Here is a 142,567-nt window from a genome sequence, read left to right on the forward strand (position 1 = left end):
GTTGCTGTAACAAAGATGGCAGTTAGGCGTGTCCAGTAGGCCAGCTTGGTTTCCATATCATCTTCCTCTGGTGGTGTCTGAAGTCAGTTATTGAACACTTTATCTATCCGTCCCATATGCTAAACCCTCATAAGTTGCAAATCACTAAATCACGTCCCAAATACTAACCTCCTTGAATCCCGTCCCAAATACAATCCCGTTCCAAATGCTAAACCCTAAGAAGCTGCAAATCGATCAATACCGTCGTCAATACTAACCCTCCCCCATTACCGTCCAAAATGCTAACCTCAATCCCGTCCCAAATACAATCCCGTTCCAAATGCTAAACCGTAAGAAGCTGCAAATCGATCAATACCGTCGTCAATACTAACCCTCCCCCAATGCCGTCCAAAATGCTAACCTCAATCCCGTCCCAAATACAATACCGTCACAAATGCTAACCTCAATCCCGTCCCAAATACAATACCGTCGCGAATACTAACCTCAATACCGTAGCGAATCCCTAAATACCGTTGCAAATACCTCAATCGAGGGTCAACGCACAATCCCGTCTCAAATCCTTTTTACAATAAATTTAAAAAAAAATATTTAACCATAACCCACCCATTTAAAAATTTTGAAAACATTTTTTTCTAATAGCAGAGATGCTGAACTTTATTTCAAAATCGAAACTAGGTCAAAAACACCTCAGGACATGGCTCTAGGACCCAGGTAGAAAAAATACCAAAAATACCAAAAATACCAAAAATACCAAGTAAATAGGGTTAGGGTTAGGGTTAGGGTTAGGGTTAGGGTTAGGGTTAGGGTTATAGGGTTAGGGTTAGGGTTAGGGTTAGGGTTAGGGTTAGGGTTAGGGTTAGGGTTAGGGTTAGGGTTAGGGTTAGGGTTAGGGTTAGGGTTAGGGTTAGGGTTAGGGTTAGGGTTAGGGTTAGGGTTAGGGTTAGGGTTAGGGTTAGGGTTATATTTATTTGGCATTTTTGGCATTTTTCTACCTGACGTTCTACTGCTCAGTGCGGCATTACTATCGACCTTGCAGTTGATATCGAGCGATATTTTCGTTGTTTGGGTGCTTCTAGACATGATTTAGATGTTTGTACACTCATGGTTGTGTACACATATGGTCAATAGTCTATGAACGTTTCTTGCCGCAGGAGTGGCGTTGGTGAGCTGTGGCTATCGCGTACATGATTTAAAACGGGCTGATAATTATGTGAGTCATGCCCTGGGTTATAGGTCATGTCAGCAGTAAGTAGATATCTCGTAATGACAGACTGGCCTTTGAGTGATAGGCTCAAGGAGAAGATTTTTAATTAGCATTAGTCGATCATTTACAATCCTCGTCAACATAAATAAAAAACGCATAATTTGTTTTCTACTGCTTTTGGCTACATGTTTTTTGCAACATGAGAATTGATTAATATATCAAAGATTGATCTTTATCCTTGTACCTGTATTAACAGTAACTTGCTTGTGTTCTTACCTCCGCACGCTAACGGTCAGGGTACATATTTTCTAAGACAGATCCCTGCCTGTTTACTTCTCTCTGCTTCTTCTCTCTATCCCGCGCCGCACCAGTTTATTGTATTTTCTACCTATATGAATGTAGTATTCATTTGGCTCAATAAACTGCTTTGAATTTGAATTTGAATTTGTAATCGATTATTGTGACCCGAGATTATGTGAATTGCCCGAACACAGGGGGTTCGACAATGTAACGTTGGACGAATATGTCCTGGCCACAGCATTGGCTTGCTATAGGCAGCAGCAGTATCGTCAATTGGTCAGATGGGTATATGGATTTCTCGGAAAGGAAATTCGTGTACCACTTGCATCGTGACGACGTAGGTGCATTTTGAGCCAAAAAAAAATTTTTGTAAAGAAAAAAATTTTTGTACTTAGAAATTTTTTCATCACTCAGTCAGTTGAAAATTTTTCAAAATTTTCAAAATCAAAAATATTTTGGGACTGCACGTTTTGGTGATGTGTGTGCATTTTGAGGAAAAAAACATTTTGTAAAGAAAAAAATTTTTGTACTTTGAAATTTTTTCATCACTCAGTCAGTTGAAAATTTTTCAAAATTTTCAAAATCAAAAATATTTTGGGACTGCACGTTTTTGGTGATGTATGTACGTGCATTTTGAGCCAAAAAAAAAATTTTGTAAAGAAAAAAATTTTTGTACTTTGAAATTTTTTCATCACTCAGTCAGTTGAAAATTTTTCACAAATTTCAAAATCAAAAATATTTTGGGACTGCACGTTTTGGTGATGTAGGTGCATTTTGAGCCAAAAAAAAAATTTTGTAAAGAAAAAAATTTTTGTACTCTGAAATTTTTTCATCACTCAGTCAGTTGAAAATTTTTCACAAATAATTTCAAAATCAAAAATATTTTGGGACTGCACTTTTTGGTGATGTAGGCGCTTGCACGGCCCTATAACCAATTGCAGACACCCGCGGATAGTGTCCACCACAGACAACTCTGGATAGTGTCCACCACCTGGATAGTGAGCGTGTAAATTGGTCTTCAGAGCAAGTTGCCAGAAGGGAAACGATTCGAGTATTTTGGTACGGTAATGGTAGTGGTGGCAATGATATGTTCAACTGGGATGATGTATCGTTTGTGACCTCCGTGTCAAGCCGGGGGAGAATACTTATACAGAGAGAACAATTTTCCAAAATCAAGAAAGGTGTCCGGGTGTCTAGATTCAGGTTGGACGTGTTGGACGTTACCAAGATATCAGACCACGACTTTATGAAAAAAACATCTTCCCCTATCGATAGGCTATGTACCGAAAAGAGCAAATTAACACATAGAAGATACAATTCACAAAGAGACGAGCATCGGCGGCGGTGGCGGTCAAAAGCAACTATAAGGTAAAGCAACTGATAGGTAACCATTTTCTACATTAACCGTGTACACAGACACTCATCCAACAGTATATTCAACAGTAGCCTCCAATCAAGATGTTACTAAAATCGACTGATGTATTCAAAATTATCCATTACCAAAGACAAGACGACGCTATACAGGCACAAAATGGAAAGGTGTTTGCTCAAGACACCAGTGCTGGCAATGGCACAAAGTTGTTTTTGACGATAAAAGAGACTGAGAAGTGTGATGCAGCAGTAACCAAGAACAGTCAATGTGGGAGACACTTTATGTCTGTGCTGGAAAAAGATCATCACCTTTACGAAGTGCTGCTTGAAAACAGACCAACTAGATTCTATCTGGACATAGATTGCCCATGGGAGCATGGACCGGTAGACGTTAATGGTTTGATAGAGGGATTGCGACAGTTTTCCGAACGCAGAGATACGTTTGACGATGTAATTATCCTGGAATCGAATAGAAAGGAAACGAAATATAGTTACCACGTAGTATTTCCACAAGCCATTTTCAAAGACGTAAAAACAAATATGAGATTTTTCGTTCTAGCATTTGTAGAGTGGTTTTCACAACAGCAACAAGAAAAACTATTCTATACCAACGGCAAAGGAAAAACCAAATGCGTCATCGATACTAAGGTTTATACGAGAAACCGAAATTTCCGACTGATAGGACAAAGCAAAGCTGGTGTTGGTGGTGTTAAACTCAAACCCATGTCACCATCGTCGTTCACCAATGACGGTCACATGACTATTCTGCAACCAGATAGAGCAGAAGTCACAGTAACAGAAGAAATTTTAGACGACATATGCAAAGATTCTTCGGTCATCGTTCACAAAAGTCCAGATACTTGTGTAAAAATGTCGAGGAAATCACTATCCTTGCTCAACTGGGATAAAGAAAAAGTAAGAAAAGAGATTGACGAGGACAAACTTTTTACTTATGTCAAAACCTCCGAAGATACCAAGGGCAAGTTGATGATAAAATCAGATAAAGACATAGCTGACGCTATAGATGCAAACGCATTGCGTGACGTCGACTTTGCATCATTCTTTTTACCTATTTTACATTCGCTGTGTTTGTCGACGGATGGATCTTTGAACAAAGACAAATTAAAAGCCTGGATGAACATGTCCTCTGACACAAAAGCAGAACGATTGCTCAAAGATGCCATCGGCGATAAAAACAAGTGTGGCGATAGAATCAGATGTGGGTACGCCATAGAATTCATTCGACAAACTCTGCGTAGAAAGATCGAAGATTGCCGGCCAGGCAACTTGAGAATTGCAGACAGCATAGATGACACGTACGCTTTTCCCGCTAAAGCTAACGGATGGACACCATTGCAAACTGGTGACCAGTTGAGAGGTTTCATCGAGGATATCACATCACAAGACAACAAATTTGCCAAGACGCAGAACGAACGTAGAAGGTTGTTCCTGTTAACTGGTAGAATGGGCGTTGGTAAAACAAATGCAGTCTTACAATTTGTTACTAACCAACTCAGGCAAGGTCACGTTAAAAATGTGACATATCTAGCACCGAGGCAATTGTTGGCGCAGAAAACGGCTAATAAAATGAAAACACTTAAACCGGTGAAATATGACAGAGCTAGCTTTGATGTAATGCTTTATCACCACGGATCCGATGATAAATTTAAATGGCTGGAAGAACAAAGCATGAACACCGGAGACCGTTACAATATCACGTTGTCGTCCGAAGAACATCAACAGAAAAACAATCAAGGAAAGTTTCATTCCGCATGTATTAATTCAATTAACTGTACACCGGAAGATAACGATATTTTAATTGTGGACGAACTTGCCATGTCCGTGGGAAACATGTTCATGCACTGGAGTCGTTGTAAGGATACAGCAGTGGAGGAAGGTGGTGTGATGAACATGTCAAATGATTTGATGCTGATGGATGACGTCAGAAAGAGAATGCAGAGATGCAGACTAGTGTTCTTTTTAGAGGCTAGAATGACAGAGAACATGGTATCTGCATTCACCGACATGTGGACTTGGCAGGATACACTCTCTAATATTTTGAATCAAAACGCAACAGATGTCAAACTTGCAGTGAAATTACCCATAAGCGATGGTGACAAATTACAAGACATCAAATCCTGGAAACGGTGGATCTCGCAAAGAAAGTATAAATTGAAAATAGAAGAGAATTCGTTTCGATACAATCCAGATACGAATCGTGTCGCTATACAGATGGATCCCATCAATATTGTTGTAGCGCCTAACCCGATCTACGGCCCGGTTTTCGATCAATTGGTCGAATTTCAAGACCATGCAATGCTACGATCGAGGATTCTTTATGCGCTTCTGGAGGAAGAAAAAAAGATTGTCATCTACACCTCTTCTGCACGTGATGCACACAGTTTAGTTAATGACATTGCAGCAATTACTGGTTGGACCGAGAAACCGGTTATCCCAGACAGCGTTCCAGTCACTGCATGGACATTGCGAAATTCTGATGACAAGGACGCTGCAGTGTCTAAATACATAAACGATGCCAGAGTAGTGATTTTTTCGAATGCCATGGGAGCAGGTCCTTCCTACGAGAAACCAGATGCCTTCGACGAAGCGTATTTCATGGTTACAATGTCTAAAGGATGTCCATCGTTGCCTGACATGATTCAGTTAACGGCAAGAGTGAGATCGATCACCAGTAAAACACTGTACTTTGCAGTCAGGACGGTTTCATACAAATCGAAAAGACACGTGATGGAAAAACAATTGAATTTCATCCAGACTACGCTACCATCGAGATACAACAGTATGTTGAAATATCAAACCGATCATTACAGGGCCAATTATGATCAACGAGTAAGCCCGCTAAATGGAAAAGTCCAGACCAGAGAAGCACTGAAAGTAGCCTATTCCATGTTCGATATGAATAGCGATAAATACGTCGAACCGAGTCATCACTTCTACAGTTCTAGCAACGATGATTCACAGACAAAAATACCGGTGATGAGCTTAACATCTATAAACAGTGCAAAACGATGCGGTTCAAAACTAGTAAAATTCCTTGCCGATGAAATGGAGAAAGAATCCCCCGCGGTATACAGAGAAGATGCAGACAAACTGATCGTCAATGTAGTTAACTACAACATGATAAACTTTCGTCACCGAAAACGACCATATTCTGAATCTCAAACGGACAAGAACATTGCTGATGCATCACCTGTCAGAAAGAAATTTCTGCCGAGCGTCGATGGCAATGGTCGTGAGACAGATTTCTCTGTTGTAGTGCCATACAAAGAACGTTTCAACAGGAAAGAAGAAAAAACTACAGCTTTACCCAATATTGACTCATATTCATGTCATGAATTCGATACAATGGAAGAACAACCACTAATTTGAATAGCTTTATCCGATATAAACTCCTGTGTTCATGTCATGAATTTGATATAATGGAAGAACTACTCCACTAATTTATATTTTGTGAAAGAGGAAGTTGAATAAAAAACATTTCGTAAAACAAAAGCATGTAGTCTTTTTTTCTCAGTCTCTTGTGACTTTCTCTAGTTTCAACTTCCACCACTCCACCACCAGAGTGGCGCTAGTAGTTCGCAGTAGGCAGAGACATAGGTTATGACGTATCTATGTCCGTGCCTACTGTGAATTTTGGCCATTTTCACAATATTTGCCTACACAATGTACTACGAAAGGAACAATTCCTTATGCATATACAACGTTACCTTATTATATATGCATAGGGGGTCGAAAGGTCAACTATCATATGGATTGATGAATAAATTAATTGTATGGTCACGTGTGATCACGAATTGAGGTGATTTTGTTAAACGGAGGTCTCCTTCATTGACTTTGGCCCAGGGGTGTTGTCCCTGACTGCCAAAAAAATCAAAATGGCTGCCTACAGTAATGTAGTTCCGATTCCCGCCACCGGTAGATCGCAGATGGCGCTGCTACTTTTGACTAATGCCATTTCAATGAAACAGTGTACAATTTTTAAACTCTCATAAAATTTAAACCGATAGACCGATTTCGATGAACTAAAGCTTAAAATGATCTCCTTTCGATTCTGAACAACTTTCTCGCAGGTTGTAGGGGTCTATCTTAAAAAATGAAAAAGTTTTGAAAAGTGATGATGGGAATCCCCAACCCTGCAATCATCATGTCTATAAAGAGAACATTCAATGTGGTACCTGAGTTTTCACTGCTGCTGGAATCATGTTTGTATCTGGTAAAAAACACGTAGACAAAGTGTTTAGGAGAGATTCATACATGGGAATGTGAATGATATAGATTTTTGGTTGGACTTGTGAATTTCCAGGAAATTTATTTTTGTCAGAATCGTTTTTCCTTCATCACAAACCAATGCATTGCATTGCATCATTTTTTCAAAACACGCGAATTGAGTGAAAAAAAATGCAAATGTACATGTTTGAAACAATCGGTAAGGCTTTGGTTGACCAAATAGAGTCGAATAGAAACAATTTTGCAGCGTCTAACGTCATTAGTAAAACGTGTCGCAATGCAGGTGTGATGAATCTAGGCGATTACGAGAGCATCAGTTTCAAGTACAAAAACACTAACACCCAGTTCTTGAAATCTGAACTGTTCGACGGGGACGGCTGTTCTGAGGCGAAATCAGAGAGTCTTCTCGAGATGACGTGGGGTATATTGGACAGAAATAGGCGGTAGGCTCTGTCGGGATTCAAGTTCACTGCCAGATCCTCGATACAGTACGTGGTGTCCGACAGATCTAGATTCCCGGTGCAGTCCAACAATACGTCTGGCAGATTAACTGCCCCCGCCAGGGTCCGATCCAACTTGTCAATGTGTTTCAACAGACGCAAATGCATAGTCACCTCGTCTTTGTTGTCGAAAGTAGTTGTTTGTGTTCCTTCTGTTATAACGCGATCCAAGTCAGTACCTTTGTGCGTGGACACTGAGAACTCATCGACACCACCGTATTCTTCTCGCTCCAATTTGACAGATTCTATACAATCGTTTATTCTCCGAGTAGGTTGGACGAGTACTCGGTCGATAATTTTGCTATTCACGGTCAACGGGTAAGAGGTCGAAGAAGACGTCGTTGGCAGTGTCGACGAATATTCATCATCGTCATTGTCGAAATCCTCGTCTTGATTTGATGATAATTCATCGCCTTCACCATAGTAATTGGTAGCCGTTCCCTGTGTCAACAAATAATGTGCACTGTGAATGAGTTTGACGTTATCGGTTGTTGGCACACCAAATTGCGCGAGTCGCCAAATCTAGAAACGGTGAACGTGTTAACATACGAAAGACACCGCCAAGAACTACTGCTGAACAACGACGATCATCGATCACAGCCACCACTCGTGCTAACACTTTACAAACTTGAACGTGTAAATTGGTCTTCAGAGCCAGTTGCCAGAAGGGAAACGATTCGAGTATTTTGGTACGGTAATGGTAGTGGTGGCAATGATATGTTCAACTGGGATGATGTATCGTTTGTGACCTCCGTGTCAAGCCGGGGGAGAATACTTATACAGAGAGAACAGTTTTCCAAAATCAAGAAAGGTGTCCGGGTGTCTAAATTCAGGTTGGACGTGTTGGACGTTACCAAGATATTAGACCACGACTTTATGATAAAAACATCTTCCCCTATCGATAGGCTGTGTACCGAAAAGAGCAAATTAACACATAGAAGATGGTTGGTCGGAAAGGGATTGAGTGTCGTAACGAGTGCGAATAATATAGCCGCAACATCGCCCCTCTATCCCTGTTTAATGCCACATTGTAATGTCAAATCAGAGGACGAACTATTCCAAACGGATACAGGGAAAAATGAGGACAATCAACAACCATTGCAAGGTGGTGGTGATGATGGTGGTGGTGGTGGTGGTGGTGGTGGTGGTCGTACAACAATAACTCTGTACGACCATAATCGTAAAACAACTTATACAATTTACAAAGAGACGAGCATCGGCGGCGGTGGCGGTCAAAAGCAACTAGTAGAATCGTCTTTAGTAATGAACGTCACAACATCCAGTTGCATCACTGAAGAGCAGTTTGTCAAAGTACACGACGAGTGTAATTTTTGTCATCGCTACGAATTGACAAACTTGTCCGTATTCCCGGGAGATCCGAGCGGCAATACTTTCGTCCTAGATACGTACGACGAAGAATCGTCTCTGCTTTGGAAAGGGTGGCTGTTGGACGTGACCACCATGACACTGCACGACGCTCTACCACCAACACCAACACATCGAGGGAACGAAGAAATTATGCATTTGAACACTTGGCATTTTCCACCAATCACGTCATCTTCATTTAAACAACGACCAAGTCTGCATGCCGCTTGTCTGTTTTATTTCTCTCACACGTACAGTATAGCCGAAGAACAATGGATTCGACAATTGTGCCATTATCCAGTGAGGACAACTGCAGAAATCGTACGGAATCATCAGTCTTCAGAGCACTCGCCGACGACCATGGAGAGTATTGTGACAAGACAAATACATCAAGCTATGCGTCCTCCACCACCACCACCACCACCACCCACTCCAGAAGGCGACACAACGCAGGACCTCAAACAGCGCAGGCGGCTTCAACCTCAGCGGCGTCTCCACACGAGGACGTAACTCCTTTGTTCAACGACACTTCACCGTTTCTAAATACTAGTACCCGATTCAACGGTCATCATCCAACAAGTTTTCCTACCACGAGCTACCACGACAGGACGGCGGCGACAGCTGAGTCCCTGGGGGTGGACAAGTTGACCGACGAAACTTCCCGACTCGTGTTTAAAAGAGATCTGTTGAGAGGCGTAAGTACAGATCTCATGACTCGACAGCTGGTCACAACCGCCAACAACAGCAACAACAACAACAGATATCCATCAGCACCAATGGACTTTTCGTCAACAACTAATAACGTAGCTACACAAGAAAGATTGAAAGACTACATTCGTCGTTCTAGTGAGATTAGCAGAGAAATCAAATATAAACAAGAAAAACGTTTCATTCTGTCGAATATTAGAGATGCCCAACGAATGTACACGTCACAACGATACATACAATCACAAGTACAGAAAGCCACTAGATCTGTAGGTGCGATGAAACGTCTATACGAAGAACATCGTCTACACTCTGACAAATTTGCCGACGACGTCGACGATTTGACCGATACACTAGACAGTTTGGAAGTCGATAGAGAACTGATTTACGGTAACGCGATACTAACTAAAGGTGCATGTGCATTTCACTGTGATGATACTGATAGCAACGACGACGATGACAATGTCAACAGTCATCACGCTACAGCTGCTGCTGCTGCTGCTGCTGCTGCTACTACTACTAGAGTGTATCGAAATGAATATGATACAATTGTGAACTCTGCAATTGCAAATTACAATAGTAGCCTAGTGGTAAAACAAAATCCAAAATAAAACACTTACACGTACAACTTTTTTATTGCATGTTTCTCTACATAGTTTCATAGCATTTCAGATCAGATTCGTCGATAACGCATTCGCTGTGATGATGGTCGCTTGTGTGCTCACTGTGTTCTACTAGCCCAAAATCAGCCGCGGTTGGGTATTTGTAGTAGATTGACTTATTTCTAACGCTTTTGTATCCCAGTCTACAGAATTTAAAATTGTTTCCAGAGTAGCCGTCCGTAAAGACTAGCGGGTCACCGAAATTGGACAACGATTGCTGATCAGGTCCATACAAGAACATGTACAGTCTTTGTGGCACCTCATATACTACGTTCCTGTTGTTCAGTCCCACCCTGCTAGTGTCCACAACTCCAGATTTGTACACGAACGTAATCAGAGCGTCCGAAACATGTTGTTTCCAACATTTGCAGCACGATCTGTCGACGCATTCGAAACATTGCCACAAGGTTCTGAAGCTATAACACAAACTCGACAGATTTGTGTACACAGGTGTTGGTCTTGGTCCACCTCGACGTTTCCATAACGGCGGGTCACAGTTGGTCACAGAATGATCAACATCAGATGAAAAAGTGAACCAATCTTGTGAAGAGGATATGTAACGAAAGTCCTTGAATAGTTTGTTGTTGTTGTTGTTGTTATATTGTTTGATCTCATCCGGGTGATACGTGAACGCCACACATTCATTTTGTCCTTTCACTTCTTGATGCTCAGGGTCGGCCGGCGGTGGCTTCACCACTCCAGTCTGTCTCGTCCTGTTGTACCGTCTGCGAATTTTCTTCGCCAAGATGTTTGGTCGGTGGTTCATTGTTGTTGCTTTGTGAGCACATTTCACAACCAACACATATTAATACTTCTCTTCCAGATACCATTATGGTGTCCTCCTCTCCACCATGCCCTTGCTGTGGAAAACGACAACCTGTTCAAATCCGTTTTTTTCACGACATAGCGAGTCTCTAAACAGTGCCGTGTGTTGTTCGCAGTCGCATCCACCGACGTTTACGTCTTTTTTCTTGCCGAACGTGTAGATCCATCTACATATGCTCCGCGCCCTGATAGCTCGACTATTTGTCATTCGCATAAATTCCGCATCGTTTGTACACGAACTGTTCACTAATTCACGTTTGTCATCGCCGCTGCAACGAGACCACGCTTCGTCGATATCTGCACACGTTGAGTTTGTGTCGAGCAGTAGGCATTGTATATCGAAACAACGATTGTGCAACCTCGACGACTGTCTCACACTGTGTTGCTCGTTCGAATCACCACGACGACGACCATCACCATCATTGGCAGCATCCGTCACGAGTTGTGACACTGCCGATGATGGTGAATAGTGATGATGTACGTGCTTTTTAAACGTACAATTACACGTAAATCTCAGTCGTTGTTCTATGTCGTCGGTTTGACCTATAGTGGTAAAATGAAGCTTGCATCGAGGACATACACGACACTGACTGATCGTATCTAAGGTGGAACTGTTCAATGGGCTGGGCGATGTCAACGACTTCTTGATGCACGAATCTTTCTCCGAATAAGTTGGCAACGTGATGCCGGCCAGGTCTTCGGGCACGATAGGAAACGTGTCTAGCATGACAACGTATTTGACCAGGTCATCGATACGATCATCTGATGAAACAATTTTAAACTCGGCGGCTCTATTCCCACCACTAGTGGATTTTTGTCGTGGGGGCTGCCATATCATATGGTTCAGATGTTGAGAGATGCTCTCGACGTAGATTCTTCTCATCAAGTCGGCAGTGGTGAGCATGTTACTCGTTCCCGAGTCCCTGTGCGGATGGTATATGGGAACGTGAGTGATTTTCCAATGAAAATTCGATTTGAACTTTTCTTCATCGTCTCTCACCAGCCGCCGAGGAAAGCAACGCGACGACGTGGTGGACGCATTTGTTGCCAGACAACGTTGAAATTCATCGGGAAACAACAGCAATTTGAAAAACGTAATCAACGTCTCTCGATATCGGTTCTGTTCGAATTGACTTAGCGTTAGCGCACCTCCGACAAGCGGATCTGGATTGTAACCCGGCGTGTTTCGTACGTAGTCGGTATAGAATTGATATGCTGTGTACACTCGTTCGGTAGACACAAATGCGGCGTAGAAAGCGGTCATTCCACAAAACGAAGTTATGTTGTCGCAGTGGGTGTTATCGAAGGGTTTACATTCACCTATCAGTTCTTTGCCGGCTCGATCCAATTCAACGAGTGTGTGTCTCAGTTGATCGGTGAATTTCTCCAGTCTTGACACGAACAGCTGTTGACCTTTGCCTTTGGTTGTGCTGAACACTCTGTCGGGCAACAGTGTGGATAGGTGTTTCATGTTTTCTGCAGTGGCTGCCCATTCGTCCACGAAAAACTGTGTGAGTGCATCGTACGTGTTCAAAGAGATGTTCATGATCTACATAAGCACAAGCGGGTGCGTGTTCTTGGGTGCGTGCGGGTGAGTTTGTGTGTGCGTGTCTAATGTACTTTTCCACTAAGTGGCACCACTGATGACGTTATAGAAAATCCAATGCTAGTTTACACGTCATTTCAAAATCGTCAAAACTGAAGATAGAATCGCTGTTGTTGTTGTTGTTGTTGTTGTTGTTGTTGTTGTTGTTGTTGTTGTTGTTGTAACACATCATGAGATGGTCTCCCTCTGAAGCAAGTTTAACCAGTTCGCTAACTCGCCATTCCTCGTTTTCGCATTTGGACCGCGACGAAGCCGTCTGAACAACAATGTCTTCGATCTGAATATTGGCGTCCTTGTACATCTGATACTTTTCTGGTGAGCGCGTGATGAAAGAACTGGTTTCTTGTTTCCAAGTGGGTTTGTCGGCGTGGCGCGGCTGAGGCTCCGGTACGAGTAGAACGTCGTGGTGGTCACAGGTGGTTTTTCTGTTATGATCCAGACAAACGTCAACGTTATACTTGGTGATCTCGTCTAGAATGTCAATTTGGGGAAGAACACCGTCGTCTTGCTGTGCCTGTTGTACCTGTTGCAGTGATTGTCCGCAGTTACTGAATTTGAGTATAATCTTGTGCAGGTTTTCGTTGGTCTTCACAGTTGTCGACTTGGCCGTTGGAGATTCTCGTGGCGATTTAGACTTGGGCGACTCCCGCTTTGATTGTGTTTGATGCGTTGTTGATCTGGTAGGAGTAGTATTCTTCTTTTGCGGTACGTACCGATAGCCAGGATGATCGATGAGGTGCTGTTTCTTTTCTCGCTTGGCCATTTCCACAAAAGACTGTTTGAAGTCTCGGGGAAGACTGTGCCACTGTTTGGCTGCGGCCTTTGATAACGCTTGCTGGCACTTTATGGAATCACCACACAATTTGGCAAACTGACTGCGAAATATGAAAAAGGCGTTGCTCGGTCTCTTGACGTGTGCTGGCGACCTGGTCATGATGATGATGATGATGATGATGATGATGATGATGATGATGATGCTTCAGTTTTTTCCGTGTCTTTCCTCAGTCTCTCACACTGTTCCAACAACAGTGACATTTCAATATTATTCCGAGTGAAATGTGTCTGGGTGTCCAGGTATCCAGATGAGTCATAGCCTGTAACATGCTTGAAGTGTGAAATGTGTCTGGGTGTCCAGGTATCCAGATGAGTCATAGCCTGTAACATGATTGAAGTGTCCAATAGGCGAGGTGGAGCTGGCAGTGTCGTCCATGTGCCTGTAGCACAAGTGTTACAACCCTCACTAGACAATTTTCACACTTGCTCCAGTCCAGTCCAGTCCTGTCCAGTCCAGTCCAGTCCAGTCCAGTCCAGTTCAGTCCAGTCCAGTCCAGTCCAGTATAATCCAGTCAAGTCACCATCTTCACGTTGTATGAACCATGAGTCATCGACAGCTGCAGTGTCGAATCGTATTTTCGAAACCCTACTACAGTTTACGCGAGCTCAACGATGCTGTTGCGTGCGGAAAAGAGATTGGTAGAATATTTGCAGGAGACTGTCAACAGACGCCGAAATTGTCACACTCTGCTTCTTCTCTCTGTCCCGCGCCGCACCAGTTCATTGTATTTTCTACCTATATGAATGTAGCATTCATTTGGCTCAATAAACTGCTTTGAATTTGAATTTGAATTTGAATTTGAATTTGAATTTGAATTTGAATTTGAATTTGAATTTGTAATCGATTATTGTGACCCGAGATTATGTGAATTGCCCGCCCGAACACAGGGGGTTCGACAATGTAACGTTGGACGAATATGTCCTGGCCACAGCCGCATCGGCTGGCTATAAGCAGCAGCAGCAGCAGCAGCAGCAGCAGCAGCAGCAGCAGCAGCAGCAGCAGCAGCAGCAGCAGCAGTATGGGCGGAGGGCTTATGAGGTCGGTCACCAGACCACAAGAGGCATCGCCACACTGCATGTCGTCAATTGGTCAGATGGGTATATGGATTTCTCGGAAAGGAAATTCGTGTACCACTTGCATCGTGACGACGTAGTTGCATTTTGAGCCCAAAAAAAGTTTTTTTAAAGAAAAACATTTTTGTACTTAGAAATTTTTTCATCACTCAGTCAGTTGAAAATTTTTCAAAATTTTCAAAATCAAAAATATTTTGGGACTGCACGTTTTGGTGATGTAGGTGCATTTTGAGCCAAAAAAAAAATTTAGTAAAGAAAACAAATTTTGGTACTTTGAAATTTTTTCATCACTCAGTCAGTTGAAAATGTTTCAAAAATTTCAAAGTCAAAAATATTTTGGGACTGCACGTTTTTGGTGATGTAGGTGCATTTTGAGGGAAAAACATTTTTTGTAAAGAAAAAAATTTTTGTACTTAGAAATTTTTTCATCACTCAGTCAGTTGTACAAACTTCAAGACTTGAGACTGACGATCGAGGTACATTGACAGAGACTGACGAGGTAGACCATTGTAGTCGTCTCACTGTTTCTGATGCTTGATGTGTCCGAGTCAGTGATAGCGGTTGCATCATTTAGATTTCCCGAGTAAATGTCCTGGTTTTTTGCTGAATTGTCACAAGCTGCGGCATTTTCGGCACATACAGAAAAGTCTATCAAGTCGCTCCTGCAGCAGATATTATTGTAGGCTGTGCATTACTGCGTTCTCGCCATTGTTTCGTGTTGGTGTACAGCGATTTTTGTGTCGAGAAATGGCATGCTCTGAGTTGGTAAAGAATAATTGTGATTGTCGGACTCGGTCTGTGGATCATCATCATCATCATCATCATCATCATCATCATCATCATCAGGTCGTTCTTTCTTTCTCGAATTGTTGTTATTGTTCCCCACCCCTCTCTTGCTCTTTTTCATAATCATCATTGTTGTCAAATCTTTGCCTATATTATTCGTGATCAAATTTTGGATGAAGTCTCCTGTCAGAAGGTCTCTTTCTCTCAATTCATCGCTCTGAATGAGCGTTTCGTATGGTTCCACGCCTTCAGTTGACATTTTGTCATTTATCATCAGATGAGGGCCACATCCGATTTTGACACGCTTGCTCTGCCACAAAAGACGGAAAAGTCTGTTCTTCGAGTAGACGGATAGGTCTATTGGTGTCTTCTCGTTGTCTCTCTGTTGTCCACGTAAACGTGTTTCCATGAACTTAATACCGCATTGTCGTGTGTCGTGTTTATAGTAGCTGCATTATCCATTTGTCGCAGGCGGGCGTCCAACATGATCGCTAACGATTTTGCATCTTTCTGATTCTCGAAAATGGCATCTGGAAAGAGGAGGTGCTGACTGTGTTTCACGTCTGGATGGTGGGAGTCCATTACGATCACCCTGTTGAACCTTTCGTCTCTGTCGACTAGACGTCGTGCTTCCTCTATGATGGCACGTGTACAAATCTCTCCAGAGGACCATGGTTTCTCAAGGTCCAAGTAGAATCTGACGGGTTGGTTGTCCAATATTCGCTCGTAAACATGACGATCATTTCTGAAGAAATTGAAGTATGACTTGTCGCATTCGTGACGGGCACGTGACGAATTGACACATCGGAGTGTCAGGAACTGTTTGGATCCTTTGCACGCCGGCGTGTCCGTGGCAAAAACTCTACCTTGTTCGGACTGGTCAGCTAAGTCAAGCTTCCAAAATCTTCCGGTTATTTGAATGTTGCACATAGTGTGTGTGTGTGTGTGTGTGTGTGTGTGTGTGTGTGTGTGTGTGTGTGTGTGTGTGTGTGTGTGTTCATCGATTGAGCCAATTTGATATTAAGTTTGCCAAGTAGCTGCTGATGTGAGTAGTGTGATTGAGAGAAACTTATCCTGTTAGGTATATAGGTACCTTTATACCTTTTTCATAACGGTGTCTGGGGTCAATGGTGGTATCTGGACACGAAGACACTATCCCTAACCCTAGCCTGGATACCGTGCCTGGCCGGTGACCTTTTAAGAGACACGACATATTGTCATTGTACTACCATCACATCCTGCTGCTGATATGATCACATCCTGCTGTTTGTCTTTTTTTCATCCAATTCAACTCAATGAGCCCCGAAGTGCTTTTGCACGAACGCGCGCGGCAGGCAGAAGTCTACCACCAATAACCCGGCCCTCCTATATAGTACATGTATACATGTAATAATTATAGGCTATAACCACATGAAAACGACACAGCTATAACTTGTCATCAGCTCGTCATCTACACGCCTGTTTCAAAGGACCTGATTGACATGTACATGAGATTGTCTTACTATATATATACATGTATACGCAATGATTTCCTCTCGACCAGTTTTGTGGGCTGTCGGTTCGCTTATCACATATTATTTTACATACAGTACACTGTACGTACTACGGACTATAGAATACACATACACGTTGAATATACTGTGTCATCACTATGAGCCCAGGGCCTTGACTGGTTTTTACATTTCTCGTGCGGTGGCAACACACTGCATGGTATGTTTTGACATGATGCTATGACTGCATGTATACAACCAACTGAGCTGTGATTCCCGCGCGCCCATATTACATACATTACATATATTATTTCTTCTACCATGTCCCGCAGTATCAGAATAATACGCGCGCGGTGCTGGTCGACTGCACGTACACACGTACACACTCACTGTTATTGATGTACACGTCATCCGTACAAACCTAACCCTGCTGCAGTATTGCATGCATGAACAGAGCCGGCCGGCTAACCCTAACCGGCCTAACCCTAACCGGCCTTACCCTAACCGGCCTAACCCTAGTGTCAAACTTTCAATGCAACACTGAACTATCACAACTTACAATAGCACGCACGTACGACTCGAACATCATGTCTATAACGTACATGATTGTCTAAAGTACACAATCATGGCCATGGTAGGCCTACTACAACTCACATCGGAAATAGGCCCCCTCACTTTGACCCACCCCCCCCCCCTGCGCCGCCCGTACGGCTGGAATTTGACCTGGGTGAGGTGTTTTGGAAACGATTTCACCCCCTCACCCCCTCACCTATTTGATGCATATCTGGCTGGATGAAAAATCGCGAAAATCTTCGAGTACGGCGTAACGGTGAATACGCGCGCCGGGTGTTGTTGTGCGTAATTTGACCTGTGCGAGGTGTTTGGTAAACGATGTGTGCAGGTATTGGCAAAGTTAGCTAGAAATTTGGTGGAGGGGTTAGCGAGTTAGGGGCATATTTGTTAAATTTGTATCCTGTTCTAGCGTTAGTTCATATATCGGCCAGCGGGAAAATACAGGTGGCAGCACCGGCGGCCGGTTGGTTACCATGGTCACTCAGACTATCCTCTTCACTCCCATGCAGTGCTGTACATTTAATAGATGGGGAAGCTACCTGCGCGGCCGGGTGACTCATCGCTGACTCTCGAGACAGTGCATGTGCTACCTGGACAGGCATGCGCACCATGCAGGTACGTACCTACTTGCTCTGTGGAGCCTCAGTCAGTGTAATTGTTGTTCAGTGTAATTGTTGTAGTTGTTTACCATAGTAACCATACATGCATATGCAATTAGGCATGTGCGTGGTCTCTTTTGGCGGTAGAATTATTATCAGCTTAGAATTACTGTTCATGAACTCATTAATCAGAGGTGAATGGTGGTGCGTGGGTGCATGGTTGACCACTACTGCACCCTATTTATAACCCCTGTGACTTTTAAATATTTTTTTGCTTGTTTTTAACATATCATCAATCATTTTCATCTCATTTGTGACTTCTGTATAACATAAAATGATATTATTCTGTGTAAATTGATTTTTGGCTAGTGCATGAGGTGAATTAATCATTAACCATGACCCATGATCAGAAAGTTTTGATAGTTTGGATGGATGATATGCCATCATGGCAGTTGATCGAAGAAGCAGTTGGCCGCTAGCACAGCGCCGGAGTAGTTGGTGGTTGGGAGAGAGGTGTGTGCGTGCGCGGGTGTGCGGGTGCGTATGTGTGTGTGTGTGTGTGTGTGTGTGTGTGTGTGTGTGTGTGTGTGTGGGGGGGGGGGGGGGTGATATAGTTACGATGATGCCTTTTTGCCCGGAGATAAGCATGAAAGCATAGATAATGATCCCGAGACCCGGCCGAGTGTAGGATTTGAATTCAAAAAGACCTTAGCCGACCGGCCCTGTCCTTAATATTATTATCATCTAAGTGTTTGAGGTCTCACTAGCCAGTATGCATGTGATCAGGTGGTGTCTCATGCATGCATTGTGCTATGTAAACAGTCTATAATATGCATCACTGTATTATGTCTAGACGACGTTGAAACTTGGTCAGATGTGCATTCTACAATAGTAGACAAGCTATTGTAGAATTGTATAGGTTTGTGTGAGCAGAGAGTATAAGGGGCCTGCTGCCAAGTCTACAGCCGCTGATGGCGCTAGGCCTGGCCTCCGCACCGGCTAGTGAGACCTGCCGCTGATTAATGGCTACGTGTTGTGTTGTTGTGGACGACGAGTGGGTTGAACAGGACTGGTTTCACGGTAGGATTTTGTCATGGAAACGAGGAAATAGACATTGAGACCAATGTACTTTCAAGATTATTGCATCATAAATGGGACCAGATTGTCGACTTCTTGCCACACGCCATGATATTGACGAAATCGTCGTCGTCGTCGAAACGAGCAACCCCGGACCGACGGAAAAGTAAGCAGACTGAAAATCTTTTGCGAAATTTTGCCAGTTCAAAGCACGATTTCTTCGCGGAAAGAGAAAAATAGTCTCTGGCAGCGATGCAGATTGTTGTTTAATGCATTTCGATTCGCCCCAGGGTATCGTCACACTTTGATTCGGCCCTGTTTCGACGAAATCTCGAACGGAAAAGCGGCTACTCTGCTCCGTAAACATCATCGCGTCCCGCTGAAGACAATCTCGGCTCCCCAGGTAAATTGCTGTGCATTGGCCTATACGATTCGCGTGCAAAAATGTCACCTGGGCGCGGAGGTTTTCTGGTTCCGGTCAACCGGGTCAAGACGGTATACACACACACACACACACACACACCCGCACACAATCGACTCTAACCGTTATTATATTATCATTATTATCATTATTATTATAAACCCGATGAAGATAGGCGTCTCATTTCTATTTCAGGTATTTTGTAATGATGTTCTGCTGGGAGACTCTGTCTGTCTAGTGTTGTTGTGAAACGTTAGTAGGTTAGCAACTAACTTAGTAGTGTGTTGACATGCATATCTGACCTCGTCCTCGGTCATCATCAGCTGATCGATGTAAACAAACAATTCGTGTCACTGTGCATGCTGTGCTGGGCCTAGAACAGCAGCAGCAGCAGCAGCATGCAGTTGAGTCTCGTAGTGATTACAATATCTCGTCGTTCATTGGTCGATGCTGTTTAATAATTTATCTTTGCAGGTGCACGTCATGATGTTTGTTAGATTTGTCAAGTCGTGTCCAAGAGAAGAAAGGAATGCACGACGTCGGTGCTGTCGTGCAGTGGATCGATACCAAGCACTACTGATGACGGTAGAGGAGCAGGAGGAAACCGGGGGTTCCACAGGAGTAGGTGGTAATTGCATCACAGATCACGCAGGATTCACCTGCGGTGTGCTTGATAGTGATACAGCTTGGTATGATCAATATTAATATGTACTATTATAACTAAGACCCATGCAGTATGTATGGACGGTACTTCAAAAAAGTACCGTCACATCGCCGGCTATATAGGCAGCTTGTACGTTCGCTGGGCTTTTGGTTTCCTGGGCAAGGACATTCGTGTTGTGGTTCCATGCTGTGCAGTCGGTCTGCAAGGTGCATGAGGGCATTCGAGTTTCCTCCACAAGTTTGGACCTGAGGATGAAGCAGAATTTGTTGGATTCATGGAAGCCATGGAGGAGGAAGCCATGGAGGTGTCCGTCCGAGCAGATCATGTCAATCAATGATCAATGAATGTGTTGTGACAATGACTATAGCTGTTGTGATGATATAGCCAAGTGAGAAAGACAATGACAATCACACACAATGTTTATCAATAATGTTCTTCTATTTTTATTTGTAATAAAACTTCGAGTGAACATTGTTAATTCAAAATTTGCATTCTTAAAATTTTTCATGCATGCTTGGGACTTTTTCACTGCGCAATAATATGAACTTCCAGAAACTAGGGCCTCGAGTACTACACTATAAAAAAGCTGATATTATCAGAGCTTGTCATCATTTATCCAGGAAGCCAGTGATCGAGAAGTTCTCAACACGTCATGCAGTCAGTCTACATCATCTACACAGTAACAGCCTACACAATGATGTGTGCATGAGTTCTTGAGGCTGGTGCATGTATGTCTATCTCAGCAGGCGTTCTTGTTGAAGCGACTTCGATGCTGCAAGTGCAATCAATACAGCCTCTTCCTTGGAAGCAGGTGGCGGTGTGTGCAGCGAGGCCAGATTTGGAGTATCATCAGTCATTACACATAGTTTACGTCATAGGTCTCTCCAGTCTTCACCAGCCGGATGACTTCCTCCACCACACTCTGTCTGTCGGCATAGATTCTGAAAGAGATGAGTGAAGCAGTGTACTTAAAAGAGAACACAACAAATGGATTGTGTGTGATTGGAAATATCAGACACATTAATAAAGTGTGTAATATCCGCCGCTCAAATAGTCACTTCATTTGGTTTTCAATGTCAGTCATTTGAGATATCAGGCAGTCAGCAGCGGCAGTGCTACGTAGTTATAATTACTACTGGCTGCATTGCGGGCACGCGCGTGAATGTAACTGCACTCTGCATCTTCCAGTTTAGTTACAAGTAGTATTAAGTACGTAGACATGAAGATTGCCTACACACTGAAATAAATTAAAACAAGGAACACTGTGTATGCAATTATAATTGCTAACTGAACTGACCTGCTCACTCACTCATTGCCTGGTGGTAGGTGAAGTGGAAGCCCTCCTCCAACCCTGAGGTCTGAGCATCAGAACTGAGCTTTTTAACAGATTTAAGAACCAGCTTGTTCAACATCACTCTATATGGCAGAGAGTGTGTGTGTCATACGTACGTGTCATGCCTCAGAACCTGAAATAATGAAATGCACATATTATTATTATAATCAACACACTTATAATAATTTGATTCCACAATGCAATGTTTGCTTTAATATGGGAGGCACATACATGTACGTACAAGGTTACGTATTTCTGATAAAGTTAGCATTTTGGAGACACTTTGTCAATCAAAGATTAGAACAAGTGAATGTAGTAACGTAACACAGTAGCAGCAAAGTGCTGAGTATTAACATTTCTCATATGGCAGGAGAACGGCTCTCTGATTTCGCCTCAGAACAGCCGTCCCCGTCGAACAGTTCAGATTTCAAGAACTGGGTGTTAGTGTTTGGATTCTTGTACTTGAAACTGATGCTCTCGTAATCGCCTAGATTCATCACACCTGCATTGCGACACGTTTTACTCATGACGTTATACGCTGCAAAATTTTCACAAGTCCAACCAAAAATCTATAATATTCACATTCCCATGTATGAATCTCTCCTAAACACTTTGTCTACGTGTTTTTTACCAGATACAAACATGATTCCAGCAGCAGTGAAAACTCAGGTACCACATTGAATGTTCTCTTTATAGACATGATGATTGCAGGGTTGGGGATTCCCATCATCACTTTTCAAAACTTTTTCATTTTTTAAGATAGACCCCTACAACCTGCGAGAAAGTTGTTCAGAATCGAAAGGAGATCATTTTAAGCTTTAGTTCATCGAAATCGGTCTATCGGTTTAAATTTTATGAGAGTTTAAAAATTGTACACTGTTTCATTGAAATGGCATTAGTCAAAAGTAGCAGCGCCATCTGCGATCTACCGGTGGCGGGAATCGGAACTACATTACTGTAGGCAGCCATTTTGATTTTTTTGGCAGTCAGGGACAACACCCCTGGGCCAAAGTCAATGAAGGAGACCTCCGTTTAACAAAATCACCTCAATTCGTGATCACACGTGACCATACAATTAATTTATTCATCAATCCAAATGATAGTTGACCTTTCGACCCCCTATGCATATATAATAAGGTAACGTTGTATATGCATAAGGAATTGTTCCTTTCGTAGTACATTGTGTAGGCAAATATTGTGAAAATGGCCAAAATTCACAGTAGGCACGGACATAGATACGTCATAACCTATGTCTCTGCCTACTGCGAACTACTAGCGCCACTCTGGTGGTGGAGTGGTGGAAGTGGTGGAAGTTGAAACTAGAGAAAGTCACAACTAGGGAATAATGGCGCTGTAGGTCATACCGTCCATAATGACAATGAGCTGTGATTCCATGACAACAGCAAGGGCAAACTTACTTGTTGACTGAAAGATTTGCATTCCAATTGGGATCTCGCATCTCATCATCAATGAATGCGCTTGACAGGACACTGTTCTTGTCGGTGTTCGGCATGATGTTTTCATTTATAACAGCAACTGGAAGAGCAAAGAATGCATTGCAATAAACAGTGATGAATCAAAATCAAAATCAGTTGGCTGTCCTCACCTCATTCTCACAATATCCGGTAGGCCCAGGCTACAGGTTCAAAATTATGATTATGTACATCAAGGCCAGGCAGAAAATGACCAACATTCACTGCACTGTGGCATTCCAATGACGATAGTGTGGAAGTACATACATTGTACCGAGAAATAAAGGCACAGCAATACTGTACAAACAACATGCCCAGAACACATTTTGATCTTTTTTAAAAGTACTTACCTAGTAGATAGATAGACATCACAAACTTAGAAGTTCTAGAAGTAGAGGGCAGTTCTCGTTCATTTTCTGCAATCACCTGGATCGAGTGGGGCACCACAAATGGCATCATCGTCATCTGAACCACTATCAGTTGTTGACAGCAGGCCGAGCTGATGCTGTTTTCGATCATATTCACCAACTGTGCACCCTCCTCAACAAGCTGATAAAAAGAAGAAACTTTTAAAGTGAATGAAAAGCTGGCCTATGAATTATTTCACAATTGCATTTAGCAACATAGCAATCTGACACCAGGTCTAGGGCTGTCAAAGCTTGACAGGACAGTCTTCTTGTCGGTGTTCAGCATGATGTTTTTATTAACAGCAACTGGAAGAGCAAAGAAAGCACTGCAATAAACAGTGATGAATCAAAATCAAAATCAGTCAATTCCTTGGTTGTGCTCATTGGTCTCTTGCTTGCGATCATTCTTTGTCATGTGTACTGGAATAGTTTATCCTCTATATAATGTGTCCTCCTGACTCAATATGTTCTCCATGAACAACTCTCCTCAACTACCTTAAAATTCCCTCCACCCAAAAGTACACACAGATCTGTGATGTCGTCTCTACATGAGTACAATGTCATAATTGTGATTCCATGACAACAGCAAGGGCAAACTTACTTGTTGACTGAAAGATTTGCATTCCAATTAGGATCTCGCATCTCGTCATCAATGAATGTGCTTGACAGGACACTGTTCTTGTCGGTGTTCGGCGTGATGTTTTCATTTATAACAGCAACTGGAAGAGCAAAGAATGCATTGCAATAAACAGTGATGAATCAAAATCAAAATCAGTTGGCTGTCCTCACCTCATTCTCATAATATCCGGTAGGCCCAGGCTACAGGTTCAAAATTATGATTATGTACATCAAGGCCAGGTGAGGCAGAAAATGACCAACATTCACTGCACTGTGGCATTCCAATGACGATAGTGTGGAAGTACATACATTGTACCGAGAAATAAAGGCACAGCAATACTGTACAAACAACATGCCCAGAACACATTTTGATCTTTTTTAAAAGTACTTACCTAGTAGATAGATAGACATCACAAACTTAGAAGTTCTAGAAGTAGAGGGCAGTTCTCGTTCATTTTCTGCAATCACCTGGATCGAGTGGGGCACCACAAATGGCATCATCGTCATCTGAACCACTATCAGTTGTTGACAGCAGGCCGAGCTGATGCTGTTTTCGATCATATTCACCGACTGTGCACCCTCCTCAACAAGCTGATAAAAAGAAGAAACTTTTAAAGTGAATGAAAAGCTGGCCTATGAATTATTTCACAATTGCATTTAGCAACATAGCAATCTGACACCAGGTCTAGGGCTGTCAAAGCTTGACAGGACACTGTTCTTGTCGGTGTTCGGCATGATGTTTTCATTTATAACAGCAACTGGAAGAGCAAAGAAAGCATTGCAATAAACAGTGATGAATCAAAATCAAAATCAGTCAATTCCTTGGTTGTGCTCATTGGTCTCTTGCTTGCGATCATTCTTTGTCATGTGTACTGGAATAGTTTATCCTCTATATAATGTGTCCTCCTGACTCAATATGTTCTCCATGAACAACTCTCCTCAACTACCTTAAAATTCCCTCCACCCAAAAGTACACACAGATCTGTGATGTCGTCTCTACATGAGCACAATGTCATAATTGTGATTCCATGACAACAGCAAGGGCAAACATGTACATTTGCATTTTTTTTCACTCAATTCGCGTGTTTTGAAAAAATGATGCAATGCAATGCATTGGTTTGTGATGAAGGAAAAACGATTACCCTTACCCCTGTATTACCTAGTCGGTTGTAAGAATTTCTGACAAAAATAAATTTCCCGGAAATTCACAAGTCCAACCAAAAATCTATAATATTCACATTCCCATGTATGAATCTCTCCTAAACACTTTGTCTACGTGTTTTTTACCAGATACAAACATGATTCCAGCAGCAGTGAAAACTCAGGTACCACATTGAATGTTCTCTTTATAGACATGATGATTGCAGGGTTGGGGATTCCCATCATCACTTTTCAAAACTTTTTCATTTTTTAAGATACACCCCTACAACCTGCGAGAAAGTTGTTCAGAATCGAAAGGAGATCATTTTAAGCTTTAGTTCATCGAAATCGGTCTATCGGTTTAAATTTTATGAGAGTTTAAAAATTGTACACTGTTTCATTGAAATGGCATTAGTCAAAAGTAGCAGCGCCATCTGCGATCTACCGGTGGCGGGAATCGGAACTACATTACTGTAGGCAGCCATTTTGATTTTTTTGGCAGTCAGGGACAACACCCCTGGGCCAAAGTCAATGAAGGAGACCTCCGTTTAACAAAATCACCTCAATTCGTGATCACACGTGACCATACAATTAATTTATTCATCAATCCAAATGATAGTTGACCTTTCGACCCCCTATGCATATATAATAAGGTAACGTTGTATATGCATAAGGAATTGTTCCTTTCGTAGTACATTGTGTAGGCAAATATTGTGAAAATGGCCAAAATTCACAGTAGGCACGGACATAGATACGTCATAACCTATGTCTCTGCCTACTGCGAACTACTAGCGCCACTCTGGTGGTGGAGTGGTGGAAGTGGTGGAAGTTGAAACTAGAGAAAGTCACAACTAGGGAATAATGGCGCTGTAGGTCATACCGTCCATAATGACAATGAGCTGTGATTCCATGACAACAGCAAGGGCAAACTTACTTGTTGACTGAAAGATTTGCATTCCAATTGGGATCTCGCATCTCATCATCAATGAATGCGCTTGACAGGACACTGTTCTTGTCGGTGTTCGGCATGATGTTTTCATTTATAACAGCAACTGGAAGAGCAAAGAATGCATTGCAATAAACAGTGATGAATCAAAATCAAAATCAGTTGGCTGTCCTCACCTCATTCTCACAATATCCGGTAGGCCCAGGCTACAGGTTCAAAATTATGATTATGTACATCAAGGCCAGGCAGAAAATGACCAACATTCACTGCACTGTGGCATTCCAATGACGATAGTGTGGAAGTACATACATTGTACCGAGAAATAAAGGCACAGCAATACTGTACAAACAACATGCCCAGAACACATTTTGATCTTTTTTAAAAGTACTTACCTAGTAGATAGATAGACATCACAAACTTAGAAGTTCTAGAAGTAGAGGGCAGTTCTCGTTCATTTTCTGCAATCACCTGGATCGAGTGGGGCACCACAAATGGCATCATCGTCATCTGAACCACTATCAGTTGTTGACAGCAGGCCGAGCTGATGCTGTTTTCGATCATATTCACCGACTGTGCACCCTCCTCAACAAGCTGATAAAAAGAAGAAACTTTTAAAGTGAATGAAAAGCTGGCCTATGAATTATTTCACAATTGCATTTAGCAACATAGCAATCTGACAACAGGTCTAGGGCTGTCAAAGCTTGACAGGACAGTCTTCTTGTCGGTGTTCAGCATGATGTTTTTATTAACAGCAACTGGAAGAGCAAAGAAAGCACTGCAATAAACAGTGATGAATCAAAATCAAAATCAGTCAATTCCTTGGTTGTGCTCATTGGTCTCTTGCTTGCGATCATTCTTTGTCATGTGTACTGGAATAGTTTATCCTCTATATAATGTGTCCTCCTGACTCGATATGTTCTTCATGAACAACTCTCCTCAACTACCTTAAAATTCCCTCCACCCAATAGTACACACAGATCTGTGATGTCGTCTCTACATGAGCACAATGTCATAATTGTGATTCCATGACAACAGCAAGGGCAAACTTACTTGTTGACTGAAAGATTTGCATTCCAATTAGGATCTCGCATCTCGTCATCAATGAATGTGCTTGACAGGACACTGTTCTTGTCGGTGTTCGGCGTGATGTTTTCATTTATAACAGCAACTGGAAGAGCAAAGAATGCATTGCAATAAACAGTGATGAATCAAAATCAAAATCAGTTGGCTGTCCTCACCTCATTCTCATAATATCCGGTAGGCCCAGGCTACAGGTTCAAAATTATGATTATGTACCATCAAGGCCAGGTTAGGCAGAAAATGACCAACATTCACTGCACTGTGGCATTCCAATGACGATAGTGTGGAAGTACATACATTGTACCGAGAAATAAAGGCACAGCAATACTGTACAAACAACATGCCCAGAACACATTTTGATCTTTTTTAAAAGTACTTACCTAGTAGATAGATAGACATCACAAACTTAGAAGTTCTAGAAGTAGAGGGCAGTTCTCGTTCATTTTCTGCAATCACCTGGATCGAGTGGGGCACCACAAATGGCATCATCGTCATCTGAACCACTATCAGTTGTTGACAGCAGGCCGAGCTGATGCTGTTTTCGATCATATTCACCGACTGTGCACCCTCCTCAACAAGCTGATAAAAAGAAGAAACTTTTAAAGTGAATGAAAAGCTGGCCTATGAATTATTTCACAATTGCATTTAGCAAGACAGCAATCTGACACCAGGTCTAGGGCTGTCAAAGCTTGACAGGACACTGTTCTTGTCGGTGTTCGGCATGATGTTTTCATTTATAACAGCAACTGGAAGAGCAAAGAAAGCATTGCAATAAACAGTGATGAATCAAAATCAAAATCAGTCAATTCCTTGGTTGTGCTCATTGGTCTCTTGCTTGCGATCATTCTTTGTCATGTGTACTGGAATAGTTTATCCTCTATATAATGTGTCCTCCTGACTCAATATGTTCTCCATGAACAACTCTCCTCAACTACCTTAAAATTCCCTCCACCCAAAAGTACACACAGATCTGTGATGTCGTCTCTACATGAGCACAATGTCTAATTGTGATTCCATGACAACAGCAAGGGCAAACATGTACATTTGCATTTTTTTTCACTCAATTCGCGTGTTTTGAAAAAATGATGCAATGCAATGCATTGGTTTGTGATGAAGGAAAAACGATTACCCTTACCCCTGTATTACCTAGTCGGTTGTAAGAATTTCTGACAAAAATAAATTTCCCGGAAATTCACAAGTCCAACCAAAAATCTATAATATTCACATTCCCATGTATGAATCTCTCCTAAACACTTTGTCTACGTGTTTTTTACCAGATACAAACATGATTCCAGCAGCAGTGAAAACTCAGGTACCACATTGAATGTTCTCTTTATAGACATGATGATTGCAGGGTTGGGGATTCCCATCATCACTTTTCAAAACTTTTTCATTTTTTAAGATAGACCCCTACAACCTGCGAGAAAGTTGTTCAGAATCGAAAGGAGATCATTTTAAGCTTTAGTTCATCGAAATCGGTCTATCGGTTTAAATTTTATGAGAGTTTAAAAATTGTACACTGTTTCATTGAAATGGCATTAGTCAAAAGTAGCAGCGCCATCTGCGATCTACCGGTGGCGGGAATCGGAACTACATTACTGTAGGCAGCCATTTTGATTTTTTTGGCAGTCAGGGACAACACCCCTGGGCCAAAGTCAATGAAGGAGACCTCCGTTTAACAAAATGACCTCAATTCGTGATCACACGTGACCATACAATTAATTTATTCATCAATCCAAATGATAGTTGACCTTTCGACCCCCTATGCATATATAATAAGGTAACGTTGTATATGCATAAGGAATTGTTCCTTTCGTAGTACATTGTGTAGGCAAATATTGTGAAAATGGCCAAAATTCACAGTAGGCACGGACATAGATACGTCATAACCTATGTCTCTGCCTACTGCGAACTACTAGCGCCACTCTGGTGGTGGAGTGGTGGAAGTGGTGGAAGTTGAAACTAGAGAAAGTCACAACTAGGGAATAATGGCGCTGTAGGTCATACCGTCCATAATGACAATGAGCTGTGATTCCATGACAACAGCAAGGGCAAACTTACTTGTTGACTGAAAGATTTGCATTCCAATTGGGATCTCGCATCTCATCATCAATGAATGCGCTTGACAGGACACTGTTCTTGTCGGTGTTCGGCATGATGTTTTCATTTATAACAGCAACTGGAAGAGCAAAGAATGCATTGCAATAAGCAGTGATGAATCAAAATCAAAATCAGTTGGCTGTCCTCACCTCATTCTCACAATATCCGGTAGGCCCAGGCTACAGGTTCAAAATTATGATTATGTACAGCAAGGCCAGGTTAGGCAGAAAATGACCAACATTCACTGCACTGTGGCATTCCAATGACGATAGTGTGGAAGTACATACATTGTACCGAGAAATAAAGGCACAGCAATACTGTACAAACAACATGCCCACAACATGCCCAGAACACATTTTGATCTTTTTTAAAAGTACTTACCTAGTAGATAGATAGACATCACAAACTTAGAAGTTCTAGAAGTAGAGGGCAGTTCTCGTTCATTTTCTGCAATCACCTGGATCGAGTGGGGCAGCACAAATGGCATCATCGTCATCCGAACCACTATCAGTTGTTGACAGCAGGCCGAGCTGATGCTGTTTTCGATCATATTCACCAACTGTGCACCCTCCTCAACAAGCTGATAAAAAGAAGAAACTTTTAAAGTGAATGAAAAGCTGGCCTATGAATTATTTCACAATTGCATTTAGCAACATAGCAATCTGACAACAGGTCTAGGGCTGTCAAAGCTTGACAGGACAGTCTTCTTGTCGGTGTTCAGCATGATGTTTTTATTAACAGCAACTGGAAGAGCAAAGAAAGCACTGCAATAAACAGTGATGAATCAAAATCAAAATCAGTCAATTCCTTGGTTGTGCTCATTGGTCTCTTGCTTGCGATCATTCTTTGTCATGTGTACTGGAATAGTTTATCCTCTATATAATGTGTCCTCCTGACTCAATATGTTCTCCATGAACAACTCTCCTCAACTACCTTAAAATTCCCTCCACCCAAAAGTACACACAGATCTGTGATGTCGTCTCTACATGAGCACAATGTCATAATTGTGATTCCATGACAACAGCAAGGGCAAACTTACTTGTTGACTGAAAGATTTGCATTCCAATTAGGATCTCGCATCTCGTCATCAATGAATGTGCTTGACAGGACACTGTTCTTGTCGGTGTTCGGCGTGATGTTTTCATTTATAACAGCAACTGGAAGAGCAAAGAATGCATTGCAATAAACAGTGATGAATCAAAATCAAAATCAGTTGGCTGTCCTCACCTCATTCTCATAATATCCGGTAGGCCCAGGCTACAGGTTCAAAATTATGATTATGTACATCAAGGCCAGGTTAGGCAGAAAATGACCAACATTCACTGCACTGTGGCATTCCAATGACGATAGTGTGGAAGTACATACATTGTACCGAGAAATAAAGGCACAGCAATACTGTACAAACAACATGCCCAGAACACATTTTGATCTTTTTTAAAAGTACTTACCTAGTAGATAGATAGACATCACAAACTTAGAAGTTCTAGAAGTAGAGGGCAGTTCTCGTTCATTTTCTGCAATCACCTGGATCGAGTGGGGCACCACAAATGGCATCATCGTCATCTGAACCACTATCAGTTGTTGACAGCAGGCCGAGCTGATGCTGTTTTCGATCATATTCACCGACTGTGCACCCTCCTCAACAAGCTGATAAAAAGAAGAAACTTTTAAAGTGAATGAAAAGCTGGCCTATGAATTATTTCACAATTGCATTTAGCAAGACAGCAATCTGACACCAGGTCTAGGGCTGTCAAAGCTTGACAGGACACTGTTCTTGTCGGTGTTCGGCATGATGTTTTCATTTATAACAGCAACTGGAAGAGCAAAGAAAGCATTGCAATAAACAGTGATGAATCAAAATCAAAATCAGTCAATTCCTTGTTTGTGCTCACTGAAAAGTTTGTCATCACTTACTGACATTGGTTGTATTCCACTCATACAGTCACTCCATATGATGGGCCGGCCCAGGTCTCTTGCTTGCGATCATTCTTTGTCATGTGTACTGGAATAGTTTATCCTCTATATAATGTGTCCTCCTGACTCAATATGTTCTCCATGAACAACTCTCCTCAACTACCTTAAAATTCCCTCCACCCAAAAGTACACACATATCTGTGATGTCGTCTCTACATGAGCACAATGTCATAATTGTGATTCCATGACAACAGCAAGGGCAAACATGTACATTTGCATTTTTTTTCACTCAATTCGCGTGTTTTGAAAAAATGATGCAATGCAATGCATTGGTTTGTGATGAAGGAAAAACGATTACCCTTACCCCTGTATTACCTAGTCGGTTGTAAGAATTTCTGACAAAAATAAATTTCCTGGAAATTCACAAGTCCAACCAAAAATCTATAATATTCACATTCCCATGTATGAATCTCTCCTAAACACTTTGTCTACGTGTTTTTTACCAGATACAAACATGATTCCAGCAGCAGTGAAAACTCAGGTACCACATTGAATGTTCTCTTTATAGACATGATGATTGCAGGGTTGGGGATTCCCATCATCACTTTTCAAAACTTTTTCATTTTTTAAGATAGATACAACCTGCGAGAAAGTTGTTCAGAATCGAAAGGAGATCATTTTAAGCTTTAGTTCATCGAAATCGGTCTATCGGTTTAAATTTTATGAGAGTTTAAAAATTGTACACTGTTTCATTGAAATGGCATTAGTCAAAAGTAGCAGCGCCATCTGCGATCTACCGGTGGCGGGAATCGGAACTACATTACTGTAGGCAGCCATTTTGATTTTTTTGGCAGTCAGGGACAACACCCCTGGGCCAAAGTCAATGAAGGAGACCTCCGTTTAACAAAATGACCTCAATTCGTGATCACACGTGACCATACAATTAATTTATTCATCAATCCAAATGATAGTTGACCTTTCGACCCCCTATGCATATATAATAAGGTAACGTTGTATATGCATAAGGAATTGTTCCTTTCGTAGTACATTGTGTAGGCAAATATTGTGAAAATGGCCAAAATTCACAGTAGGCACGGACATAGATACGTCATAACCTATGTCTCTGCCTACTGCGAACTACTAGCGCCACTCTGGTGGTGGAGTGGTGGAAGTGGTGGAAGTTGAAACTAGAGAAAGTCACAACTAGGGAATAATGGCGCTGTAGGTCATACCGTCCATAATGACAATGAGCTGTGATTCCATGACAACAGCAAGGGCAAACTTACTTGTTGACTGAAAGATTTGCATTCCAATTGGGATCTCGCATCTCATCATCAATGAATGCGCTTGACAGGACACTGTTCTTGTCGGTGTTCGGCATGATGTTTTCATTTATAACAGCAACTGGAAGAGCAAAGAATGCATTGCAATAAACAGTGATGAATCAAAATCAAAATCAGTTGGCTGTCCTCACCTCATTCTCACAATATCCGGTAGGCCCAGGCTACAGGTTCAAAATTATGATTATGTACAGCAAGGCCAGGTTAGGCAGAAAATGACCAACATTCACTGCACTGTGGCATTCCAATGACGATAGTGTGGAAGTACATTGTACCGAGAAATAAAGGCACAGCAATACTGTACAAACAACATGCCCACAACATGCCCAGAACACATTTTGATCTTTTTTAAAAGTACTTACCTAGTAGATAGATAGACATCACAAACTTAGAAGTTCTAGAAGTAGAGGGCAGTTCTCGTTCATTTTCTGCAATCACCTGGATCGAGTGGGGCACCACAAATGGCATCATCGTCATCTGAACCACTATCAGTTGTTGACAGCAGGCCGAGCTGATGCTGTTTTCGATCATATTCACCAACTGTGCACCCTCCTCAACAAGCTGATAAAAAGAAGAAACTTTTAAAGTGAATGAAAAGCTGGCCTATGAATTATTTCACAATTGCATTTAGCAACACAGCAATCTGACACCAGGTCTAGGGCTGTCAAAGCTTGACAGGACACTGTTCTTGTCGGTGTTCGGCATGATGTTTTCATTTATAACAGCAACTGGAAGAGCAAAGAAAGCATTGCAATAAACAGTGATGAATCAAAATCAAAATCAGTCAATTCCTTGTTTGTGCTCACTGAAAAGTTTGTCATCACTTACTGACACTGGTGGTTGTATTCCACTCATACAGTCACTCCATATGATGGGCCGGCCCAGGTCTCTTGCTTGCGATCATTCTTTGTCATGTGTACTGGAATAGTTTATCCTCTATATAATGTGTCCTCCTGACTCAATATGTTCTCCATGAACAACTCTCCTCAACTACCTTAAAATTCCCTCCACCCAAAAGTACACACATATATGTGATGTCGTCTCTACATGAGCACAATGTCATAATTGTGATTCCATGACAACAGCAAGGGCAAACATGTACATTTGCATTTTTTTTCACTCAATTCGCGTGTTTTGAAAAAATGATGCAATGCAATGCATTGGTTTGTGATGAAGGAAAAACGATTACCCTTACCCCTGTATTACCTAGTCGGTTGTAAGAATTTCTGACAAAAATAAATTTCCCGGAAATTCACAAGTCCAACCAAAAATCTATAATATTCACATTCCCATGTATGAATCTCTCCTAAACACTTTGTCTACGTGTTTTTTACCAGATACAAACATGATTCCAGCAGCAGTGAAAACTCAGGTACCACATTGAATGTTCTCTTTATAGACATGATGATTGCAGGGTTGGGGATTCCCATCATCACTTTTCAAAACTTTTTCATTTTTTAAGATAGACCCCTACAACCTGCGAGAAAGTTGTTCAGAATCGAAAGGAGATCATTTTAAGCTTTAGTTCCTCGAAATCGGTCTATCGGTTTAAATTTTATGAGAGTTTAAAAATTGTACACTGTTTCATTGAAATGGCATTAGTCAAAAGTAGCAGCGCCATCTGCGATCTACCGGTGGCGGGAATCGGAACTACATTACTGTAGGCAGCCATTTTGATTTTTTTGGCAGTCAGGGACAACACCCCTGGGCCAAAGTCAATGAAGGAGACCTCCGTTTAACAAAATGACCTCAATTCGTGATCACACGTGACCATACAATTAATTTATTCATCAATCCAAATGATAGTTGACCTTTCGACCCCCTATGCATATATAATAAGGTAACGTTGTATATGCATAAGGAATTGTTCCTTTCGTAGTACATTGTGTAGGCAAATATTGTGAAAATGGCCAAAATTCACAGTAGGCACGGACATAGATACGTCATAACCTATGTCTCTGCCTACTGCGAACTACTAGCGCCACTCTGGTGGTGGAGTGGTGGAAGTGGTGGAAGTTGAAACTAGAGAAAGTCACAACTAGGGAATAATGGCGCTGTAGGTCATACCGTCCATAATGACAATGAGCTGTGATTCCATGACAACAGCAAGGGCAAACTTACTTGTTGACTGAAAGATTTGCATTCCAATTAGGATCTCGCATCTCGTCATCAATGAATGTGCTTGACAGGACACTGTTCTTGTCGGTGTTCGGCGTGATGTTTTCATTTATAACAGCAACTGGAAGAGCAAAGAATGCATTGCAATAAACAGTGATGAATCAAAATCAAAATCAGTTGGCTGTCCTCACCTCATTCTCATAATATCCGGTAGGCCCAGGCTACAGGTTCAAAATTATGATTATGTACATCAAGGCCAGGTTAGGCAGAAAATGACCAACATTCACTGCACTGTGGCATTCCAATGACGATAGTGTGGAAGTACATACATTGTACCGAGAAATAAAGGCACAGCAATACTGTACAAACAACATGCCCACAACATGCCCAGAACACATTTTGATCTTTTTTAAAAGTACTTACCTAGTAGATAGATAGACATCACAAACTTAGAAGTTCTAGAAGTAGAGGGCAGTTCTCGTTCATTTTCTGCAATCACCTGGATCGAGTGGGGCAGCACAAATGGCATCATCGTCATCTGAACCACTATCAGTTGTTGACAGCAGGCCGAGCTGATGCTGTTTTCGATCATATTCACCAACTGTGCACCCTCCTCAACAAGCTGATAAAAAGAAGAAACTTTTAAAGTGAATGAAAAGCTGGCCTATGAATTATTTCACAATTGCATTTAGCAACATAGCAATCTGACAACAGGTCTAGGGCTGTCAAAGCTTGACAGGACAGTCTTCTTGTCGGTGTTCAGCATGATGTTTTTATTAACAGCAACTGGAAGAGCAAAGAAAGCACTGCAATAAACAGTGATGAATCAAAATCAAAATCAGTCAATTCCTTGGTTGTGCTCATTGGTCTCTTGCGTGCGATCATTCTTTGTCATGTGTACTGGAATAGTTTATCCTCTATATAATGTGTCCTCCTGACTCAATATGTTCTCCATGAACAACTCTCCTCAACTACCTTAAAATTCCCTCCACCCAAAAGTACACACAGATCTGTGATGTCGTCTCTACATGAGCACAATGTCATAATTGTGATTCCATGACAACAGCAAGGGCAAACTTACTTGTTGACTGAAAGATTTGCATTCCAATTAGGATCTCGCATCTCGTCATCAATGAATGTGCTTGACAGGACACTGTTCTTGTCGGTGTTCGGCGTGATGTTTTCATTTATAACAGCAACTGGAAGAGCAAAGAATGCATTGCAATAAACAGTGATGAATCAAAATCAAAATCAGTTGGCTGTCCTCACCTCATTCTCATAATATCCGGTAGGCCCAGGCTACAGGTTCAAAATTATGATTATGTACATCAAGGCCAGGTTAGGCAGAAAATGACCAACATTCACTGCACTGTGGCATTCCAATGACGATAGTGTGGAAGTACATACATTGTACCGAGAAATAAAGGCACAGCAATACTGTACAAACAACATGCCCAGAACACATTTTGATCTTTTTTAAAAGTACTTACCTAGTAGATAGATAGACATCACAAACTTAGAAGTTCTAGAAGTAGAGGGCAGTTCTCGTTCATTTTCTGCAATCACCTGGATCGAGTGGGGCACCACAAATGGCATCATCGTCATCTGAACCACTATCAGTTGTTGACAGCAGGCCGAGCTGATGCTGTTTTCGATCATATTCACCGACTGTGCACCCTCCTCAACAAGCTGATAAAAAGAAGAAACTTTTAAAGTGAATGAAAAGCTGGCCTATGAATTATTTCACAATTGCATTTAGCAAGACAGCAATCTGACACCAGGTCTAGGGCTGTCAAAGCTTGACAGGACACTGTTCTTGTCGGTGTTCGGCATGATGTTTTCATTTATAACAGCAACTGGAAGAGCAAAGAAAGCATTGCAATAAACAGTGATGAATCAAAATCAAAATCAGTCAATTCCTTGGTTGTGCTCATTGGTCTCTTGCTTGCGATCATTCTTTGTCATGTGTACTGGAATAGTTTATCCTCTATATAATGTGTCCTCCTGACTCAATATGTTCTCCATGAACAACTCTCCTCAACTACCTTAAAATTCCCTCCACCCAAAAGTACACACAGATCTGTGATGTCGTCTCTACATGAGCACAATGTCATAATTGTGATTCCATGACAACAGCAAGGGCAAACATGTACATTTGCATTTTTTTTCACTCAATTCGCGTGTTTTGAAAAAATGATGCAATGCAATGCATTGGTTTGTGATGAAGGAAAAACGATTACCCTTACCCCTGTATTACCTAGTCGGTTGTAAGAATTTCTGACAAAAATAAATTTCCCGGAAATTCACAAGTCCAACCAAAAATCTATAATATTCACATTCCCATGTATGAATCTCTCCTAAACACTTTGTCTACGTGTTTTTTACCAGATACAAACATGATTCCAGCAGCAGTGAAAACTCAGGTACCACATTGAATGTTCTCTTTATAGACATGATGATTGCAGGGTTGGGGATTCCCATCATCACTTTTCAAAACTTTTTCATTTTTTAAGATAGACCCCTACAACCTGCGAGAAAGTTGTTCAGAATCGAAAGGAGATCATTTTAAGCTTTAGTTCATCGAAATCGGTCTATCGGTTTAAATTTTATGAGAGTTTAAAAATTGTACACTGTTTCATTGAAATGGCATTAGTCAAAAGTAGCAGCGCCATCTGCGATCTACCGGTGGCGGGAATCGGAACTACATTACTGTAGGCAGCCATTTTGATTTTTTTGGCAGTCAGGGACAACACCCCTGGGCCAAAGTCAATGAAGGAGACCTCCGTTTAACAAAATGACCTCAATTCGTGATCACACGTGACCATACAATTAATTTATTCATCAATCCAAATGATAGTTGACCTTTCGACCCCCTATGCATATATAATAAGGTAACGTTGTATATGCATAAGGAATTGTTCCTTTCGTAGTACATTGTGTAGGCAAATATTGTGAAAATGGCCAAAATTCACAGTAGGCACGGACATAGATACGTCATAACCTATGTCTCTGCCTACTGCGAACTACTAGCGCCACTCTGGTGGTGGAGTGGTGGAAGTGGTGGAAGTTGAAACTAGAGAAAGTCACAACTAGGGAATAATGGCGCTGTAGGTCATACCGTCCATAATGACAATGAGCTGTGATTCCATGACAACAGCAAGGGCAAACTTACTTGTTGACTGAAAGATTTGCATTCCAATTGGGATCTCGCATCTCATCATCAATGAATGCGCTTGACAGGACACTGTTCTTGTCGGTGTTCGGCATGATGTTTTCATTTATAACAGCAACTGGAAGAGCAAAGAATGCATTGCAATAAGCAGTGATGAATCAAAATCAAAATCAGTTGGCTGTCCTCACCTCATTCTCACAATATCCGGTAGGCCCAGGCTACAGGTTCAAAATTATGATTATGTACAGCAAGGCCAGGTTAGGCAGAAAATGACCAACATTCACTGCACTGTGGCATTCCAATGACGATAGTGTGGAAGTACATACATTGTACCGAGAAATAAAGGCACAGCAATACTGTACAAACAACATGCCCACAACATGCCCAGAACACATTTTGATCTTTTTTAAAAGTACTTACCTAGTAGATAGATAGACATCACAAACTTAGAAGTTCTAGAAGTAGAGGGCAGTTCTCGTTCATTTTCTGCAATCACCTGGATCGAGTGGGGCAGCACAAATGGCATCATCGTCATCCGAACCACTATCAGTTGTTGACAGCAGGCCGAGCTGATGCTGTTTTCGATCATATTCACCAACTGTGCACCCTCCTCAACAAGCTGATAAAAAGAAGAAACTTTTAAAGTGAATGAAAAGCTGGCCTATGAATTATTTCACAATTGCATTTAGCAACATAGCAATCTGACAACAGGTCTAGGGCTGTCAAAGCTTGACAGGACAGTCTTCTTGTCGGTGTTCAGCATGATGTTTTTATTAACAGCAACTGGAAGAGCAAAGAAAGCACTGCAATAAACAGTGATGAATCAAAATCAAAATCAGTCAATTCCTTGGTTGTGCTCATTGGTCTCTTGCTTGCGATCATTCTTTGTCATGTGTACTGGAATAGTTTATCCTCTATATAATGTGTCCTCCTGACTCAATATGTTCTCCATGAACAACTCTCCTCAACTACCTTAAAATTCCCTCCACCCAAAAGTACACACAGATCTGTGATGTCGTCTCTACATGAGCACAATGTCATAATTGTGATTCCATGACAACAGCAAGGGCAAACTTACTTGTTGACTGAAAGATTTGCATTCCAATTAGGATCTCGCATCTCGTCATCAATGAATGTGCTTGACAGGACACTGTTCTTGTCGGTGTTCGGCGTGATGTTTTCATTTATAACAGCAACTGGAAGAGCAAAGAATGCATTGCAATAAACAGTGATGAATCAAAATCAAAATCAGTTGGCTGTCCTCACCTCATTCTCATAATATCCGGTAGGCCCAGGCTACAGGTTCAAAATTATGATTATGTACATCAAGGCCAGGTTAGGCAGAAAATGACCAACATTCACTGCACTGTGGCATTCCAATGACGATAGTGTGGAAGTACATACATTGTACCGAGAAATAAAGGCACAGCAATACTGTACAAACAACATGCCCAGAACACATTTTGATCTTTTTTAAAAGTACTTACCTAGTAGATAGATAGACATCACAAACTTAGAAGTTCTAGAAGTAGAGGGCAGTTCTCGTTCATTTTCTGCAATCACCTGGATCGAGTGGGGCACCACAAATGGCATCATCGTCATCTGAACCACTATCAGTTGTTGACAGCAGGCCGAGCTGATGCTGTTTTCGATCATATTCACCGACTGTGCACCCTCCTCAACAAGCTGATAAAAAGAAGAAACTTTTAAAGTGAATGAAAAGCTGGCCTATGAATTATTTCACAATTGCATTTAGCAAGACAGCAATCTGACACCAGGTCTAGGGCTGTCAAAGCTTGACAGGACACTGTTCTTGTCGGTGTTCGGCATGATGTTTTCATTTATAACAGCAACTGGAAGAGCAAAGAAAGCATTGCAATAAACAGTGATGAATCAAAATCAAAATCAGTCAATTCCTTGTTTGTGCTCACTGAAAAGTTTGTCATCACTTACTGACATTGGTTGTATTCCACTCATACAGTCACTCCATATGATGGGCCGGCCCAGGTCTCTTGCTTGCGATCATTCTTTGTCATGTGTACTGGAATAGTTTATCCTCTATATAATGTGTCCTCCTGACTCAATATGTTCTCCATGAACAACTCTCCTCAACTACCTTAAAATTCCCTCCACCCAAAAGTACACACATATCTGTGATGTCGTCTCTACATGAGCACAATGTCATAATTGTGATTCCATGACAACAGCAAGGGCAAACATGTACATTTGCATTTTTTTTCACTCAATTCGCGTGTTTTGAAAAAATGATGCAATGCAATGCATTGGTTTGTGATGAAGGAAAAACGATTACCCTTACCCCTGTATTACCTAGTCGGTTGTAAGAATTTCTGACAAAAATAAATTTCCTGGAAATTCACAAGTCCAACCAAAAATCTATAATATTCACATTCCCATGTATGAATCTCTCCTAAACACTTTGTCTACGTGTTTTTTACCAGATACAAACATGATTCCAGCAGCAGTGAAAACTCAGGTACCACATTGAATGTTCTCTTTATAGACATGATGATTGCAGGGTTGGGGATTCCCATCATCACTTTTCAAAACTTTTTCATTTTTTAAGATAGATACAACCTGCGAGAAAGTTGTTCAGAATCGAAAGGAGATCATTTTAAGCTTTAGTTCATCGAAATCGGTCTATCGGTTTAAATTTTATGAGAGTTTAAAAATTGTACACTGTTTCATTGAAATGGCATTAGTCAAAAGTAGCAGCGCCATCTGCGATCTACCGGTGGCGGGAATCGGAACTACATTACTGTAGGCAGCCATTTTGATTTTTTTGGCAGTCAGGGACAACACCCCTGGGCCAAAGTCAATGAAGGAGACCTCCGTTTAACAAAATGACCTCAATTCGTGATCACACGTGACCATACAATTAATTTATTCATCAATCCAAATGATAGTTGACCTTTCGACCCCCTATGCATATATAATAAGGTAACGTTGTATATGCATAAGGAATTGTTCCTTTCGTAGTACATTGTGTAGGCAAATATTGTGAAAATGGCCAAAATTCACAGTAGGCACGGACATAGATACGTCATAACCTATGTCTCTGCCTACTGCGAACTACTAGCGCCACTCTGGTGGTGGAGTGGTGGAAGTGGTGGAAGTTGAAACTAGAGAAAGTCACAACTAGGGAATAATGGCGCTGTAGGTCATACCGTCCATAATGACAATGAGCTGTGATTCCATGACAACAGCAAGGGCAAACTTACTTGTTGACTGAAAGATTTGCATTCCAATTGGGATCTCGCATCTCATCATCAATGAATGCGCTTGACAGGACACTGTTCTTGTCGGTGTTCGGCATGATGTTTTCATTTATAACAACAACTGGAAGAGCAAAGAATGCATTGCAATAAACAGTGATGAATCAAAATCAAAATCAGTTGGCTGTCCTCACCTCATTCTCACAATATCCGGTAGGCCCAGGCTACAGGTTCAAAATTATGATTATGTACAGCAAGGCCAGGTTAGGCAGAAAATGACCAACATTCACTGCACTGTGGCATTCCAATGACGATAGTGTGGAAGTACATTGTACCGAGAAATAAAGGCACAGCAATACTGTACAAACAACATGCCCACAACATGCCCAGAACACATTTTGATCTTTTTTAAAAGTACTTACCTAGTAGATAGATAGACATCACAAACTTAGAAGTTCTAGAAGTAGAGGGCAGTTCTCGTTCATTTTCTGCAATCACCTGGATCGAGTGGGGCACCACAAATGGCATCATCGTCATCTGAACCACTATCAGTTGTTGACAGCAGGCCGAGCTGATGCTGTTTTCGATCATATTCACCAACTGTGCACCCTCCTCAACAAGCTGATAAAAAGAAGAAACTTTTAAAGTGAATGAAAAGCTGGCCTATGAATTATTTCACAATTGCATTTAGCAACACAGCAATCTGACACCAGGTCTAGGGCTGTCAAAGCTTGACAGGACACTGTTCTTGTCGGTGTTCGGCATGATGTTTTCATTTATAACAGCAACTGGAAGAGCAAAGAAAGCATTGCAATAAACAGTGATGAATCAAAATCAAAATCAGTCAATTCCTTGTTTGTGCTCACTGAAAAGTTTGTCATCACTTACTGACACTGGTGGTTGTATTCCACTCATACAGTCACTCCATATGATGGGCCGGCCCAGGTCTCTTGCTTGCGATCATTCTTTGTCATGTGTACTGGAATAGTTTATCCTCTATATAATGTGTCCTCCTGACTCAATATGTTCTCCATGAACAACTCTCCTCAACTACCTTAAAATTCCCTCCACCCAAAAGTACACACATATATGTGATGTCGTCTCTACATGAGCACAATGTCATAATTGTGATTCCATGACAACAGCAAGGGCAAACATGTACATTTGCATTTTTTTTCACTCAATTCGCGTGTTTTGAAAAAATGATGCAATGCAATGCATTGGTTTGTGATGAAGGAAAAACGATTACCCTTACCCCTGTATTACCTAGTCGGTTGTAAGAATTTCTGACAAAAATAAATTTCCTGGAAATTCACAAGTCCAACCAAAAATCTATAATATTCACATTCCCATGTATGAATCTCTCCTAAACACTTTGTCTACGTGTTTTTTACCAGATACAAACATGATTCCAGCAGCAGTGAAAACTCAGGTACCACATTGAATGTTCTCTTTATAGACATGATGATTGCAGGGTTGGGGATTCCCATCATCACTTTTCAAAACTTTTTCATTTTTTAAGATAGACCCCTACAACCTGCGAGAAAGTTGTTCAGAATCGAAAGGAGATCATTTTAAGCTTTAGTTCATCGAAATCGGTCTATCGGTTTAAATTTTATGAGAGTTTAAAAATTGTACACTGTTTCATTGAAATGGCATTAGTCAAAAGTAGCAGCGCCATCTGCGATCTACCGGTGGCGGGAATCGGAACTACATTACTGTAGGCAGCCATTTTGATTTTTTTGGCAGTCAGGGACAACACCCCTGGGCCAAAGTCAATGAAGGAGACCTCCGTTTAACAAAATCACCTCAATTCGTGATCACACGTGACCATACAATTAATTTATTCATCAATCCAAATGATAGTTGACCTTTCGACCCCCTATGCATATATAATAAGGTAACGTTGTATATGCATAAGGAATTGTTCCTTTCGTAGTACATTGTGTAGGCAAATATTGTGAAAATGGCCAAAATTCACAGTAGGCACGGACATAGATACGTCATAACCTATGTCTCTGCCTACTGCGAACTACTAGCGCCACTCTGGTGGTGGAGTGGTGGAAGTGGTGGAAGTTGAAACTAGAGAAAGTCACAACTAGGGAATAATGGCGCTGTAGGTCATACCGTCCATAATGACAATGAGCTGTGATTCCATGACAACAGCAAGGGCAAACTTACTTGTTGACTGAAAGATTTGCATTCCAATTGGGATCTCGCATCTCATCATCAATGAATGCGCTTGACAGGACACTGTTCTTGTCGGTGTTCGGCATGATGTTTTCATTTATAACAGCAACTGGAAGAGCAAAGAATGCATTGCAATAAACAGTGATGAATCAAAATCAAAATCAGTTGGCTGTCCTCACCTCATTCTCACAATATCCGGTAGGCCCAGGCTACAGGTTCAAAATTATGATTATGTACATCAAGGCCAGGCAGAAAATGACCAACATTCACTGCACTGTGGCATTCCAATGACGATAGTGTGGAAGTACATACATTGTACCGAGAAATAAAGGCACAGCAATACTGTACAAACAACATGCCCAGAACACATTTTGATCTTTTTTAAAAGTACTTACCTAGTAGATAGATAGACATCACAAACTTAGAAGTTCTAGAAGTAGAGGGCAGTTCTCGTTCATTTTCTGCAATCACCTGGATCGAGTGGGGCAGCACAAATGGCATCATCGTCATCTGAACCACTATCAGTTGTTGACAGCAGGCCGAGCTGATGCTGTTTTCGATCATATTCACCAACTGTGCACCCTCCTCAACAAGCTGATAAAAAGAAGAAACTTTTAAAGTGAATGAAAAGCTGGCCTATGAATTATTTCACAATTGCATTTAGCAACATAGCAATCTGACAACAGGTCTAGGGCTGTCAAAGCTTGACAGGACAGTCTTCTTGTCGGTGTTCAGCATGATGTTTTTATTAACAGCAACTGGAAGAGCAAAGAAAGCACTGCAATAAACAGTGATGAATCAAAATCAAAATCAGTCAATTCCTTGGTTGTGCTCATTGGTCTCTTGCTTGCGATCATTCTTTGTCATGTGTACTGGAATAGTTTATCCTCTATATAATGTGTCCTCCTGACTCAATATGTTCTCCATGAACAACTCTCCTCAACTACCTTAAAATTCCCTCCACCCAAAAGTACACACAGATCTGTGATGTCGTCTCTACATGAGTACAATGTCATAATTGTGATTCCATGACAACAGCAAGGGCAAACTTACTTGTTGACTGAAAGATTTGCATTCCAATTAGGATCTCGCATCTCGTCATCAATGAATGTGCTTGACAGGACACTGTTCTTGTCGGTGTTCGGCGTGATGTTTTCATTTATAACAGCAACTGGAAGAGCAAAGAATGCATTGCAATAAACAGTGATGAATCAAAATCAAAATCAGTTGGCTGTCCTCACCTCATTCTCATAATATCCGGTAGGCCCAGGCTACAGGTTCAAAATTATGATTATGTACATCAAGGCCAGGTGAGGCAGAAAATGACCAACATTCACTGCACTGTGGCATTCCAATGACGATAGTGTGGAAGTACATACATTGTACCGAGAAATAAAGGCACAGCAATACTGTACAAACAACATGCCCAGAACACATTTTGATCTTTTTTAAAAGTACTTACCTAGTAGATAGATAGACATCACAAACTTAGAAGTTCTAGAAGTAGAGGGCAGTTCTCGTTCATTTTCTGCAATCACCTGGATCGAGTGGGGCACCACAAATGGCATCATCGTCATCTGAACCACTATCAGTTGTTGACAGCAGGCCGAGCTGATGCTGTTTTCGATCATATTCACCGACTGTGCACCCTCCTCAACAAGCTGATAAAAAGAAGAAACTTTTAAAGTGAATGAAAAGCTGGCCTATGAATTATTTCACAATTGCATTTAGCAAGACAGCAATCTGACACCAGGTCTAGGGCTGTCAAAGCTTGACAGGACACTGTTCTTGTCGGTGTTCGGCATGATGTTTTCATTTATAACAGCAACTGGAAGAGCAAAGAAAGCATTGCAATAAACAGTGATGAATCAAAATCAAAATCAGTCAATTCCTTGGTTGTGCTCATTGGTCTCTTGCTTGCGATCATTCTTTGTCATGTGTACTGGAATAGTTTATCCTCTATATAATGTGTCCTCCTGACTCAATATGTTCTCCATGAACAACTCTCCTCAACTACCTTAAAATTCCCTCCACCCAAAAGTACACACAGATCTGTGATGTCGTCTCTACATGAGCACAATGTCATAATTGTGATTCCATGACAACAGCAAGGGCAAACATGTACATTTGCATTTTTTTTCACTCAATTCGCGTGTTTTGAAAAAATGATGCAATGCAATGCATTGGTTTGTGATGAAGGAAAAACGATTACCCTTACCCCTGTATTACCTAGTCGGTTGTAAGAATTTCTGACAAAAATAAATTTCCCGGAAATTCACAAGTCCAACCAAAAATCTATAATATTCACATTCCCATGTATGAATCTCTCCTAAACACTTTGTCTACGTGTTTTTTACCAGATACAAACATGATTCCAGCAGCAGTGAAAACTCAGGTACCACATTGAATGTTCTCTTTATAGACATGATGATTGCAGGGTTGGGGATTCCCATCATCACTTTTCAAAACTTTTTCATTTTTTAAGATACACCCCTACAACCTGCGAGAAAGTTGTTCAGAATCGAAAGGAGATCATTTTAAGCTTTAGTTCATCGAAATCGGTCTATCGGTTTAAATTTTATGAGAGTTTAAAAATTGTACACTGTTTCATTGAAATGGCATTAGTCAAAAGTAGCAGCGCCATCTGCGATCTACCGGTGGCGGGAATCGGAACTACATTACTGTAGGCAGCCATTTTGATTTTTTTGGCAGTCAGGGACAACACCCCTGGGCCAAAGTCAATGAAGGAGACCTCCGTTTAACAAAATCACCTCAATTCGTGATCACACGTGACCATACAATTAATTTATTCATCAATCCAAATGATAGTTGACCTTTCGACCCCCTATGCATATATAATAAGGTAACGTTGTATATGCATAAGGAATTGTTCCTTTCGTAGTACATTGTGTAGGCAAATATTGTGAAAATGGCCAAAATTCACAGTAGGCACGGACATAGATACGTCATAACCTATGTCTCTGCCTACTGCGAACTACTAGCGCCACTCTGGTGGTGGAGTGGTGGAAGTGGTGGAAGTTGAAACTAGAGAAAGTCACAACTAGGGAATAATGGCGCTGTAGGTCATACCGTCCATAATGACAATGAGCTGTGATTCCATGACAACAGCAAGGGCAAACTTACTTGTTGACTGAAAGATTTGCATTCCAATTGGGATCTCGCATCTCATCATCAATGAATGCGCTTGACAGGACACTGTTCTTGTCGGTGTTCGGCATGATGTTTTCATTTATAACAGCAACTGGAAGAGCAAAGAATGCATTGCAATAAACAGTGATGAATCAAAATCAAAATCAGTTGGCTGTCCTCACCTCATTCTCACAATATCCGGTAGGCCCAGGCTACAGGTTCAAAATTATGATTATGTACAGCAAGGCCAGGTTAGGCAGAAAATGACCAACATTCACTGCACTGTGGCATTCCAATGACGATAGTGTGGAAGTACATACATTGTACCGAGAAATAAAGGCACAGCAATACTGTACAAACAACATGCCCACAACATGCCCAGAACACATTTTGATCTTTTTTAAAAGTACTTACCTAGTAGATAGATAGACATCACAAACTTAGAAGTTCTAGAAGTAGAGGGCAGTTCTCGTTCATTTTCTGCAATCACCTGGATCGAGTGGGGCACCACAAATGGCATCATCGTCATCTGAACCACTATCAGTTGTTGACAGCAGGCCGAGCTGATGCTGTTTTCGATCATGTTCACCAACTGTGCACCCTCCTCAACAAGCTGATAAAAAGAAGAAACTTTTAAAGTGAATGAAAAGCTGGCCTATGAATTATTTCACAATTGCATTTAGCAACATAGCAATCTGACACCAGGTCTAGGGCTGTCAAAGCTTGACAGGACAGTCTTCTTGTCGGTGTTCAGCATGATGTTTTTATTAACAGCAACTGGAAGAGGCAAAGAAAGCACTGCAATAAACAGTGATGAATCAAAATCAAAATCAGTCAATTCCTTGGTTGTGCTCATTGGTCTCTTGCTTGCGATCATTCTTTGTCATGTGTACTGGAATAGTTTATCCTCTATATAATGTGTCCTCCTGACTCAATATGTTCTTCATGAACAACTCTCCTCAACTACCTTAAAATTCCCTCCACCCAATAGTACACACAGATCTGTGATGTCGTCTCTACATGAGCACAATGTCATTATTTGTGTACTGTAAGTGGTCTGCTAGTTAAAGTTAACACTCATCTCATTCTCACAATATCCGGTAGGCCCAGGCTACAGGTTCAAAATTATGATTATGTACATCAAGGCCAGGCAGAAAATGACCAACATTCACTGCACTGTGGCATTCCAATGACGATAGTGTGGAAGTACATTGTACTGAGAAATAAAGGCACAGCAATACTGTACAAACAACATGCCCAGAACACATTTTGATCTTTTTTAAAAGTACTTACCTAGTAGATAGATAGACATCACAAACTTAGAAGTTCTAGAAGTAGAGGGCAGTTCTCGTTCATTTTCTGCAATCACCTGGATCGAGTGGGGCACCACAAATGGCATCATCGTCATCTGAACCACTATCAGTTGTTGACAGCAGGCCGAGCTGATGCTGTTTTCGATCATATTCACCAACTGTGCACCCTCCTCAACAAGCTGATAAAAAGAAGAAACTTTTAAAGTGAATGAAAAGCTGGCCTATGAATTATTTCACAATTGCATTTAGCAACACAGCAATCTGACACCAGGTCTAGGGCTGTCAAAGCTTGACAGGACACTGTTCTTGTCGGTGTTCGGCATGATGTTTTCATTTATAACAGCAACTGGAAGAGCAAAGAAAGCATTGCAATAAACAATGGTGAATCAAAATCAAAATCAGTTGGCTGTCCTCACCTCATTCTCATAATATCCGGTAGGCCCAGGCTACAGGTTCAAAATTATGATTATGTACATCAAGGCCAGATTGGGTAGAAAATGACCAACATTCACTGCACTGTGGCATTCCAATGATGATAGTGTGGAAGTACATTGTACCGAGAAATAAAGGCACAGCAATACTGTACAAACAACATGCCCAGAACACATTTTGATCTTTTTTAAAAGTACTTACCTAGTAGATAGATAGACATCACAAACTTAGAAGTTCTAGAAGTAGAGGGCAGTTCTCGTTCATTTTCTGCAATCACCTGGATCGAGTGGGGCACCACAAATGGCATCATCGTCATCTGAACCACTATGAACCACTATCAGTTGTTGACAGCAGGCCGAGCTGATGCTGTTTTCGATCATATTCACCGACTGTGCACCCTCCTCAACAAGCTGATAAAAAGAAGAAACTTTTAAAGTGAATGAAAAGCTGGCCTATGAATTATTTCACAATTGCATTTAGCAACATAGCAATCTGACAACAGGTCTAGGGCTGTCAAAGCTTGACAGGACAGTCTTCTTGTCGGTGTTCAGCATGATGTTTTTATTAACAGCAACTGGAAGAGCAAAGAAAGCACTGCAATAAACAGTGATGAATCAAAATCAAAATCAGTCAATTCCTTGGTTGTGCTCATTGGTCTCTTGCTTGCGATCATTCTTTGTCATGTGTACTGGAATAGTTTATCCTCTATATAATGTGTCCTCCTGACTCAATATGTTCTCCATGAACAACTCTCCTCAACTACCTTAAAATTCCCTCCACCCAAAAGTACACACAGATCTGTGATGTCGTCTCTACATGAGCACAATGTCATAATTGTGATTCCATGACAACAGCAAGGGCAAACTTACTTGTTGACTGAAAGATTTGCATTCCAATTAGGATCTCGCATCTCGTCATCAATGAATGTGCTTGACAGGACACTGTTCTTGTCGGTGTTCGGCATGATGTTTTCATTTATAACAGCAACTGGAAGAGCAAAGAATGCATTGCAATAAACAGTGATGAATCAAAATCAAAATCAGTTGGCTGTCCTCACCTCATTCTCATAATATCCGGTAGGCCCAGGCTACAGGTTCAAAATTATGATTATGTACATCAAGGCCAGGTTAGGCAGAAAATGACCAACATTCACTGCACTGTGGCATTCCAATGACGATAGTGTGGAAGTACATTGTACCGAGAAATAAAGGCACAGCAATACAAACAACATGCCCAGAACACATTTTGATATTTTTAAAAAGTACTTACCTAGATAGATAGACATCACAAACTTAGAAGTTCTAGAAGTAGAGGGCAGTTCTCGTTCATTTTCTGCAATCACCTGGAGTGGGGCACGACCAATGGCATCATCGTCATCTGAACCACTATCAGTTGTTGACAGCAGGCCGAGCTGATGCTGTTTTCGATCATATTCACCAACTGTGCACCCTCCTCAACAAGCTGATAAAAAGAAGAAACTTTTAAAGTGAATGAAAAACTGGCCTATGAATTATTTCACAATTGCATTTAGCAACACAGCAATCTGACACCAGGTCTATAAGGCTGTGAAAGCTTGACAGGACAGTCTTCTTGTCGGTGTTCGGCATGATGTTTTCAACAGCAACTGGAAGAGCAAAGAAAGCACTGCAATAAACAGTGATGAATCAAAATCAAAATCAGTCAATTCCTTGGTTGTGCTCATTGGTCTCTTGCTTGCGATCATTCTTTGTCATGTGTACTGGAATAGTTTATCCTCTATATAATGTGTCCTCCTGACTCAATATGTTCTCCATGAACAACTCTCCTCAACTACCTTAAAATTCCCTCCACCCAATAGTACACACAGATCTGTGATGTCGTCTCTACATGAGCACAATGTCATTATTTGTGTACTGTAAGTGGTCTGCTAGTTAAAGTTAACACTCATCTCATTCTCACAATATCCGGTAGGCCCAGGCTACAGGTTCAAAATTATGATTATGTACATCAAGGCCAGGCAGAAAATGACCAACATTCACTGCACTGTGGCATTCCAATGACGATAGTGTGGAAGTACATTGTACTGAGAAATAAAGGCACAGCAATACTGTACAAACAACATGCCCAGAACACATTTTGATCTTTTTTAAAAGTACTTACCTAGTAGATAGATAGACATCACAAACTTAGAAGTTCTAGAAGTAGAGGGCAGTTCTCGTTCATTTTCTGCAATCACCTGGATCGAGTGGGGCACCACAAATGGCATCATCGTCATCTGAACCACTATCAGTTGTTGACAGCAGGCCGAGCTGATGCTGTTTTCGATCATATTCACCGACTGTGCACCCTCCTCAACAAGCTGATAAAAAGAAGAAACTTTTAAAGTGAATGAAAAGCTGGCCTATGAATTATTTCACAATTGCATTTAGCAACACAGCAATCTGACACCAGGTCTAGGGCTGTCAAAGCTTGACAGGACACTGTTCTTGTCGGTGTTCGGCATGATGTTTTCATTTATAACAGCAACTGGAAGAGCAAAGAAAGCATTGCAATAAACAGTGATGAATCAAAATCAAAATCAGTCAATTCCTTGTTTGTGCTCACTGAAAAGTTTGTCATCACTTACTGACACTGGTGGTTGTATTCCACTCATACAGTCACTCCATATGATGGGCCGGCCCAGGTCTCTTGCTTGCGATCATTCTTTGTCATGTGTACTGGAATAGTTTATCCTCTATATAATGTGTCCTCCTGACTCAATATGTTCTCCATGAACAACTCTCCTCAACTACCTTAAAATTCCCTCCACCAAAAAGTACACACAGATCTGTGATGTCGTCTCTACATGAGCACAATGTCATAATTGTGATTTCATGACAACAGCAAGGGCAAACATGTACATTTGCATTTTTTTTCACTCAATTCGCGTGTTTTGAAAAAATGATGCAATGCAATGCATTGGTTTGTGATGAAGGAAAAACGATTACCCTTACCCCTGTATTACCTAGTCGGTTGTAAGAATTTCTGACAAAAATAAATTTCCCGGAAATTCACAAGTCCAACCAAAAATCTATAATATTCACATTCCCATGTATGAATCTCTCCTAAACACTTTGTCTACGTGTTTTTTACCAGATACAAACATGATTCCAGCAGCAGTGAAAACTCAGGTACCACATTGAATGTTCTCTTTATAGACATGATGATTGCAGGGTTGGGGATTCCCATCATCACTTTTCAAAACTTTTTCATTTTTTAAGATAGACCCCTACAACCTGCGAGAAAGTTGTTCAGAATCGAAAGGAGATCATTTTAAGCTTTAGTTCATCGAAATCGGTCTATCGGTTTAAATTTTATGAGAGTTTAAAAATTGTACACTGTTTCATTGAAATGGCATTAGTCAAAAGTAGCAGCGCCATCTGCGATCTACCGGTGGCGGGAATCGGAACTACATTACTGTAGGCAGCCATTTTGATTTTTTTGGCAGTCAGGGACAACACCCCTGGGCCAAAGTCAATGAAGGAGACCTCCGTTTAACAAAATCACCTCAATTCGTGATCACACGTGACCATACAATTAATTTATTCATCAATCCAAATGATAGTTGACCTTTCGACCCCCTATGCATATATAATAAGGTAACGTTGTATATGCATAAGGAATTGTTCCTTTCGTAGTACATTGTGTAGGCAAATATTGTGAAAATGGCCAAAATTCACAGTAGGCACGGACATAGATACGTCATAACCTATGTCTCTGCCTACTGCGAACTACTAGCGCCACTCTGGTGGTGGAGTGGTGGAAGTGGTGGAAGTTGAAACTAGAGAAAGTCACAACTAGGGAATAATGGCGCTGTAGGTCATACCGTCCATAATGACAATGAGCTGTGATTCCATGACAACAGCAAGGGCAAACTTACTTGTTGACTGAAAGATTTGCATTCCAATTGGGATCTCGCATCTCATCATCAATGAATGCGCTTGACAGGACACTGTTCTTGTCGGTGTTCGGCATGATGTTTTCATTTATAACAGCAACTGGAAGAGCAAAGAATGCATTGCAATAAACAGTGATGAATCAAAATCAAAATCAGTTGGCTGTCCTCACCTCATTCTCACAATATCCGGTAGGCCCAGGCTACAGGTTCAAAATTATGATTATGTACAGCAAGGCCAGGTTAGGCAGAAAATGACCAACATTCACTGCACTGTGGCATTCCAATGACGATAGTGTGGAAGTACATACATTGTACCGAGAAATAAAGGCACAGCAATACTGTACAAACAACATGCCCACAACATGCCCAGAACACATTTTGATCTTTTTTAAAAGTACTTACCTAGTAGATAGATAGACATCACAAACTTAGAAGTTCTAGAAGTAGAGGGCAGTTCTCGTTCATTTTCTGCAATCACCTGGATCGAGTGGGGCACCACAAATGGCATCATCGTCATCTGAACCACTATCAGTTGTTGACAGCAGGCCGAGCTGATGCTGTTTTCGATCATGTTCACCAACTGTGCACCCTCCTCAACAAGCTGATAAAAAGAAGAAACTTTTAAAGTGAATGAAAAGCTGGCCTATGAATTATTTCACAATTGCATTTAGCAACATAGCAATCTGACACCAGGTCTAGGGCTGTCAAAGCTTGACAGGACAGTCTTCTTGTCGGTGTTCAGCATGATGTTTTTATTAACAGCAACTGGAAGAGGCAAAGAAAGCACTGCAATAAACAGTGATGAATCAAAATCAAAATCAGTCAATTCCTTGGTTGTGCTCATTGGTCTCTTGCTTGCGATCATTCTTTGTCATGTGTACTGGAATAGTTTATCCTCTATATAATGTGTCCTCCTGACTCAATATGTTCTTCATGAACAACTCTCCTCAACTACCTTAAAATTCCCTCCACCCAATAGTACACACAGATCTGTGATGTCGTCTCTACATGAGCACAATGTCATTATTTGTGTACTGTAAGTGGTCTGCTAGTTAAAGTTAACACTCATCTCATTCTCACAATATCCGGTAGGCCCAGGCTACAGGTTCAAAATTATGATTATGTACATCAAGGCCAGGCAGAAAATGACCAACATTCACTGCACTGTGGCATTCCAATGACGATAGTGTGGAAGTACATTGTACTGAGAAATAAAGGCACAGCAATACTATACAAACAACATGCCCAGAACACATTTTGATCTTTTTTAAAAGTACTTACCTAGTAGATAGATAGACATCACAAACTTAGAAGTTCTAGAAGTAGAGGGCAGTTCTCGTTCATTTTCTGCAATCACCTGGATCGAGTGGGGCACCACAAATGGCATCATCGTCATCTGAACCACTATCAGTTGTTGACAGCAGGCCGAGCTGATGCTGTTTTCGATCATATTCACCAACTGTGCACCCTCCTCAACAAGCTGATAAAAAGAAGAAACTTTTAAAGTGAATGAAAAGCTGGCCTATGAATTATTTCACAATTGCATTTAGCAACACAGCAATCTGACACCAGGTCTAGGGCTGTCAAAGCTTGACAGGACACTGTTCTTGTCGGTGTTCGGCATGATGTTTTCATTTATAACAGCAACTGGAAGAGCAAAGAAAGCATTGCAATAAACAATGGTGAATCAAAATCAAAATCAGTTGGCTGTCCTCACCTCATTCTCATAATATCCGGTAGGCCCAGGCTACAGGTTCAAAATTATGATTATGTACATCAAGGCCAGATTGGGTAGAAAATGACCAACATTCACTGCACTGTGGCATTCTAATGATGATAGTGTGGAAGTACATTGTACCGAGAAATAAAGGCACAGCAATACTGTACAAACAACATGCCCAGAACACATTTTGAACTTTTTTTTTGGCCCGTGCGCTAGTCATGACTTCGTACAAGCTAAGCAGCAAGTACAGCCATCACATCATCTGTGCTATAAGGCAATGAGTCGGCACAAAGTACACAATGCATGTTTTTACTTTTACTTACTGAGTTTTTTAGGTGATAAACACGGACACTGTATACATGTATAAGCATGTACATTCATTTACATGGATGTAAGACTACTGTGTAGCGACGAAGCGGTATCATGCTTAGGCTTTCGGCCTATATTACTCCCTGTGTTCGTACTTTATGAATGTCCACACCATCATATTCCAATTGTCCAGTCTCCTAACAATCTTTTGAAAGTAGTTAGATGAAAATCTGTCCAGTTTTGGTTCCACAATGACCCAATTTGTGTCACGAAATTTTCGATTATAATCCAACATGGCGGCATTTTCATAAAAGTGCAAGCCCAGATGGGGCGATACTAAATGCCGACCAATCATGACCAATCACGACCAATCAATAATCATGACCAACACTTCAAAAACAGGGTATATGTGGTTTAAAACCACTAAGTTAGTAATGGATATCTGATATTATGCTTCTGAAGAATACCATGAGTTTCAGTCATTTTTGGGGGTCATGTTTTTGAGTTATTTTGCTTGTTTAAATTAACATGTTTTGACATCACTAATCACTTTCATTCATTTGTGACTTCTGTGTGATTTAAACTAGGAGTGTACCTACAGGTAGAAGATAGTGTGGACCAACCCTAGCGGAACAAAACTATGACTAAACGGGGAGGGAATGATTAAATTTGATTTAAATAATTTTGGACTGAAATAATTAAGTGAATTAATTGCTCTTCTAAAATGATATTAAACGTAAGGTTGCTTGCAGAATATTTAAATGAAGTGCTGAAAACAGTGTTATGGTGCACTTGGACACCTATCTGGACACTTGGACACCTATCTGGACACTTGGACACCTATTTGGACACTTGGACACCTATTTGGACACTTGGACACCTATCTGGACACTTGGACACCTTTTCGTGTCATTTTGTTCGGAAAATTTTATATCCCTACTACATATAATAAATACATCGATGTTGTGGGGGGGGGGGGGTGTACGAGAGGGCCACCTTTACGTTCACATTTTTACCCAGATATGCCATGGACCAGACACCTTGAGGGACAGACAAAAAGAAGACATGATTCATGACATAAGATTTTTTTCATCGCTTTTGTAAAAATAGACGTTGAACCTAAAAAACGCCACATTACCTCCTGGTGGTCTAATTCCGACCGTGTGTAGACTACTAGTGTGTACACTTGTAGGTGTTGTGTTGTTGACCACAATTGGACACCTATCTGAAATCTGGACACTTGGACACCTTTACAAATAAATCTTTTGGTGTCATTTTATTATATAACAAATACATCGATGAAGCACTGAGAAATCATATTTTTTAACATGAATTTATACTCTGACCCTTAATAGGTGGCAGCAGCAGCACCACCACACGTATGGGGCAGTCCCTGTGCAGGCTCCGATGACTCTCGATCCACTCATCGAATAAATGATTCATTCACTGCCGGGGCGGGGCGTAAAGAAAGCGAACAAGTTTGAAGCAATTGCGCATCACATGTTTGTAATAAAGTGTCTGTTTCGCTATACTATTTGTAACTGTGCTCATGGGAGATTCCACGCGGCGACCGACAATACCGCGAGCCGCTGCAGCTGCTCCGTACATGTACTGTTCGTAAGAGTTCCTCAACACTGAAGTGTACATATTCATTCGTTGCGGCCTCGTTATCTCTACATGCAAATCCTCCAAATCGTATCCTGGGCGCAATAGTTTTCTTTGTAGGAGTTCATTTTTCGTAAACCAGTCGATCCTTACAACGTATCGGTCGTACATGTGGCACGGTATGGAGGTGGCGCGCATCTCTTCGAGTTCCCGAGCGGTGAACGCCGGCGCGCTACCGTCGCTGTCTGCTATGTTACTGCACACGGACCGGTACACGATTCCATCGATACTGAACGCCATGCACATCAAGACAATTTCACAAGATCGCCGCTCCACATCCAATCGTTGAATATCATCCAATATGCTGTCATAGTCAACACAGCCCGTTTGTAGCACCGCGTGAGCGAATCGAATGTAAACAAATGCCGCATTGGTTAGGGCCGTATATAACAAGCCCCTGTAGATGCCAGGATGTCTGCCCGGCAGGTGTTTGGTCGTTGTGAACTTATCTTTATCGCATTCATCCAACGGTACGTCGTAGTTGGTGATCAACAGCACGTACTCACATATCATACGCATGATGGAGAGTCCGTAGACTTGACACAGCGTAGTCAACCACTCTGTAATCATGGTTTTGAAATTAATACGACGCGTGTCTAGTTGTTCAAACAAATGTGTCCCATTCACTACAGCGTTCAGTTCTTCCTGGGCACAAAACACAAACAGGATATAGTCGGAGAACGAAAGTTCACCGAGTGTCATTGTCTCGTAAAGCATTTTCCATCTAAGCGATGCACACACAGGCTCCAGTTTGAACAGTTGCAACCTATCCAGGACGGCGGCGTTGGTGTCGTCGTTTTCGTCGGTAATCGATGGGTCCCACGTCATCTGGCGAATGGCATTGGTCACAGCGAGTTTGGGCTTTGGGGGTACATCATTGACGTTGCAGTTGTATGTGGAAAAGACGTCGTGGAAGGAGAATGTACACATGTCCTTTTTCCCATCGACAGCCAGTCTGTTTTTGAACTTGTACCGTATCAAACTGTTGGTAGTGTCCGATGGTGGTGGTCCAGCTACTGTCTGCTTAGAATTGAGTGTTTCGACAATGCTCATAATCTCATAGGCCGTGTTCATGAAAAAGATACTTTTGTCTCCATCATCCGTCGTGGTCTTCATAAAAGGATTGATCATCGTACGCAGTTGCTCGATCGGAGTTGGAATGTAGTTGACAGAGTTCATGGTGGCACTAGTACTAGCTATATACGGTTGGTATTCTTGATGGTTCGATGGTTCTTGGTTTTGCAATGATGTTGGTTCGTCGGTATGCGATGATGCTGGCATTGTCGCCGTCGTGACGTCCATAGGCTGTGTATTACTACTGTAAAACCCCGTCGTCGTTGTCGTTAGTAATCCAAATAGTACATCGAATGACATGTTGTTGTTGTTGTACGAGGTCTGTGTACTTCTTCGAATGACAATTGTACATATAGGCAATGTTTTCATTATGGACACCTGGACACTCTCCCAGTGAGTGGATACCAAGTGCGTGTCCAGTCTGGACTGAGTGTATAAGAGTAGGTGCAATTGGCCAGTAAAACATTGTACCATCATGATGAGCGCCAGCAGTAACAAAAGGGTGAAGAACGGATCAGAGTCGTCGAGGAGGCCTAATAGGAATGGTCAGGAGAGGCATCGATCCAGATCTCCTAGCTACAGAGATAGGCCTACTGGAATGAGAAAAGGGCGAGACAGTCATCGTGAGAAGTCGTATTCGTCCGCTGACAGTAAGGAGATTAGAAAACGGCCCATACACCCACCCATACGACATCGATCTGACCAAAGCGACAGAGATGAGGAACAGGAGTTTGAGCGACAGGGTGTAGATGAAATACACGTAGAGTTACCACCTTCTACCATCACCGAAAAGAAAGCAGAACAGGTGAAAACTAATACGAATAATTCGTTGTCCGGAATTAAGAAACAGCAGCAGCAGCAGCACCGCGCCGGATCCGTACCAACCAGCGATGAAGATACTTCTATTGAAGATGAAGAAGACGCATCTCAACGAATAGGGGAACGATCATCATTATCATCAACCAAACGAATGACTGCATCCTGCTCGAAGTCGTCGACTATGGACAAGAAAACAGTGTTCGGAAAATTCAAAATCAACCATACACATGCCTGGTGCGATGACTCCATCCTCCAGCTGCACGTGGTGGATACTACGAAACAACAACAACAGCAGCAGCAGCAGCAGCAGCAGGAGCAGCAGGAATACGCCTACGAGGAAATTAGAAAAGTGTTTCGTGGACGTTTCGAAACGCTGTTGAGTATTTTGTACAGTCTCGACAGCAGCCCACGCAATGCACCATCGTCTTTGGATATCGGTACAATTTTGTGCACCGTATCGGGAAAGTCATCATCATCAAATCCGTTTTATGGGAGAATGGCGAAACCCGGCAAGCTTCATTCGGACAGTACTCTGTTTGAAATTATCGAACTATCCACGGTGCCAGTTACAGTGCACCGAGTCAAGCCAGTATCGTTGGCGCCGATCCACAACATTTTCGACATGTGTTTGGTGAGCATGTCCCATAACGATTCGTTAGATGTGCATGTGGAGAAGAACTGTTGCAATGACGTTTCACAAGGAATTGTAACATTTATTGTAAATAACGTGGCCGAATCTTTCAACAAGGCCGACGTGAAGAAGTCCGCAGAAAATGAGTCGCTCGGATTTCTTGACGGACTCTGTTCTTTGGGGGGGAAGGGTATCTTGCCCGAGATGTATGCGAAGGCAATATTTAGCGATCAGGACACATATTATTCGGAATACGTATCCGAATCGCTGACATCGCTCAGTTTGAACAATCCGAACGAAATGGTTAGTGGTGCATTCTTGTGTCTCGTCTTGGAAACGTTACTCTTGCATAAAAATTTGTACCAAGTCGTGTTGGACGGATACATGTGGGAGCATTTCCACAAGCAATTCGAGAACCACTTGAACCTTATGCGAAGCAGTAAGTACGATGGTGCTGTGGATAACGCGTTTGTGCAGTATTCGGCCATGAAGTTTGCAGACGATCTCATGAAAGTAGTTTGTGCGCACATAACAAACAAAAAACAGTACGTAACGAAACGCGTCCTGGGATTTCTAATGGAAACAATCAAATTTAATCGATTCTTGACGCTGTTGACGGACTCTACAAGTCGATGCGAAAAATCGGATGATCTGCTGCACTTGGATAGGAATCTGGTTGCATTTGATATGCTCAAAAACTATATAACTGTGGAGAAAAGGTCAGTGGACGTGTACAACACTAACAGTCGTATCGTTGAAAAAAGTGAGCTTCATGTGTTGAATGCCATATGTAATCGCTGGTCGAAGGACAAAAACATTCCCAATTGTGGTGTTGGGAAGAAGACCACTCTAGAAACTCACAAGGAGGACATCGAGTACGTTAAGATAAACTTGCCCGAGTATGTGATTGAGGCTTACAAAAACATAGAATAGTTTGGGTCGATTCATCCCATTATATCTCGAATGCATATTTCTAACTACTGTATACATGTTGATAAAATGGAGTTAGTGATGTGATTGTTATAAAATTTGTTTTTCTCGTTAGTCTTCAATATGTGTGGAAATCATTCAGATCTTCCTCCACTCCTCACCTGTTTTGTAATAGGTGGACCATCCATTTATTACATACGCATATTTCTGTATTGAAATCATTCATAGTATCTCCATGATCTATAATTGTGTAACTATTGCATGTTTAATTGTTGTTTTATTTTGTACTATCATCATACATCATAATTATCCAGATGGAAATTTTGATTGTGATAATCCCTGCCAGCTTACATTATTATTGTGTCAGTCAACTGTATTATTTGTATTACCTTTGGCCCCTAGAGGGCGTATTCGAGTAATAAATAAATAAATAAAATTAATTAAAAGTTGGGATTTTTTAGACGTTTAATGTTTTTTTCAGAGGAGATATTACACTGGGTCACTCCCCCCCTAGACCAACCAAGTATGGTTGTAATACTGGCACTTCCTGGGGCTGAGGGGTCATTTCAGTATTACAACCATACTTGGTTGGTCTAGGGGGGGGGGAGTGACCCAGTGTAATATCTCCTCTGAAAAAAACATTAAACGTCTAAAAAATCCCAACTTTTAATTAATTTTATTTATTTATTTATTACTCGAATAATTTTGATTGTGATAATCCCTGCCAGCTTACATTATTATTGTGTCAGTCAACTGTATTATTTGTATTACATTTGGCCCCTAGAGGGCGTATTCGAGTAATAAATAAATAAATAAAATTAATTAAAAGTTGGAATTTTTTAGACGTTTAATGTTTTTTTCAGAGGAGATATTACACTGGGTCACTCCCCCCCTAGACCAACCAAGTATGGTTGTAATACTGGCACTTCCTGGGGCTGAGGGGTCATTTCAGGATTTAGACCTACCGAGCCACTCCCCAGCCGGAACCAGTGAGACCCAAGTCATCCCCCCCCCCCCCCCCATTCCACAACTGCTAGCCATTGCTATTGGATTTTTACATGTTTTTTGGGGAAATATAAATGTAGGGCCCCAGTGTAATATCTCCTCTGAATAAAACATAAAAGCATTATCTTACGATGAAATGAATAGAAACGTAAGTGGCAGTGTTATGTTTATTCATCTGCAGCTTCAGAAACAAACGTAACAAGAAGTGATACCCTCAAAAAATGCAGTCCGACACACATGCAGGATAAACCACATGTCTCCTTTCCTGATGAGGGTAATGTGAAAACCATTCCTTCTAACTATTTTTACAGAGGCATGTTTACATTCCTCCCTCGTCACCACAAACGGGACAATGATTATGCCATTGCTGCAAGTAGAGAGTTCTTCTTGGTAATTGTTCTTTATGTGTTCAAGGGAGTTTTCCATGCTTCGTGGAAGTGCTGTCACTTTCTTGAGGTAGTCTTCATCCCGGTTGAATTCCCAACATGTGTCAAATGTCAATGTCTCGGGGAAATCGGAAAATTTATCCAGATAATCCAAACATTCCAATACATTCATCGCGGGAATCCTAGGCATCTGCCATATTTCAGTAAGAGTGAAGGGGCCATAGTCCTCCGAATTATCGGGTAATGTACGGTTTAGAACGTGAAGCGCTTTGAATTCTTTCAAGTACAAGTTACCCGGAGAGATCATTACACCATGCTCATTGGCAATGAGATAACTGTCGAACTCGCCTTGTCCACAAACATAGACACTATCGACTTCAACATTTCCCTCAGGACGAAAGGCTTGGAATAGTACATAGTTCAATGTAGCCTTCACTGCTGGGGGTAGTTTCGGTTCCGGCTGTGCTGTCACTCTAGCATTCATATTCTTCACTTGGTAATTGAGATCCATTGAATGACAATATTGTACATAGGCAATGTTTTCATTATGGACACCTGGACACTCTCCCAGTGAGTGAATACCAAGTGCGTGTCCAGTCTGGACTGAGTGTATACGAGTAGGTGCAATTGGCCAGTAAAACATTGTTGGCCTACCAAAGAAGGATTTCCCCACCCGGGATTTCCCACAACAAACATCCTCATTGTTATCACACATGGTACAGCGCCATTTTATCCCTGGTGTCGAAGTTATGAACTATTGTCAAATAAAATCATCTTTTTTAGAAGATGCAAAGACTGAATTTGAGAATTTTTTGTTCGTATATCATCGCAAGTGATCCTAGAACAGTATAGGACACAATTCAAATTGATACCATTGAAAAAACTAACGAAACGAGGCTTGCTCAGGGCAGCGTCTGTATAACGTACGCTGCCCTGAGCAAATCTAGGTGACAAAATGGCGCTTTTTGAGCTTCAAAGTCAATTTTTGACAAAACCGAACGACAGAATTCAATAATTTTTTCACCAAGGTTCTTGTATTTGTCTCGACTTATCGTGTACCAAATTTCATTGCATTGGGTTCACTAGATAAAAAGTTAGACTTTTGAAAAATGACATTTTAGCTACCCTCTTATAGTAAATGATATCCCAACTCCATTGAGTGATTGACAGACATGCTATGACGACCACACGTGACTTTACAACTGAGCTGTGATTGGGTTATATTTATACCTAAAGAATATGCTAATTATATCTTAATGTCTCGCGTAGTGTGCAGTTTGTGGCACAGCAAGTTTGAGAGTTTATTGGCACTTATTACGTTTTTGTTTAGCTTTAGCATGATAATATTTCTATTGTTTCTAGTGTTATTTTGAGTGTCCCCACCCGTTCAGCACCGCAGAGCATACTTCATTGTCTGTCCTTGGTGGCGTCAGCTTTTCTTCTGTGTATAGTTTCTGGAGGTTCTCTATCCTGGCAGCTCTCATCTCTTGCATGATTGGGCATCTGATCAGGAAGTGAACAACATCCTCCTCCTCCTCGTTGCACAGGGGGCAGATTGGGGAGATCTCCTTTTTTGAAGAACTGGACCTGTTGCGGTGCCAACCTCAAAATTGACGCCTGGGTCAGCTCCCTGATGCTGCTACTGAGAATAATCTTTGCAAGAAAGTAAGATAACTTTTACGTCTTTAAACTTGTATATTCAAACGGCACGGACATACACCAATCTTTGTCGGCAGAGGATCTATCTCGCCAGAAATCTCCTGAACCAGGGTTTCAATGGGGACAATAGGTTTGAGGACTTGGACTTGGCTTGGTCAGTTGGAATATACTCGGGCTCTGAACTTCGGGCAGAAGTTTCACCGGTTACTGTTAGTACGACGCTTGCTAGCGCTAGCTGGCTTGCTTGCTATTTAACTTTGTTGCTTCCTTCAGCAATCAGGAAAGCTCCCTTGGTTGGTTCTGCCAAATGCTCAGAGGACCCACGTTATATACCCCCAGACCAACGCCAAGAATGCATAAACAATAATTGAATTGACGTCATACAACATTCCTCGCATACCAAACTCTCGGATGACGTAGGTGATGACCTAGTTGCCGGGGGAAACCCACGCAATATGCTAATTAGGTTGAGTTGCTATCGAAACTGACCAGCGCGGTTACCAACTGGGGTGGTAACAAACTAAAGTGAATATTTCTTAACTTTGCCGCTAATCGGCACCAACAGGACCTTTGAGACTTGTAGGCCGTATCGACCCACCAGTAGACGTGCCTTTGTGGTTGCAGCCTCCACCATACATATATGGTTTGCCTTTGCACGGAAGCCATAATGGGTGAGGTTTGCCTGTCCACGTCTGATGAACAATCAGCCATTTGAGAGTCTTCTTACAGCCTGCCTCGATTGACAGTTTTGTGTACCATTTGTCCTTTACTAGTAGGGTTGTGTGTTCTCGCCAGGAGGATTTAGGCCAAGGGTACACTATTGCCTGATTCACGTCAATGCCATAGTGCCATCCCAGCTTGCGGACCTGTGCAAACCAGCTCTTGGAAGTGTCTGTCTTCGTCGCTAATTGTCTAAGTGCCACCTGATACAGTGGGTTAACCGTGTCTAGTCTTGTGATAGCCCCAAAGAGTGACAGCTGCTGATGTATGTGAACAGTGGCAGTTATTGTAAGTGCACCTAATAGGAGATAGACGGCGACTGAAGCTGTATTCTCTGATAGGCCCTGGATGCTGCGGATGATGGTTCTGTGGCATCTGTCAAGTGACTCTAGCTGTGTGGCTGTGGCGGTTGTGGCCTCCAATCCATACACGATTCGTGGGATGACAAATGTCTCGTAGAGCTTCTGGCTGGCTGGTGGGTCCAGCCCATTGTTGCCGTGGAAACCAATACCCATCAGCGAGTAGGCAGTCCTTCTTGCCATGGACAGTCTGCTTGTTAGATCTGGGGTTGCTTTACTCGCCTGCCAATTCATTCCTAGATGGTCAAATGTTTCGACAGTTGGAGCTGGTTTGGACTTTAGGAACCACTGTCTGCTTGTCTCTCCGTCATTGCAATGGATTTTGTGCGGGCATACCACTGACTTTATTGGATGAAGGTCATACAGGTTGTCTTCGGCGTAGTTGCGCGAAAAGCTTCTTGTCTGTTTTGTCGAAGTGGAATGCTTTCTTCTGGATTTTTGGGCGACTCTGTTGTGTCTTTTGCTCGACACGATTTAGCGTTGTAGTCGATCTCAGTGGGTAGTGCATCGAGGTGTTAGCATGGTATTCCTTTCGTGGGATAGCTGGGTTCGACCATTCGTGGTCTGCTCCTGGTAACTGCCCGATAAAGATATGGTCGATTCTTGAGTGGTGGTTGAGGTGGGGATTGCAGTAGGTGGGGAAAGTTGCTCCTTCTCCAATATCCCTGAACAGTAGTTCTGTCAGTAGTTCTCTGAGGCCCCTCAATATCATGTCAAATCATATTATCATAAAACGATTGAAAACAATAAATATACGGTCACAAAAGTTTATGATAACTGAGGGTACGAAGGTGTTGTTATTCCTTGACCGGTGTCTATATGGCACTGCCGAACACTGGGCATCAGCCTCATTTGTATATACAAAGAGATACAACGAGTTACATATCACCAGGTCGTAACATTCAGACTAAACATATTATATAAATACTAGCATTGTACCCGTGGCGCAGGCAGGTTCAAATCACATCACTAGAGTCCGATTTTGGTTAGTCAACAATGAAACAGTCGTTATCGCTAGTGTGATCGCTTTCGTCGTCAGTTTGGTTATGTATTTTCGATGAATCGTATAAACAGTGTTTTCTGTGCAGCCAATAGTTGTTCAAGTGCGTCGGATTATCATGTTGTGCCATGACGTCCATAATCCATGGACAGACTCTTGACACATAGCTCATAATGAAATACTCCGCATGTCGGACGCACATAAGTCCACAGGAATAAGTGTCCTTCTGATGACAGGTTTTTTTCGTGCACTTGGAAAACGTGAACTCGTTGCCGTGAATTGAACGGAATATATACATAATGTAATCCCGGCGTTCATCACGGCGTTCATATAAGCTGTCGAAGACGAAACACTTTTTACAATGGGTATCAACGACTAGCAACACCCAGTGATTACCAGTGTTATAAGGTACAAAATAGTGGCGCTTCCTCGACTCGTTTTGGGAAATAGGAGTTTTACATTTTTCTTTTTGATCTTTTTCCACCTTACCCTGAAATATATAATGCGAAGAGCACAATGAACTGATTTATCAGTATACCGAAGTGAGATGATCCGGGGAATCATCGTCAGAAAAGTACAAATTTTGCCAAGAAGATCAGTAATAAATCCACCCAAAACTTCGCAATGTGTGCTGAAGAAGCAAACTTGGCAAAACACAGCACCTCCAATGCTTTTCATTCCCGACAAACGAAGATTTTGTCCAAAAATTTGCAAATATCGGGACCGGACGCCCCCCCCCCCCCCCAGCAATTTGTGATGACGTTGGCCGCGACGTCAGTCATGAAGTCGTTCTGAACTATCCAAAATGACTTGTTTTTTACCATTTTTTTACCACGGCATATCTTTTGCACAAATGTGGGTTTTCTTTCAGTTGCTGTGGTATATGACAAATAGAAAACTGCCCTCGTGTCTGATTCGAGTCACCGGATCACACGAGTTGATTTTATCCGGCCGCTTGAAAGCCCGAGATCCCAGAACTGCTGAAACTGCAGTCCTCTGTGTCTAGAAATTAGACAAAAAGAATAGCTGCATTCAATGATCTGAAAGCCACATACCTTCCAATATCTGAACAATGTCGTGTCTAGCACTTCCACCAAGTGATCCACTTCGTGCTTTTTTACCACGTTCATGAGTTGTACCTCTAGGGTCTTAGTGGTATACCAATGACCACGCTCGACAATAGGACGTAGGTCGTCCCAAAACAGCTTTTCGTCGTGCATTTTCACGCACGTCGAATCGTCGGTCCTCATCTTGTCGGTCATGTCATCAGTATATTTATCATAAGGATGCGCTGAAAGTACACAGACGAGTATATACAAAAACGTGTAGTCAAATGTTTACTTGCGCGACACCATATACCGCCCTGTATAAAGTATAAAAGGCCGCGCATCCGCGTACAACGTGGACAGTACTTGCATACGGTATGATAATTGCACTTTTATGCCAGTCATTCTGTTAAATATTCCACTAAACACTGAACCAAAGAGCGTTTAGCAATCTCAAATCATCATTTAGCTAAAACTAGAAAATTTCATGTAACATTTGTTTCATGTGTCGCCTTCATGTCCAAACTTCAACTGCATGCATAGCTTCCAATCAGTACTCAGACTAAATGCTAAACCAATAGAGTACAACTATTCAAGCAAGAAGCGCACCTACCTTCAAAATGTTGAATACTCTCCTCTGTCAACTTGTCCAGGGTTATCAAATCCTCTGGATTGCTGCTATCGGCGACTCGGTTGTATGCGTTTAACAGGAGAACAGAAAAACCATATCTGGCAACCGCTGTGGCGATCCCGCGACTCTCCAGGTTCGTCCGAATAAATTCCAACATACATTTATCGTAACACCCGTCTTTTACATGGTATTGGTTTGCAATGCACATGTTATATTGTTCGATTTGATCACACAGATGTTTCAATTTGCCAGTATCAAAGCCAGCCAAAAGTGTGGTCAAAAAGTGTTTGGTGTGCATATCGGCCACTGAAGTTTCCATGCTGTCAAGGAAATCAAAACATTCTGTATACATTTTTTGTTGTTGAACGGTATCAGCTTTTGGTGATGTGACAAGCTGATCGTCCGACACAGCGAAAACATTTGGTGGTTCGATTGCAGAATTCGCAACATCGCCAGTAAATAATTGTTCAACAGGCTGCACATCGAGTAATTGACAGATTTCTGACACGTGGAGAGGTAGGTCGTCATGCACCGGGTAACTGGTTAGTGATGATTGAACTTCGACAACTGGCTGTTGTATGTCGACCTGCAATTCTGCAGAATTCGCAACATCGCCAGCTGTAAATGATTGTTCAACAGGCTGCATCAATAAATCGAAATTATCATCGAATAGTTGACAGAATTCGGACTCGTCGAGCTTGGACACGTCGAGAGTTAGGCCATCATGCACCGGCGGGCCAGTGGTTGACAAGTGAACATCAAAAAGTGGCTGCTGCAGGTCGTGTCCGTACACGTCGAGAGTGGCGTAATCATGCACCGGATAAGTGGTCGTTGACCTTTCGACGTCGGCTTCATGACTGTCTACGTTTTGAAGAGATTTGACAATTTTTTTAAGTTTAACAATGTCTTCTTCCACCACTTCCAATCGTTGGTCATAAATGTCCACACGATCTTTCACGACATGTGCATTGCAGCCAGCATCAACAACAGGTTGCTTCCTTTTCCTTTTTCTATTGCCGTGTAGGCCTATGTTTTTACCTGCAATTGAAAATGATGGAAAATTACGCTCACTTGGATAAAATACGCATATCATTGATTTCGTTCACAGATGATAAGTGACCACCTCCCCTTTACAAGTCGACCAAAACAGGCCAGTTCACCTTCAATTGACCAAAAGGATCATACCCCTGTAAAAATATTGACAAGAGACCAGTTCCCCTTTAATCATTTTGACCAAATGACAAGAGGTCACCTCCCCCTTTAAAAGCTGACCAAAACAGGCCAGTTTACCTTTAACTGACAAAAAGGACCATATCCTCTTTAAAGACATGGACAAGAGGCCTGTTTCCCTTTAATCATATTGATCAAATGATAAGAGGCCACATCCCCTTTAAAAGTTGACCAAACAACAGGCCATATCACCTTTAATTGATCAAAAGGACCATCTCCCTTTAAAGACAAGAGGTCACCTCCCCTTTAAAGGTTGACCAGAACAGGCAAGTTTACGCTTAGCTGACCAAAAGGACCATCTCCCCTTTAAAGATATTGACAAGAGGCCAGTTCCCCTTTAATAATTTTGATCAAATGACAAGAGGTCACCCCCCTTTTAAAAGTTCACCAAAACAGGCCAGTTTTACTTTGATTGACCAAAAACAGGCCAGAGCGATCGGGGATTTATACTATTTTTACAAAGCGCCCCCCTCCCCTCCCCCTATGGGACACAAAATGAATAAAATCGAAAACTCAAGTGACATATGGTTTGTCATTGGTATGAAATTTCCAAACAAAAAGAACACCTACCTTTAGCAGTGATTTGATCGCAGCTTCGTGGTTTTAGAATAAATAACAACTTTTCAGAGAGCACCTCGACTGGAGAGCTCCGCTCATTCTCAAAAGCATGCACAAACTTCACGCATATTCTCCCTGCCACATCAGTATTAGCTTCCAGCACGTATGTAGTGCTATACAACCTGGTCCATGGTGCAGGGTATTAGCAGGGAGATTAATGACTAGCCTGTTCTATTTTAGTTCTATTCGAGAAACACTGACCTGAGTGATAAGGCAAATTCTGCAGAGTGGCCTACCGGAACATGTAGTCAGGGTATCAATAAACAGTTATGCCAGGATGGACAAAATATGTACAGTGGCCAGCGCTTGCTCTTTGTTTTATTCTTTACTGACTGATGTTGTCAGTTTGAAATGCGTTCTGCATCTCTCCATGCGCCTGGCTTTGGTCCGACAGTGGTATTGGGTACGGGAGTGGGTAGGTGATATGCCTAATATGTGAGGGCCTTATTTGGAACAGGACCTGCTGTCACTGGTCTCAACGCATTGTGCAAAATAGCGTACTCCAATCAATCTATTGGGGGTTGCATGTAGATAGCAGCAATAAGTCCCTAAATGCAGTTAATTTCGTGTTTAACCTTTAATAAAACTTCAGTAACGTTAGAAATTTAATGTAGCTCAATCATCGTGCCCATTTAACTAATTACATTTCAACTTTGCCCGCTCCATGGGTATATGCTTATATATAATTTGCTCTCCAAATTGTCCGATCATGGCAAACTGCTAATTAATAGCATGCGAAATAGGTTTATAATTGTAACTGCATGCAATTAGAAAAACCTTTTCACAGAGTCTCGTTATAATAGTACAATGGACCGAGTCGCGGCCACGTCACCCTCCCCTATAACTAGTATTCGTATTCCATTATCCTACACTCTGAGTTCGTGACTTGGCATCTGTATATTTAGGGCACTGGACACGCTCGTTCTCTCTCATTGCTCTCTTGGCGGCCCAGCTAGCAGCTTCGCCTCATAAGTCTGATGATAAGATATCAGCAACATCATTTCAATTTGAATCAAACAAATTGTCGGAGAAATCGTCCTGACCAAGTAGCTATGCTTTGAGGATAGATGACAAAAAGCGAAGGTCGAAGAAAAGCTGTGGGGAACACAGCCGGACCTTCAGGCGACAAGCCGCTTCATCTCCGCCACAGGACTGAGGTTATAGTACTTAGGCAGGTTGAACGCTGAAGAAGAAGAAGAAGATGACAAAAAGCCAAAGGCGTTTTTCAAGATGGGCAAGGTGAGTTGAGGTTGATCCAACAGAAACCATCAACTTGTTTGAATTGAATTTCAGCACGATATGAAGCAATGTAGGCCACCATAGACCTTGATGGTGTACGTTCCTCTTTACTCCTTGTACTGGAAGATTGAAACTGTTTGTGGCTAACTCACGCGCTAATGTTGGTGTTATCTTGTTGCACATGCTGAGCATATTCCAACGAAGGAGAAAGGTGACATTGATCCTCTTTTGTCATGCTCCCCTGACTTTCAGAACGGCATCAATAGAGTTCTAGCGTAAGTACAGTGATACAAGTCATAGCATTACCTTTTGCAGCTAACTTGCTTATGGGTTTGACCCCCTTTCCTTCAAGAAGACTAAGTGAGGAGATAACTTTAGCAAACCTAGCAAAAGTTTGCGAATCTCATTTGATGGCATCGTCATATCTTTGCAGAGAATTCATCGATCGCCGACAACGAATTGCAAGAGATACCGTTTCCCTTGACAAGCCGTTTCAACAAGTGTGAGTTGGCTTATATTGGAACAATCGCAAATAATATGAACCTGATCGTGAGATATCAGCAACATCATTACAAGTAAGTGTAGTAAATTATCTCTTATTACTCTTTGAGTTCATTCCCCACTAGGTTAGTCTGTGTTCAAGTTCAGCATCGGTCTACGGCACAGTGCCTCAGACTTCCCGGTTGACGTATAAGATGATTTCTTCAATTAAAGATGTTATTCGGTTGCTCCATAGTGCTGAAGGCCTTTGAAGTCGCTAGATTCAGTTGTCTTCGTTAGTAGAGTGGGTTAGAGAACTCCCTTCACATGTCAACATTGGAGGGGGAAAGTTATGCACTGTCGCAGAAGTCCGAGTCATATGTCAAGGAGCTGGTGGTCGGAAGTTAAATGTTGGCGCGAATACCATTCGCGAGGCGGATTTGGTTTCTCTGGAGCCAGATGGTTTATTGACTGACGAGATAATGAGTGGATTCCTTTGGATTCTGATGAGGGAGTGCAATGTGAAGACATCCAGGACTGTAAATATGCCACCTTCCTATCTGGCTGTGATGTCGGAAAAGGGAAACATGACCTGGCTATTGAGAAAGGTGAGTTAGTTTTATCTAGTGGCATTTTATTGTCTGGACATGGCTTGAAAATAGTCTGTAGCTTGCTTGCTTGCTTTAGAGCAGCTCCAGACAGTGGTCAAATCAGCGCTTGTCCCTCAAGGTGTCTGGTCCATGGCATATCTGGGTAAAAATGTGAACGTAAAGGGGGGGGGGGGGGGCAATTTTGGCCCTCTCGTACCCCCCCCCCCCCCCACAACATCGATGTATTTATTATATATAGTAGGGATATAAAATTTTCCGAACAAAATGACACGAAAAGATTTGTAAAGGTGTCCAAGTGTCCAGATAGGTGTCCAAGTGTCCAAATAGGTGTCCAAGTGTCCAGATAGGTGTCCAAGTGTCCAGATAGGTGTCCAAGTGTCCAGATAGGTGTCGAAGTGCACCATAACACTGTTTTCAGCACTTCATTTAAATATTCTGCAAGCAACCTTACGTTTAATATCATTTTAGAAGAGCAATTAATTCACTTAATTATTTCAGTCCAAAATTATTTAAATCAAATTTAATCATTCCCTCCCCGTTTAGTCATAGTTTTGTTCCGCTAGGGTTGGTCCACACTATCTTCTACCTGTAGGTACACTCCTAGTTTAAATCACACAGAAGTCACAAATGAATGAAAGTGATTAGTGATGTCAAAACATGTTAATTTAAACAAGCAAAATAACTCAAAAACATGACCCCCAAAAATGACTGAAACTCATGGTATTCTTCAGAAGCATAATATCAGATATCCATTACTATCTAAGTGGTTTTAAACCACATATACCCTGTTTTTGAAGTGTTGGTCATGATTATTGATTGGTCGTGATTGGTGATGATTGGTCGGCATTTAGTATCGCCCCATCTTGCACTTTTATGAAAATGCCGCCATGTTGGATTATAATCGAAAATTTCGTGACACAAATTGGGTCATTGTGGAACCAAAACTGGACAGATTTTCATCTAACTACTTTCAAAAGATTGTTAGGAGACTGGACAATTGGAATATGATGGTGTGGACATTCATAAAGTACGAACACAGGGAGTAATATAGGCCGAAAGCCTAAGCATGATACCGCTTCGTCGCTACACAGTAGTCTTACATCCGTGTAAATGAATGTACATGCTTATACATGTATACAGTGTGCGTGTTTATCACCTAAAAAACTCCGTAAGTAAAAGTAAAAACATGCATTGTGTACTTTGTGCCGACTCATTGCCTTATAGCACAGATGATGTGATGGCTGTACTTGCTGCTTAGCTTGTACGAAGTCATGACTAGCGCACGGGCCAAAAAAAAAGTTCAAAATGTGTTCTGGGCATGTTGTTTGTACAGTATTGCTGTGCCTTTATTTCTCGGTACAATGTACTTCCACACTATCATCATTGGAATGCCACAGTGCAGTGAATGTTGGTCATTTTCTACCAAATCTGGCCTTGATGTACATAATCATAATTTTGAACCTGTAGCCTGGGCCTACCGGATATTATGAGAATGAGGTGAGGACAGCCAACTGATTTTGATTTTGATTCACCATTGTTTATTGCAATGCTTTCTTTGCTCTTCCAGTTGCTGTTATAAATGAAAACATCATGCCGAACACCGACAAGAACAGTGTCCTGTCAAGCTTTGACACAGTGTCCTGTCAAGCTTTGACAGCCCTAGACCTGGTGTCAGATTGCTGTGTTGCTAAATGCAATTGTGAAATAATTCATAGGCCAGCTTTTCATTCACTTTAAAAGTTTCTTCTTTTTATCAGCTTGTTGAGGAGGGTGCACAGTTGGTGAATATGATCGAAAACAGCATCAGCTCGGCCTGCTGTCAACAACTGATAGTGGTTCAGATGACGATGATGCCATTGGTCGTGCCCCACTCCAGGTGATTGCAGAAAATGAACGAGAACTGCCCTCTACTTCTAGAACTTCTAAGTTTGTGATGTCTATCTATCTAGGTAAGTACTTTTTAAAAAGATCAAAATGTGTTCTGGGCATGTTGTTTGTATTGCTGTGCCTTTATTTCTCGGTACAATGTATGTACTTCCACACTATCGTCATTGGAATGCCACAGTGCAGTGAATGTTGGTCATTTTCTGCCTAACCTGGCCTTGATGTACATAATCATAATTTTGAACCTGTAGCCTGGGCCTACCGGATATTATGAGAATGAGGTGAGGACAGCCAACTGATTTTGATTTTGATTCATCACTGTTTATTGCAATGCATTCTTTGCTCTTCCAGTTGCTGTTATAAATGAAAACATCACGCCGAACACCGACAAGAACAGTGTCCTGTCAAGCACATTCATTGATGACGAGATGCGAGATCCTAATTGGAATGCAAATCTTTCAGTCAACAAGTAAGTTTGCCCTTGCTGTTGTCATGGAATCACAATTATGACATTGTGCTCATGTAGAGACGACATCACAGATCTGTGTGTACTTTTGGGTGGAGGGAATTTTAAGGTAGTTGAGGAGAGTTGTTCATGGAGAACATATTGAGTCAGGAGGACACATTATATAGAGGATAAACTATTCCAGTACACATGACAAAGAATGATCGCAAGCAAGAGACCAATGAGCACAACCAAGGAATTGACTGATTTTGATTTTGATTCATCACTGTTTATTGCAGTGCTTTCTTTGCTCTTCCAGTTGCTGTTAATAAAAACATCATGCTGAACACCGACAAGAAGACTGTCCTGTCAAGCTTTGACAGCCCTAGACCTGTTGTCAGATTGCTATGTTGCTAAATGCAATTGTGAAATAATTCATAGGCCAGCTTTTCATTCACTTTAAAAGTTTCTTCTTTTTATCAGCTTGTTGAGGAGGGTGCACAGTTGGTGAATATGATCGAAAACAGCATCAGCTCGGCCTGCTGTCAACAACTGATAGTGGTTCAGATGACGATGATGCCATTTGTGCTGCCCCACTCGATCCAGGTGATTGCAGAAAATGAACGAGAACTGCCCTCTACTTCTAGAACTTCTAAGTTTGTGATGTCTATCTATCTACTAGGTAAGTACTTTTAAAAAAGATCAAAATGTGTTCTGGGCATGTTGTTTGTACAGTATTGCTGTGCCTTTATTTCTCGGTACAATGTATGTACTTCCACACTATCGTCATTGGAATGCCACAGTGCAGTGAATGTTGGTCATTTTCTGCCTGGCCTTGATGTACATAATCATAATTTTGAACCTGTAGCCTGGGCCTACCGGATATTGTGAGAATGAGGTGAGGACAGCCAACTGATTTTGATTTTGATTCATCACTGTTTATTGCAATGCATTCTTTGCTCTTCCAGTTGCTGTTATAAATGAAAACATCATGCCGAACACCGACAAGAACAGTGTCCTGTCAAGCGCATTCATTGATGATGAGATGCGAGATCCCAATTGGAATGCAAATCTTTCAGTCAACAAGTAAGTTTGCCCTTGCTGTTGTCATGGAATCACAGCTCATTGTCATTATGGACGGTATGACCTACAGCGCCATTATTCCCTAGTTGTGACTTTCTCTAGTTTCAACTTCCACCACTTCCACCACTCCACCACCAGAGTGGCGCTAGTAGTTCGCAGTAGGCAGAGACATAGGTTATGACGTATCTATGTCCGTGCCTACTGTGAATTTTGGCCATTTTCACAATATTTGCCTACACAATGTACTACGAAAGGAACAATTCCTTATGCATATACAACGTTACCTTATTATATATGCATAGGGGGTCGAAAGGTCAACTATCATTTGGATTGATGAATAAATTAATTGTATGGTCACGTGTGATCACGAATTGAGGTGATTTTGTTAAACGGAGGTCTCCTTCATTGACTTTGGCCCAGGGGTGTTGTCCCTGACTGCCAAAAAAATCAAAATGGCTGCCTACAGTAATGTAGTTCCGATTCCCGCCACCGGTAGATCGCAGATGGCGCTGCTACTTTTGACTAATGCCATTTCAATGAAACAGTGTACAATTTTTAAACTCTCATAAAATTTAAACCGATAGACCGATTTCGATGAACTAAAGCTTAAAATGATCTCCTTTCGATTCTGAACAACTTTCTCGCAGGTTGTAGGGGTCTATCTTAAAAAATGAAAAAGTTTTGAAAAGTGATGATGGGAATCCCCAACCCTGCAATCATCATGTCTATAAAGAGAACATTCAATGTGGTACCTGAGTTTTCACTGCTGCTGGAATCATGTTTGTATCTGGTAAAAAAACACGTAGACAAAGTGTTTAGGAGAGATTCATACATGGGAATGTGAATATTATAGATTTTTGGTTGGACTTGTGAATTTCCGGGAAATTTATTTTTGTCAGAAATTCTTACAACCGACTAGGTAATACAGGGGTAAGGGTAATCGTTTTTCCTTCATCACAAACCAATGCATTGCATTGCATCATTTTTTCAAAACACGCGAATTGAGTGAAAAAAAATGCAAATGTACATGTTTGCCCTTGCTGTTGTCATGGAATCACAATTATGACATTGTGCTCATGTAGAGACGACATCACAGATCTGTGTGTACTTTTGGGTGGAGGGAATTTTAAGGTAGTTGAGGAGAGTTGTTCATGGAGAACATATTGAGTCAGGAGGACACATTATATAGAGGATAAACTATTCCAGTACACATGACAAAGAATGATCGCAAGCAAGAGACCAATGAGCACAACCAAGGAATTGACTGATTTTGATTTTGATTCATCACTGTTTATTGCAATGCTTTCTTTGCTCTTCCAGTTGCTGTTATAAATGAAAACATCATGCCGAACACCGACAAGAACAGTGTCCTGTCAAGCTTTGACAGCCCTAGACCTGGTGTCAGATTGCTGTCTTGCTAAATGCAATTGTGAAATAATTCATAGGCCAGCTTTTCATTCACTTTAAAAGTTTCTTCTTTTTATCAGCTTGTTGAGGAGGGTGCACAGTCGGTGAATATGATCGAAAACAGCATCAGCTCGGCCTGCTGTCAACAACTGATAGTGGTTCAGATGACGATGATGCCATTTGTGGTGCCCCACTCGATCCAGGTGATTGCAGAAAATGAACGAGAACTGCCCTCTACTTCTAGAACTTCTAAGTTTGTGATGTCTATCTATCTACTAGGTAAGTACTTTTAAAAAAGATCAAAATGTGTTCTGGGCATGTTGTTTGTACAGTATTGCTGTGCCTTTATTTCTCGGTACAATGTATGTACTTCCACACTATCGTCATTGGAATGCCACAGTGCAGTGAATGTTGGTCATTTTCTGCCTAACCTGGCCTTGATGTACATAATCATAATTTTGAACCTGTAGCCTGGGCCTACCGGATATTATGAGAATGAGGTGAGGACAGCCAACTGATTTTGATTTTGATTCATCACTGTTTATTGCAATGCATTCTTTGCTCTTCCAGTTGCTGTTATAAATGAAAACATCACGCCGAACACCGACAAGAACAGTGTCCTGTCAAGCACATTCATTGATGACGAGATGCGAGATCCTAATTGGAATGCAAATCTTTCAGTCAACAAGTAAGTTTGCCCTTGCTGTTGTCATGGAATCACAATTATGACATTGTGCTCATGTAGAGACGACATCACAGATCTGTGTGTACTTTTGGGTGGAGGGAATTTTAAGGTAGTTGAGGAGAGTTGTTCATGGAGAACATATTGAGTCAGGAGGACACATTATATAGAGGATAAACTATTCCAGAACACATGACAAAGAATGATCGCAAGCAAGAGACCAATGAGCACAACCAAGGAATTGACTGATTTTGATTTTGATTCATCACTGTTTATTGCAGTGCTTTCTTTGCTCTTCCAGTTGCTGTTAATAAAAACATCATGCTGAACACCGACAAGAAGACTGTCCTGTCAAGCTTTGACAGCCCTAGACCTGTTGTCAGATTGCTATGTTGCTAAATGCAATTGTGAAATAATTCATAGGCCAGCTTTTCATTCACTTTAAAAGTTTCTTCTTTTTATCAGCTTGTTGAGGAGGGTGCACAGTTGGTGAATATGATCGAAAACAGCATCAGCTCGGCCTGCTGTCAACAACTGATAGTGGTTCAGATGACGATGATGCCATTTGTGCTGCCCCACTCGATCCAGGTGATTGCAGAAAATGAACGAGAACTGCCCTCTACTTCTAGAACTTCTAAGTTTGTGATGTCTATCTATCTACTAGGTAAGTACTTTTAAAAAAGATCAAAATGTGTTCTGGGCATGTTGTGGGCATGTTGTTTGTACAGTATTGCTGTGCCTTTATTTCTCGGTACAATGTATGTACTTCCACACTATCGTCATTGGAATGCCACAGTGCAGTGAATGTTGGTCATTTTCTGCCTAACCTGGCCTTGCTGTACATAATCATAATTTTGAACCTGTAGCCTGGGCCTACCGGATATTGTGAGAATGAGGTGAGGACAGCCAACTGATTTTGATTTTGATTCATCACTGTTTATTGCAATGCATTCTTTGCTCTTCCAGTTGCTGTTATAAATGAAAACATCATGCCGAACACCGACAAGAACAGTGTCCTGTCAAGCGCATTCATTGATGATGAGATGCGAGATCCCAATTGGAATGCAAATCTTTCAGTCAACAAGTAAGTTTGCCCTTGCTGTTGTCATGGAATCACAGCTCATTGTCATTATGGACGGTATGACCTACAGCGCCATTATTCCCTAGTTGTGACTTTCTCTAGTTTCAACTTCCACCACTTCCACCACTCCACCACCAGAGTGGCGCTAGTAGTTCGCAGTAGGCAGAGACATAGGTTATGACGTATCTATGTCCGTGCCTACTGTGAATTTTGGCCATTTTCACAATATTTGCCTACACAATGTACTACGAAAGGAACAATTCCTTATGCATATACAACGTTACCTTATTATATATGCATAGGGGGTCGAAAGGTCAACTATCATTTGGATTGATGAATAAATTAATTGTATGGTCACGTGTGATCACGAATTGAGGTGATTTTGTTAAACGGAGGTCTCCTTCATTGACTTTGGCCCAGGGGTGTTGTCCCTGACTGCCAAAAAAATCAAAATGGCTGCCTACAGTAATGTAGTTCCGATTCCCGCCACCGGTAGATCGCAGATGGCGCTGCTACTTTTGACTAATGCCATTTCAATGAAACAGTGTACAATTTTTAAACTCTCATAGAATTTAAACCGATAGACCGATTTCGATGAACTAAAGCTTAAAATGATCTCCTTTCGATTCTGAACAACTTTCTCGCAGGTTGTAGGGGTCTATCTTAAAAAATGAAAAAGTTTTGAAAAGTGATGATGGGAATCCCCAACCCTGCAATCATCATGTCTATAAAGAGAACATTCAATGTGGTACCTGAGTTTTCACTGCTGCTGGAATCATGTTTGTATCTGGTAAAAAACACGTAGACAAAGTGTTTAGGAGAGATTCATACATGGGAATGTGAATATTATAGATTTTTGGTTGGACTTGTGAAAATTTTGCAGCGTATAACGTCATGAGTAAAACGTGTCGCAATGCAGGTGTGATGAATCTAGGCGATTACGAGAGCATCAGTTTCAAGTACAAGAATCCAAACACTAACACCCAGTTCTTGAAATCTGAACTGTTCGACGGGGACGGCTGTTCTGAGGCGAAATCAGAGAGCCGTTCTCCTGCCATATGAGAAATGTTAATACTCAGCACTTTGCTGCTACTGTGTTACGTTACTACATTCACTTGTTCTAATCTTTGATTGACAAAGTGTCTCCAAAATGCTAACTTTATCAGAAATACGTAACCTTGTACGTACATGTATGTGCCTCCCATATTAAAGCAAACATTGCATTGTGGAATCAAATTATTATAAGTGTGTTGATTATAATAATAATATGTGCATTTCATTATTTCAGGTTCTGAGGCATGACACGTACGTATGACACACACACTCTCTGCCATATAGAGTGATGTTGAACAAGCTGGTTCTTAAATCTGTTAAAAAGCTCAGTTCTGATGCTCAGACCTCAGGGTTGGAGGAGGGCTTCCACTTCACCTACCACCAGGCAATGAGTGAGTGAGCAGGTCAGTTCAGTTAGCAATTATAATTGCATACACAGTGTTCCTTGTTTTAATTTATTTCAGTGTGTAGGCAATCTTCATGTCTACGTACTTAATACTACTTGTAACTAAACTGGAAGATGCAGAGTGCAGTTACATTCACGCGCGTGTCCGCAATGCAGCCAGTAGTAATTATAACTACGTAGCACTGCCGCTGCTGACTGCCTGATATCTCAAATGACTGACATTGAAAACCAAATGAAGTGACTATTTGAGCGGCGGATATTACACACTTTATTAATGTGTCTGATATTTCCAATCACACACAATCCATTTGTTGTGTTCTCTTTTAAGTACACTGCTTCACTCATCTCTTTCAGAATCTATGCCGACAGACAGAGTGTGGTGGAGGAAGTCATCCGGCTGGTGAAGACTGGAGAGACCTATGACGTAAACTATGTGTAATGACTGATGATACTCCAAATCTGGCCTCGCTGCACACACCGCCACCTGCTTCCAAGGAAGAGGCTGTATTGATTGCACTTGCAGCATCGAAGTCGCTTCAACAAGAACGCCTGCTGAGATAGACATACATGCACCAGCCTCAAGAACTCATGCACACATCATTGTGTAGGCTGTTACTGTGTAGATGATGTAGACTGACTGCATGACGTGTTGAGAACTTCTCGATCACTGGCTTCCTGGATAAATGATGACAAGCTCTGATAATATCAGCTTTTTATAGTGTAGTACTCGAGGCCCTAGTTTCTGGAAGTTCATATTATTGCGCAGGGAAAAAGTCCCAAGCATGCATGAAAAATTTTAAGAATGCAAATTTTGAATTAACAATGTTCACTCGAAGTTTTATTACAAATAAAAATAGAAGAACATTATTGATAAACATTGTGTGTGATTGTCATTGTCTTTCTCACTTGGCTATATCATCACAACAGCTATAGTCATTGTCACAACACATTCATTGATCATTGATTGACATGATCTGCTCGGACGGACACCTCCATGGCTTCCTCCTCCATGGCTTCCATGAATCCAACAAATTCTGCTTCATCCTCAGGTCCAAACTTGTGGAGGAAACTCGAATGCCCTCATGCACCTTGCAGACCGACTGCACAGCATGGAACCACAACACGAATGTCCTTGCCCAGGAAACCAAAAGCCCAGCGAACGTACAAGCTGCCTATATAGCCGGCGATGTGACGGTACTTTTTTGAAGTACCGTCCATACATACTGCATGGGTCTTAGTTATAATAGTACATATTAATATTGATCATACCAAGCTGTATCACTATCAAGCACACCGCAGGTGAATCCTGCGTGATCTGTGATGCAATTACCACCTACTCCTGTGGAACCCCCGGTTTCCTCCTGCTCCTCTACCGTCATCAGTAGTGCTTGGTATCGATCCACTGCACGACAGCACCGACGTCGTGCATTCCTTTCTTCTCTTGGACACGACTTGACAAATCTAACAAACATCATGACGTGCACCTGCAAAGATAAATTATTAAACAGCATCGACCAATGAACGACGAGATATTGTAATCACTACGAGACTCAACTGCATGCTGCTGCTGCTGCTGCTGTTCTAGGCCCAGCACAGCATGCACAGTGACACGAATTGTTTGTTTACATCGATCAGCTGATGATGACCGAGGACGAGGTCAGATATGCATGTCAACACACTACTAAGTTAGTTGCTAACCTACTAACGTTTCACAACAACACTAGACAGACAGAGTCTCCCAGCAGAACATCATTACAAAATACCTGAAATAGAAATGAGACGCCTATCTTCATCGGGTTTATAATAATAATGATAATAATGATAATATAATAACGGTTAGAGTCGATTGTGTGCGGGTGTGTGTGTGTGTGTGTGTGTGTATACCGTCTTGACCCGGTTGACCGGAACCAGAAAACCTCCGCGCCCAGGTGACATTTTTGCACGCGAATCGTATAGGCCAATGCACAGCAATTTACCTGGGGAGCCGAGATTGTCTTCAGCGGGACGCGATGATGTTTACGGAGCAGAGTAGCCGCTTTTCCGTTCGAGATTTCGTCAAAACAGGGCCGAATCAAAGTGTGACGATACCCTGGGGCGAATCGAAATGCATTAAACAACAATCTGCATCGCTGCCAGAGACTATTTTTCTCTTTCCGCGAAGAAATCGTGCTTTGAACTGGCAAAATTTCGCAAAAGATTTTCAGTCTGCTTACTTTTCCGTCGGTCCGGGGTTGCTCGTTTCGACGACGACGACGATTTCGTCAATATCATGGCGTGTGGCAAGAAGTCGACAATCTGGTCCCATTTATGATGCAATAATCTTGAAAGTACATTGGTCTCAATGTCTATTTCCTCGTTTCCATGACAAAATCCTACCGTGAAACCAGTCCTGTTCAACCCACTCGTCGTCCACAACAACACAACACGTAGCCATTAATCAGCGGCAGGTCTCACTAGCCGGTGCGGAGGCCAGGCCTAGCGCCATCAGCGGCTGTAGACTTGGCAGCAGGCCCCTTATACTCTCTGCTCACACAAACCTATACAATTCTACAATAGCTTGTCTACTATTGTAGAATGCACATCTGACCAAGTTTCAACGTCGTCTAGACATAATACAGTGATGCATATTATAGACTGTTTACATAGCACAATGCATGCATGAGACACCACCTGATCACATGCATACTGGCTAGTGAGACCTCAAACACTTAGATGATAATAATATTAAGGACAGGGCCGGTCGGCTAAGGTCTTTTTGAATTCAAATCCTACACTCGGCCGGGTCTCGGGATCATTATCTATGCTTTCATGCTTATCTCCGGGCAAAAAGGCATCATCGTAACTATATCACCCCCCCCCACACACACACACACACACACACACACACACACACACACACACACATACGCACCCGCACACCCGCGCACGCACACACCTCTCTCCCAACCACCAACTACTCCGGCGCTGTGCTAGCGGCCAACTGCTTCTTCGATCAACTGCCATGATGGCATATCATCCATCCAAACTATCAAAACTTTCTGATCATGGGTCATGGTTAATGAATAATTCACCTCATGCACTAGCCAAAAATCAATTTACACAGAATAATATCATTTTATGTTATACAGAAGTCACAAATGAGATGAAAATGATTGATGATATGTTAAAAACAAGCAAAAAAATATTTAAAAGTCACAGGGGTTATAAATAGGGTGCAGTAGTGGTCAACCATGCACCCACGCACCACCATTCACCTCTGATTAATGAGTTCATGAACAGTAATTCTAAGCTGATAATAATTCTACCGCCAAAAGAGACCACGCACATGCCTAATTGCATATGCATGTATGGTTACTATGGTAAACAACTACAACAATTACACTGAACAACAATTACACTGACTGAGGCTCCACAGAGCAAGTAGGTACGTACCTGCATGGTGCGCATGCCTGTCCAGGTAGCACATGCACTGTCTCGAGAGTCAGCGATGAGTCACCCGGCCGCGCAGGTAGCTTCCCCATCTATTAAATGTACAGCACTGCATGGGAGTGAAGAGGATAGTCTGAGTGACCATGGTAACCAACCGGCCGCCGGTGCTGCCACCTGTATTTTCCCGCTGGCCGATATATGAACTAACGCTAGAACAGGATACAAATTTAACAAATATGCCCCTAACTCGCTAACCCCTCCACCAAATTTCTAGCTAACTTTGCCAATACCTGCACACATCGTTTACCAAACACCTCGCACAGGTCAAATTACGCACAACAACACCCGGCGCGCGTATTCACCGTTACGCCGTACTCGAAGATTTTCGCGATTTTTCATCCAGCCAGATATGCATCAAATAGGTGAGGGGGTGAGGGGGTGAAATCGTTTCCAAAACACCTCACCCAGGTCAAATTCCAGCCGTACGGGCGGCGCAGGGGGGGGGGGGTGGGTCAAAGTGAGGGGGCCTATTTCCGATGTGAGTTGTAGTAGGCCTACCATGGCCATGATTGTGTACTTTAGACAATCATGTACGTTATAGACATGATGTTCGAGTCGTACGTGCGTGCTATTGTAAGTTGTGATAGTTCAGTGTTGCATTGAAAGTTTGACACTAGGGTTAGGCCGGTTAGGGTAAGGCCGGTTAGGGTTAGGCCGGTTAGGGTTAGGCCGGTTAGGGTTAGCCGGCCGGCTCTGTTCATGCATGCAATACTGCAGCAGGGTTAGGTTTGTACGGATGACGTGTACATCAATAACAGTGAGTGTGTACGTGTGTACGTGCAGTCGACCAGCACCGCGCGCGTATTATTCTGATACTGCGGGACATGGTAGAAGAAATAATATATGTAATGTATGTAATATGGGCGCGCGGGAATCACAGCTCAGTTGGTTGTATACATGCAGTCATAGCATCATGTCAAAACATACCATGCAGTGTGTTGCCACCGCACGAGAAATGTAAAAACCAGTCAAGGCCCTGGGCTCATAGTGATGACACAGTATATTCAACGTGTATGTGTATTCTATAGTCCGTAGTACGTACAGTGTACTGTATGTAAAATAATATGTGATAAGCGAACCGACGGCCCACAAAACTGGTCGAGAGGAAATCATTGCGTATACATGTATATATATAGTAAGACAATCTCATGTACATGTCAATCAGGTCCTTTGAAACAGGCGTGTAGATGACGAGCTGATGACAAGTTATAGCTGTGTCGTTTTCATGTGGTTATAGCCTATAATTATTACATGTATACATGTACTATATAGGAGGGCCGGGTTATTGGTGGTAGACTTCTGCCTGCCGCGCGCGTTCGTGCAAAAGCACTTCGGGGCTCATTGAGTTGAATTGGATGAAAAAAAGACAAACAGCAGGATGTGATCATATCAGCAGCAGGATGTGATGGTAGTACAATGACAATATGTCGTGTCTCTTAAAAGGTCACCGGCCAGGCACGGTATCCAGGCTAGGGTTAGGGATAGTGTCTTCGTGTCCAGATACCACCATTGACCCCAGACACCGTTATGAAAAAGGTATAAAGGTACCTATATACCTAACAGGATAAGTTTCTCTCAATCACACTACTCACATCAGCAGCTACTTGGCAAACTTAATATCAAATTGGCTCAATCGATGAACACACACACACACACACACACACACACACACACTATGTGCAACATTCAAATAACCGGAAGATTTTGGAAGCTTGACTTAGCTGACCAGTCCGAACAAGGTAGAGTTTTTGCCACGGACACGCCGGCGTGCAAAGGATCCAAACAGTTCCTGACACTCCGATGTGTCAATTCGTCACGTGCCCGTCACGAATGCGACAAGTCATACTTCAATTTCTTCAGAAATGATCGTCATGTTTACGAGCGAATATTGGACAACCAACCCGTCAGATTCTACTTGGACCTTGAGAAACCATGGTCCTCTGGAGAGATTTGTACACGTGCCATCATAGAGGAAGCACGACGTCTAGTCGACAGAGACGAAAGGTTCAACAGGGTGATCGTAATGGACTCCCACCATCCAGACGTGAAACACAGTCAGCACCTCCTCTTTCCAGATGCCATTTTCGAGAATCAGAAAGATGCAAAATCGTTAGCGATCATGTTGGACGCCCGCCTGCGACAAATGGATAATGCAGCTACTATAAACACGACACACGACAATGCGGTATTAAGTTCATGGAAACACGTTTACGTGGACAACAGAGAGACAACGAGAAGACACCAATAGACCTATCCGTCCACTCGAAGAACAGACTTTTCCGTCTTTTGTGGCAGAGCAAGCGTGTCAAAATCGGATGTGGCCCTCATCTGATGATAAATGACAAAATGTCAACTGAAGGCGTGGAACCATACGAAACGCTCATTCAGAGCGATGAATTGAGAGAAAGAGACCTTCTGACAGGAGACTTCATCCAAAATTTGATCACGAATAATATAGGCAAAGATTTGACAACAATGATGATTATGAAAAAGAGCAAGAGAGGGGTGGGGAACAATAACAACAATTCGAGAAAGAAAGAACGACCTGATGATGATGATGATGATGATGATGATGATGATGATGATGATCCACAGACCGAGTCCGACAATCACAATTATTCTTTACCAACTCAGAGCATGCCATTTCTCGACACAAAAATCGCTGTACACCAACACGAAACAATGGCGAGAACGCAGTAATGCACAGCCTACAATAATATCTGCTGCAGGAGCGACTTGATAGACTTTTCTGTATGTGCCGAAAATGCCGCAGCTTGTGACAATTCAGCAAAAAACCAGGACATTTACTCGGGAAATCTAAATGATGCAACCGCTATCACTGACTCGGACACATCAAGCATCAGAAACAGTGAGACGACTACAATGGTCTACCTCGTCAGTCTCTGTCAATGTACCTCGATCGTCAGTCTCAAGTCTTGAAGTTTGTACAACTGACTGAGTGATGAAAAAATTTCTAAGTACAAAAATTTTTTTCTTTACAAAAAATGTTTTTCCCTCAAAATGCACCTACATCACCAAAAACGTGCAGTCCCAAAATATTTTTGACTTTGAAATTTTTGAAACATTTTCAACTGACTGAGTAATGAAAAAATTTCAAAGTACCAAAATTTGTTTTCTTTACTAAATTTTTTTTTTGGCTCAAAATGCACCTACATCACCAAAACGTGCAGTCCCAAAATATTTTTGATTTTGAAAATTTTGAAAAATTTTCAACTGACTGAGTGATGAAAAAATTTCTAAGTACAAAAATGTTTTTCTTTAAAAAAACTTTTTTTGGGCTCAAAATGCAACTACGTCGTCACGATGCAAGTGGTACACGAATTTCCTTTCCGAGAAATCCATATACCCATCTGACCAATTGACGACATGCAGTGTGGCGATGCCTCTTGTGGTCTGGTGACCGACCTCATAAGCCCTCCGCCCATACTGCTGCTGCTGCTGCTGCTGCTGCTGCTGCTGCTGCTGCTGCTGCTGCTGCTGCTTATAGCCAGCCGATGCGGCTGTGGCCAGGACATATTCGTCCAACGTTACATTGTCGAACCCCCTGTGTTCGGGCGGGCAATTCACATAATCTCGGGTCACAATAATCGATTACAAATTCAAATTCAAATTCAAATTCAAATTCAAATTCAAATTCAAATTCAAATTCAAATTCAAAGCAGTTTATTGAGCCAAATGAATGCTACATTCATATAGGTAGAAAATACAATGAACTGGTGCGGCGCGGGACAGAGAGAAGAAGCAGAGTGTGACAATTTCGGCGTCTGTTGACAGTCTCCTGCAAATATTCTACCAATCTCTTTTTCCGCACGCAACAGCATCGTTGAGCTCGCGTAAACTGTAGTAGGGTTTCGAAAATACGATTCGACACTGCAGCTGTCGATGACTCATGGTTCATACAACGTGAAGATGGTGACTTGACTGGATTATACTGGACTGGACTGGACTGGACTGAACTGGACTGGACTGGACTGGACTGGACAGGACTGGACTGGACTGGAGCAAGTGTGAAAATTGTCTAGTGAGGGTTGTAACACTTGTGCTACAGGCACATGGACGACACTGCCAGCTCCACCTCGCCTATTGGACACTTCAATCATGTTACAGGCTATGACTCATCTGGATACCTGGACACCCAGACACATTTCACACTTCAAGCATGTTACAGGCTATGACTCATCTGGATACCTGGACACCCAGACACATTTCACTCGGAATAATATTGAAATGTCACTGTTGTTGGAACAGTGTGAGAGACTGAGGAAAGACACGGAAAAAACTGAAGCATCATCATCATCATCATCATCATCATCATCATCATCATCATCATGACCAGGTCGCCAGCACACGTCAAGAGACCGAGCAACGCCTTTTTCATATTTCGCAGTCAGTTTGCCAAATTGTGTGGTGATTCCATAAAGTGCCAGCAAGCGTTATCAAAGGCCGCAGCCAAACAGTGGCACAGTCTTCCCCGAGACTTCAAACAGTCTTTTGTGGAAATGGCCAAGCGAGAAAAGAAACAGCACCTCATCGATCATCCTGGCTATCGGTACGTACCGCAAAAGAAGAATACTACTCCTACCAGATCAACAACGCATCAAACACAATCAAAGCGGGAGTCGCCCAAGTCTAAATCGCCACGAGAATCTCCAACGGCCAAGTCGACAACTGTGAAGACCAACGAAAACCTGCACAAGATTATACTCAAATTCAGTAACTGCGGACAATCACTGCAACAGGTACAACAGGCACAGCAAGACGACGGTGTTCTTCCCCAAATTGACATTCTAGACGAGATCACCAAGTATAACGTTGACGTTTGTCTGGATCATAACAGAAAAACCACCTGTGACCACCACGACGTTCTACTCGTACCGGAGCCTCAGCCGCGCCACGCCGACAAACCCACTTGGAAACAAGAAACCAGTTCTTTCATCACGCGCTCACCAGAAAAGTATCAGATGTACAAGGACGCCAATATTCAGATCGAAGACATTGTTGTTCAGACGGCTTCGTCGCGGTCCAAATGCGAAAACGAGGAATGGCGAGTTAGCGAACTGGTTAAACTTGCTTCAGAGGGAGACCATCTCATGATGTGTTACAACAACAACAACAACAACAACAACAACAACAACAACAACAACAACAACAACAGCGATTCTATCTTCAGTTTTGACGATTTTGAAATGACGTGTAAACTAGCATTGGATTTTCTATAACGTCATCAGTGGTGCCACTTAGTGGAAAAGTACATTAGACACGCACACACAAACTCACCCGCACGCACCCAAGAACACGCACCCGCTTGTGCTTATGTAGATCATGAACATCTCTTTGAACACGTACGATGCACTCACACAGTTTTTCGTGGACGAATGGGCAGCCACTGCAGAAAACATGAAACACCTATCCACACTGTTGCCCGACAGAGTGTTCAGCACAACCAAAGGCAAAGGTCAACAGCTGTTCGTGTCAAGACTGGAGAAATTCACCGATCAACTGAGACACACACTCGTTGAATTGGATCGAGCCGGCAAAGAACTGATAGGTGAATGTAAACCCTTCGATAACACCCACTGCGACAACATAACTTCGTTTTGTGGAATGACCGCTTTCTACGCCGCATTTGTGTCTACCGAACGAGTGTACACAGCATATCAATTCTATACCGACTACGTACGAAACACGCCGGGTTACAATCCAGATCCGCTTGTCGGAGGTGCGCTAACGCTAAGTCAATTCGAACAGAACCGATATCGAGAGACGTTGATTACGTTTTTCAAATTGCTGTTGTTTCCCGATGAATTTCAACGTTGTCTGGCAACAAATGCGTCCACCACGTCGTCGCGTTGCTTTCCTCGGCGGCTGGTGAGAGACGATGAAGAAAAGTTCAAATCGAATTTTCATTGGAAAATCACTCACGTTCCCATATACCATCCGCACAGGGACTCGGGAACGAGTAACATGCTCACCACTGCCGACTTGATGAGAAGAATCTACGTCGAGAGCATCTCTCAACATCTGAACCATATGATATGGCAGCCCCCACGACAAAAATCCACTAGTGGTGGGAATAGAGCCGCCGAGTTTAAAATTGTTTCATCAGATGATCGTATCGATGACCTGGTCAAATACGTTGTCATGCTAGACACGTTTCCTATCGTGCCCGAAGACCTGGCCGGCATCACGTTGCCAACTTATTCGGAGAAAGATTCGTGCATCAAGAAGTCGTTGACATCGCCCAGCCCATTGAACAGTTCCACCTTAGATACGATCAGTCAGTGTCGTGTATGTCCTCGATGCAAGCTTCATTTTACCACTATAGGTCAAACCGACGACATAGAACAACGACTGAGATTTACGTGTAATTGTACGTTTAAAAAGCACGTACATCATCACTATTCACCATCATCGGCAGTGTCACAACTCGTGACGGATGCTGCCAATGATGGTGATGGTCGTCGTCGTGGTGATTCGAACGAGCAACACAGTGTGAGACAGTCGTCGAGGTTGCACAATCGTTGTTTCGATATACAATGCCTACTGCTCGACACAAACTCAACGTGTGCAGATATCGACGAAGCGTGGTCTCGTTGCAGCGGCGATGACAAACGTGAATTAGTGAACAGTTCGTGTACAAACGATGCGGAATTTATGCGAATGACAAATAGTCGAGCTATCAGGGCGCGGAGCATATGTAGATGGATCTACACGTTCGGCAAGAAAAAAGACGTAAACGTCGGTGGATGCGACTGCGAACAACACACGGCACTGTTTAGAGACTCGCTATGTCGTGAAAAAAACGGATTTGAACAGGTTGTCGTTTTCCACAGCAAGGGCATGGTGGAGAGGAGGACACCATAATGGTATCTGGAAGAGAAGTATTAATATGTGTTGGTTGTGAAATGTGCTCACAAAGCAACAACAATGAACCACCGACCAAACATCTTGGCGAAGAAAATTCGCAGACGGTACAACAGGACGAGACAGACTGGAGTGGTGAAGCCACCGCCGGCCGACCCTGAGCATCAAGAAGTGAAAGGACAAAATGAATGTGTGGCGTTCACGTATCACCCGGATGAGATCAAACAATATAACAACAACAACAACAACAAACTATTCAAGGACTTTCGTTACATATCCTCTTCACAAGATTGGTTCACTTTTTCATCTGATGTTGATCATTCTGTGACCAACTGTGACCCGCCGTTATGGAAACGTCGAGGTGGACCAAGACCAACACCTGTGTACACAAATCTGTCGAGTTTGTGTTATAGCTTCAGAACCTTGTGGCAATGTTTCGAATGCGTCGACAGATCGTGCTGCAAATGTTGGAAACAACATGTTTCGGACGCTCTGATTACGTTCGTGTACAAATCTGGAGTTGTGGACACTAGCAGGGTGGGACTGAACAACAGGAACGTAGTATATGAGGTGCCACAAAGACTGTACATGTTCTTGTATGGACCTGATCAGAAATCGTTGTCCAATTTCGGTGACCCGCTAGTCTTTACGGACGGCTACTCTGGAAACAATTTTAAATTCTGTAGACTGGGATACAAAAGCGTTAGAAATAAGTCAATCTACTACAAATACCCAACCGCGGCTGATTTTGGGCTAGTAGAACACAGTGAGCACACAAGCGACCATCATCACAGCGAATGCGTTATCGACGAATCTGATCTGAAATGCTATGAAACTATGTAGAGAAACATGCAATAAAAAAGTTGTACGTGTAAGTGTTTTATTTTGGATTTTGTTTTACCACTAGGCTACTATTGTAATTTGCAATTGCAGAGTTCACAATTGTATCATATTCATTTCGATACACTCTAGTAGTAGTAGCAGCAGCAGCAGCAGCAGCAGCAGCTGTAGCGTGATGACTGTTGACATTGTCATCGTCGTCGTTGCTATCAGTATCATCACAGTGAAATGCACATGCACCTTTAGTTAGTATCGCGTTACCGTAAATCAGTTCTCTATCGACTTCCAAACTGTCTAGTGTATCGGTCAAATCGTCGACGTCGTCGGCAAATTTGTCAGAGTGTAGACGATGTTCTTCGTATAGACGTTTCATCGCACCTACAGATCTAGTGGCTTTCTGTACTTGTGATTGTATGTATCGTTGTGACGTGTACATTCGTTGGGCATCTCTAATATTCGACAGAATGAAACGTTTTTCTTGTTTATATTTGATTTCTCTGCTAATCTCACTAGAACGACGAATGTAGTCTTTCAATCTTTCTTGTGTAGCTACGTTATTAGTTGTTGACGAAAAGTCCATTGGTGCTGATGGATATCTGTTGTTGTTGTTGCTGTTGTTGGCGGTTGTGACCAGCTGTCGAGTCATGAGATCTGTACTTACGCCTCTCAACAGATCTCTTTTAAACACGAGTCGGGAAGTTTCGTCGGTCAACTTGTCCACCCCCAGGGACTCAGCTGTCGCCGCCGTCCTGTCGTGGTAGCTCGTGGTAGGAAAACTTGTTGGATGATGACCGTTGAATCGGGTACTAGTATTTAGAAACGGTGAAGTGTCGTTGAACAAAGGAGTTACGTCCTCGTGTGGAGACGCCGCTGAGGTTGAAGCCGCCTGCGCTGTTTGAGGTCCTGCGTTGTGTCGCCTTCTGGAGTGGGTGGTGGTGGTGGTGGTGGTGGAGGACGCATAGCTTGATGTATTTGTCTTGTCACAATACTCTCCATGGTCGTCGGCGAGTGCTCTGAAGACTGATGATTCCGTACGATTTCTGCAGTTGTCCTCACTGGATAATGGCACAATTGTCGAATCCATTGTTCTTCGGCTATACTGTACGTGTGAGAGAAATAAAACAGACAAGCGGCATGCAGACTTGGTCGTTGTTTAAATGAAGATGACGTGATTGGTGGAAAATGCCAAGTGTTCAAATGCATAATTTCTTCGTTCCCTCGATGTGTTGGTGTTGGTGGTAGAGCGTCGTGCAGTGTCATGGTGGTCACGTCCAACAGCCACCCTTTCCAAAGCAGAGACGATTCTTCGTCGTACGTATCTAGGACGAAAGTATTGCCGCTCGGATCTCCCGGGAATACGGACAAGTTTGTCAATTCGTAGCGATGACAAAAATTACACTCGTCGTGTACTTTGACAAACTGCTCTTCAGTGATGCAACTGGATGTTGTGACGTTCATTACTAAAGACGATTCTACTAGTTGCTTTTGACCGCCACCGCCGCCGATGCTCGTCTCTTTGTAAATTGTATAAGTTGTTTTACGATTATGGTCGTACAGAGTTATTGTTGTACGACCACCACCACCACCACCACCACCACCACCATCATCACCACCACCTTGCAATGGTTGTTGATTGTCCTCATTTTTCCCTGTATCCGTTTGGAATAGTTCGTCCTCTGATTTGACATTACAATGTGGCATTAAACAGGGATAGAGGGGCGATGTTGCGGCTATATTATTCGTACTCGTTACGACACTCAATCCCTTTCCGACCAACCATCTTCTATGTGTTAATTTGCTCTTTTCGGTACACAGCCTATCGATAGGGGAAGATGTTTTTATCATAAAGTCGTGGTCTAATATCTTGGTAACGTCCAACACGTCCAACCTGAATTTAGACACCCGGACACCTTTCTTGATTTTGGAAAACTGTTCTCTCTGTATAAGTATTCTCCCCCGGCTTGACACGGAGGTCACAAACGATACATCATCCCAGTTGAACATATCATTGCCACCACTACCATTACCGTACCAAAATACTCGAATCGTTTCCCTTCTGGCAACTGGCTCTGAAGACCAATTTACACGTTCAAGTTTGTAAAGTGTTAGCACGAGTGGTGGCTGTGATCGATGATCGTCGTTGTTCAGCAGTAGTTCTTGGCGGTGTCTTTCGTATGTTAACACGTTCACCGTTTCTAGATTTGGCGACTCGCGCAATTTGGTGTGCCAACAACCGATAACGTCAAACTCATTCACAGTGCACATTATTTGTTGACACAGGGAACGGCTACCAATTACTATGGTGAAGGCGATGAATTATCATCAAATCAAGACGAGGATTTCGACAATGACGATGATGAATATTCGTCGACACTGCCAACGACGTCTTCTTCGACCTCTTACCCGTTGACCGTGAATAGCAAAATTATCGACCGAGTACTCGTCCAACCTACTCGGAGAATAAACGATTGTATAGAATCTGTCAAATTGGAGCGAGAAGAATACGGTGGTGTCGATGAGTTCTCAGTGTCCACGCACAAAGGTACTGACTTGGATCGCGTTATAACAGAAGGAACACAAACAACTACTTTCGACAACAAAGACGAGGTGACTATGCATTTGCGTCTGTTGAAACACATTGACAAGTTGGATCGGACCCTGGCGGGGGCAGTTAATCTGCCAGACGTATTGTTGGACTGCACCGGGAATCTAGATCTGTCGGACACCACGTACTGTATCGAGGATCTGGCAGTGAACTTGAATCCCGACAGAGCCTACCGCCTATTTCTGTCCAATATACCCCACGTCATCTCGAGAAGACTCTCTGATTTCGCCTCAGAACAGCCGTCCCCGTCGAACAGTTCAGATTTCAAGAACTGGGTGTTAGTGTTTTTGTACTTGAAACTGATGCTCTCGTAATCGCCTAGATTCATCACACCTGCATTGCGACACGTTTTACTAATGACGTTAGACGCTGCAAAATTGTTTCTATTCGACTCTATTTGGTCAACCAAAGCCTTACCGATTGTTTCAAACATGTACATTTGCATTTTTTTTCACTCAATTCGCGTGTTTTGAAAAAATGATGCAATGCAATGCATTGGTTTGTGATGAAGGAAAAACGATTCTGACAAAAATAAATTTCCTGGAAATTCACAAGTCCAACCAAAAATCTATATCATTCACATTCCCATGTATGAATCTCTCCTAAACACTTTGTCTACGTGTTTTTTACCAGATACAAACATGATTCCAGCAGCAGTGAAAACTCAGGTACCACATTGAATGTTCTCTTTATAGACATGATGATTGCAGGGTTGGGGATTCCCATCATCACTTTTCAAAACTTTTTCATTTTTTAAGATAGACCCCTACAACCTGCGAGAAAGTTGTTCAGAATCGAAAGGAGATCATTTTAAGCTTTAGTTCATCGAAATCGGTCTATCGGTTTAAATTTTATGAGAGTTTAAAAATTGTACACTGTTTCATTGAAATGGCATTAGTCAAAAGTAGCAGCGCCATCTGCGATCTACCGGTGGCGGGAATCGGAACTACATTACTGTAGGCAGCCATTTTGATTTTTTTTTTGGCAGTCAGGGACAACACCCCTGGGCCAAAGTCAATGAAGGAGACCTCCGTTTAACAAAATCACCTCAATTCGTGATCACACGTGACCATACAATTAATTTATTCATCAATCCATATGATAGTTGACCTTTCGACCCCCTATGCATATATAATAAGGTAACGTTGTATATGCATAAGGAATTGTTCCTTTCGTAGTACATTGTGTAGGCAAATATTGTGAAAATGGCCAAAATTCACAGTAGGCACGGACATAGATACGTCATAACCTATGTCTCTGCCTACTGCGAACTACTAGCGCCACTCTGGTGGTGGAGTGGTGGAAGTTGAAACTAGAGAAAGTCACAAGAGACTGAGAAAAAAAGACTACATGCTTTTGTTTTATGAAATGTTTTTTATTCAACTTCCTCTTTCACAAAATATAAATTAGTGGAGTAGTTCTTCCATTATATCAAATTCATGACATGAACACAGGAGTTTATATCGGATAAAGCTATTCAAATTAGTGGTTGTTCTTCCATTGTATCGAATTCATGACATGAATATGAGTCAATATTGGGTAAAGCTGTAGTTTTTTCTTCTTTCCTGTTGAAACGTTCTTTGTATGGCACTACAACAGAGAAATCTGTCTCACGACCATTGCCATCGACGCTCGGCAGAAATTTCTTTCTGACAGGTGATGCATCAGCAATGTTCTTGTCCGTTTGAGATTCAGAATATGGTCGTTTTCGGTGACGAAAGTTTATCATGTTGTAGTTAACTACATTGACGATCAGTTTGTCTGCATCTTCTCTGTATACCGCGGGGGATTCTTTCTCCATTTCATCGGCAAGGAATTTTACTAGTTTTGAACCGCATCGTTTTGCACTGTTTATAGATGTTAATATTTTTGTCTGTGAATCATCGTTGCTAGAACTGTAGAAGTGATGACTCGGTTCGACGTATTTATCGCTATTCATATCGAACATGGAATAGGCTACTTTCAGTGCTTCTCTGGTCTGGACTTTTCCATTTAGCGGGCTTACTCGTTGATCATAATTGGCCCTGTAATGATCGGTTTGATATTTCAACATACTGTTGTATCTCGATGGTAGCGTAGTCTGGATGAAATTCAATTGTTTTTCCATCACGTGTCTTTTCGATTTGTATGAAACCGTCCTGACTGCAAAGTACAGTGTTTTACTGGTGATCGATCTCACTCTTGCCGTTAACTGAATCATGTCAGGCAACGATGGACATCCTTTAGACATTGTAACCATGAAATACGCTTCGTCGAAGGCATCTGGTTTCTCGTAGGAAGGACCTGCTCCCATGGCATTCGAAAAAATCACTACTCTGGCATCGTTTATGTATTTAGACACTGCAGCGTCCTTGTCATCAGAATTTCGCAATGTCCATGCAGTGACTGGAACGCTGTCTGGGATAACCGGTTTCTCGGTCCAACCAGTAATTGCTGCAATGTCATTAACTAAACTGTGTGCATCACGTGCAGAAGAGGTGTAGATGACAATCTTTTTTTCTTCCTCCAGAAGCGCATAAAGAATCCTCGATCGTAGCATTGCATGGTCTTGAAATTCGACCAATTGATCGAAAACCGGGCCGTAGATCGGGTTAGGCGCTACAACAATATTGATGGGATCCATCTGTATAGCGACACGATTCGTATCTGGATTGTATCGAAACGAATTCTCTTCTATTTTCAATTTATACTTTCTTTGCGAGATCCACCGTTTCCAGGATTTGATGTCTTGTAATTTGTCACCATCGCTTATGGGTAATTTCACTGCAAGTTTGACATCTGTTGCGTTTTGATTCAAAATATTAGAGAGTGTATCCTGCCAAGTCCACATGTCGGTGAATGCAGATACCATGTTCTCTGTCATTCTAGCCTCTAAAAAGAACACTAGTCTGCATCTCTGCATTCTCTTTCTGACGTCATCCATCAGCATCAAATCATTTGACATGTTCATCACACCACCTTCCTCCACTGCTGTATCCTTACAACGACTCCAGTGCATGAACATGTTTCCCACGGACATGGCAAGTTCGTCCACAATTAAAATATCGTTATCTTCCGGTGTACAGTTAATTGAATTAATACATGCGGAATGAAACTTTCCTTGATTGTTTTTCTGTTCTTCGGACGACAACGTGATATTGTAACGGTCTCCGGTGTTCATGCTTTGTTCTTCCAGCCATTTAAATTTATCATCGGATCCGTGGTGATAAAGCATTACATCAAAGCTAGCTCTGTCATATTTCACCGGTTTAAGTGTTTTCATTTTATTAGCCGTTTTCTGCGCCAACAATTGCCTCGGTGCTAGATATGTCACATTTTTAACGTGACCTTGCCTGAGTTGGTTAGTAACAAATTGTAAGACTGCATTTGTTTTACCAACGCCCATTCTACCAGTTAACAGGAACAACCTTCTACGTTCGTTCTGCGTCTTGGCAAATTTGTTGTCTTGTGATGTGATATCCTCGATGAAACCTCTCAACTGGTCACCAGTTTGCAATGGTGTCCATCCGTTAGCTTTAGCGGGAAAAGCGTACGTGTCATCTATGCTGTCTGCAATTCTCAAGTTGCCTGGCCGGCAATCTTCGATCTTTCTACGCAGAGTTTGTCGAATGAATTCTATGGCGTACCCACATCTGATTCTATCGCCACACTTGTTTTTATCGCCGATGGCATCTTTGAGCAATCGTTCTGCTTTTGTGTCAGAGGACATGTTCATCCAGGCTTTTAATTTGTCTTTGTTCAAAGATCCATCCGTCGACAAACACAGCGAATGTAAAATAGGTAAAAAGAATGATGCAAAGTCGACGTCACGCAATGCGTTTGCATCTATAGCGTCAGCTATGTCTTTATCTGATTTTATCATCAACTTGCCCTTGGTATCTTCGGAGGTTTTGACATAAGTAAAAAGTTTGTCCTCGTCAATCTCTTTTCTTACTTTTTCTTTATCCCAGTTGAGCAAGGATAGTGATTTCCTCGACATTTTTACACAAGTATCTGGACTTTTGTGAACGATGACCGAAGAATCTTTGCATATGTCGTCTAAAATTTCTTCTGTTACTGTGACTTCTGCTCTATCTGGTTGCAGAATAGTCATGTGACCGTCATTGGTGAACGACGATGGTGACATGGGTTTGAGTTTAACACCACCAACACCAGCTTTGCTTTGTCCTATCAGTCGGAAATTTCGGTTTCTCGTATAAACCTTAGTATCGATGACGCATTTGGTTTTTCCTTTGCCGTTGGTATAGAATAGTTTTTCTTGTTGCTGTTGTGAAAACCACTCTACAAATGCTAGAACGAAAAATCTCATATTTGTTTTTACGTCTTTGAAAATGGCTTGTGGAAATACTACGTGGTAACTATATTTCGTTTCCTTTCTATTCGATTCCAGGATAATTACATCGTCAAACGTATCTCTGCGTTCGGAAAACTGTCGCAATCCCTCTATCAAACCATTAACGTCTACCGGTCCATGCTCCCATGGGCAATCTATGTCCAGATAGAATCTAGTTGGTCTGTTTTCAAGCAGCACTTCGTAAAGGTGATGATCTTTTTCCAGCACAGACATAAAGTGTCTCCCACATTGACTGTTCTTGGTTACTGCTGCATCACACTTCTCAGTCTCTTTTATCGTCAAAAACAACTTTGTGCCATTGCCAGCACTGGTGTCTTGAGCAAACACCTTTCCATTTTGTGCCTGTATAGCGTCGTCTTGTCTTTGGTAATGGATAATTTTGAATACATCAGTCGATTTTAGTAACATCTTGATTGGAGGCTACTGTTGAATATACTGTTGGATGAGTGTCTGTGTACACGGTTAATGTAGAAAATGGTTACCTATCAGTTGCTTTACCTTATAGTTGCTTTTGACCGCCACCGCCGCCGATGCTCGTCTCTTTGTGAATTGTATCTTCTATGTGTTAATTTGCTCTTTTCGGTACATAGCCTATCGATAGGGGAAGATGTTTTTTTCATAAAGTCGTGGTCTGATATCTTGGTAACGTCCAACACGTCCAACCTGAATCTAGACACCCGGACACCTTTCTTGATTTTGGAAAATTGTTCTCTCTGTATAAGTATTCTCCCCCGGCTTGACACGGAGGTCACAAACGATACATCATCCCAGTTGAACATATCATTGCCACCACTACCATTACCGTACCAAAATACTCGAATCGTTTCCCTTCTGGCAACTTGCTCTGAAGACCAATTTACACGCTCACTATCCAGGTGGTGGACACTATCCAGAGTTGTCTGTGGTGGACACTATCCGCGGGTGTCTGCAATTGGTTATAGGGCCGTGCAAGCGCCTACATCACCAAAAAGTGCAGTCCCAAAATATTTTTGATTTTGAAATTATTTGTGAAAAATTTTCAACTGACTGAGTGATGAAAAAATTTCAGAGTACAAAAATTTTTTTCTTTACAAAATTTTTTTTTTGGCTCAAAATGCACCTACATCACCAAAACGTGCAGTCCCAAAATATTTTTGATTTTGAAATTTGTGAAAAATTTTCAACTGACTGAGTGATGAAAAAATTTCAAAGTACAAAAATTTTTTTCTTTACAAAATTTTTTTTTTGGCTCAAAATGCACGTACATACATCACCAAAAACGTGCAGTCCCAAAATATTTTTGATTTTGAAAATTTTGAAAAATTTTCAACTGACTGAGTGATGAAAAAATTTCAAAGTACAAAAATTTTTTTCTTTACAAAATGTTTTTTTCCTCAAAATGCACACACATCACCAAAACGTGCAGTCCCAAAATATTTTTGATTTTGAAAATTTTGAAAAATTTTCAACTGAGTGATGAAAAAATTTCTAAGTACAAAAATTTTTTTCTTTACAAAAATTTTTTTTTGGCTCAAAATGCACCTACGTCGTCACGATGCAAGTGGTACACGAATTTCCTTTCCGAGAAATCCATATACCCATCTGACCAATTGACGATACTGCTGCTGCCTATAGCAAGCCAATGCTGTGGCCAGGACATATTCGTCCAACGTTACATTGTCGAACCCCCTGTGTTCGGGCAATTCACATAATCTCGGGTCACAATAATCGATTACAAATTCAAATTCAAATTCAAAGCAGTTTATTGAGCCAAATGAATACTACATTCATATAGGTAGAAAATACAATAAACTGGTGCGGCGCGGGATAGAGAGAAGAAGCAGAGAGAAGTAAACAGGCAGGGATCTGTCTTAGAAAATATGTACCCTGACCGTTAGCGTGCGGAGGTAAGAACACAAGCAAGTTACTGTTAATACAGGTACAAGGATAAAGATCAATCTTTGATATATTAATCAATTCTCATGTTGCAAAAAACATGTAGCCAAAAGCAGTAGAAAACAAATTATGCGTTTTTTATTTATGTTGACGAGGATTGTAAATGATCGACTAATGCTAATTAAAAATCTTCTCCTTGAGCCTATCACTCAAAGGCCAGTCTGTCATTACGAGATATCTACTTACTGCTGACATGACCTATAACCCAGGGCATGACTCACATAATTATCAGCCCGTTTTAAATCATGTACGCGATAGCCACAGCTCACCAACGCCACTCCTGCGGCAAGAAACGTTCATAGACTATTGACCATATGTGTACACAACCATGAGTGTACAAACATCTAAATCATGTCTAGAAGCACCCAAACAACGAAAATATCGCTCGATATCAACTGCAAGGTCGATAGTAATGCCGCACTGAGCAGTAGAACGTCAGGTAGAAAAATGCCAAAAATGCCAAATAAATATAACCCTAACCCTAACCCTAACCCTAACCCTAACCCTAACCCTAACCCTAACCCTAACCCTAACCCTAACCCTATAACCCTAACCCTAACCCTAACCCTAACCCTAACCCTAACCCTAACCCTAACCCTAACCCTAACCCTAACCCTAACCCTAACCCTAACCCTAACCCTAACCCTAACCCTAACCCTAACCCTAACCCTAACCCTAACCCTAACCCTAACCCTAACCCTAACCCTAACCCTAACCCTAACCCTAACCCTAACCCTAACCCTAACCCTAACCCTAACCCTATAACCCTAACCCTAACCCTAACCCTAACCCTAACCTATAACCCTAACCCTAACCCTAACCCTAACCCTAACCCTAACCCTAAACCATAACCCTAACCCTAACCCTAACCCTAACCCTAACCCTAACCCATAACCCTAACCCTAACCCTAACCCTAACCCTAACCCTAACCCTAACCCTAACCCTAACCCTAACCCTAACCCTAACCCTAACCCTAACCCTAACCCTAACCCCTAACCCTAACCCTAACCCTAACCCTAACCCTAACCCTAACCCTAACCCTAACCCTATAACCCTAACCCTAACCCTAACCCTAACCCTAACCCTAACCCTAACCCTAACCCTAACCCTAACCCTAACCCTAACCCTAACCCTAACCCTAACCCTAACCCTAACCCTAACCCTAACCCTAACCCTAACCCTAACCCTAACCCTAACCCTAACCCTAACCCTAACCCTAACCCTAACCCTAACCCTAACCCTAACCCTAACCCTAACCCTAACCCTAACCCTAACCCTAACCCTAACCCTAACCCTAACCCTAACCCTAACCCTAACCCTAACCTAACCCTAACCCTAACCCTAACCCTAACCCTAACCCTAACCCTAACCCTAACCCTAACCCTAACCCTAACCCTAACCCTAACCCTAACCCTAACCCTAACCCTAACCCTAACCCTAACCCTAACCCTAACCCTAACCCTAACCCTAACCCTAACCCTAACCCTAACCCTAACCCTAACCCTAACCCTAACCCTAACCCTAACCCTAACCCTAACCCTAACCCTAACCCTAACCCTAACCCTAACCCTGTTTACTTGGTATTTTTGGCATTTTTCGACCTGGGTCCTAGAGCCATGTGCTTATGAGTTTTTGACCTGGTTTTGATTTTGAAATAAAGTTCGGCATCTCTGCTCTTAGAAAAAAATGTTTTCAAAGTTTTTAAATGGGTGCAAATATTTTTAAAAAAATTTATTGTAAAAAGTATTTAAGACGGTATTGTGCATTGACCCTCGATTGAGGTATTTGCAACGGTATTTAGGGATTCGCTACGGTATTGAGGTTAGTATTCGCGACGGTATTGTATTTGGGACGTGATTGAGGTTAGCATTTGGTACGGTATCGGGGGAGGGTTAGTATTTACGACGGTATTGATCGATTTGCAGGTTCTTGGTGTTTAGCATTTGGAACGGGATTGTATTTGGGACGGTATTCAAGGAGGTTAGTATTAGGGACGTGATTTAGTGATTTGCAACTGATGAGGGTTTAGCACATGGGATGGGATTGTATTTTGGACGGTATTGGGGAGGGTTAGTATTCACGACGGTATTGATCGATTTGCAGGTTCTTGGGTTTAGCATTCGGATCGGGATTGTATTTGGGACGGTATTCAAGGAGGTTAGTATTAGGGACGTGATTTTGTGATTTGCAACTTATGAGGGTTTAGCATATGGGATGGGATTGTATTTTGGACGGTATTGGGGAGGGTTAGTATTCACGACGGTATTGATCGATTTGCAGGTTCTTGGGGTTTAGCATTCGGAACGGGATTGTATTTGGAACGGGATTGTATTTGGGACGGTATTCAAGGAGGTTAGTATTAGGGACGTGATTTTGTGATTTGCAACTTATGAGGGTTTAGCACATGGGATGGGATTGTATTTGGGACGGGATTGAGGGAGGGTTAGTAGTTTGGACCCATTTCCTGACACGGTATCTATTTGCGGAACACTGGTGAACCTTTACCCGTTCATATAACTTTAAAACCTAATCCCATTCAAATATTATCCTCGACCAAATCTTGTTCGTTCAAATCATTACCCGACATAATTTTAAAAACAAGGTCACTCATTTTCGCCATATTATTGTCCGCAACGCGAACGTCGTAGGTTTTTCTCTGCATCGCTTGTGAGTGCTTCATTAGTGATGCCAAATCCTGCTCGGTTCGTGCACCCAAGTTCATTTGCATGAGAAGCGACACGATAGACTTTCGCATCATGGTACAACTAGTACGAATATTTCGGCCACCGGCAATGATCAGTTCTCGTGTAATAACGTTGGCAATTTCAGATTGTGACATTTGCCGGCCGTTCCATGTTACGAAAACAGCCTCTTTATCCAAATTCGGTGCCGGTACACGTGAACGAATGTTTTCAATATAGGCACGTAATAATTTATAATCGTCTACCGATAATGAAATTTGAGCCGTACCGTATTTCTGTTCCGTTTTGTGGACGAGAACATTAATGACACAACGACCGTTGTGAACATTATCTTTCGCATTCTCCACATCTTTGATCTTTAAGTTGATTATAGGACCTGCCCGAGTGGCATTTGCTAAAATTAATAACATGATCAAATGATTACGCGCGTTCGTATGATCATGTAGACCAATGACATTCGTGACATTTTGGGCCAGAATATCTTGCGCCTTCTTTGCACGGTCTCCGTTCAGATAGGCCTTAACTTGTTCTACAGTGACGATAGCGCGTTGATGAATGTGCTTTTTTTCGTGGGCACGAGTGGAAATCTTCTTGTTCAGACTTGTATTCCATACTTTAACGTGTTCGTTTATTGAATCGGCACAGTTTTTGGGAATCAACGATTTTTGTTTCATAACGGCCCATTTTACGAATTTTTGAAATGATAATAGATAGTTTTTCACAGTACTCGCCTGTTTCGATTGTAACATCATTGGAATGAAATCCTCTTCCAATCGATCAAGATTGTTTATGATTGACGATTGGTCAAATGATTTGTTGCCAAAATGTTTCAAGACGATTTTTACGTGTTTTCCCATTTGACCACTGGCTGTGTTACTCTTCATTCCGCCACCGAATGATGACAACCATTTTTGGAACGCTCCGATTTCGTTGTGAATCTCTGCAAAGAAACAAACGTTGATCGATTTAATTTCTACGGGGATGCTATGCAACAACACTGCACTGTGCCATCGATCGATTCCTACAATATAGTTGGTACCTGAAAAGGTACAAGTTCGCATTTCCACACAAATATTGAACAACAATAATTTATTCAACTACTAAACAAATTGACATTCAAAATAAACAATTCAATTCTTGAATGGGTTTGATAATACATTCTGTTCAAGGCACCAGACCGTGACGTGACTGACCTTTGGGAATATCATCATCATCATCATCGTCATCATCATCATCATCATCATCATCATCATCATCATCATCATCATCATCATTAGCAGCATCATTCTCCTCATCCATCTGACGTGCGTGACCTTCGGCGAGAACGTCTTCACTATCATCATCATCCCCTTCATTCTTGTCCTCGTCGTCGTTGTCGTCGTCGTCGTCGATCATCACATTGTCGTCACTGTTGTTGATATGGGATATTTCTGTACCTGGCGTGTATTCCATGATAGTTGTGTTGCTATCGTTGCAGTCACGAGCCTCATGATTGACATCCTCCTCATCCTCATCCTCATCCTCATCCTCCTCCTCATCCTCATCCTCCACCTCCTCCTCCTCCTCCTCCTCCTCCTCCTCCTCCTCCTCCTCCTCCTCCTCCTCCTCCTCCTCATCCTCATCCGCCACCTCCTCATCCTCTTCCTCCTCATCATCATCATCATCATCAGTTTCCATCCTCGACGTGTTTGAAATCCCTTTTCTCATCGACAAATACCGATGGTAATCGGGATCGCCCGGACGCAAGCCATGTTTTTTAGTTTTTAAATGTTTATCCAACCGACTGAATGTTGCGAAACATCCTTTAATGGGACAAACCATCATCTGAGGCTCCGCTGCAGCTGGGGTAACAATGCTGGTACTCCTGGCGACATTGGTGTCTGTAATGAAAACGACTACGAATAATAAACTTCACAAGTCCATAAAATATAATGTTTTCAGTCGGATTTTATTATAAAAAAATCACAGACAAAATTATTGATTTACATTTTGTTACACATGAAATGTTGAAAAATCCCATTCCGAATCAGTCATGTTTGAAATTGATATCCTCTCTTATAAAGTTGGAAATTGCAGTCGCTTTTCGCAAGTCCTTCATATGTCATGCTACTGAGCGAAACAACGATGTAACAATGATCAAACCCAATCAGTCCAGTTTCTCAATCCAGGCGAGTCGATTACATTATTATATATCGAACTGCTGAATTCTGCAAGATGGGTTGAAAAAAGTACAAGAAATAATAATAATAATATATGAAAAAATTTCCTACCCGAGCTGAACTTTGCTGCTGATTTGGCATTGAACAGGTGATAGTTTCGTAGATGTTTCACAAACGACGAACCGACGACACGGCGTTCACAATATGGACACGTTTGTGGTCTCTTTTTTGAACTCCTTACTGGTGGCAAAATGTGACAATTATAATACAGGTTAAAGAGCGACAATGCGAGTCACAAAATCGGCCGTGTTTGTGTATAAAATGACTCAGACACCACCACCACCACCACCACCACCACCACCACCACCACCACCTAAGTGAACGCCTTTAAGTGCGAGGCTGCACTATTTTCTAAGCGGAATATATGATCACGCGATCTATGTATAGCGATGACGTGTGCAGCGGACATTTCAATGATATGCAGCACACTGGTCACGCAGTACGCTGTATTGCAGCTGTTGCGTTCGGACAAAACTTGCCAGGCATTCAAACATATATTGGCTATAATAATGCCTCATTTCTGCGTGCTGTGTGAAGCCGATATTGCGGGGAGCTTTCCCCGGCATTTACGGGAAAAACATCGAGTAAAGGAACGGGCCGTAACGATATTTGGAAAGGATATTATGGTAGGTTTACAGAGGATTTTATTTGACAGTAGTTCATAACTTCGACACCAGGGATAAATGGCGCTGTGCCAGCCATGTGCTTTGTGTTGTGATGACGTCACAACGAGGATATAAATAGTATAGGATATAAATAGCATATTCTCAAGGTATAAATGTTAAACCAATCACAGCTCAGTTGTGAAGTCACGTGTGGTCGTCATAGCATGTCTGTCAATCACTCAATGGAGTTGGGATATCATTTACTAAGAGGGTAGCTAAAATGTCATTTTTCAAAAGTCTAACTTTTTATCTAGTGATCAAAAGGTTAGCAAATGATTTTGCATATTCCTGTTTCGCAAAGAAAGCATCCGGAAATATAACGTGATGACTGTGTTTCTCGCCTGGTCTGTGTGAGTCCATTACAGTCACCCTGTCAAACCGTTCGTCTTGTTCGGCTGGACGTCGCATGCACTTCATCTACAATAACGCTTGTGTGAATCTGTCCTGACGACCACGGTTTCTCCAGGTCCAAGTAGAACCTGACAGGGTGACCGTCCATGATTCTCTCGTAGATGTGACGATCTTTTTGGAAGAAATCGAAATATGACTCGTTGCATTCATGGTGACACGATGAGTTGACACATCGGAGTGTCAGGAATTCTTTAGCTCCTTTGCACCCCCGACGTGTCTGTTGCAAACACCTGGCCTTGTTGCGACTCATCAGCTTCTGCGAGCTTCCAAAATCGTCCAGTTACTTGAACGTTGCACATTGTTGCTCGTCAATTTGACCTGTGTGAAGTTTGCTGTTCTGTTCTGTTGTTGAAAGTGCACGACGAAAGTGACTGGTTTATTGGACACTTGTTGCAAAGTGTCTATAGGTATCTGGCGCGACTAGTAGCTGGTGAGTGAGTGAACCAAATTGAAAACTGTTTATAAATAATATGTACAGTGTCTAGCAAAGTGTCTAGGTATCCAGCGTGATTAGTAGCCCATGAGCGACAGTACTGCGTGGTTCGTATAATATGCCCAAGACATGTCCGCAAAGATCCGGATCATCCGAATCTGAATTAACTCAAATTGTTTGTTTTTTTCGTTTCAGAACCTAGGAAGAAGTCGTGAAAGTTTGTTCACCGTTCCACTGACAGTTCGACCAAAGATAGCCTACAAATGTCCAATTGAAAATTGTTCGAAAACCGTGAGACAATTGGGTCATCATCTGACAACTGGTTTACACAAACTCAAACCTACTGAAGCTCGATACAAGGAACTAATGGCCGAAGGACGTAAACCGGAAAACAAAGTGACCATTACAATGGATGATGATGATGATGATGATGATGATGATGATGATGGTGATGATGGTGATGATGATGATGGTGATGATGATGACAATGGTCGTCATGGTGATCATGATGACCATGAGGAGGAGAATAATGGTAATAACAATGATGCAAATGATGATTTGATGATAGACAATGAAGTAGGGGCGGCTGAGGGAGGGTTAGAGAATGATGAACAGGTTGAAATTGAGTTCGACGAGGAGGATGAAGACAAGGACGTTCACGTGCCTGGAAAGTCCAAGGACAAAACAACAAATAATGGCAGTAAGGACAAGACGAATGACCCAGAACCAGGACCGTCACATGGCAAGACGGTTCGAGCAGGTCACAAAACAACAACTAATGGGGGTAAGAACAATACGAATGACCCAGAACCAGGACCGTCATCACATTACAAGACGGTTCGAAAAAGGAAAAAAATTTCTGAAAAACTGAAAGAGGAGTTAGCAAAAGTTTTCCGGCACGAAATTGAAAGAAAGAAAGTAAAGCAGGGCACTGTTCGAGACAAATTGGCACAAAATCCAACACTACAAATACAGTTGATGGATCATTACGGAAACGATCAGAAAGAGGTTGAAAAAAAATGCCTCGAAATTGTGAAGAATGTTTATAAACACAGAAAATAGCCACCGATTTCATCAGGATGGTGAACCATGTGACGGTATGGAGAGCTTTACTGGAGCCGATGGCAACCAATATATACTCTCTCTCGCGAGAACAAACTGGACAAAACACACAAAAGCTGAAGGACACCATCACAACAACACAGCGCCATTGTAACCCTGGCCGGTGGTAAGCCTTTCAACTATTGTCAAATAAAATCATGTAAAATCAGTTGAAGTGAATTTGATTTTTTTTATTTACGATACATCCGATAGGCAGTGTACGAGCAATTTTTTATAATTTTGACACCTATATACGACTGTCGTGCCTCCTGATCGTCTTAGCAGCAGATAGTAGTACATATTTTGGAAGTATATTGTGGCATCGTTCATACGCATACAATCGCCAGCAGCATGCCCACCACCAAAGTTGGCGATCATAGTTTCACCACTTTGGACCCCAAGATCGTCTAGGCGACCAAGCGACACGTCGGACACGTGGCGTCCGTTTGGTTTGAGATAATTGTAGAGTGTGAGCCAGACGACCATCGTGGTAAGCTTAGTCCACATGAGTTTGAGTTTTTCGCTCAGAGGTGCACGTTTTTTGTCCTCGAGTTGTTTGCAATTGGTGTGCGTCTCGACTTTGTGTATTTTTTCCAATATGTCTGTCGACAGTGTCATTTTTATGAACCACGTGAGATGATTGAGACTGTCCAAGTAGACGATGTCGCTGCAGTCGAGACCCAAGACGACGTTGAATACTTGGTCGAGTAGCGGTGACGAGTCAGAGTGGGGAAAAGAGAATCTAGGTGGGAGGACCAGTTTGCATACTTCGTTTGCATAATTGGTCGTGCTATGAGCGGTGCATCTTTGGCGATGCTCACTGGCCTGCCGGTCATGTTCAGTTCAGTAGACGAGACACGTCCATCGTGATCCTCTTCGTCCAAGGTGATTACGCGTACGTTGTCGATGTAGTTGTTGAACGTGTCACGGCTGAATCGGGCCTCAATCAAGTACGTGAACAGTTCATGGTAGAGTACATCGGAGGCTAGTTGTTTGGGTCGTGAGTGATGCCAGCACGTACGTTTGAGTTCCTCGACCATTTCTTTGGTAATGTTTCGTATTTCACTGTGCGCTGCGTGGCTGTTCGAGATGTCGTGTAGGAGTTGGTGGATTTTGTGATCTAGGACTTGAGTGTTTGTCTCTTTGCAAAATTCCGCGTCGTCGTTGATGTGCGACGACGACGACGACGACGAGTTGCCAGTATTGCTGCTGTTTTTTGAAGGGAATTGCTGTTGTTCATCCTCAATGGTGGGTGGTGGTGGTGGTGGTGGTGGTGGTGGTGGTGGTGGTGGTGGTGCTACCCGCCCTGTTGTTAGGCGCATTTTTGCAAAATGTGCCAGGACGTCGGTAATCGAGTCGGTACAAGAAGCACCGACCGTGTTTAGCCAAAGTGCTATGAATAGCGAGTACTTATTATCATGCTGTATGGTGGGTGCAAACATGCTGCTAGTCATATACGAATTGTATGTCATCGCTTCATGATCGATGAGAAGCGACGAATTGCCAGTGCTGAAATAGCGAGTGATCAGGTCGTGTATACGAGCACTGTCATTGGCCGTATCATCGCCGCCGCCGCCGCCACCACCGAACGCGTTACTAGCACAGCTGTTGACATCGGCCATCATATCCATGAGCTTGTCTTGTTCTATTGGCATGTGTAGACCGGGTATGAATTGTTCGTCTTCTTTGTTATTGTTGTTGTTGGTGGTGGTGGTGGTGGTGGTGGTGGTGGTGGTTTCGTGTCGTTCCCGGTTGAACTTCGTCGAGTAGAGTAAAGACTGAGTGAGACCCAAGTCGGTGTGATGGCTAATAATATTGGACATACTCGTTGGTCGCTGGCTACTCACTGCTGCTGCTGGTTAGCACAAGAACCGAAAATGAAACGTGTGAGTCGTTCACGGCACGACTGATTTATTGTCGAAGGATTCTCTAGTAGGCCCAGTAATCGTGCTGGTGTGATGGGTACACGTGTGTATTGCTGCTGCCGTTGCTCTGGTCGGTGACGCTGTTGGGTAGTAGCAGTGATGTTGTGGCGACGAATGCCTGCTACATCAGCTCTGGTGGTGAGTAGAGAAGTGCTGCTGCTGACGCTGGCATAATTTTTAGATTGATCTAATAGGATATTGTCTGCAGTGGTGGTGGTGGTGGTGGTGGTGGTATTGTTGGTGGCTACACATACAGGCAACAATAGGCTCATGGTGATCGTGTCAATGAGAGGTAATATAGAGGTGATCAATGCGTCCATGTCCTGTACGTCGTCGTCGTCGTCATCGTCGTCTATATCAACATTGTCACGGTAGCCTTCTTGGTATTGTACTCTGTACATCACTGGCACGTTGTAGATGTCGTTAGGATACGAACTGGCAATCAGCGAGGACTTGACCAACTGGACTTTTGCAGCGTGTGATAGTGCCATGACTGGTTCTTGTCGTCTGATAGCAGCGCCCGTCGTGTCGTTGCCGGTGATGGTTGACAAGCACTTGCCAGCAAAACTGGCGTAGGATTCGACGTCATGATACAAGTCGACAACAGCCTTGCGTATAAACTCTGGTACGGTGGCCATTTCGTGAGAAGTGAAGCGAACTAGAGAACCGGTCGTATCGCCATAGAACGGTACTCCATTGGTCCGTGTGAATCGTGCTAGGCCGCATAGGTTGACCTTGAGGACGTTGCAATTCATGCCAGTTTCGTAGCAATGTGTCAGTTTGAGTTGTTGATCACGTTGTGGATGTGCAATTGTAGTAGTATTGACGAGAAATGTTGATGATGTAGTTGGACGAGATGACAATGTGGATACTTGTCGATACTTGACACCAAACAAACACGTCCTCCTGGACAGCGGGTAGATTTTGGAAACTAGTTTGTGTTTGTTGTCGTCAATCTTTGTCTCGAGTTGTGACTTGATTTGCCGGGAGAAATCGGATTGGTGGTTGTCGGCGGTGAGCAGAAAGTCTAAGACGTCGTGATGGCCACAAGTCAACCAACTGTCGAACCAGTGTAGCACATGAGTGTCTAGCTCCGAGTTGTGGCTCCGCTCAACGAGACAAGCTGGAAAGGTATCTTTAGCGTGATACACGTGGATGGGTTCGGTTGATAGAGTTACGCTTTTCAAGTGCATTCGCATGTCGTTGTAGCCGTCACCCTGACCGTAGAGTTGTCGCTTCAATTTCACGGCGTATTTCTTACGCTTGGATTTCTTTTTGTTGTCATCAGTGATTTTGTTTGACGATTGAAGTAGCATGACATTGGCGAGTGTTTCTTCGTCAATAGCAGTTGCACTGCTTTTGTCATATTCGAAGCCGTCGTGATGACCCGATCCGGGAACAACACCTCCAAAGTGAAAAGTGTCGATATAGTAGTTGTATGCTTGGATTAGGGTGGTGGTGGTGGTGGTGGTTGGATTGTCAACGTGGAGTTCTGGAAAGAGTTCCTCCGGTTCGATGCAGTCGGTCCATTTCAACTGTGTAAAGTTTCCAGTTTTGAACCACAATTCTTTGTAGTTGGGTTCAAAAAATAGATGTGGACGACATTTCACTTCGGATGATGTGAAGAGTGTGAAGAGAAAGTTGCGTGAATTGACTACGTCCACCTGGGACGTAGTTTCATCTATTCTGTATAGATTGGATAGGTCGCTGCTGCTGCTGCTGCTGCTGCTGCTGCTGCTGCTAATATCGTCTTCTCTCAATGATGTTGAAGTGTCACTTGTTGTTTTGTGTTCGTTGAAAAAAAATTCACTAATGAATTTGACCAATTGATCTTCAGTTCCGAATCGAACAGCAACAACAGTGTTTGGTTTGTTGTAGAAGTTTGCCTTTAGCGTTGCAGGTGTAACATCGTGTTGCATGGATAGTATTTCGTAGTTGATAAAATGAGTTTGTTGCAGCTGTTGCTGATTAGCGCTACATTGGGCGGCGATTACAGTGGCAATAGTTTTGGATCTTGCATATCTTGCAGGACGAGTTATTTTCTTCAACAACTTCTTATCGTCAGAGGACATGAGCGGGTGCTGGTTGACTTTGAATACTACAGTGGAATGCGGCGGCGTCGATAGATTGTATCTAACTAGACTTCGTTCGCCCCTTTGGGTAGCACGAGTGTAGAAAATGGCTGCCATTTTCTGGTTTCTACATCGCGTATCCACCGTTGGACGAGAGCAAAATGTGACTCGGGGCACTGTTCACCGGCTGTTTTATACCGGTGGTGGGTGTCTGCGTAACCGTAGTCGTCGACAATCGGTGGTGGTGTCCAATGGAATTGTTCGGTACGTTGGGGAGTGACGGGGTACCTACACTGCTGCTGCTGCTAGCACTGTGATTGTCTTCTGCTGCAGCCTTTTTTTGTAGGTCTCCGTCGTTTGCAATGAGACACTCACCTAGTGTCCGAGTGACAAATTCCGGCGGCGGTGATTCCATCTTGTTCATCATGTCCAGGCCCTTATTAGCGATTTCTGTCACCTTGACACGATCGTTCAAGTCCATCAATAGGCTACTAACCGCATTTGAAATTGAATCTACTGAGTATTTTGGTGTGAAGAATCGAAGTGCAGCACGGAAAGAGAGTTGTGCTACTGCGTAAGTGTGTCTGTCGCCAGTATCGCCGCCACCGCCGACGACGACCGGTGTACCAGGAGTATTGGCAGCTTGGATGATGGGTTTTAAGTCTCTGCATGTTCTCCAATTGTTGTACAGACTGTTGTAGATCTCCACCGGTACGTCGGGCGTAGATGTGATCAGACCAACGTAATGCCAGGCGAGTCGTTCGTCGGCGATACCCATCTGTTGTAACATCTTGAACAAGTGAAGAGTGTCGTCTTGTAGTGCAAAATAGTCATTGGCCAATACGTCGACCACCTGGCCGCGGACACCATCGCCAAATAGCATGGAGCGCATGTCGACCGAGAGCACCAGGTCGTCTTCTTTCATCGGGTTGGTGCTGTTGGTAGCTGTTGATGTACGTTTGTGGATCGACGACGACCCGGAAAGCAATCGTTTAATGTCTTGTAGGACGATAATGTGATAGTGGCCAAAGTTTCGAATTGTGTCGATGATCCACGAAGTCAACCACCATGATGATGTTGAGGACGGTGGTTCTTCGAAGGCCATTGTTGCGCGAGCAAGTCATTCGTCGTCGTCAGGTATCAATTCTAAATAGCATTTTTCCAATGAATGAAGCATCGATTGTGATGTCTCTTCATTGGATTCAAACGTATCGTCAAGAATACCATCACCGTATACCAATTTAATGAGAGATGAGTTGTCATCAAAAAATGAAACGCATCTTGTGTGTTGTTGTTGTTGTTGTTGTTGTTGTTGTTGTTGTAGTCGTTTCTTTGGTGGCAACGGTGGGAGTGATTCGTCACTGGTGGCAGAAGCAGCATCATCAAAGACGAAATGACAGGTGGCTGATGGTATCCGTGGTGGTGGCAATGATGGTGGTGATGGTGGTTGACTGGTCAACGTGTCCTCCCTGGACGTTGGTGGTGATGCCGAGTTCTGGTTGCGATCATCCAGTGATCGCTTGAAACGTTGACATTTCTTGACAAGTGAATCTCGTAGTTTAGAATATGTGTGATCATTTCTTTCTAGTCTTTTCTGGTGTTGCTGGTTTATACGACGACGAAGACGACGTTCGACTAGGAACAAGACCATGAACACGATGATTGTGACAAGGATTATTGAATGTATTATGCACAGATGGCGTAGTTCGTTTACTATGTCTTCGTTGTTCACGATAATGGTTGTGGTATTAGTAGTAGTAGTAGCAGTAGTAGTAGTAGTAGTAGGTAACTTCCTCATGACGATAGCGGCATATGGAGTCCTGAGTAGTGAATGAGATAAATGCACATTAGGAATAAGGATATCCACTCAGTCACTAACACAGATACTCACTATCTATCCATTGTAACAACATGGTGGACACTATTTCATTTGTCCGAAAGGGACCGGGTCCGTGTCAGCCTAAGTATGTTATCTTTCCTGGCATAGGATACGCCAGAGATACGGCACAGGCGCAGTTCAAATGTGGAAAAATGATTCAACATAGTCACGAGTGTGCTAATCTATTGGAATCGCCACGAAGACAAAACATCTACCCGTTTTGTGATATCGAAGGACAGACTCGCGTGGACGATGTAGAACGTACTACTACTACTACTACTACTACTACTACTACTACTACAACTTATTGTAATAGACAATGTGAGGGTGACAATGATGATGAGTGGCGTCTTGTAGACCGTTTGAATAAACTTAACAATAGCATCAATTATGCATTGGACGTAGTCCGCAAATTTCATGAAGCAACAAGTAAACCACCACATGTGTCTGACGACGACAAAGAATTGCGTGTGGCCTGTGGAATCGAAACTGTCCGACAGTCGAAATTCAATTTGGACGATAAAGACCAAGTCACCATGGCCACCATGTTGAGATGGTGCCAGGAGTTTTTGTCTCACAAATGGATGAAAATGCTGATACTCGGAGGTGGGCAAGTTGGGAGCAATGCACCAACGATGGACGAAGACAGTGAAATGGTTGATGACGAAGATGATGTGGGAGGCGACAGCGACGATCATCATCACGGTGGTGAGGTGAATAGGTTGGATAAGGGGAATCTATGGTGGATGAGCGGCGGTGGCGGTGACTGTGGGGATGATGCAACAAAAGATATGATGATGACGACGATGACTGTTATTAAACAACAAGATAGAAAAGCAGCGCCCGGGACCGAGTACGGTAAACAGCACTGTTTCGACTTGGTAAGATTTCAGCACTTGAATAAGTTGGAAACACTCGCTCAGAATATTAAAAGATGTGACATGGGCAAGTTTGCACAATTGTTGTTCGTGATAATGAAACAACGGTTGGACATGAACTATTTGACATTTTGCGAGTGCAAACAAGTGTACGAGTGGTTGACCAAGTACAGCGTGTTTGTAACACAAGTTCAGCGGCGTATGGGCAAGACCGTGTCACACGTGGCCAATGCATGCATGGAAATTGTCTGGTTTCCGTTGGCGTGTCACATGAACATGTACGTAACTGCTAGCGGTAGACTTACTTCAAAGGCTTTCGAGAATGTGTGCACAGTGGTGCCAGAGATGTTGGACGAGTTTAACGCCAAAGAAAAGCTATTTTTTTTAAAGACGAAACAACAACAAATGGAAAGTGCAGCAACGACGGCGACGATAAGGAATATAAAATCAAGAAAACAAACCAAAGAAAAAAACAATCAATTGGATTTTTAACGATTATTATTTCCAAGGATATACAAAGAAAAATGGCGACTATTCTACATTGAGCGTGTGTTTCAAACGATATCAGACCAATGGGAAATGTCTGGACAAACAACCGTATGTGACAAATTCGTTCCGGTGTCTAATCATCAAGGAGAAAGAGGTAAGTGGTGAGCCATATATATTGATCGTACGAATCAGCGGTGGTCGTCATGTTGATTGGTTTGACCCATCACATGGTAGCGCATGTAGTTATTGCAAAGATGGTACAATTCCAAGTTGTCGTCTACACTGTCACTACCTGCTGCTGCTGCTGCTGCTGCTCCTCTGTGACCACTGGGTCGCTTTAGACGTGCGAGTTGACCTTCTGAGAATAAAACGGTGGTTTGAAACGAGTCTTTCAGTGTGGTGGGTAGCAGCGAAGACGTTATCACATAGTTACCACTGGGCGCATCGTATGCTATACACGCATGCTCGGAACGAGTGAGCGGTTTGATAGAGTCGCGAATAAAGTTGAATGTGGATCTGTGCGTATCGTCGGATATGTTGGCAAATTCCAGTACGCTCCTGTCTCGCACTGCTTCGTTGACCGTCTCCAATCGCTTACTTGCACCTTTTCTAACCAGGTTTATGGTGGACAAGACGTTTGTTCGATCGGAGTTGGTCATACCACTGCCAAGGCGTCCGAATCGACTGCGATAGTGATTCACCAGGCTGTCAACTGCTGCAGCTGATGACGAGTCTGTTGGTGTTGGTGTCACCGTTGTGGTGGTGGACTGACCGTGTATGCAGACCGTTTCGTCGCCTAGTAAGTTTGTTGTGTAGACGATCGAGCAAGCGGTGCAGTTATGTTTCTTGTACTGGATCCAGTGCGGACAGAGTTTGTCCCAAGACATTATTTTTCTGATCTCTCTACACAAGAGCGCTGCAGATTGGTTCATTTGAATACATGGGGCCGTGTTTAAATTCAACAGGGCATTCATGCCGTTCATTCCACCGTCAATTGTGTGAACCGAGTCACCTCGACCACCACCATCATCATCTCTATTGTCAATCGCGAGTGAGAATAGTTTTCTATGGATGGTGTGAAGAAATTGACCACCACCAATTTCGATACACTCGACCTTTGCATGATGATGATGATCATCATCAGCATCGTCATTAACTTTGATGGGTGTGTTGCGGCATTGTTTTTCGATCACGTCGTGGGATAATAGTATGCCCCGGACCAATTTCAACTTGTAGTTGTTGTCGTCGACGACGGTGGTGATGTGTCTCTTGTTCAGTGGGGAAATTTTATCGTCCGCCGAGTAAGCTGTATTGGGCACGTGTAGACTATGCGAAAATATGGGATGTTGATGTACGTTCTTCAGTATTTTGACCACGTGTTCGTCATACTGTGTATAAGGTCTAGCTTCTGTGATCACCTTGATGTATTCGGTCAACGCCATATCCTTCATCAGATTGATGGCCGATGGTAGATTCTCCACGGGCCACGCTGTCCGACGGGTACACGATCCAAATGTGTTGTACACCGTTTTAAAGTGTACTTCGTCTATCCAGAGAATGGAGAATCTGAGATCATCATCGATAATTGTTTCATTGCTCGGCGGTTTTGATGCGTAGATGGGCACAGGTATCGGTTTAAAGCGTGATCGTTTAGTTTTTAAGGTCAAGCCGCCATTGTTGTCGGTATGATGAGGATGATCATTGACTCGATGAACTCGTTTTCTGGTTGATCGATTTTGTGGAAGCGATGATAATAGAAGAGGAGAATAATCAGCAGCAACAGGTTGTCGGTGGTGGTGTTCAACAACCGTCACGTCTGATGTGGATCCTACACGAGATAGCAAGTCTAAAATGAAATCTTCGGCAGGTTGAAATTCGTTTGAGGATGATGTCGCCGAATCATTTGATTTCACTTTGGTTGCTTCTCTTATGACCTGATCCAAGTCAGACGACACAATAGTCCTGGCCGTGGTGGTGGTGGTGGTGGTGGTGGTGGTGGTCGGCGTCGTTGTGATGATATGTTCAAATAGACCTCGTTCCAATTCGTATGTGCCAAACGATAATTTGGCACCCTCGGTCACTAGACTACCCGTGGGGTTCAATGTGATGTAGTGTTTGTCTTCGGCATTGAACGGATTGGAATACTTCGTGACGCGCAGATTGATGTAGTGGACGCTGGCAGTGTCCACGTCTACCAACTCCAAGTAGGATACTTTTGGTAGACTGTTAGGAATGTCACCACCACCACCACCGCCGTTGATGCTTGACAAATTTCTGTAGGTTGGTGAATATTCTCCGGGAAATGTGTCTATGGCAAAAAATAGTTGCTTTTGATAAACGCTCTCGCCGTCGTCGCATTCTATCACCGTGTCAGTTTCGAATGTCATATAGTCCAAGACGGGTACGAAATCACTACAGTAAGCTTCGTAGCTTACCGAATCCTCCTCACTTCGACCCCCAAACTCTCGGTAATAGCCCACTCTATATTTTAGCCTGGGTAGATCTTTGTCCATGTAGAAGTGTTGTTGTTGTCGCAAGTCTTCTGATGATGATGTGTGGGTATCCTGGTGTTTTATTTCGTGCTCCACAACAGTTATTGGTGTCCGACTCTTTTTCATTGCTTTGCGTCGTTTTTTGGCATTTTGGTGGACTGTTAGGAGAATAACGTGGTCGTGACCGTTGTACGAATCTACGGCAGGTGGAACTGTGTCTTCCCCCAAAGGATTGAGTGGTGACATTTGCAGGGATTGTCTGAAATTGTTTTCTTTGACATTTTTAACCACTGCAGTGCGTCCCGAGATTCTGCGAGGTAACATTTTGCTCAGTTGGTTGGATGATGGTTGTTGTAGATCCTACAATAGCAAATTATTTGTTCACAAGAAATAACTGTTTCATTTCGGCCATGTACTTGCCATAGTAGGCCGTTATTGTTTTGCTGACTGAATCTTTGAACAAGTTGATGTGTCTGTGATGTATGCCTTTGAAGCCACCAGTTAGTTTACGATGAGAGGTTACACTATTTTTGGCCAAGTCTAAATCGTTTTGTAGATTGTCCAAAATAGGCACCATCGCCGTTCCGCTTGTGGTGCTGGAAAGGTGTCGGCGGTGTCGTCGTTCAAATAACTTTTGATATTCTCGGTATAGTGAAATCAAATGATAATATGTGTAGTCTATACAGATTTGAACGAAATACATGACCAGATCCCATATATCAGAGCCGGTGATGTTGTTCGTCTGTCGCATAAACATTGCACTGGTAAACTTTTGAAACAGTTCCAACAGATAGCCGATCGAAGTGTCGAGATATGTTTGCAAAGTGGAACATTTCATGACATGTTCGCGGAGAGCATGGTGCCTCGACCCTATCTGTGTGTAGATCAACTCAAACCACGACGAGCGGTTGCCCAATAGAACTATCTGTGTTCTCGTCTTTATCATGTTACGTCTCTCCAAAGTTTGTTGCACATGCCCGGATGGAGGATAATTCATGCGGCGGTTGTTAGTTTTTGATGATTCATATTCCGAGTTACTATTGTTACCACCATAAACAGCACAAAAATTACTATCATCAATGCTGTTACCCGACGCCATATTTTCGTTGTCCGTATTGTAGACAATGTGTTTCATCGATTCTGATATAATAGTGTCTCTTCGTTGTCGGATATTACTGCTGCTGCTGCTGCTGCTCTGTTGTTTCGGTTGAATGTTGGTGATCATTTCTTGCATCCAATCCATTTCTCTCACAGGTGAACGTTTGTCGTTAATGCATTGCTCTTCCACGATCATCAGAGTCTCGGGATTTTCGTAGCCACACGTGTGTCTAGTAAAGATGCACATGAATCTGTTGTCTCTGGTGCGATTATTGGCAGCAGTTGGATACATATCGCAACACTCTTTGAGTAGACAGTTTTCTCTGGTCATGGTACAGACGTGTACTCTACCGTGTTTGTAGCACATGAACGTCTTGTGTAGGGTGCGATCGGTCCACAACAATTCTTTTATGACTTTATGAGTTTGCATTCGTTTGTCGTTGACCAGGCTCTCGTATACACATCCGATGTCAGGATGACAATGACCGCGGGCAAACATTCTTGTAATGCACTCCACGTGGTGTCCTATGGCTAAATGAGGTTATATGTGAAAAATTTGAAGGACATTCTCGTGTGTGTGGGCGTGTGTGTGCGTGTGTGTGTGTGTGTGTGTTGGTGTGTTTTAGCAAGCATAACCTACATACGGCGCCGCTCTATACAACATTGCACAATGAAAAACACGATCAAAACGAATGCTAGACAGGCCGAGGTAGTTCCAATGATGACAGAAATCAGGTTGCGCTCGGTTTGTTCCTTGTGTATCTTCTCGAGTTGTGTACGTTGACGATCGGCGGTTAGTTGTTGTTGTTTCAGTGCGTCGAGTTGAGATGTAAGGGAGCACATCTCTAGCGGGTTGTACAGGTGCAGATTGATAGAGTATACTTTGTTTGTGCCAATCTCTCTGTACTTGTCGATGAACACTACAATCAAACTGGCCGTGGTCTTGGTGCCTAGAAGCATGGAGGGTTGACCAGATGATTCGACGTCCTCTTGCCTAGACACTCCCCCGATGTTGCCCCAGTTGGCACTGACCAGACCGCCGTAAAGTTTGGTGGATTTGTCGTTGTCGTCCTTGTCCACATACTTTACTTTGTCGTCGTCGATGAGCAGCGACGCTGCGTCGTTGTTCATATTACTAGCCAATGCACTGCCGTTCAGGTGCAAGAAATTGTACTTGGACATCAGATCATCTTCGTTGCGCATGAAATACAGAGTGAACGTGATTTCGGCAGCGGTTCCGGCCTGATTGTTCGTTTGCATATTTTCAATGGGTACTTTGATCAGTTGAGACGCGGGTGGCATCGAATCTCGACCGGCTGTGTTTTTAACTAGTGTCGACTCGTCGTCGGCATCACCTTGACGTTGATAGGTAACGTCCACTAGTCGGTAACCGTACTTGTCCGCCGTTCTCGGCACGTGTCTTTCGACCCTGTGCGGCATGTGCAATGCGGTTGTATCCGATAGCGAAACGGTGGTGGTGAAGTAGATGATGCATATCAATGAGATACAATTCAATAATCGAGACAATCTAGACATGGTGATTGAAATGTATGTGCCACCATTTATTGTTTGCTGCATAGTTGACAACTATTGTGAGACCTACCTAATGTAAAAATTTTTTTCTCTCATCTGATTCCAGGCCGGTCGGGGAGACTCGACCACCAAGTTGATGTGGGACGAAGCTGCGTTTGTTTCGAACACCGATAGTCACACGGCAGTCATCATGGGTATGAAACAGACTGCAAACAGTATCCTGCAGATTTTCTGTTCACATCGTCTGAGCAAGGATCAGCTAGAATACGCTGGGCGAGATAACGACAGTGACGGCTCTAAAAACGCCCTATCGCAACTGACCAGCGAAGAACGTCGTATAATCGTGCAAGAGCAAAAGCGTCGCCAGGCCGACCTGGTCGCCGCCAAACTTGGCATCAAACGCAGGGGCGGCAAAAATGCTAGTGGCGATTGGCTAAACCTCGAATCGAAACGACACGAACGGGTACGATTCCTGAATGTGGTCTTCGTTTGCAAACCTCACTCGGCAGCCATACTCGAGAAAGGTGTATTCGTGAACAAGTGCATGTGTAACATGGGACAACCGTATCACTTGTGCGTCGACCCTGAATTTCGAGATCTTAGCGAACACATGGCCACCAACAATAAAAACATCTTATTGGCCGAGATGGGTCTGTTGCCGGACGTCGACAAGAGTAAAGTCTCGTCGAAATTGGATATGGCCATCGGCATGCTGGCCTCTTCACGAGGACTGGACACCGTCTCGAGCGATCTGTTCCCTCTGTTGGATCACATACAGGACAACATGGATTCGCCGGCCATGGTCAGCAGACATTTGTTCGTCTACACCGACACGGCTCCAAAAGACATCAGCAAGAATGCCATCTGTGTGATGACCAAAGTAACCACCGACTCAATCGCATCAACGCAACAAGGCAGCGGCGGCGGCGGCGGCGGTTACTACGTGATAGTGGCCACCGATACGTTCGATGCCAGTCAGGTGGACCGGGACAGTGCGTCGCCTTCCAGGGCGATTGCCATGCGACTGATAACGCTGTTTGTGTTGATTACTCGGTACTATTCTAGCTATTTTGATAAAGTCACACTGGCCGTAGAAGCCAACAGTTTTAAACTGGACTATTTTAAAAACGAATTCGACAACCGTTTCTACGAGAATCCCTATCTGGTGCAAAACATAACGGTAGAGTACGTGGTGCATTCGTTGTCCACCGCGCAGATGAACAAATATCATGGCGACGAAGCGGGCAAATTTAAAGAGGCATCGTTACTTCAAATGCGCAAAGAAGTGCAGCGAGCCAATCGAGCATATAATAAAGTGGCTTCCGAATTGCGTTCTAGATCGGGTAATTCGAACAATAACAACAAGTACAAAAGACAATTGGTCAAGCGTAGGAAAGTGCACGACTATTCGAGCACGGACGAAGATGACTTTGACTCGGATCGTGGTGACATTAGCTGCAGTTCCAGCGGCGGCGGTGACGATCTAGACAGCGACGAGGATGATGATGAGTACACCACGTGGGCTAGAAAAGCGGCTAGTTACAAGTTGAAAAAACGCCGAAAGAAAATGATTGGTAGTATAGTGAATAGATTCCAGAGAGCCACGTACGGTGTAAATAACGACGATATACGCACAACGGAAACCAAACATGAAATGATGTCACTCTTAGAGTCGGAAGAAGTGGATCCCGGCGACGTTCAGAAACAACGACAAACATTCAACATTGGCTACCTGTTGCAGGGTGAAAAGGTCGGAATTTACCTAGACTTTTTTATGAACTACTTGAACAAAGGCCTGGTGAGATGCGCAAGTCCAGTGATCACGGTGAACATGCACGCCCCGGACGTTAGTGTTTCATATGAAATATCGAAACAGTTGGCCAAAGTACGTTTGGAGAAGAATCGGGTCACCGGTAAGAGTGCCGGTCAACCCGACGATATCAGCGTATGCGTGTGCATGAGCTGGCATCTGTGCGAACGCAACGAAGTTGGCAAAGGACCGGTCACGATAACGCTCAAACCCACCAAGCGGATGATCGAACGGAATAGATTGAGAGACATTTCAGCGAGTATGGACTTGCGTGGATGCTACTCACACAATCCAGACGCGGTCACTGCTCAAACTAGCTTTGTGGTCAATATGAAGTAGGATGATGAATGAGTCGACAAACGAACAAATCAAATCCCGTTTCAGATTCACAATCCTCTCAAATGCTACTTTACCCATAGTATGAAACTTTGGAACTATTGTCAAACAGTTTCAAACCAATTTCTTGAACTGACATTCAACATTGACTATAGATCACTTGAGATATAGTAGGTGTGGTTGGACACTTGGACACTTGGACACTTGGACACTTGGACACTTATCTGCTCTTTTTAGTATTGCAGCAGCAGATATAGCGTCTTTTTAGTCCCTTTTTAGGTACTACAGATATACGCAATGGGGAGATGGATGAGGAGGAGGAGGAGGATCTTTACTCGGCCACAGCAGCAGGAACTAGCCTTGAAAATGATGACCCTGTTCCCTTGTCTGACTACAAACGGAGGGCGACGACTTTTTGTATTTTTTTGCGATATAGTCAGGAGTGTCGAGAATGCTGCAGAGACGGTAGGGGTTCCGTTTCACTACATTACCGTAAAAGGACCAACAACAACAATGTCTCCCTACTGCAGGACGTCCGAAGCAGCAGCAGCAAGCCTCACCAGTAAGGTCGCATCGGGCGACCACCCTAGCGTTGGGAATGAGAAATTGGACGCCTTTGAGGAAAATGTAGGATTGAAGAAAAAACGGGTCTACAATCGATGCTGGAAGCAGCCAGCAAACGTAATTGTTCGCAACGGTGACCATTTGTGTATGTGCGTAGAATGTTCGAAGTACACGACACGTTACCCCAAATGTGACCGCCACATTTTAGAACGAGTCAAAGTTTTCTTAACTTGAGTCATCGACTTAATTTTGTGACACCACCAGAATATCAATAAAATTGAATCAAATAATTGTTGTTCGTTATTTGTGTTTCAAATATATCTGGCTGGAAATGTGAACTTGTTGGGTTTCAGGTACTAGGAATCGATTGGCGATGTTAGTGACATGTCCAATCACAAAACCAACATGCCCAATCGATTCCTTCGCGTACATTTCCTCCTTCAAACAAACAAACACAAACAAACAAATAATGTTCTGACTAGTCAGTTAGTATTTTTCAAACAAGGACATGTTACAGCAAAGATGATTTCGTTGTGAACCGTGTTGTGTGACACAACCTTCACATGCACCATGGTGAACATAACGTTCCCAATATATGTTCCAATCTCGTACAGGTATGTTCTCTGGGAGTACGCGTCCTTGTGGGTTGGTGATGACATCGCAAATCATCGTGTAGTCCATCAGTTCGAGATTTATTAGTGCTTCACTACAATGCAAGTCGTTTTGTCCCTGTTCATTGTGCACACGGTCTCGGACGAAGGTAACGCCGTCCGCGACATAGTATGCTGGTACCTCTGGGTCTTTCAGTATCAGTGTTTGCAGTGCCTTGTATATTGTTGGGATGACGACCGAATGGAAATGGCACTGGCAGCACTGTGCGCTGGGTACTTCCATGTTGGTGCACGTGGATGTGACCAAACTGATCAACAGGTGTCTCCAAGATATTGTATAGACTTCGTCGTCGTCGGATGTTTGGCTTTTTGCAGTCGAAATCCATGTATGTTTCGGAATGCAAATCACGATAGGTTTGTCTTTTTCTACAGGTTTGTCTTTGTCATCATCTTCATTGTCAACAAATAAATGACGTCGAACCATTCCAATCGTTTCAGTGTGGTTTTTACGTGATGTTACCAACGAAGGACTGGGTGTTTCGGTAGTAATCATGCGTTTTTGTAATCTGGTATTTGGCGTCATATTTGTCAATGTCGATTTTCTTTTCATCTTGACATTTTCATTCGCCACCATCTTCTTTGAACAACCACTAATGACGTCCGAAGGCGGAGTGTCAAATGTATGTGCACCTTGCATAGTTGTGGTGTCTGTGCTGCGTAGCTGCTGATCTAGACTAGACTAGTGAGGCTCTGTGTGACACTTATAAGTGGTGCAACATCCACACAACAGATAGGTGTCCAAGTGTCCAAGAGGAGTGAGAGTGTCCGGGGTGAGTATCCAGTGGAAACTATCAGGAGGAGGAGAAGTCGGATACTAACTCAGTCAAATATGCAAATCTGTTCACTTCAAGTGTGATGTTCAGTTTAACATCTTCATCTTCATCATCATCTGTTAGGGCGGTGCTGCTTGTCATTGTGTCAGCCTTATAATGATAGTCTTCACTGGTTGAATCGTCGTCGTTGCTTGTTGTTGTAGATGAGGTTTCTTTAACGGATAGTGATGGTTGTGTTATAGACGGTATATGCTTTTCACCTTGAACGAATGCTGGTGGTGGTGGTGGTGGTGGTGGTGGTGGTTCGTGAAATGCACTCCCAAACGTTTCGTAGTAGTCGGATGCCAATTCGTCTTCTATGGCGCTAGTAAAACTGACAAATTCGTTTCTACTCTCGTCCACCAAACTTTTACGTAGCGTGTCTTGATCATTTGGATTCACATAGCAACCTATGTGAACGGAAGAAGCGTGCATCATGTTGTCGCTTTCCACATCTCGAGGTAAATCGCCTACTTTCGGCACCACGTGTCTATTGGTCGTCTGTTGTCGTTCTTCTGTCGTCGTTGTTTCTTGTCTTTTGCGTACAATGTCGGTGAGATTTTCCAGCAACAAATCTATGTTGTTTTCATTTTGCCACCGATTCATTTCAATCGCTATATTGTTGGTCGGGAGCGGCTGCTGCTGGTGCTGCTGCTGCGGACTAATTTCATCTTCTTTACCACCCTCGCCATTTGTTTCCGAAACATCTACATTATCAACTACAGATAGGTTGTTCATAGATATGATCATGTCTGTAATAAAATCTGCATCAGGTGATAAATCAGGTTGTTGATCGTCGTCGGCAGCAGCAGAACCCGGAACACTTGCAGCTGCTGCTGCTGCTGCTGCTGCTGCTGCCACGTCTATCACGTCAGGAAAACGCAAAGAATTTAGCACAACAAATCGTTCGCCAGTGTTCACAACTGGTGGTGGCGATAACGACAAATCGTCGACCCATCGCTCAATGGTTTTGTCAACCGGCGTGTTTGTGTTAACCAGTTCTGACCACTCTATACTGTGAGTGGTGTACAAGAGTTTATTTCGTTTCATGTGTCGTTTGGACTGTAATGATTGCGGAATTGATGATGATGATGATGATGATGATGATGATGATGATGATGATGTGCTAGTGGGAATAGTCGCTAATTCATAGTCTGCAAGTCGGAACAGAAGTCTATCTGCAGATGGGCTGATAGTAGTGGTGGTGGTGCTACCTGTTTCATTGTTGGCACTAACAACTGATTTGCCGTTTGCGTAGTCACTTCGCATATCCAAAAGTGTTTCCACGTAGACAGTTTCCCAAAATTCCGGTCGCATCATATCCGACAACTCTTCTAAACTCAACTGTTCGAACTGGGTCTTTGTATGGAGAATTGAAGTTATGTGATGGCGCAGCATGTTTGCGATGGGCTCAAACGAGTTCACACTGTACGTAAGCGACATGTCCTTCGAGAGTTGCTGCGCTGTAGTGTTCAACTCTCTTGTTGTGCGCCCACTGGTGGGAAACCGGAGCGATGCGTGCTTATTAGAGTAGAGATTTTCAACCAACAATAGCTTTGTGTACGTCTGTTTGATCATTTGCAATTGTGCCGCTGCAGCACTTCGTCCCGTGGCTATATAACTGGGTACATAGTTATCGACGGTAAACATGGCCACTTCTGAATAAAGTCGTCTCTCGGGCATGTAGCAAGTGACAACAGTCCCTTGTTGATGGTCGTTGTCATCTTCACCACCACCACCACCACCAACCGTCTCTTCATGAACGACGAACGGCGGTAAACTTTCGTCCACGACACTGCGGGCTTCATCACCCGAATAAAAATCACTCAGCTCAAAATCGCCAGATGCACCTCCCACCACCACTAGAATAGTGTCGGGTGGTGTGTCGGCTGGATAATTGTTGATGTGATTACATACTCTAATCTCCCACTTACCTGTCCCATTCCTGAACCCGGAAAATCATCAGAAAATCCTAAGTCCAATAAAATGGGGTGGGGTATGGTCGGAAACAGAATGCCCTGGATCAATATTATAATTGTTCTGTCGACTTCCTTGTCACACCCCAGAGCCTGGCAAAGAATTACACTAGGCCTAATCGGGTGAGGTTACGGATGACCTCAGTGACATAACAATTACGTATTCTCCAAAACAGTATAAGAGAAGTTGGACAGTTCTTGTGTACTCATTGATGTTTTTGTCAGAGGTTCGATTTGTTAATCGACGAGATGCGTTTGTTTTGGATTTTTTGCTTTGCCATTGGATTTTGGGTCGTGAATTCGATGGATAACGGTGACGACGGTGATGGTGGCGGTAATGGTGGGCATAGTGATGGTGGTGACGACGGAGGTAATAATGGTGCGGCTAACGAAGGCCAAGAAAGGAGACATCTTCATGGCTACAGCTTGAATCAGCGTTTGGACTACGTGGATACTTTTAGGCTGCACCATGCGATGGGCATTGCGCATGCCCGGTCTTGTCGTTCTTTTGCCGTACATCACCGCATCCATCCAAGGACATTCTCAAGATGGCTAGACCAGTATGAAGAGATGTCGGAACGCCGCGACAGGTCCACCCAAATTGAGAGGAGACGGCGGAGGATTCGGCAGCATGGCAATGATGAACAAGGTAACTCATTTTTGTCAGGAATTTACGAAAGATGTACAATTTTAAGTGAAGTAGGCCCATAAGATTAAGGCCTGTACTCACTGACGCGTTTTTCCGCCGCATTTTCACCGCCGGGCGGGGAATCCTTTGTTCACCTAATGAATAACAATTGATTTCCGCGCCTCGGTGAAAACGCGGCGCAAAAGCGCGACAGTGAGTTCAGGCTTTCACTGTGAAATGAGGTTTTATCCATAGTTCGACATTATTCAGGGACTCTTCTTAGATTTCAGGCATACTCTACTCTTCTCCCCCTCCGATTCATCCCTTCACCGTCTGCTTGATAGGCCTACCGTTTGTCCTTTTCAGCGTTTTGGGCAGACATGGAAAATCAGCTCAACGACTGGTTTATTCAACGCCGCCAGCATGGAATTCCAGTATCCGGGATCGATCTCCAGTCACAAGCAGCCAGAGAATACAGACAATGGTGGACTAATCTGACGGAGGAACAAAGGCAGCAGACGAGAGCGCAAAGGCCTCGCAATCAGGATTTCCGAGCGTCAGATCACTGGCTGACCCGATTAAAAGAAAGGTAAAAACAACGAAGCCATTTCGTAAATTGGTATCTCACTTGGGTTGGGTTCTCTCACAACTTTTGTTCTGCCATAATGGAATAATGGGCCCAATGACCAAGAAATGGACAGTAATGGGGGAGTAAGCTACGTTTTTCAAAGCTAAAAGTGGTCTCCTTTTCCTTTCAGAAAAAGAATAAGCCATCGAAGAAAGAATAAGGACACGCGAACCCTCCCCGACAACGCTATGGAAATAGCGGCCGTCTATCGTAGGGAAACGTCTCAAATCATCCAAAATGGAAATTTCCATGTGATCATCAACATGGATGAAACATTTGTCAACTTTGACATGGTGCCGAAAACCACAATGGCTACAACAGGATCACATTCGATCGACATCAGATCCTCAAGAGGGAACGGGAAGATTGGATGCACGGTAACCTTGGCCGTCTCCAGCGATGGACGAAAACTACCAGCTGAGGTCAACTTTAGGGGCTTGGATGCTGAAGGCGAAGTTATTGCAGAACTGCGAGCCCATGCTCCCCAGAACGTGCGAGTAAGTAAACCTTTTCATTAACTAATCCTGGTTTATTAGCTGTTAGATGACCATATCATCTTCAACTGCCAATGGAGCAAGCTCTATGATCTGCCTGCTCCTCGTGTTTAATGGTCTTTTTACGAATCCTGTTCTATTTTTAGAATCATTGCAGTACGTTGATCTTTGAAACCATTTCCCAAAGCTATCAGCTGGCTGAGCAACAATACAATCGGAGAATGAGTCATACATTTTCATGAATTGCACCGATTTATTCTTTATTTCTAAACGAAACGTTTTAATCTTAGGTTACAGGTACTCCGAATGGCTGGGCAAGACATCAGTCATTGATCGAATGGTTGCAAGCCATTGTTGTGCCATTTATTGCCGGAGCAACCTTTCTCCTCATCTTGGATCGCTACCCTGCCCATAAACATCATCTGTTTACGGAGGAAATTCCGCGGCAAAATGGACAGGATTCGTTCATTCCTGGACGATGCACTTCAATTTTGCAACCTTTGGACTTAACTGTAAATCGCAGTTTTAAATGTCATCTCAGATTGGTGTGGAAAGCCTGGAAGATTGGACATACCGAAGATGATGGACACTGTGATCAGATTTCCCGCCAGGAAGTAGTACGTATGATCAGTCTCGCCTGGGAAAGAGTGGCATTCCAAGTGATAGTCAGTGGGTGGAGACTAAGTGGACTTCTTCCGGACGGGAATGACGACCCAGTGATCCCGCATCCAGCAGATGGGGAACTTGAAGAGGTTAATGATGAGCTTGAGTTTGACCCTGATGACGCTGATGTTGACTTTCATGATGAATAAAACCTTATCAGAATGTTAATCTTCTGTTCAATTTTTTCTTTAATGCCCATTATCAGGCAGTAGATCACCCTGTTCTTTCGTCCCAGTTCCAATCTAGTGACTTTACCCTTCCATGTCAAAGACGAGGCCACTCTTTTTAACTACAGGTGATGAAATCAACAATCAGGCCCGATCACAGTTTAAAGACTCCTTGTGGGTGTTCCTAGACCACTTCACTGCTTAACTGCAGAATAGCCAGGACTCTTCTATAATCACCCTTATTCCATTGGGCAATTGATCGGTTGTAGTAGCTCCCATTGTGTAAATACAGTGTGTTAAATGGTGAACGAATCGCCACAGTGATCTTGAGCTGTTACGAAACCGTGACCCTAATTGCCCCGGTCGCCCAGCCGCAGTACACGTAAACGACTACGTGACTAGGCAAGATTGTCGTAAAGCCTTACAGTGTCCATTGTCATGTCACTACTCCAGGCTGTTCCATAAATTGAGCTCTGCCCCAACCAAAATTAGCAATATTCGGACTCAGTCACTTGCGATAGGGTTTGGAAATGGGACAGGTAAGTGGGAGATTAGAGTATGTCTACAGCGTTTAGACGTTTTCGCAGAATCATGTCTATCAAGAAGCTCTTTAGAAAATCCTCTACAGCACCAGATGACATGGGAGCCGAAGTGGGTATTGATTTCACGACGTCTTCAAAGTCTCGCCTCAGACCCTCGTTGATTACGATAGCATAGTGTGAGGATTTCTTGCCATCATCATCGTCGTATTGACCTATATTTTTTCTATTTCTCTTACCCAACATGTATCGCGTCAGTAGTTCGTCTGCAAACTCTGCATCGGAACTGGTATTTTGGTACAACATTGAATAGGCACCCGTGTATTCATCCTCTTCACCACCACGTTGACTGATCGAGTCCATCATGATGCGATGATACTCTTTTTCCATAGAAGTGTTGTCTTCTGCTGATCCCGCTAGATTCGCAGACACCACCAACAGTTCCAATTCGATTGGTAGTCTAGGCAGCGATCGACCTTTTCTCATATTGTCTTGTCTAATGGTAAGCGATTCGGTTATCATCCGATGACAATAATCTGCTAGTCTTTGGACTATGGCGCGATAGAATGATTTCTGTTCGTAGTATTTCATCAATTCACTAGAATTCTTGTGCATGTACTGGGTAGACTTGGCATCCAATTTTATTAGATTACACGATAACATTCCCACCATTGATTGTACAACTCGCCTACACAGCTTATATGTGGTGTCACATTCGTCATCACCACGACGACGACGATGGACAATTTGTGGATGACTGATTTTCCCCACTCCATCACCACCACCGATGCGGTCCTCCATCAACTGGGTAAACAGACGCATGCGATTCTCGTTGCTGTCCAAACGTGCGTTGTTTGCGCTCGGCGTTTTGTAGTGCCGATAGAAAAGATTATAAACCATACTAGTCAACTCGCGTACACTGTCTGGTATACTACCAATCGCGCGTAACATATCGTTGTAGTCGTCGCCTGCGCTCGGTGCGGACATGAGAAAGCGAATCAATCGCCACCAGCGGTCCGAATTTGCAATGACATCATCTGTAATCGCAACTTTCTTGTTCAATTTCCTAGTCACGTCTCTGTATATTTCAGTGATTTGAGTAGTCTGTCGGGACATGATGTTTACACACGCGCCCACGTTCTTTTGGAGTTGAGCCGAGGCAGTTGTAAGCGTCAAGAGTACCTTGCCTTCAAATGCTTTAAACACATTCGTTTCCCACCAGTTGACTGTATCTGTCAAGTACGGTGGCATAAATCGATCATCTGCCGTCGCCGCCGCCACCGCCGCAGTGGGGAATAGAGTAGTTCGTGGACTTATTGGAATAAATTTAAACATGTACTTCATGTTGTTGCTGCTGCTGCTGCTGCTGCCCCCCAACTGTGCCGCCGCCGCCGCCGCCGCCGCCACATGTCCCATTGGAGTCTGTCGCATGTCGGTGTACCGATCGAAATATTCACAGTCGTTGATCGTCTCGAAATACTCCACGAAACCTTCGTATCCCAATAGTCTAGTGCTGGCGAGCGAGTTGCTTTCAGCTTCTTTCCGCCACCAAGTCGTTGCCGTCTCGAGTGCACCACTGCCACGAGTCAATACACCCCCTCCGTATCTGAACCAGGTATTGTGACTTTCAATTGTGAGACTTGCAAATGAGAACAATTTCTCTAGGTGTGAGCGAAACACTTCGAATCGCCTCGTCATCGTCCAGTATGAAATCTGTAACGGGTCGTTCATCTTGACTGTATAGCGAGTGTACAATTGTTCAGTAGGCACGATTGGATTTTGCCAATCGTCCAGTGCCATTTTCATTGAGCGAAGTAAGTGTGATACTCGCATTGCCACTATATCCTTTAGTAGTAGAGCACCAGCAGCTGACTCATTTTCCGTACTTTTGGCACTACCACCACCACCACCACCACTACTACTATGAGCGGGTAATGTCAACACGACGTCGCTCATGATCTGTACGTGTGTACTTGGTGACAAGTCGTTGCGATATCCAATCTTAGTCGCACCGAGACGGCGTTTGTGAAATACTCGTATATGAGCCGCCAGACGAACATCAACTCGTTCGAATAGATGAGTAAATTTGATAAGCTTGTTCAGACGATGTTCAGGTGATGATGAGTCTAGTTGTAGTGCCGGATTTCCACCACCACCATCACCACCAGTGGCCATTTGTAATGCAGTGTCCAGACCAGACTCGACCACGCTAATAATTAATGCGTTGTCACCGAATATCTGTGCAAATTTAATGATCTTGTTTATGCTCCAGTCTCGTATGTGATCGTGTCCCGAAGTCCACTGTTTGTAGACGTTCATTGCGTCGTTGAGTACCGTTTGCTGGTCATTTTTGATTTTGTTTATCATTTTGAAAAATGCGCCGAGAAACGATAGCCGCGTCTTGTCGAATCGCTGCGTATCGTACAGGACCGTATGTATACCACCACCACCGTCGCTGCCACTGTCATCAACGTTAACAGCATAGCTTGTCAGAGATAGTAAGTACCTATTGAGATCTACGTAGGTTTCTAGAAGATCGCTACCACTGCTTCTACTGGAAGCTGTTGTTGTCGCCGCACCGCTACCACCACCAGCAGAATAACCAAACACTATGGCATCTATCGCTCGCTCGATTTGCACGGTTAGTATAGAGAACGCCGCTCTGTAGGCACTGGGCACGTCGTTCTCGAGTAGACGCGATACCGTCTCCCGGACCCGATTGCACGAAGGCACCACTTGATCCGTGTAAAAGTTGACAGTATGCGAGATGAGTGCGTGTTGAATGTTTTTGCACACCCTATCTTCTTCGGCGTGTCGATTTTGCATGTCCTCGTCGTGCGGATAGACTAGCGTGTAGATGAGTGTCCGCATATCATCTGCTCGAAACTCGTACGCCGGCACCCACACATCGACATTTTTCGTCCTCTGCGCATTGATCAGCGATTGATTCAATTGGTCTGGGAATGCGCCCATGTTGTCTTTCAACTGCCTGAGTGTAAGTATCATCTCCGAGAGGACGGTGTACAGTTTCAAATCATCGGCTCCTAACATGATGTGGTGATGGTCTTGTTGATGAACAACCGCTTCGTACTCGTCGGTGGTTATCAGATTCAATGCGTTCTTTCGAGCAGCTTCAGAGTCTCTATCCAATATCAGCGTGTCCATGGTAGACACTATATTTGAAACGCTGGTCATGCCATGAAGATTAGCGTTGAACATATTGATCAATGCGTTGGCACGTTTGTTCGTTACGGTCATCAGATTGTTGTTGTATACTTTGGTCAGAGCGTTCGTATATGCTTCAACCGCATCTCGACGACTCGACTCGCCTGTATTTGTCGTCGTCGCCTGTTGTTGAATTTCCATCTCCAACTCCATAGCGTGTTTATTTTGGAACTCTGTGTTCGGATCCAGCCGCCAGCGATCTATTGCCCTAGTAGTGGTGGTGGTGCCGGTTACTAGTAGAGGCTCATCCGCCGGTGGACTGATTGTGTGGTGGAGTAGTGGTGGTACTGGATAGAGTAACGACCGATAGAAGCCGTGTGTGGGCACGGGGATTTGTGAGATGTACCATAGAACTTGCGGTGCTACACTCTGAAACAGGTTCGCCAATGCCTTGGCGGGATGAAGTTGTTCGTAGTGCAGTGCATCTTTGTGAACAAGAGATTTGAACCGCGTTTCATGATCCGAGGTGCCCGGTTGAGAAAAAAACATTACCAGGTGAACGTACGGACAACATGGTACGTGCGGTATCTGGAGTGTCACTTTGCCTTCGGCGTCGATGTAAAGACATATGGCCGATGTTGAGTTTTTATTACCCACTTGGAGTAGAAATGTTCCAGTGTGACAGCCGAATGCTGGTCCACTGCTGCTGCTGCTGCTGCTGCTGCTGCTGCCACTGGGTACGATCAGTGACTCACCCAGGACACTGAAATTGTGTCCATCCGTTATTGTTATTGTTCTACACTGCTCGGTTGTGATTAGTTTATTTTGTGAAGTGTACGATACACCATATTGATCTTCTGCATATTTGTGGTACACTATCGAATCGTAGGTGTAATCGTATCTGTCACCAGTTGTAGTAGTAGTGGCATCGACGTCCATATCATTCATCTCTACTGCTCCATTGTCATCCATGATGATCAACAACTTACTACAACTTCACTCGTCGTCGTCGTCTACTAACAGGAATTTTATAAGTAATGTTAAAAAACAATTAAATACAAGTCGCAAGTCAGTCCGTCGAATGTACAATGGACGACCGTACTATCCCATCGAGCTGTGTAATGCCAGTGTTAGTGCAACGTGCAACAAAGACATGAAACGAATGCAACAAATTCGACGCTTTGGCTCCTACAAGTATATGCACTCGTGTTACATTTCACCGGCGACGACGGACGCCACCACAAAAAGAAGAAGTGAAGACATGTGGACTTTATTCGACAAACAAACATACGATCAGGCTAGGATTGTAAACCCCGCAGAAACACCAATCAGACCGTATATGCCACTAAATGTGATCGACAAAATTCACATGTACGGCATACGAATCATACCCGAAAATACTCTGCGTGAAAATCCAATGCGTAGACTACAAGAAGAAGAAGAAGACGACTCGTCTAACAATAAGCAGCACTGTAACCAATGTAGCCGTTCCACTTGCTTGGGCAGCAGAGGTCGTTATCATGTTCTCAACTCGTGTGCTCCAAATGGTACGGGAAGCGTTTACAAGCAGGCTGGCAAGTGTTTGAATCAGGTACCTTTTGGTGCATACGAATGCAAACTTAGAGAAAACGACGCGGTCATTTCTACAACTGGTAGTAAGAAGTCAAAAAATGTCAACAATATACCTACAAACACTACCAGTCTAGACAATCTTCTAGCGAGTTTATCGGATACGGGTGGGGCAGAGGCGGCGGCGGCGAGTATTACGTCTGCCGTCGAAAAGTATCAAGAGGGTATCGGCAAGAGTTACATAAATATCAATGCGTCCAAAGGAGCAGATGAAATGCGTCTGTTTACTCGCGTCATGGCAGCATACGACGGTACAGTTACACCCGCTAAAGATTGTCAATACTCGCTGACTACTTGTGCAGCCACTGTCGTGGATCCATTCGTGTCGGTACGGAACGAATTGTCGTTTAGCACCATAGACCCGTTGAATCTAATAGGTAAGGAGAATTTCCACGCCAACAAAAAGGTGGTTGGAATGCCTAGACTCGGTGGTGATTTGACTTTGTTGTCGACGACGACGACGACGAATCAACAGCAATCCGCAGAAGCAGACGACGAACGCAACAACATGATCTGGTTAGAGGTCCAGGTCTACGATAGAAACGTCATGAACGTGAGCGGAGAGAATTGCGTACAAGTAGTATCGCAGGTAATTTGCAAACTGGTCAGTAGTATGATGGAATCGGCCAGTCGTGGCGAGTGTAAGGTAGACATGGACATGTTCATGGCCAACGTCAAGGGTGAACTGAGCAGACGGATGGGCACTATGATACCGGCTTGGTTAAACTACCTCGTCGAATTTGCCGCCAGAGGTTTGAACACGCACAATATGACCGCGTTGCAACAGATGGAAACGTTCGAACGCTACGGGCGAGTGTTGGTCGACGTATTGCAGAGCAGTCGTGAAAATCGCGCCAAGTGTGCTGCATTCTCGTTCGGTAGACAAACTGGTAACGAGTTGATCGATTCGGACGATCAAGACCTGTTGACGTTAAAGTACAACATAAAAGCGACCGAAGACAATTTTCTGAGTATGAGACGCGTGAAAAAGACCGATCCTCGCTACATCGACGATATGGGCAAGCGATTGACCGAGTCTCAAGTGGAAAAGTTGATGGACAAACAAACAGCAGCGGTAGCAGAAAGAATGTCGTCGTCGTCGTCGCCGCCGCCGCCGCCGCCGGCAAAGAGACCACGCAGAGGTAAAATGTACACTTGTAAAGATCTGGGCAATAATCGAAAACGCATGCAAGGTATTGTCAAGTCTTGGTTGAATGGAACAATTAAATTTCGTAAAAATTACGATTTGGACATTCCCAAACCCAGTGAATATTAGACACTGGACACTGGACACTGGACACTTGTCTGGTGTCCACAGATTCTCACATAAAAGTAAACGTTCTCTGTAGACAACCGATAATCCTCTCCCAACCACCATCAACTATCAGCCACAACGATGGATTCCGAAAACAAACAACAAAACCACGTCCAAACCGAAGAAGAATGGTTCGCATCATTCATAGAATTGCGTGATGAAATGTTCAAAGAGCACGATATCGGATTAATGAAAGAAATCATCACCTGTATGGTGCATAACCACATGAACCTGGACCAGTCACCACCATATTGTGACTTTTGCGAGTACGATCGTGATATCCACGCTCCAATATTGGCAGAGTATACAGAATTTTGTGGTTACGACTATGTGCGAATGATGGCATAAGTTTTTTTTTCGGTTTGGTTCACTCGCTCACCGGATACTCTCCAAGTATCCAAATATGGACCAATTTCTAACCCCCCCTATATGACTGTCGTGCATTGCCTGACACCAGCAGCACAATGATGACAAGCACCGACGTACCCAGAGCTACTGACACCAGCAGCACAACCATGACAACCAACGACGTACCCAGAGCTACTGACACCAGCAGCACTAAAGTGGTTGGACATCTACCCAAGTTCACCAACGGCGGCTATGTACAATTCACACTAGACGGTAGAGCGCTGGGTACCGCCACCGTGGTGGGCTTGAAAGGTCAATCTCAACACAAATATCGAGACGGTAACAGGTGGAAGTTGAAATCTGACGTCGTCTACATTGGTTGTCGAAAAACCATGGGTGGTTGGGATTTGTACGAAAGCAAGTGGGCCAATCCATTTCCGCTGACAAAAGCAGATAAAAATAGTCAACGCGCCGTAAAGCTGTGTTTGATGAAGTACGAGCGATATCTTCGTAACAGACCCGATCTCATGGAAGACATTCACGAGCTACAGGGAAAGAAGATGGCATGTTGGTGCAAGACCAAACAAAATCCGAATCAGCCGTGTCACGGGGACATCTTATTGAAACTGATCAGAGAAGAAAAAAGAAAACAAAGTACCATGTAAAATAAATTCTTACAACTAATATTTCTTTCTATGAGTTATTTGCTTTCGCCAGCACCACTGTTACCTTATACAAATAGTCTGTTGACCACTAGTGTTGCAGTCAAGCCCCTGGGCTCAGAGTAGTCACTCGCTCACTGTCCTATCAATGTAGCGTTTTCTCTTCGGATGTGGCTACCTGTCTTTGAGACCATTCGCATGATTCTACATTGAGTAGCGAATGAGTTAACTTCGATTACGGTGTAACTGTTAATGCGGGCATCCCGTGTTGTTGCGCCTAGTTTGATTTTTGTGAGGTGTATTGTAAACGATTTGTCCACGTATTGGCAAAGTTAGCTCGAAATTTGGTCGAGGGGTTGGTTGTTCCAATATCCGCCACCGGGAAAATACAGGTGGCAGCTCCGGGAAGCTACTTGGCTGACTCATCACTCTCCAGACAGTGCTACCTGGACAGGCATGCGCACCAGGCCAGGTACTTGCTCTGTGGAGCCTGTTGTTGTTTACCATAGTAACCAAGGCATGTGGTCTCTTTTGGCGGTAGAATTATTATCAGCTTAGAAGTTCATGAACTCATTAATCAGAGGTGAAGGGTGGTTAACCCTAACTAACCCCTGTGACTTTTAATATTTTTTTGCTTGTTTTTAACATGTTTTGATTCACTTTTATTCATTTGTGACTTCTGTGTGATTTAAACTAGGAGTGTACAGATCCATATTAGAAGATAGTGTGGACCAAAGAATGTTTTCCCCAACCCGGGGTTTCCCACCACACACAAAGCATTCTATCCTCATTGTGACGTCCGATCACAACGCAAAGCACATGGTTGGCACAGCGCCATTTTATCCCCACGCTATTGTCAAATAAAATCATCTTTTTTGGAAGATGCATTGACTGAATTTGAGAATTTCTTGTTTGTAAATCATCACGAGTGATCCTAGAACAGTATAGGACACAATTCAAATTGATACCATTGAAAAAACTAACGAAACGAGGCTTGCTCAGGGCAGCGTCTGGATTGCCTACGCTGCCCTGAGCAAATCTAGGTGAGAAAATGGCGCTTTTCGAGTTTCAAAGTCAATTTTTGACAAAACCGAACGACAGAATTCAATAATTTTTTCACCAAAGTTCTTGTATTTGTCTCGACTTATCGTGTACCAAATTTCATTGCATTGGGTTCACTAGATAAAAAGTTAGACTTTAGCTAAAGTTACCCTTTAGCTACCCTCTTATAGTATGTGTACTCATTCTCCATTGAGTGATTGACAGACATGCTATGACGACCACACGTGACTTTACAACTGAGCTGTGATTGGGTTATATTTATACCTAAAGAATATGCTAATTATATCCTCATTGTGACGTCATCACAACACAGCGCCATTGTAACCCTGGTAGTAAACCTTGGAACCACTGCATGAACAGCGCCATTGTAACCGGCCCTGGTGGTAAATCACGGTCTGTACACCATCTCTGAACACATGGCCTTTCTCATGGCACGTTTCTTGCGCAAGTATTCCGGTGCAACTCCCTGTGCCAATTGTTCCATCCGTTCGGCTGTGTTGCCACCGACCGGTGCTATCTTTTTGGGCATTAGGTTCCTCGTTACGGCTCTGTCAATGTTGGTAAACTTGCACCCGGCCAAATCGGAACTCCTGGTGGCTGCCAACAGGCAATTGTCCGCATCTATGTCGCCCCAACTGATCACAGACTCACCGTTCACGGTTAGACCTTGCATCGGCACCAGAGTTGTGGCGTTGGATGGTGAGGCGTCGCTGCTCAGCGTGAACACGATGTCCACGTCGATGCGTTTTTCACTCATGTCTGATTGCTTGACCCTATCGGCTCGATCTATGTCGGTCGTGTTTCTATACACCACGTCACGTTTTAGTGGCAGCACATCGAACGGAGTTTTGCATATGATGTTTGTTGAACTAGCGAATTTCTTTTTGCCGCCGCCGCCTACAAAATCACACAGACTCTGTACGTATGAACTCTCTTCTGACTGGATACGCATAAACTCTACTGGCAGGTTTACGCCACCACCGACAGGAATCGGGTGAAGACCACCATACGCAGTCTGCGTCGAGTTTCTGCTTGGAGCACCACTTCGGAGTACGTGACCGAATGCAAACTGATGATTGACTATTTCGTCCTGTTCACTTTGCTGCTGCCGCTGGAGTTTCGTCTGCTGTTTTGTCCGCCGCCTGTTGGTGGCGTTGATCGTGATTTTTCCCGTGGAAGAGTTGGTGAACACGTCGTACCATTTGGTACGATTCATACACTTGGGTACGGTGACCACCACGAGCGCGGGGGAATCTTTGAACATGCGTCGGGCATCGTGTGCCAAATATGTGACAGTTGTATCGCGGTGCAAGCTTGGGTCGAGAGACTTCATCTCGTTGTTGACGATGTTGTGTAGACCGTGGGGTTGAAATGTCATCTTGTTGTTGTTGTTGTTGTTATGCGTGAGCCGCCCTCCTTCGGATTTCAGTGCGCGACAGAGTCTCTGTTTGGTGATGATCAATTGCTCGGACGAGGTCACGTAGTTGTGCTCTTCTCGCACTACATCATCGTTACACGCTTCGTGGTATCCGTTGCCCAGCAGAGTCAAAGTGCCCGGTTGCATTATACTACCCACTGTGTAGGTGTCGTTCTTTGTGACGATGTGTTTGAATAATCTGTAGAAGTCGTCCGACTCGCCTACATAGATCATGTGTTTGACGTCGAAAAAGTCATCGAAAGAATTCGTCTGGTCCATGACCATGATCTGAATGATTTTTTGCAACGCGGTAAAGTAGAATCGGACCATCTCGTCGCCTGGATATTTGTTCACTTGATAACCACGTTGCAATAGTTGTTGGTGATGTTGCTGCACATCATCCTCTTCTGGTGGTTGTTGGGTGGAATCTGGCGACAATGACGAATTGGTATAATCCATCGCCGCCGTTGTGCCGTCGTCTATACGTTGACCAGTTTCTGCAAACTTTGGTACGGCGGCTTTCTTGTGGTGGTTGAAACCACGTAGTCTGTACATTTCATTTACATCTTCTTTGGCGTATTGCTTTAAAGTGTGATACTGTTCGAATAGACGTAGAATGATCGGGTTGATAATGTCTCTGTGCTTTTTGTAGTCTTGTAGTGTGTACAGATCGTCGAATGAACAATTGTCCACGTCAACGTATGCCAAGTGCTGCCGCCATTGGGAATGATCTACTGGTGGTGTAGCGGCGGCGTTATCAGCAGCAGCACCGGTAGGGGGTCGCGATGATAGTAGTTGTTCACCACCACCACCACCACCACCACCACCACCACCACCACCACGACTACAATCCATGAGCAGTGCGCGCAGAGCGGCTGCGTTGCATTCTTGCAAGTGCTGTTGGTATAATTTCTGTTCGGCTCCTCTCACGCACGACTTCAAACAGAGTTCAATCAACTGTGAGTAGACGCAGAGCTTGAACGCGTCGGTTGTATTGTCGCATATGTGAACGTCCGTTAGGACAGAAGACAAGTCGACTCGAACACCCTTGATTACAGTCTGTGTGGAACGCATGTTACTAGTTACGACCGAGTTGGGTATGAGAAAACGCTGCTTCTCGAAACCCATGAACATCTGTATATCGCACAGGCTCGCGTCGACCAACTGGGCCACCTTGTCGAGCATCTCGTCGATTTTGTGCTCTTGCTCCTGAGGCTTCAACTTTTTCATCACATTCCCAGTCTGGCAGATTTTCTCCAACTGGTCACAATCAGTCCATGCGATTATTCGGACGAGATCCTTTTCAGGTGCATAAGACCAACACAGTCGGTCGTCCTTGTCCTGTTTCTTGGTCAACTCTTGTTGGTCGCTATCACCAAAGTGTCGCTGGCGTCGTTTATCACGAGCCTGGCGACTGCCGCTCTGATTCTTAGCCACGGCACTGTCGTAAATTTCGCTGTCCTTCAAGTAGTACTCCAACACTCGGGCATTGGCTCGGAGTTTGTAGTGCTGCTCAGACGAGAGTGCATCTTGAGCACGCATAACAACGCACGGTATTCGTTTGGTGTCTACTTCTTTTTTGCGTCGTTCAATGTTTCTTGCAGCCGTAACGTGATCGACAATAGTAGAGTTGTTATCTACACCCTCCTCTTCATCATCATCATCATTATCATCATCATCGTCTTCAATATTATTGGTGGTGGTGGTGGTGGTGGTGGTAGCGTCACTGGTGGCACTAGAACAACCAGTGTCACGAAGATTTGACTTTTTCTTGTCGTCGCCATCATCATCCGTGCTGCTACATTTGGCCACCAATTGGATGTCTCTGCTGTGAGCGGCACAGTACTCGATCATTTCCGCGTGAACGGCATAGTTTTTCATGATCGTTTGTTCAAGCGGCTTGCTATAATCGGCAGGTCGAAGTAGACCATGCATCTTGTCACCGGGCGGTGATTGATGAGTTTTTTTGGCGCCACCAAGTAGTACGTCTGACACGGTAAGTTTACGACGACGTTTGCGACCACTGGCACCCCCGGCTAACCCATTATCCTTATCGCTACCATCTTCTCCTTCTTCACGACGATTGTCATCGTCACAATTCATCTTGCTACCCATGTAGTGATTGATGAACACCTCTTCGTCCGCTCGCAACACACTGCCCTTTTTCAACGTCTCCACTGCCTCTTGCCGTTGTTTGATAAACCGCTTGCTTAGCTTTTGTCCACCGGCCATGTCCAATAGTTGTTGACAGTATTTCAACGGAGTGCCCACAGGAAGCCAAGGCTCTATCTTACCATAAGTGCTCGACACTTTTGGGTCGAAGGACATCTTGCCGTACGTACAATAGGCGTCTATGAAAGCCAACGCAATGTTTCGTGCAGCCTGTTGTTCGCTAAGCTTCGACAAGAGACACTGCCGCGTTCCTCGTGGATATTTGTCCAGTGTCTCATCCTCTTTCGGATAGTGCCGATCTCGCTCCTCGGGGTACATGTAGACCAGTCGGGCGCTAGCATACGTTCGATCTATGCACTTTTCCGTGGCCACGCCATCTGCAAACAAGTTGATGTTCACCTTGTCGCACATCGAGTGCAACTGTGTCATGCGTAAAGCGTTCTGTTTGAAGTGCGAGTCTGTGAACCGGTCGCTGGACACCTCCTGGAATCGCATCACGTCCATCGTTGTCTCGGTCATCTCGTAGTTGAACTCTTTGCGTAGTACGATGTTTTTGTGCAAGATGGTAAAGTCTTCCTTGGGATCGTTCGTACGCCGCCTGTTCATTTGGTTGTCTACACACAACACGTTACTGCACTGAGCCGAGACAGAGTTGAACAGCGACAGCACGGTCGAGTCGACGCAGCCGCCGATCACCTTGCCCTGTGTATTACTGCCCACTGCCACGAACACTGGACGCCTAGTGTAGAGCTGAGGCGTGTTGTAGACAAAGTTGACAGTGTGCCACAACAACAGGTCCATCCAGAACAGTGACTCGGTTATTAGACCGGCCTCGTCACGAAACATGCACGAGTGAGTTGCGTATTGGGTGGGTAGTTGAGAACCAAACTGTACATTGGGACGTTTCAGGCTGTCACCGGTTGTGTGTTGGAGTATACGGTGGATGTACTGGTCCTGGTTGACGACGTTGTCCGATCCTTTGATGCACTCGACTTTGGACATGACATTCATCAGTTCGTTTGTGTCGATAAGATACGCTCGTTGCTGATAGAACGGGTGACTGGGCTTGGATGGGGCTAACCAACTGTAGGCACCTACGCTCTTGAACTCTTTCAAAAGGTCCTTGTAGGACATCATGAACAGGTTGTGAATTGTCTTGAGTACGACGTTGATGTGATCGTACCACATTTCGTCCACGACGTCTTGATCGAAGAGCTTGGTGTTGACCATGAACTCGCCGTCCATAGAGTAGATTCGATCGCATGACTTTTTCAGTTCTTCATTGGATTTTACGGCTTCTACCATCTGGAACACTTCGTCTTGGCTCATGAGTATTCGAGTAGCTCGGTATATGGTCTTTGACGAAAGACCGACGGTCGGGTTGTACGCGCCTCCGATGGTGTGCAACTCGACACCATTTTGCAAGTTACTCGTACACGAGTTATTACTGCCTGTAAAACAAGCCGATTCGTGAGAGGCTATATACTTTGAGGTGGAAAAGGTTTTGCCAGTGCCCGCGTTGCCAAAGATTGCGACGAGAACAAACTTGATAGGACCCGGTAAAACTGGTGGACGATGCGGTGTTTGTGGCGGCAGCGATGACGATTCGTACATTTTTCCACCGCAAACAGCAGCAGCAGCAGCAGCAGCTCCTTTGCATTCTTGTCTACGTACATGTCTCCTCAGGTCATCGCTGTACAGATAGTCTCGTACATCTATGGTCTTTCCGGCGATATAGTCTCGCAGAAGGGCAGCAGTGAATTCAAGCTCTCTCTTGTGCTTCTCGATGCGCGATTGCTTTTGAATGAAGTCGTCTATTGTGTTGTCTATGTATGTATCGCTACGATTAAAATAGTTACACATCCGTACGAAATCGTCTTTGGTCATACTTTTGGATGGATTGTGGTGGTTGTTGTGATCACTATCACCCACACTAGTTGTTTGGTCTGCCATGGTGGTATGATAGATACTAAATGGGACACATAGTCCATGTTATGTGTCATGGACACTTGGTGAGTGTCCAGGGTGCATATAACTTGGTGAGAAGTAGAATCAACCACCACACCACAACCAACACCTCATTTATGATCATCGCCAGTAAACAGTCATGTCTCTAACTATTCACTTTCCTGATGAAGAAGTTACCGACCGGGTGCAAGTCTACATGAAAAGCGTTGAAGCACCTGTTTTGAAAAAGCTGGAAGAACTAAACGAAAATGCTGCTGATGGAATGGAAAAAGTTCGCTTCATTGGAAGTAAGATGAAGTACAAAGAAAAAAATTCCGATTTTACACAAGTCACTCTCGTGACAATGGACGAAAATTACAAGTCACCGATATTTGTTCTGAACACCATCAAGAACTACAGAAAAGACCGTTACATCGATGCCGTAGTCAGCAGTTTCTCCTTGACAACACAATTAAGTCTTGCCCATGTTGCAGGCTTGCACAACAGAGATCTGAATCCACACTACGAGCGGCAAGGTGTTTCGTACAGAAAGCATGGGGTGCAGAGAATTCAAGTGTGCGGCATTGAATATCTCAACAAGCTAGTGGCTGATAAAAAAATTGCCAACCACATGATAGAAGAGAGGAAATACCTCGATCCCTCTACCGATACATTACATTTTGCTAGTTTTGGTACGATAAGATGCAATGTTCATACGAATTTGTCTACAACCATCCGAACTTTTACAAAATTCTTCCTTTGCTTAAAGACATCACCATCAATGATATTCCGGGACTTGTGAATGAGTTCAAGACAGCTAACAAGTACGTAGAGGTTGAAATCGACTCTCCAGAATACGAGATGTTGGATCCAACCATCAAAGCAACCGTTTCCTTTCACCGAAAGGACAGAGCATCGATGATTTTCAATGAAAAGTGCAGCGGAATTTTTGCCATTAGTAGAGGTATCGCTAGAACTCCCGTTGAAATCAAACCGGAACTAAAATATTTAGTGGAGATTGGAGTTACCGGCCACAGAGATTCGCCAGCTTTCATTCTGAAAGATTCAACAACTCAACAATATTCTATGTGTCAAACAGTGAGAGCACTAAAATTCCTGTACCCAGAAGGGAAGATAATTTTCCTGAAAAAGAAACAACAAGCCAAGTAGAATATATAATATATATATGCGTATATACGCAT

At 43.0% G+C, this 142,567-nt stretch overlaps 6 protein-coding genes and 2 long non-coding RNA genes across 38 annotated transcripts; 4 read left to right on the plus strand and 4 right to left on the minus strand.

Annotated features, from left to right (window-relative positions):
- Nucleotides 1-12,829: 12,829 nt before the first annotated feature.
- On the minus strand, nt 12,830-13,720 carry LOC135483067 (histone-lysine N-methyltransferase, H3 lysine-79 specific-like). Its single transcript, XM_064763576.1, has one exon. It carries the CDS (start codon nt 13,718-13,720, stop codon nt 12,830-12,832), a length of 891 nt encoding a protein of 296 aa, XP_064619646.1.
- A 228-nt stretch (nt 13,721-13,948) lies between these two features.
- On the plus strand, nt 13,949-14,785 carry LOC135483068 (probable serine/threonine-protein kinase drkD). Its single transcript, XM_064763577.1, has 2 exons — nt 13,949-14,192; nt 14,553-14,785. The coding sequence occupies exons 1-2, from the start codon at nt 13,949-13,951 to the stop codon at nt 14,783-14,785; spliced, it is 477 nt and encodes a 158-aa protein (XP_064619647.1).
- Nucleotides 14,786-18,183: 3,398 nt separating this feature from the next.
- On the plus strand, nt 18,184-20,789 carry LOC135483433 (uncharacterized). The gene is made up of 2 exons (XR_010446315.1): nt 18,184-19,385; nt 20,115-20,789. It is a non-coding gene; the product is annotated as an uncharacterized LOC135483433 (long non-coding RNA).
- Nucleotides 20,724-41,290, minus strand: LOC135483432 (uncharacterized). Of its 16 annotated transcripts, none has more exons than XM_064764355.1 (25): nt 41,184-41,290; nt 39,898-39,985; nt 39,432-39,630; nt 39,023-39,140; nt 38,365-38,563; nt 37,945-38,062; nt 36,263-36,461; nt 35,854-35,971; nt 35,196-35,394; nt 33,017-34,893; nt 31,315-32,718; nt 30,849-31,047; nt 30,440-30,557; nt 29,782-29,980; nt 29,362-29,479; nt 27,681-27,879; nt 27,271-27,388; nt 26,613-26,811; nt 26,209-26,326; nt 24,527-24,725; nt 24,118-24,235; nt 23,460-23,658; nt 23,056-23,173; nt 21,602-21,770; nt 20,724-21,245 (listed from the first exon to the last, which is right to left on the minus strand). In XM_064764355.1, the coding sequence occupies exons 2-5, from the start codon at nt 39,919-39,921 to the stop codon at nt 38,536-38,538; spliced, it is 369 nt and encodes a 122-aa protein (XP_064620425.1). In that variant the 5' UTR covers nt 39,922-39,985; nt 41,184-41,290; the 3' UTR covers nt 20,724-21,245; nt 21,602-21,770; nt 23,056-23,173; nt 23,460-23,658; nt 24,118-24,235; nt 24,527-24,725; nt 26,209-26,326; nt 26,613-26,811; nt 27,271-27,388; nt 27,681-27,879; nt 29,362-29,479; nt 29,782-29,980; nt 30,440-30,557; nt 30,849-31,047; nt 31,315-32,718; nt 33,017-34,893; nt 35,196-35,394; nt 35,854-35,971; nt 36,263-36,461; nt 37,945-38,062; nt 38,365-38,535. The 16 variants fall into 16 exon arrangements, with proteins under 16 accessions (XP_064620425.1, XP_064620424.1, XP_064620426.1 ...); XM_064764354.1 differs by having other exon boundaries at nt 40,695-41,290; XM_064764356.1 differs by having other exon boundaries at nt 31,315-31,402; nt 32,601-32,718; nt 39,898-41,290.
- Nucleotides 41,291-41,605: 315 nt separating this feature from the next.
- On the minus strand, nt 41,606-55,086 carry LOC135483434 (uncharacterized). 10 transcript variants are annotated; one of them, XM_064764369.1, is made up of 16 exons: nt 54,225-54,552; nt 53,460-53,658; nt 52,581-52,779; nt 52,161-52,278; nt 50,402-50,600; nt 49,532-49,723; nt 49,132-49,249; nt 48,464-48,672; nt 47,811-48,009; nt 46,932-47,130; nt 46,512-46,629; nt 44,830-45,028; nt 44,421-44,538; nt 43,763-43,961; nt 43,359-43,476; nt 41,606-41,798 (listed from the first exon to the last, which is right to left on the minus strand). In XM_064764369.1, exons 3-5 carry the CDS (start codon nt 52,747-52,749, stop codon nt 50,573-50,575), a joined length of 315 nt encoding a protein of 104 aa, XP_064620439.1. In that variant the 5' UTR covers nt 52,750-52,779; nt 53,460-53,658; nt 54,225-54,552; the 3' UTR covers nt 41,606-41,798; nt 43,359-43,476; nt 43,763-43,961; nt 44,421-44,538; nt 44,830-45,028; nt 46,512-46,629; nt 46,932-47,130; nt 47,811-48,009; nt 48,464-48,672; nt 49,132-49,249; nt 49,532-49,723; nt 50,402-50,572. The 10 variants fall into 10 exon arrangements, with proteins under 10 accessions (XP_064620439.1, XP_064620444.1, XP_064620441.1 ...); XM_064764370.1 differs by lacking the exon at nt 41,606-41,798 and adding an exon at nt 41,856-42,156; XM_064764374.1 differs by lacking the exon at nt 44,421-44,538 and having other exon boundaries at nt 54,225-55,086.
- Nucleotides 55,087-69,801: 14,715 nt separating this feature from the next.
- Nucleotides 69,802-79,229, plus strand: LOC135483436 (uncharacterized). Of its 7 annotated transcripts, none has more exons than XM_064764381.1 (11): nt 69,802-70,310; nt 72,071-72,262; nt 72,549-72,666; nt 73,126-73,324; nt 73,611-73,728; nt 75,213-75,411; nt 75,703-75,820; nt 76,280-76,478; nt 76,781-76,898; nt 78,184-78,352; nt 78,709-79,229. In XM_064764381.1, exons 6-8 carry the CDS (start codon nt 75,243-75,245, stop codon nt 76,305-76,307), a joined length of 315 nt encoding a protein of 104 aa, XP_064620451.1. In that variant the 5' UTR covers nt 69,802-70,310; nt 72,071-72,262; nt 72,549-72,666; nt 73,126-73,324; nt 73,611-73,728; nt 75,213-75,242; the 3' UTR covers nt 76,308-76,478; nt 76,781-76,898; nt 78,184-78,352; nt 78,709-79,229. The 7 variants fall into 7 exon arrangements, with proteins under 7 accessions (XP_064620451.1, XP_064620452.1, XP_064620449.1 ...); XM_064764379.1 differs by lacking the exon at nt 69,802-70,310 and adding an exon at nt 71,153-71,481; XM_064764380.1 differs by lacking the exon at nt 69,802-70,310 and adding an exon at nt 71,164-71,340.
- On the minus strand, nt 79,164-81,394 carry LOC135483437 (uncharacterized). Its single transcript, XR_010446316.1, has 2 exons — nt 80,568-81,394; nt 79,164-79,838 (listed from the first exon to the last, which is right to left on the minus strand). It is a non-coding gene; the product is annotated as an uncharacterized LOC135483437 (long non-coding RNA).
- Nucleotides 81,395-86,363: 4,969 nt separating this feature from the next.
- LOC135483069 (putative uncharacterized protein DDB_G0277255) lies at nt 86,364-87,083 on the plus strand. The gene has a single exon (XM_064763579.1). It carries the CDS (start codon nt 86,364-86,366, stop codon nt 87,081-87,083), a length of 720 nt encoding a protein of 239 aa, XP_064619649.1.
- Nucleotides 87,084-142,567: the final 55,484 nt, after the last annotated feature.

Source organism: Lineus longissimus, chromosome 2, assembly GCF_910592395.1.
Source record: "Lineus longissimus chromosome 2, tnLinLong1.2, whole genome shotgun sequence".
NCBI lineage: Eukaryota > Metazoa > Nemertea > Pilidiophora > Heteronemertea > Lineidae > Lineus > Lineus longissimus.

Bases quoted from the DNA above. Each gene is read 5' to 3' on its own strand.
- LOC135483067 (XM_064763576.1), bottom strand. From the start codon at position 13,720: ATGACCAGGTCGCCAGCACACGTCAAGAGACCGAGCAACGCCTTTTTC.
- LOC135483068 (XM_064763577.1), top strand. From the start codon at position 13,949: ATGATTGAAGTGTCCAATAGGCGAGGTGGAGCTGGCAGTGTCGTCCAT. The intron at 14,193-14,552 runs GTATTTTCGAAA...TCCTGGCCACAG, and splicing joins GACAGCTGCAGTGTCGAATC to CCGCATCGGCTGGCTATAAG.
- LOC135483432 (XM_064764350.1), bottom strand. From the start codon at position 31,338: ATGAGTGGAATACAACCAATGTCA. The intron at 30,558-30,848 runs GTAAGTACTTTT...TTGCTCTTCCAG, and splicing joins GATGTCTATCTATCTACTAG to TTGCTGTTATAAATGAAAAC. The intron at 29,981-30,439 runs GTAAGTTTGCCC...TCTTTTTATCAG, and splicing joins GCAAATCTTTCAGTCAACAA to CTTGTTGAGGAGGGTGCACA.
- LOC135483434 (XM_064764374.1), bottom strand. From the start codon at position 43,931: ATGATCGAAAACAGCATCAGCTCGGCCTGCTGTCAACAACTGATAGTG. The intron at 43,477-43,762 runs GTAAGTACTTTT...TTGCTCTTCCAG, and splicing joins GATGTCTATCTATCTACTAG to TTGCTGTTATAAATGAAAAC. The intron at 41,799-43,358 runs GTAAGTTTGCCC...TCTTTTTATCAG, and splicing joins GCAAATCTTTCAGTCAACAA to CTTGTTGAGGAGGGTGCACA.
- LOC135483436 (XM_064764381.1), top strand. From the start codon at position 75,243: ATGATCGAAAACAGCATCAGCTCGGCCTGCTGTCAACAACTGATAGTG. The intron at 75,412-75,702 runs GTAAGTACTTTT...TTGCTCTTCCAG, and splicing joins GATGTCTATCTATCTACTAG to TTGCTGTTATAAATGAAAAC. The intron at 75,821-76,279 runs GTAAGTTTGCCC...TCTTTTTATCAG, and splicing joins GCAAATCTTTCAGTCAACAA to CTTGTTGAGGAGGGTGCACA.
- LOC135483069 (XM_064763579.1), top strand. From the start codon at position 86,364: ATGGCCAAGCGAGAAAAGAAACAGCACCTCATCGATCATCCTGGCTAT.